Raw genomic sequence first — 144,179 nt, forward strand, 5'->3', positions numbered from 1 at the left:
TGTTGATCCATAGAATATGTGATTGCCTTAGGGAATTAATTTTTTCCCCTAGTGGAGCTAATTTGACCATGCTTCAAAGGTTTTTGCCTTCCTCTGGATCAACTCTGGGAATAGGGCTCTATTTACTGTATGGATGTTTTTAATGTTTTTAGATTTTTTTCTATTGGTTGAACAAGATGGACTTGTCATAAGAGGTTATCCCAAGTCAAGAAGGGAAGAGGGTCATTGGGGCATTACCTAGGAGAGCCAAGTGAAGGCTTCAAACTGTATCCACCATGTATACACACAATCATTGTTTTAGAAACAAACATTTATTACAGGGTTTACCTAAGATTCACACACCATGGATTTTCTAACAGCAAAAAATGATCTGACCAACTGATCCATCCCCCAAGGAGAGTCCACCATTGAATATCTGCCAAGGTTCTGTAATGCCTAATGAAACATGGCCATTTTCTGATTTGACTGTAATCATAATTATTGGATTTATGGATAGATAGGTCTTAAGGCTGCTTTAGTTTTATGTATTACCCTACAAACTAACGTAAGGTACAAACAAGTATAGGGAGCCGGCAACTCAAATCCGCAATAGTCTTTATTTGCTATAGAGTGGTAACAGGTAAAAACAGTTTACAAGTTTCAGCGAGTGGCCTTAGGCTGGTTTCACATGGGCGGTCCAATCACGTGCACCTGATTGGACCAGCCATTGTTCATTATGGAGTGGCGGATCACCCACCGGCATCCAAACCGATCCTGTCCACCAAAAACAGATGGATGGGAGAAAGCGGGAATGTGTCCGTGTCCGCTCTGCATCAGCGGAGAGATCACCTTCTGAGTAGGTGGATGTACATTAGAGTCTGCCTCGTGTGAAAGGGGCCTAAATTATAGCCATGTTAGCACTCTAGTAAATAAAGACTTTTGCGGATGTTTCAAGTTGCCAGCTCCCTATACTCTTGTGTACTGTATGTGAGTGACTAGGAGGACACTTGGAGCATGAGCACCAACATTGCAGACTCTTGATTTGATCCTACTGGAACTTTAATGTGAGCATTGCTTCTTTCTTATACAGTCAGATCCATAAATATTGGGACATCGACACAATTCTAATCTTTTTGGCTCTATACACCACCACAATGGATTTGAAATGAAACAAACAAGATGTGCTTTAACTGCAGACTTTTCGCTTTAATTCAAGGGTATTTACATCCAAATCAGGTGAACGGTGTAGGAATTACAACACTGTGTATGTGTGCCTCCCACATTTTAAGGGACCAAAAGTAATGGGACAGATTAACAATCATCCATCAAACATTCACTTTTTAATACTTGGTTGCAAATCCTTTGCAGTCAATTACAGCCTGAAGTCTGGAACGCATAGACATTACCAGATGCTGGGTTTCAACCCTGGTGATGCTTTGCCAGGCCTCTACTGCAACTGTCTTCAGTTCAGGATTCAGGTCAGGTGATTGACTTGGCCATTGCATAACATTCCACTTCTTTCCCTTAAAAAACTCTTTGGTTGCTTTCACAGTATGCTTCGGGTCATTGTCCATCTGCACTGTGAAGTGCCGTCCAATGAGTTCTGAAGCATTTTGCTGAATATGAACAGATAATATTGGCCAAAACACTTCAGAATTCATCCTGCTGCTTTTGCCAGCAGTCACATCATCAATAAATACAAGAGAACCAGTTCCATTGGCAGCCATACTGGCCCACGTCATGACACTACCACCATCATGCTTCATTGATGAGGTGGTATGCTTTGGATCATGAGCAGTTCCTTTCCTTCTCCATACTCTTCTCTTCCCACTCTGGTACAATTTGATCTTGGTCTCATCTGTCCATAGGATGTTGTTCCAGAACTGTGAAAGCTTTTTTAGATGTTGTTTGGCAAACTCTAATCTGGCCTTCCTGTTTTTGAGGCTCACCAATTGTTTACATCTTGTGGTGAACCCTCTGTATTCACTCTGGTGAAGTCTTCTCTTGATTATTGACTTTGACACACATACACCTACCTCCTGGAGAGTGTTCTTGATCTGGCCAACTGTTGTGAAGGGTGTTTTCTTCACCAGGGAAAGAATTCTTCGGTCATCCACCACAGTTGTTTTCCGTGGTCTTCCGGGTCTTTTGGTGTTGCTGAGCTCACCGGTGCTTTCTTTCTTTTTAGGGATGTTCCAAACAGTTGATTTGGCCACACCTAATGTTTTTTCTATCTCTCTAAAGGGTTTGTTTTGTTTTTTCAGCCTAATGATGGCTTGCTTCACTGATAGTGACAGCTCTTTGGATCAAATATTGAGAGTTGACAGCAACAGATTCCAAATGCAAATAGCACACTTGAAATAAACTCTGGACCTTTTATCTGCTCTTTGTAAATGGGATAATGAGGGAATAACACACACCTGGCCATGGAACAGCTGAGCAGCCAATTGTCTGATTACTTTTGGTCCCTTAAAAAGTGGGAGGCACATATACAAACTGTTGTAATTCCTACATCGTTCTCCTGATTTGGATGTAAATACCCTCAAATTAAAGCTGAAAGTCTGCAGTTAAAGCACATCTTGTTTGTTTCATTTCAAATCCATTGTTGTGGTGTATAGAGCCAAAAAGATTAAAATTGTGTCGATGTCCCAATATTTATGGACCTGACTGTATATGTAAACAAATGTAAGGTCAATCTAAATTCCAAGGAACAAAATAAAATGTAAATTCAAATCAAGTAACCTTTTATTGTAACAATGAACATAGTAAGCATTGAAAAACTGTCAAAATGTTTGGAAATCATGGAGCATTTTAGGAGTTGCTGAAAAGTTACTCCCCGCCGATTTCAAGGGATTTGTGCAAGGTAACTGCAAGAGAAAAAAAAGACATAAACATTAGGGTCACTTTAATAATCATAAAAAACATTTAAAAATTTCTTCCATTTTTTTGTTGGGGGGTAGGGTTCAACCTAACCAACAACAGAACAGCAAGTTTGGACATGGCACCTTGGCTACTCCAAGCCATGCAACATCTACTGCTGAACTACCAGACCCCTTCACTTTGTCTCCAGTAGATGTTGGTCATCGAATTGCAACATAGTCTGTTATCTTCTGCCTTGGCTTCATGACATATTGAACACAACTTAATAGCACTTACTATGGCAGACTGTTTTTAACCACTTAAGGACTGAGCCTCTTTCTGAGATTTGGTGTTTACAAGTTAAAAACATGTTTGTTTTTTTGGTAGAAAATTACTTAGAACCCCCAAACATTATATATATTTTTTTCTAACACCCAAGAGAATAAAATGGCGGTTGTTGCAATACTTTTTGTCACACAGTATTTGCGCAGCAGTAAAGTTAGCCCAATTTTTTTTATATTGTGAAAGATAATGTTACGCCGAGTAAATTGATACCCAACATGTCACGCTTCAAAGTTGTGCCTGCTCGTGGAATGACGACAAACTTTTACCCTTAAAAATCTCCATAGGCGATGTTTAAGAAATTCTACAGGTTACATGTTTTGAGTGACAGAGGAGGTCTGGGGCTAGAATTATTGCTCTCGCTCTAATGATCGCGGCGATACCTCACATCTGTGGTTTGAACACCGTTTTCATATGCGGGCGCTGCTCACGTATGCATTCGCTTCTGCGCGCAAGCTCGTCGGGACGGGGGCTTCAAAAAAATTTTTTTATTATTATTTATTTAACTTTATTTTTTTATTTTGACACTGTTTTTTTAAAAAAAATATTTTGGGTCACTTTTATTCCTATTATAAGGAATGTAAACATCCCTTGTAATAGAAAAAAGCATGACAGGTCCTCTTAAATGTGAGATCTGGGGTCAAAAAGACCTGCTATGATATGGAGATGGGTGGGGGCCATCTTCCCCTCATTCGTCTTCATACCCAGGCAGGGACCACATCGGTTTGAACACCGTTTTCATATGCGGGCGCTGCTCACGTATGCATTCGCTTCTGCGCGCAAGCTCGTCAGGACGGGGGCTTCAAAAAATTTTTTTTATTATTATTTATTTAACTTTATTTTTTTATTTTGACACTGTTTTTTTAAAAAAAATATTTTGGGTCACTTTTATTCCTATTATAAGGAATGTAAACATCCCTTGTAATAGAAAAAAGCATGACAGGTCCTCTTAAATGTGAGATCTGGGGTCAAAAAGACCTGCTATGATATGGAGATGGGTGGGGGCCATCTTCCCCTCATTCGTCTCCATACCCAGGCAGGGACCACATCCGATCGCCTCTGCCACTGCCACTGCCGACGGCTCCGGTAAGCAGCGGAGGGCAATGGAGAGCGGTGGGTGGGGGGGCCCTCTCCCGCCGCCGATAAAAGTGATCTAACGGCGTATCTGCCACAAAGACCACTTTTATCTGAAAGTGGACCGCCGGATCTTGAAGAGGGTACCAGAGTTATGTTAGCCAGCTTCTACCATAACAACGGTACTCCTCTTCAAAGTAGCGATGTATAACGACGGCGGGCGCTCCGTAAGTGGTTAAACAAATCAGGACCTAATGAAATGTGTAAAAGTATGCAATACAGACAGGTATAATTATCTTTTTAAAATACCCAAATATTTTTGCCAATTGCCAATAATTCTGTGGGACAGTCCTGCTATACTATAGACATTGTCTCCAGGGACACTAGACAACTCAGTCTTGTTCCTCCCCTAGTCTGTGGAGTAAAGGAGAAGCAGCACACAGATGAGCACATATATCTGCCACTCTGCTCTCTTCTCCTATCAGTCCATTGTTCGTGTAGCGCACCCCCTAAGGAGCCACAAGTAAACTGGGATCCCCCCACCCTGTACAGCCAGGCACACCGAATCTTCACAGGCACATTTGAGTCAGAGAACAGTTTGTGACTTTGTTTTTTTGTTTTATTGAGAATAATGGGTGGGAGGGATTGGATGCCCATTTGACTTCTTCTCTATAGGCCAGTAGAAGAAGCTGTGAGCTCCGAGCGCGTAGCTTTTCATTCCACAGATACAGTCCTGACCCCTTCCTCCCGCCCCCTGCTAATGACATAATTTCCTCTTCTGGTTCAAGCTGGACAGCATGAAGCTGACTACTTCCTGGTTTTCGTGAATGTACAGCGATTCGGCACATGACACCAGAACCTTTTCCAGCTACCCGGATCGTGCGAGAAGCCTGTGGGACGCAGTAGAACTGCCAGGACTACATACTTATGATGAGAATGACTCCCATTTATATCTTGTAAGTGTCTTTAATCTTGTGCAATAAATGTTACTGTTTTAATACTAGGCTTATGCCATGTACACACGGTCAGATTTTCCGACGGGAAATGTTTGACGGGAGCTTGTTGTCGAAAATTCCGACCGTATATAGGCTCCATCAGACATTTTCCGTCGAAATTTCCGACAAACAAAATTTGAGATCTGGATCTCAAATTTTCCGACAACAAAATCTGTTCTCGTAAATTCCGATCGTGTGTGCACAATTCCGATGCACAAAAGCTCATGCATGCTCGGAATCATTTTTCTCGGCTCGTCGTACGTCTTGTACGTCACCGCGTTCCCACGTTCGTAATTGTTGGCCAACATTTGTGTGACCGTGTGTATGCAAGACAAGTTTGAGCCAACATCCGTCAGAAAAAATCCATGGATTTTGTTGTCGGAATGTGCGATCGTGTGTACGAGGCATTAGAGAGGAGCCCCCCCGCCGTTTCCTTTATATGTTTTGCAGAGTTGCTGGACACACTCTGAGGATGGCTGCCTCTTTTTAAATCCCCCCCTTACCGTGGTTCAACTTTGTTTTTTATCTAAAGACTGACTAATCAAATGTACATTATTACAAAACTAAGGGCATTGCCTCCTGGAGTGCCAGATATCCAATTTACCTTCCATTGACTTGGGTAGAATCAGCCTGTCTATAGATCAGGGGTCTCAAACTGCTGGCCCTCCAGCTTTGTGAAACTACAAGTCCCATGAGGCATGGCAAGGCTGACAGTTACAAGCATGATTCCCACAGGCAGAGGCATGATAGAACTTGTAGTTTTGTAACAGCTGGAGGGCCGCCAGTTTGAGACCCCTGCTATAGATGGTTTGAATCATGGCCAGTCCCTGCTGAACCAGCTAAGATTCGAACCATCTATGGCTGGCTTAAGCTGTGAATTCACACCCACTTTTGGCTACACCTCCAGGGGGTAGCATGCTACATGTGCTTCAAGCTCTTTGAAGTTTCCCTCCTGAATATTTTACAGTTTTGCCAACTATAAAATATACAGCATATCTGATGCAGTATGAAATATACGTTTCTACAACTTTATTTTCTACAAGAACTACTGCTTCTCTATGGCAGAAAGAAGACCAAAGATTACCTCATCAGTCTGCAGAGTCTCAGAGCTTGAGGCATTTGATTCCTTAGATGGAGAATCAATGTCACCACTAGCTTCCTAAAAAAAAAAATAATAATAATAATTGTATTTTTATTGAACTTGAGGTAATTTAAGTTAATATTTTTTTATTTTGGAGCAGGGAAGGATTTTTTGTCATCTGTGTCCCATCGAGGATATTTCTAATCACTTTCTGTCCTATAGACCCAACAGAAAAGTAAGAGGAAATCTCTCCAAAGTAAGTTCTTAGACAGTTGTCACCAGAACAAGTGTCCCCATTGGAAGATTCCCCCCTCTTCCTGTTATAGTGACAGCTCAAGACAATGATCCTGTTGACAAATATAAAGAGAGACAGCAATAAAATACTGACAGAGGTTCTAACACCTCACCATTTTGTCCAAAACTAGATTTCTTTTTTTACTTTAACTTATTTTTACGGGATGGATGTTGGTATGCAAGGTCTTCACACTGTATGGCCCTTGTATGGTCCTAAAAAAACACACACCTCTTTGTGTCTTTTTGTGTGAGAAAGAATTTTATCTGATACATTTTCAAAAATATTCAATAATACACAAACTAAAACAATAAGCATTTTAATACTTTTATTATTTTGTGTTTAAATTTCTTCAGTTGGACAGATTTTTATGTATGTATAAAGGTAAACCAGTTAAATAAAGAGCCAAAAAAACTCATGATTAACACTGCAAAATAGGTTGTGTATGTCTTGGCAAAATAAAACTAAAATCTCTGCTAGCAGTGATTGAACAGGCCCTGGTTCACAAATCATGCTCAAAATTCTGCAAACCCCAACTTTGGGTGTCTTTTCATGTGGCTTTGAGGACAACAATAACATCCACATATACTTTAAAGCGTATAAGCATATAGCCAAAAAAAAAGTCACATTTTGGATAGAGCAGAGAAAGGCTAAAACCCCTTCCAGGTTATGTTTTGCCATCTTTGTATCATTTAGAAATTTCCCTTTACTTCTCATCCCAGAGATGCAGCAGAAATTTGTGTGGAGAATTCCCATCTTGGACAGGTGTCTCCAGGACAATTGTCCCATTAGAAGATTTTCATTTAGTACTTGTTCTAGGAACAACCCTAATGTGGATTTCCCCTCATCTTCTGTTATGGTACCAATGACCCTCAGTGTATAGAGAGGGTAAATCTCCCCAACAGGGACACAAACACCAATAAAAACCACCTTTCCTGACAGACTCCATGGCAGCCTACGTAGGGGGTAATCCCATCCCCTCATACCTCATAGGACCCCTCTCCCAAAAATCTTTGCTCTGGGCCAGAGGCCGTGTTCCTTTTTTGTCCTCCTCCTAAGACCAAGATGAAGTCTTACCTTTTTATGAAGTTTTCTGTAGTCCAGGCCTGGCAGTGTGCATGGTGATACGTTGGTATTTAGCGGTGATCCTCTCTGAAGTCCAGCAATCCTAGCTATTAGCAGGTGGACATGGGCGATATGATGCAATGCCATGATGAGCTTACTAACCTGGCCATTGGCAGGCAAGCGGCAATATGGCCAAAGTCCCAGCAATTAGCAGGAGGCCTTGTAAATGCCCCGGTCGTGCGGTGGGTCTAGCGAACAGCTCTCCAGTCCAGAGTCTGGTCCGGATCGTGGGGTGGTGGTGGTAATGTACAAAGATATTAGTTTTAAATGGCAGCCGTATCTCTGTGTTTTTTGTGTCTCCTTATTTGCTATCAAGCTCCAGTGATTGGCCATGGCAGCTGGAGCGCAGCTGCATTCCAGCTCGCCGTTTCAGGAAATTGCCGGGACCTGTTTGCGCATCTGCAAGCTGTGAACGAAGATTCCGTGCTTGGTTTGCGCAGGCGTGGTTTTGCCAAAATGCGGCGGTTGCGCATGTGCTTGCCCACCACCGGGTCGGGTGACAACGTTTTCCAACGCGGGCGCGCTGGGGGTGGTGACGTCATCAACAGCGGCAGATTTAAATAGCTGTCAAAGCAGCTATTCCTTGGGATGACTTGTGGGCTTATGCGGCAGTTTACCTAGGCACTGGTCTCCAGTTTACAAAGTAAATTGTTTGCTGCAGGCTCCCTGGGTGCTAGCTGCTAGCTATGTTTGTTATGTGTTCTCTCATGCCTGTTGTCACTCCTGTTTCTCATAAAGCTTTAATGGTTAATTTCAGTTTTAAGCTGCCTTGCCATGGATCTGTCACCGCCCCCCTGTGGCCAACCCTTGCGCTGCAGGTAGGATTTAGTTCTTTTCTGCCTGTGATGCTCGGGTTCACTCATTCAGGAGCTCTTAACCCTTTCTTTTTCACTCAGCCCTTCTAGGTCTTAACACCAAAGCATGGCACGCAAAGACAAAGATCGTCCTAGGTCTCACTGTCGTCACTCCTCTTCAAGCTCCAGACGCCATAGATCTCCCTCTAGATCTAGGCACCACAGAGAGGAGTCTAAAACCACCTCTGGAAAAGCCTGCTGGGGATGCTGGGCCCATGTTCCTGAAGGCAAACGGCTCTGCGAGCGATGCTTTTCTAAAGCCGCAAGAGAAAGAGAGGGTGGAGACCAACAAGAGGAAGCACTGATCAGAAAGGTGGTCCATGAGTCCCTGAGTAAAGCGGATTCTGATTGTACCCACAACCCTGCTGCGACTCTATGTCAGTCCCTATTAGGGATGATCTCGAGGCTCCAGGCCCTTCACAGCCGAGCCATTCCTCAATTGAAGCCTCAGACAGTGAGGTGGAGGTAGATGACCCTGGTACAGGTTTTGAATTTGCCCTAGTACCACAGCTGGTCAAAGCTGTCAAAAAAGCTTTGAGATGGGAAGAGCCATTGCAGGCACCCTTCAAACAGAGGAAATATTTTAAACACCTCAAAAAGAACACCCTAATTTCCCCTTTTTGGGTGAACTCGGCGAAATACTTAACGATGAATGGGGTGGTGTTGAAAGGAAGAATTGCCTGTTAACAAAGGTATCAAAGATGTACCCATTTAAATGCGAGGATGTAAAACACCTGGAGTTGGCTCCTCTCATTAACGCAGCCCTAATGAGATTGGTGAGGCACGTCACACTCCCATTGGAGGATACTGTTTCCTTTAGGGATGGCCTGGAGAGGAAAATTGATACCGACCTCAAGCGGATCTACATTACAGCGGGTATGAACTGCAAACCAGCTCTAGCTCTCGCAGCTCTTTCTAAAGCGATGGAAGTCTGGACGGACGACGTAGATGCTTCTCTGAGGAGCATCTTGGAAGAAGTGGCCAGGGGCTCACCTATTCATGAGCTAAGGTTGCCGGCGGCTTTTCTGGGTGAGGCTTCCCTGGACATAATTCGCCTGGTGGCTCAGATCATGCTGTCATCTGTCACGGCTAAGCGTGCCTTGTGGCTGTGCCCGTGGGTAGCTGACCCTGCCTCCAAGCAGGCATGGTGCAGGATTCCCTTTGAGGGTTCATCCCTCTTTAAGAACAAATTGGACAGTGCCATCACCCATGCCACAGGAGGCAAGTCGGGGTTCCTTCCCCAGGATCGCCATCTGCTAAACCAGAAGAGAACAAAGCCCAGGCAAGGTTCAGATAGAGCAAGGGATGCTCACCACTATAGGCCTGGCCATGAGTTCAGGAAGACCTGGAAGAAAAACCAGCCTTCAGGCTAGAAGTTTTTAAAAGGAGCATCTTCTGGTGGATGAGAAGCCCCTAAGTCTTTTTGATGTTGTGTCTGCCCAGACAGAGAATATTAGAGCTCACTTACTTCGCTTTCAACACATCTGGGCAGCCTCAATCAAAGATCATTGGGTTGTCAAAACAGTCTCATCAGGCCATGCCTGGACATTCAGCAACCCACCCATTTTCCTATTCATACCCATATCCTTGCATCTCTCGGAAGAGAAAAAGTAAATTCTCCTGACCTACGCAGTCTCTGGTGACTCAGGGCACTGCAATACCAGTTCCAGCCAACGAGAGGTTTCAATGGGTCTACTCACCCCTCTTCATGGTGTTGAAGAAAAACGGCTCCTGGAGGCCAGTTATAGACCTAACCCACTTGAATTCTTTTATCAAGAAGGAGAAGTTCAAGATGGAGACATTGCTCACGATCCGTCAAGCAATCCAACCAGGCGATTGGCTCGTGTCCATAGACCTGAAGGACGCTTACTTCCATGTCCCGATAACAGAATTCCAGAAATACCTTTGCTTTGCTGTCGATCAAATCCATCTGCCTTTCACCTGTCTCCCCTTCGGGCTTACGACATCGTATCCGTCTGTATCACTATCTAGATGACCTGCTGTTGTTATCTTGGGACAGGGAGCAGTTGCTCATCCACAGATCCCAGGTCATCTCCACTCTACATCTCCAATCTACTCGAGTTTGGTTGGCTTCTGAATCTGGAAAAGAGCCATCTGGATCCTACGTAGTCCCTGGTATTCCTCGGGGCACAATTCCAGAGTATCAAGAGCACCATCTCTTTACCCCTGGAAATAATCCCAGCGATTTGGGACAGAGTTCGGCTTGCAATGTCATCCTCTCATCTCTGAGCCTTTCAATGCCTAAAGATCATCTACACCATGGTGGCAACAACACCCATGGTAAAGTGGGCTCAGTAGAAAATGCGGCCCTTCCAAAAGGGCTTCCTCCAGCAGTGGAACCCAGGGCTTCGGGATCACTCTATCCAAATAACCTTATCCATGCAGGAGAGCCTTCCTTGGTGGTTACAACAGAGGAACCTCCTCAGATGTCACTCCATCGCACCTGTGTCTTGGGTCACCATCACAACAAATGCCAGCTACAGGGGCTGGGACGCTCTCTGCCTGACAGAAGTAGCCCAAGGCATATGGAATTTTCCCTCTCACAGGATAGTCCAGAAATTTCAGGCAGATTTTCTGTCGAGAGTTTCTCTGGACAACAACGAATGGACTCTCCACCACAAAGTCTTCAAGTGGGTCCTGTCCCTGGGAGTCATTCCAGAAGTAGACTTGTTTGCCTCCCCATGCAACTTCAGACTAGAGAGATACTACATGAGGTCTCGGTGTCCCCAGGCTTTTGGGTGAAATGATCTGACAGACCTTTGTCAGTTCCATGGGGCCTATGCCTTTCCCCTGGTTCCTGTCATTTTCTGGTTTCTATTGAAGCTCAGGATGGAAGAAGCAGAGATAGTGGCAATAGTCCCGTACTGGCCAAACAGGCCATGGTTTCCCTTGCTGATGCAACTCAGCTTTCAGGACCCAGTTCCTCTACCCTCCAGGCCAGATCTCCTATCACAAGGGGCAACTCTACATCCATGCCGGCACATCTACATCTGATGGTCTGGTTCCTGAGAGGGGAAGGCTGGAGGTCCTAGGCTGTCCAAGTAGGGCTATCTCCACATTATTGAATGCCAGAAGAGCAGGCACCAACAGGGTCTAGTAGAGAAGGGTATAATACCTGCTTCCACCTCACCACACGCAATGGTTCTCCCATTAACTTATATGCCCTGTAGTAATGTATGAACTGGCGGGAGGAACCATAGACTGTGGCAGGAAGAGCAGGTATTCTATACACCCAGAATGTGGAATACCTAAAGAAGCATTTCAAGACTCGAGTCACTGAAAATAGCCTCTTTTTTAACAGAGCTGGTATTTTCTTATAAGTAACCCTGAGGTCAATTTAATAGAAATATGTAATGAGAAAAACATAGTGAAGGTCCCTTGAGCCCATAGGCTGATGAGGGGATGGCTAAAGCCAGGCATACATGCATCAAATTTCTGTCTATATATGGGCAGGGTGGTTATACCCAAGTCGATCCATTGAGCAAATAGGGTACAACCAGCCTGTTGGATTTTTGGCATGCGTTTATTGACGGCATCTATAGACGCTAGCAGTAATCATTGTGTTCTGTCGACTGAGAAGGCTCCCGACACCTCCAATCCCCCCCCCATGCCGCCAGAACATGAGAGCGCTGCGGGAGGCATTCTCCTATCAACACTTACTGTGTTGGTGGGGTAATTGAGCAATCTTCTTTCCAATCATCTATGGGCTGCCTTAGTTATTAGGCATGGACATATGCAGCAAAGTAGCTCTAAAGTAATGGGCTACCCAAGCACTAGGGGAGGGGGCAGGGCCTGAATTCTATAAAAGTTAAATAAATCATTAGTGACCTGAGGAAATTCAACTTCAAAAGAGTTGCCCACCAACCTGTCCTGTAGGAGGTTTGTAGCGCTGGTAGATTTGCAATCTACCGCAATTTAGTTAAATTTAGTAAATTGTGCATTAGGAAGGTTTAGGCTGGCCATACACTATACAATTTTCTGATTCAATTTCCTTTAGATTTACCTTCAACTATGTAGTGCAAGGGTTTGTCTGATTGCATACAAATTGAAAGGGTTTAGGTTTGACCTCATATTATATGGTTTTGGTAAATCTAAAGGAAAGTTGAACAGGAAAATTGTATAGTGTATGGCCAGCTTAATTTTGCCTCTGTTCCAGCTTGGCTGATGTTGTGTGTGTTTCCGTGCTGACCGGTGGGTGTCGCTGTTACCACTGGTCAGGGTTGGAAAGGCAATGTGTTGAAGCATATGGATGCTCCTCTGTCCCGGAGACAAGCTTGGTGGAGGTGGTCCTCCGAGTTGCATTCTGGGTGAGGGTATTTATGGGACAGACGCCATATTTTGGGGTTTGTTTTACAGCCACCTGCTGGCCCTCCTGGCTGACAGGTATGCGTTAAGGAGCTACCTCGTGGTTCTCCGTTCGGGAGGCTCACGATGCTGCAGCGCAGGGGTGGGTCCAGAGGCTTGTCTGGGGCCTACCACCGCAGCTGAGGAATGGTCCTGAGCTGTCGGTCCTGTGTGACGAAGCTAGACAACCGAGGAGATCCCAGGGGAGGACCCGTCTTGGAGAGATCATGCAGCGTGCTGGTCTTTAGAGGGGCCTGGTGACTCGGTTGGAGGACGTATCCGAAAGTAACTATACAGCATATTGTTGCCGGCTCGGCTTAAAGGTTCAAGCACTGTGACTGACATTTCACTGCAAACAAAATCTATACATCCTGTGGCAGAGGATCGTACGGATTTTATTCCCAAGCAAGTCTGTGGCAGAGACTTTGATTCGTGCTGCGTGCTGGCTGCTAGACCGGTGAGAGAGGCCTATCCAGACGAGCAAGGAGTGTGTCCCACGAGGGGAGCGCATTCCAAATAGTATTTGAATTCTACCAGGACATTTGTCAAGAGAACCCTACCAGAGAATATTTGAGTTTCTTCTGCAAGTCTCCTTTCCGTCTCTTTCCTGCTATTTCCTAAGGCGTTTGTTTAATAAAGCATTGAAAACGTACTCCAGTGTTGGTGCGTGTATCGTCGTTTAGTAAACTCAACGGAACCATAGACCCGGTGCCGGTGAAACAGAGGGAAGCAGAGTGAAGGTAACAGACCCACTTAAACCAGCAGCTCCACCGTGAGTTATTGCTACATGTGGGGGCGTCGTCCGGGATTTGTTGACCGTCAATTCTCGCAACCCAGTGGAATGTTTTACCGGGAGTTTACAGAGAGAGCTGGACTTTGAAAAAAAAAATCTTTTCAGGAAGAGGAAAGGTTTAATTTGCAGGACTTTGGGCACTAGAGAAAGGCCCGGGAGCTACGTGACTGGAAGAACAAGTGGGAGGAGCTACCCTACTTGATACCGCGTGGGACGCGTGTATGTGTTTGGCGCCAGAAGAAAAGAGGAGCCTCGTGATCGTGCTGAGAAGATCAGAGTGTGGCCATGTCTTTTCCGGTGTTGCAATCGGCTGTGGGACCCAGAATGTTCCCTACAAGCACCGTGATGAATACTGTGCAATCTGGAACTCTGATTACGGATACTGGAGTTCGATTGAAGCCGCAGGGGAGGTTTGTCCTATATACCTCAGGAGATATTGAGGGACTGGGCATGATCTGCCATCGATGCAAAGGATTGGCCATGAATCTTCGTCCATTCGCCCGATGTCCACAGTGTGGAGAATACCTGTTTGTGGTGGAGCAAACTACCACGTCGCCCCGTGCTTATCGGATGGATTGGGTGACAGGTATCGCTGCAGTGGAAGCTGCTATCGCTACGGAGAGAGAGCGACAGGCCGCCACTTTGTCTGTTGTTACTGACAACGTTTCAGAATAGGACACTGCTGCTGTCGTCTCATCAAGAGACATTACTTTGGTTTCTGAGTCTACTAGGCCTACCCCAGAGGTTACCTGAACCGGAGCTACCAGAGTCTACATCGGGGACAGGTAAGCCACTGTTGGGGAATGTGTTCGGGACTGTAAATAAGTATTTGCCAGCAGAAGAATTGAGAGATTCGGAAATAGAATCCATGCCAGATCTTTCCGGTGATGATGACTTATTTGAGACTATGTCACAGGAGTTATTATGGTCTCAAGGTGAGGATGTTGCCTCCGCAATAACTTTCCCTGAATGGACAGCTCTGAGTTCTGGGAAGACGTCACCCTGTGTGGAAACACACAATACTGTTGCTGGGACTTTGCCGAAAGCTACTAGTTCACTACAGACACCGGCTGGGTCTATGGTGAGCAAATCACTGAATTCCTGTGTACCGCCTGGTATGGGGAGAGACAGATCTTTGCCAAAGCTTGCTCGTTTGCAAAGGATGTTAAACAAACGAGTGGCCGCAGAGTATGGTCTGGAATTCCCCTATGTGCCCCAGGATATTATACGGGAGATTGAAGCTAATCGGGAACTTTGGTACAGTGAAGCTGTTTGGGACTATTTGTCTGTACCTAAACCCTTTAGAAAGACTGGATGTTCCGTCCCGATGGATGAACGTTTCAACGGATGCTTTGTACATTGGAATTTCGGTCGGCACATCTATGCTGACAAAGTGGTAATCTGCAGACTGGGAAAGGACAATGTTGTATACTTTATTACCACTGTGGATAAAGAGGGAAAATCATTGACTTTGCCAGATCCCCGGTTTTATTGGTAATTATGGACAATAGAACTTTGAAATTACTTAGCTAGACAGTGTCAGGGTAAAGAGATCTGCGTGTTCAAGAGCTATGGATCCTGATCCGTGTTTAAATCCAAGGACTTATTTTTGCTAGCCGGATTTCTTTTATAGGAAAAAGTTCTTATGCAGGGATGGACTCCTGAAGTATATATTTTTTCTAGTATAGATTGTGGGAAGAGAGTTTAATTTTTAATAAGGCTTTGCTCCTACTGTTGTATAGGATATATGTGTGTGTGTTTAACTATGTTTCCTTTTCAGGGATCATCGGATCATATATAGAGCTGGGAGGCTTTTCAGCTAGTTAGATAGTGAGGTTATGTACAATCATATTGTGGTTTTGTTTGCGGCTGTGAACATAATGTTTTATAGATATAAGTCTTGTAATGTCTTTAAACTGTCCTTTCTCTCTCTTTGTCTATCCAAAGTTATAAGAAACTCAAATGCTTACTCTCAGGCTTGAGAGTTACTGTTACTGTTTTTGGACAGACATTGGGGACAATGTCTATTGTAGTGAGGGGAGTATGTAGCGCTGGTAGATTTGCAATCTACCGCATGTTAGGTAAATTTAGTCAATTGTGCGTTAGGAAGGTTAAGTTTGCCTCTGTTTCAGCTTGGCTGACGTTGTGTGTGTTTCCGTGCTGACCGGTGGGTGTCGCTGTTAGCACTGGTCAGGGTTGGAAAGGCAACGTGTTGAAGCGTATGGATGCTCCTCTGTCCCGGAGACAAGCTCGGTGGAGGTGGTCCTCCGAGTTGCATTCTGGGCGAGGGTATTTATGGGACAGACGCCATATTTTGGGGTTCGTTTTACAGCCACCTGCTGGCCCTCCTGGCCGACAGGTATGCGTTAAGGAGTTACCTCGTGGTCCTCCGTTCGGGAAGGCCCACGATGCTACGGCGCAGGGTTGGGTCCAGAGGCTTGTCTGGGGCCTACCACCGCAGCTGAGGAATGGTCCTGAGCTGTCGGTCCTGTGTAATGAAGCTGGACAACCGAGGAGATCCCAGGGGAGGACCCGTCTTGGAGAGATCACGCAACGTGTTGGTCTATAGAGGGGCCTGGTGACTCGGTTGGAGGACTTATCCAAAAGTAACTATACAGCATAGTGTTGCCGGCTCGGCTTAAAGGTTCAAGCACTGTGACTGACATTTCACTGCAAACAAAATCTATACATCCTGTGGCAGAGGATCGTACGGATTTTATTCACAAGCAAGTCTGTGGCAGTGACTTTGATTCGTGCTGCATGCTGGCTGCTAGACCGGTGAGAGAGGCCTATCCAGATGAGCAAGGAGTGTGTCCCACGAGGGGAGCGTATTCCACATAGTATTTGAATTCTACCAGGACATTTGTCAAGAGAACCCTACCAGAGAATATTTGAGTTTCTTCTGCAAGTCTCCTTTCCGTCTCTTTCCTGCTATTTCCCAAGTCGTTTGTTTAATAAAGCATTGAAAACGTACTCCAGTGTTGGTGCGTGTACCGTCCATCAGTAAACTCAACGGAACCCTAGACCCGGTGCCAGTGAAACAGAGGGAAGCAGAGTGAAGGTAACAGACCCGCTTAAACCAGCAGCTCCACCGTGAGTTATTGCTACAGGTTGATTGTCAGAGCTGTATTGGTGGTTTTTGACCTTACCAGCATTAAATGTTGCCTTAATTGGCTATGCCTTTGTGTGGAAGTTGGGTCAGTCTAATGTCTGTCTGGCACTCATGATAAGGATAGACCTTTTAGACAAGGTCAAGCTAATGTTCAAGCTGCTCACACTATAACTGTGATTGGCAATGGTTTGTTTATGTTGGAAACTACTTATATTGGAAATTTCAAAAAAAGCTGTGGCTTAGCCCTTTCCAACTTAATCTGTTTACGTGTCATCTTTGGGTAAGGTTATTGGTAATGTGGTTGTGGATTTAAGCCTATGCTCCTCAGCAGTCAAGGCAGCCAATGATAAACCCTCCCAGCTGCCTGACAGTTATGGCACACATTACATACTTTGAAATTATGGCTAGCATTGTGCTATTGTATTACTTACCTTGGTGTGCACTATGCAAAATAGTATGAGCATAATAATCGATAGACAAAGCATGAAAGCTCCAAGGAGTACAAAGCATTTGATCCAATTTACTAAACTATTCTTCCCAGGATCTGAGAAAAAAAAAACACACTTTAAAAATGTCAGTTGTGGGGGGGAAAAAGGAAAACAGCTAAATACACAGATAAAATACATATAAGGTAGCTGTTTACCTGCAAAGTATTTGTATCTCTAACCATCCTGTTCTGTAATTTACACTTCCCGCCGTCAGAATACACTGATCAACGCTGCCAGCTATAGCCTGCAGTGCTGATCAAGTGACAAAAATCTGACAGGGCAGTTGTACAGAAGTCCATCCATAGATCAAGTTCTGTTCAACCACCATGCCCATACAAAGATCAAAATTTGGCTGGCCCCTGCTGACCCATGCTGTGATTGGACACAGCAAGAGTTTGGTAGCTGATTTCAGTCAATGAGTTTGACTAAAGTCAACTGATCGGCCAATCACATACAGTGTTTACAAACACACAAAACTCTGTGTGCATAAGCACAGTAATCTGAAAAAACAGCCAGATAGTAAAGTAAAAGCAGCACACATTACACATTGTTAGGCAGACAGTTAACCTCTTGATTTCCCCTAGAGGTTAACCTCTTCCCAGACAGTGTCATTAGTACAGTGTTAGTGCACAGTATTATCACTATATAAGTGTCACCAGTGAGGTCAGTGTCAGTTACAGTGCCTTAAAAAAGTATTCATACCTCTTGAAATTTTCACATTTTGTTACAACCAAAAACATATTGTATTTTATTGAGATTTTATGTGATAGAACAACACAAAGTGGCACACAATTGTAAAGTGGAAGGAAAATGATAAATGGTTTTAAATTTTTTTTATGAATAAATATGTGAAAAGTGTGGCGTGCATTTGTATTCAGCTCCCTTTACTCTGATACCCCTAGCTAAAATCAAGTGCAATCAATTGCCTTCAGAAGTTGTCTAATTTGTAAATAGAGTCCACCTGTGTGTGAACCTCTCTGTGAAGCCCTCAAAGGTTTGTTATGCAGCGTACACACGATCGGACTTTCTGGGAAACTAGGTCTGACGGTCTTTCCGACGGACTTCCAGCGGACTTTCTGAACGGACGGACTTGCCTACATATGACCGGACTTTCCAGCAGACTAGGTCCGCCGGTCTTCCCGACGGACTTTCGACGGAGTTACGGCGGACTTTCCAAATGAACAGACTTGCCCACACACGGGGTGACCTCGCCCCCTTATAACGTCACAGTCCCTGGGCATGCTGGGACTGTGACGTTTTAAGGGGGCGTGGTCACCGGGTGATCTTGACCACGCCCCCTTAAAACGTCACAGTCCCAGCATGCCCAGGGACTGTGATGTTATAAGAGGACAGGGTCACCGCTTATAAAAGTCAGTGCGGAGCGCTCAGAGAGCATTACAGCTGGATAGAGCGTTGTGTCAACATCGGAAAAAGAGAAGAGGGAAGAAGGCGATGCAGAAGTCTGGACCACAACTAGCAAAAGAGCGGCAGAAGATAGCGGAGGAGCCGGCAGAAGAACCGGACACCGTGAGAAGAGGTCGAACAGCGGGAGAAGAGGCCGGAGAGAGCGGAGAAGAACCGGACGCTGGGAGAAGAGGCCGGAGTCGGAAGAAGACCCCTGAAGTCAGAAGAAGACCCCCGGAGCTGTCTAATAAATTACTTTAAACAACTGTGTAATGTGTTTTTTTATTGACACTTTTTCCCTAGGTGAATGGGTAGGGGTACCATGTACCCCATACTCACTCACATAGGGTGGGGGCCGGGATCTGGGGGCCCCCTTATTAAAGGGGGCTCCCGCATTCCGATAAGCCCCCCGCCCGCAGACCCCGACAACCAACGGCCAGGGTTGTCGGGAAGAGGCCATTGTCCTCATCAACATGGGGACAAGGTGCTTTGGGGTGGTACCCCAAAGCACCCACCCCCCCATGTTGAGGGCATGCGGCCTGGTACGGTTCAGGAGGGGGGGTGCTCGCTTGTCCCCACCCCCTTTCCTGACCGGCCGGGCTGCATGCTCAGATAGGGGTCTGGTATGGATTTTCGGGGGACCCCACAACGGTTTTTCGGCGTAGGGGGTTCCCCTGAAAATCCATACCAGACCTAAGGGACATCGTCGCCTCGCACTCGCTGCAATAGGAAAATGTGTTTTTCCTATTGCAGCGAGCGCGAGATGTAGTACCCTGCCCCTGCGTCGTATCTGGTCTGTCGGACCAGCAAAGAGACCAGCATAGAGACGAACGGGCTTTCCATCATGAACTGAGTCCGGCGGAGTTCAGACGTAAAGATTTGAAGCAGGATTTGAAACAGTCCGTCGGAAGTCCGATGCAGACCACACACGGTCGGATTGTCCGCCGGATTCGGTCAGTCGGACTAGTCCGGACGGAAAGTCCGCCCGTGTGTACACGGCATTAGAGAACCTTAGTTTAAAGCAGGGTTACGTTATAATAAAATATCCCAAACTTAGAACATCTCACGGAGCACTGTTCAATCCATCATCCAAATATGGAAAGAGTATGACACTGCAAACCTACCAAGACATGGCCAAGACATGGCCATCCACCTAAATCCAGCCATGCCCATGGTAACTCTGCAGGAAGTGCAGAGATCCACAGCTCAGGTGGGAGAATCTATCGGAAGGACAACTATTAGATTAGTCGTGCACTCCACAAATCTGGCCTTTATGGAAGAGTGGCAAGAAGAAAGCCATTGTTGAAAGAAAGCCATAAGAAGTTCCATTTGCATTTTGCGAGAAGCCATGTGGGGGATGCAGCAAACATGTGGAAGAAGGTGCTCTGGTCAGATCATAGCCAAAATTTAACTTTTTGTCCTAAAAGCAAAACGCTATCTGTGGCAGAAAGCTAACACTGCACATCACCCTGAACAAACCTTCCCCACCGTGAAACATGGTGGTGGCAGCATCATGTTGTGGGGATGCTTTTCTTCAGCAGGGACAGGGAAACTGGTTAGAGTTGATGGGAAGATGGATGAAGCCAAATACAGGGAAATCTTAGAAGAAAACCTGTTAGAGTCTGCAAAATACTTCAGACTGGGGCGGAGGTTCACCTTCCAGCAGGATAACAACCCTAAACATACATCCAGAGCTACAATGGAATGGTTTAGATCAAAGCATATTCATGTTTTAGAATGGCCCAGTCAAAGTCCAGACCTAAATCCAAATGACACTCTGTGGCAAGACTTGAAATTTGCTGTTCACAAAACGCCCCCCATCCAATCTGACAGAGCATAAGCTATTTTGCAAAGAAGAAGAATGGGCAAAAATTTCACTCTCTAGATGTGAAAAGCGGGTAGAGATATACCCAAAAAGACTTGCAGCTGTAATTGCAGTGAAAGGTGGTTCTACAAAGTATACTATTACAGTATAGTGTCTATAGCTGCGTAAATCCAGGTATATACACCATAGTTTTAAACGCTATAACTTTTGCACAAGACAATTAATATACATTGTCAGATCCAAGAAATAATTTTTTTCTCTTTGAATTTCAGTGGAAAAATACAAGCCTATTTGATTATTGTTTAGAGTGTCCACAAATTCTCTATACTGCACCTTCAGTCCCTGCTACTCTGATCTTCACTAGCTTTTGGGTCCCTTGCTGAGCATCTGTCCTGCTGTATTCTGAACTCAGGGGGTCAGCCGCTTACCACTGGCCCCATTCAGAGTATGCTTTGAATAAGTGCAAAGCATTCTCTTATGCCACGTACACACGAGCAGACTTTCCGGCAGACTTGGTCTGGCGGACCAGACTTTGTCGGACAATTCGATCGTGTGTGGGCTTCAGCGGACTTTTTTTCCCAAAAGTCGGACCTAGAAATAAAACATGTTTCAAATCTTTCCGACGGACTTGAGTCCAGTCGAAAGATCCGCTCGTCTGTATGCTAGTCCGACGGACTAAAAGCGACGCTAGGGCAGCTATTGGCTACTGGCTATCAACTTCCTTATTTTAGTCCGGTCGTACGTCATCACGTACGAATCCGTCGGACTTTGGTGTGATCGTGTGTGTCCAAGTCCATTCGCTTGAAAGTCCGGCGGACCTATGCTGCAAAGTCCGTCGGAAAGACTGTCGGACCTAGTCGGTTGAAAAGTCAGCTCGTGTGTATGAGGCATAACTGTATGAGGTGAACAGGTGGTTTGGGGACATCACACTGCCCACCACATCCAATCAGAGAACGCTGTGCATTTATTGAGAAAGTGCAAAGTGTTTCATGAATGTCACACGTGCCAAGTGACCGACCTCCTGTGGTCAGAATGCAGCAGGGCAGATGCTCAGCAAGGGACCCAGAAGCTAGTGGAGTAGCGCTGTCTACTACACTGATTTCCAGTTGCTAGAGGGATCCCACAAGTAACTATGTAAAAAAAATGTCATACCTGTAATTCTTCTTTAAAGGATGTAAACAATTTAGTGCGAAAGTCTGGAAGACTTCCACTTTTGATCTGTCAGAAGTTAAGGATAATGATTAATGACAAAATGCTGGCTAGTCTATACAATGAGAGGGCCCTCTTTGAGAAGGTCTGGTCTGTCAATTCCTACATCTTAAATTCTCTCAAGTGCTGCAGGAGAGAGAGTGTTAAGTGGGATTGGGTCTCACTCCAGCTACAGGTTCTGTTTGGCTCTCCCTCGCTTCCTTTCCAATCTTCCCTCTTATCTTTGTCCTTCTCTTTCTCTGATTTCATATTGCAATGACCTACTCCATGATTTAGATGTCATTATTAGGCGACTCCAAGGAATAAAGTGCTATATTTGTATAATGTTTATTCTCGAGTTGAACATTGTATTTGTACTTTGGTACCCCACTGGGATGGGGCATAACCTTTTGCAAGTCCAGTTGTCTACTATTACTAAACCTTCAGTAAAAACTATTGAACAGGAAAGGTAAAAATGAACAAAATTGCCTTTGTTGCAGGTGTATAGCCCATATCAAATTAACATAGGTAGAATTAGACTTTGAAACAACTTATAACATACCCCACAAAGTAGTGATTTCCTCCTTCAGGCTGCTGTGGTCAACATGACAGGAGTAGGTTTCTCCTTCTCTTTTTGGCATTTCCACACTGACTCTGATCTGATAGGTGCCATCAGGATGGGGGAGAATTGCACTCATATCATCTGAAGGAACATCATCCTCCCCATTCCTCACCCACTTCACATCCACAGGTCGGGGGTGAAACCCGTACACCAGGCACTGAAGCCTTATCACCCTGTCTGTTACTTTAAGTGGGACAATCCGCACTTCTGGTGGGACTGAAAAGTAGACAACATGGCAAGTGTGAAATCGGAATTGCTTTGGTACACAGTTTTATAAATTGAACAATCAATTTTAAAAGGTAATAGTGTGAAGCAGAAGCCAAGAAGCCCTTCAGACATATTAAGGTTGATTTACTAAAACTGGAGTGTGCAAAATGTCAATGCTTAATTAAACAAGCTGAAGTTAGAAGCCGATTGGCTACCATGCAGAGCTGCGCCAGATTTTGCACTCTCTAGTTTTAGTAAATCAACCCCAAGGGCCAGTTTACTGACCTTCTGACTTTAGAGGGGGTCGGATTCTGGCCAGTGGAAGAAGAAAATGTCTTGTCTTGGTGTCAGTAAGAATAAACAAGGCTCCATCTTTGGTATTAGGGGGAGGAATAGCGCTACAATGTTGGTGTCAGTGGGAGGAATAGTGCCCCATCATTGGTGTCAATGGGAAGAATAGTGCTCCATTGTTGGCGTCAGAGGGAGGAATAGTGCCCCATCATTGGTATCATTGGGAGGAATATTGCCCCATCGTTGTGTCAGTGGGAGGAACAGTGCCCCATCGTTGGTGTCAGTGGCAGAAATTATGCTTCATTGTTGGTGTTGGGGGGGGAGATAGTTCATTGTTTCGGAGGGAAGAATAGCACCCCAAGGGTTGGATAAAGATAAGCAAAAGGCCACATCTGGCCCCCGGGCCAGAGTTTGGAGACCACAACCGTGGATAATTAAACTCAATAGCAAAAGAATGCTGCCAAACTTAACATGTAGGCATAGCCATTTTTTTTCAATTATGGATGCAGAAGGGATTGGTTAGCATGCTTGCTGTTTTATTTAGTAGTCTGTTTCTGGTACAGAAAGCAATGGGAGATCAAAAGTTTGTTTAGAGTTGTCACCACAAAAAAAGGTAAGGGTAAATTTTCCAAAGGGAGCACCTATTGCAGTGACAACTGTTAAGAGGGGACAGTCCTGTGCACACTTCCTGTGTTATCTCAATAAGTTTAAATTAGCTCTCCTAGTTCTTACCTTGGACTACAGAATAATTAGTGTCTTTTTTGTGAAGAAAGGAGAGTGGGAGGGATTTAGTAGTTTAGCAAAAGCGAACTGGACATGGCTATCGCCATTCTGGCCACAAAATTGCTGGGTGTTGTCAGCCCACAACAGGATTCAGGAGCTGAGTGCATTTCTGGTAGATTAACTGGTATTGTTATGTAAATGAAGGTATTCAAAGGAATAAAAGATGGGAAATGTGAATGCATTGTAGAGATGTACTGGATGTTTTTTTTTTTGACCTGACATACAGTATGCTTTAAGGGAGTCTTACCCTTCCATTCCAACTTGTCTCTGCCATAACCAATATATTTTCTTAGAGCCTCAGGACAAATATCAGCAACATAAGATTTCACCGACTCCATAATGTCCCTTTTTTTGTTCATCATCTCATCTATAATCTGTGCATTCAACATGATTGGGTCCCAAGCCTGCCTGAATGTAGCAAACAATGGATAATCTCTGCCTTCAGAGCCATACTGATAATGTACGTTGATGTAGCCATCGTCCTCTATGTCACAGCCATACCATAGTTGTAGAATAAGTAAACCTGTAGGAAATCATCAAATCAGTTGTATTAATGTATTTGAACTTGACATAACATCAACTTGTTAAAGTCCAACTATGAGTATAGGCAGGAATATAATTTTCAGAGCGTCCTGTTTTACTTTTACTTATTACAACAAACCAATGTACCTACCAAAAAGCTCTTATATCATTCCATAGGAAAAGGATGTCCTGGAACTGGATACTTACTATTGGTATTGTTGTACCAATGTTTCAGAAGGAGTAAGTTCTCATAGAACGCTTTCTGCCAGCCTTTGAATGAACTGTATTCTTCCTCCCAATAAATGCCTTCTTCTTTATCCTTAATCCAGGAGGCTACAGGACGACACATGATTTTCCTATTGTTACATGTCATTATTTGTTGGTCGTCTAGGTATGTCATTGCTTGAAACTCCTTCAGTTCACCCGACTGGGACATTCCTGTATAGTAATACCTCAGACTGTGTGGTTCTAAAAACATAGATATGAACATAATATTGAGAAGGAAATCTACCATGTTAATGTAAAACAGTATGAGAGCACAAGAACTGACACTGTAATGCGTCTAATGGACCCATTTAGGTAGTTGTCCAGATCTATTAATTGGAACCTTTCTAAAGCAATAAATGTCAATCATCAAAACACATTGACTTAAACATTTGGGTGCTATATAAAAGGTTTGTCACACTTGAGGTTAATATTTAACAAGTTCCCAGGTTATAAGTAAAGGCAATGTGTTTTGGGGGGACTGCCTCCCCCTTCTTCAGGGATGTGATGGTGGATGTGCTCAGAACTTGTTTGGGACCTGTAGTCATCTACGGGTATGAGCCTTTAGGTGCTGTTGGGTGGTAGAGTACTGACATGCCGGTACTCTATTATTCGACAGTACCTGAAGGGTCATACATATAGATGGCTACAGGTCCCAAGCAAGTTCTGAGCACATCCACCATCACATCTCTGATGAAGGGAGGAAGCAGTCCCCCCAAAACACATTGCTTTTACTCTCAGGTTCCAGTTTAGGTCCGACCACATTCAGCATCACAGCCCTGATGAATGGGGAGGCATTTCCCCCAAAAAAGCATTTACTTTACTAATCACCTGGGAACTATCAGCTTCAATAAACTTTCTAAATATTAACCTCTGGTGCAGCCATCCATCCGTTATACCCAATGCGCCTCTACATCCATCCAAAGTCCCTAGTCAATAAGAAAAACTAACATAAAGAAGCCATGCTGCATCAAAGACAAAATTAATACCATAAAAGAAATATTTTATGAACAATAAAATGTAAACAGTAAAAAGTAGACAGTTATAACAAATACTTTGTCCCAAGGCAATTTCTTTTACTCTTATATTGAAGGAAGGCATTCTAGTTATTGATTGTCTTTTAAAGCTTTATTGAGGAACTTGGGCAGAAAAATAGGTGAAATGCACAACAGTGGTTCTCTGGCTCACAGCCCCTAGATGGATGTTAAGACGTGTCCATACTGATCCTCTCTCACAACTTCAACGTAGCTAAAGTCGTTTTCAATGAACAGAGAGGTTCCTATGGTTTATCTGTAGAAGTTGTATGGTTCCAGCATTCAGACTAGTGGAAGTTCTGTTGGGGCTCTGTTGTCCCCATCTTTGTTTTCCTTACCAGAAACAGTATGGGTTAGCTCTGTATGAATCAAAGGGTTGAGCCCTAAGGGCCTAGATATCACACCCAGAACCTTTAACTAAGGCCACAGCCTGTAGGCAAAGAATCTTCCATAAACTTGCACTCAATCCCTGGTTTCCAGGGATTTATTGTAGTCACTGACACCAATGCTGAGGGTTATTATTGCAGCCACTGACATGCTGGGAGCTTGTGCATTTTTCTAAATTAATGCAAGCCATTCTCTGATTGGACCAGATGGAGATCGTGACATTATTGCCCCACCTCTCCATCTCAGTACATCTTGCATTCAGTAAATAAATGCAATGCGTTTTGTGAATGTTGCCCGTACTGAGTAAGCAACACCCTATGGTCACAATGCAACAGGGAAGCTGCTAGGCACAGGATCCAGAAGACAGTGGTGACACTCTGTGGAGGCCCCTAGGCAGTTTTAACATTGGGGCCCCCTTGTAGGTTTCTGGAGGTTTCTTGTACACACTCTAGAGGGATAACATTAAACTAAGTAGTGTGCACATCAGCTGCTAGATGAAGATTAGGGTTGAGCTCGATGTTCGCTTCAAACATAAGTTCGACTCGAACATCGGGTGTTCGCCCGTTCGAAAAACAGCGAACATTATGGGGCGTTCATAGGAAATTTGAGCGTCATGGAACGCCCCATAATGCACTGCGAAATTGCAGTGCATTGTAGTATGATAATTGGCCAAAGCATGCACCTGACCTGCATGCTTTGGCCAATCACAGCGCACTCTGCTGAGAGAGCCATAATTGGCCAAAGGCAGGGTGCTTGATTAGATTAAGCAGGCAGGTTATTCAGTTAGTGGCAGTGTATTTGATATTTATATACAGACAGTCTAGTATATATATACACTGAGCAAAATTATAAAACGCAACACTTTTGTGTATGCTCCTATTTATCATGAGCTGAACTCAAAGATCTATGACTTTTTCTATGTAAACAAAAGGCCTATTTCTCTCAAATATTGTTCACAAACCTGTCTAAATCTGTGTTAGTGAGCACTTCTCCTTTGCCGAGATAATTCATCCACCTCACAGATGTGGCATATCAAGATGCTGATTAGACAGCATAATTATTGCACAGGTGTGCCTTAGGCTAGCCACAATAAAAGGCCATTCTAAAATGTGCAGTTTTACTGTATTGGGGGGGGGGGGGATCAGGGGGGTCCGAAAACCAGTCAGTATCTGGTGTGAACACCATTTGCCTCACGCAGTGCAGCACATCTCCTTCACATAGAGTTGATCAGGTAGTTGATTGTGGCCTGTGGAATGTTGATCCATTCCTCTTCAATGGCTGTGCGAAGTTGCTGGATATTGGCAGAAACTGGAACACTCTGTCATGTACGCCGATCCAGAGCATCCCCAACATGCTCAATGGGTGACATGTCTGGTGAGTATGCTGGCCATGCAAGAACTGGGATGTTTTCCTATTGCGGCGAGCGCGGGGCATACCAGGCCCTTAGGTCTGGTATGGATTATAAAGGGAAAACCCTACGCCGAAAGGGTTGACCACGCCCCCTAAAATGTCACAGTCCCAGCATGCCCAGGGACCGTGACATCATAAGGGGGCGGGGTCTCCGCCTATATAAGTCACAACGGAGCCCTCAGGAAGCAGTCCAGCCGGAGAGAGCGTTGTGTCAACATCTGGAGAAGAGAAGAGGGAAGAAGACAAGAAGCCCAGAAGTCCAGACCTCCGCTGGCAAGAGAGTGGCCTGAAGACAACGGAGGAGCCGGACGAAGAACTGGAACACCGGGAGAAGAGGCAAGAGAGAGCGGAGAAGAACCAACCGGACGCCGGGAGAAGAGGAACCGGAGGGACCCCCGAAGCCGGAAGAAGACCCCCCTGGAGCTGTTTAATAAATTATTTTAAAAACCTGTGTTGTGTGTTTTATCTTTGACACTTTTTCCCTAGGTGAATGGGTAGGGGTACCATGTACCCCATACTCATTCACATAGGGTGGGGGCCGGGATCTGGGGGCCCTCCTATTATAGGGGGCTACCGAATTCCGATAAGCCCCCTGCTCGCAGACCCCGACAACCAATGGCCAGGGTTGTCGGGAAGAGGCCCCTCCCCCAAAGCACCCACCCCCCCATGTTGAGGGCATGCGGCCTGGTACGGTTCTGGAGGGGGGGGCGCTCGCTCGTCCCCACCCCCTTTCCTGACCGGCCGGGCTGCGTGCTCAGATCGGGGTCTGGTATGGATTTTAGGGGGGACCCCACACCGTTTTTTCGGCATAGGGGTTTCCCTTTATAATCCATACCAGACCTAAGGGCCTGGTATGCCCCGCGCTCGCCGCAATAGGAAAATTTGTTTTTCCTATTGCAGCGAGCGCGAAATGCAATACCCTGCACTTGCGTCGTATCTGGTCCGTTGGACCAGCATACAGACGAGCGGGCCTTCCGTCGGACCAGCACACAGACGAGCGGACTTTCCACCAGAAACTGAGTCAGACGGAAAGATTTAAAACATGTTTTAAATCTAGGTCCAGTGGGCTTTTGGGAAAAAGTCCGCCAGAAAAGTCCGCCGGAGCCTACACACAGTCGGATTGTTCGGGGGAAAGTCCGACTGTGTGTACGCGGCATAAGGCACACCTGTGCAATAATCATGCTGTCTAATCAGCATCTTGATATGCCACACCTGTGAGGTGGATGTATTATCTTGGCAAAGGAGAAGTGCTCACTAACACAGATTTAGACAGATTTGTGAACAATATTTGAGAGAAATAGGCCTTTTGTACACATAGAAAAAGTTGTAGATCTTTCAGTTCAGCTCATGATAAATAGGGGCAAACAAAAGTGTTGCATTTATAATTTTGCTCAGTGTATATACTCTGCATTTAGCATAGACTATATATTCAGTGTTTACTCTACATTCAGTCAGTGCAGGGAGTGTATTAATATATACATACACAGGGCTTTTTTTCTCAGAAAATAGGTGCAGGAACTCAACCATGACCCCCAAAACCCCCCCTCCCCCACACACCCCCTCCAAACTGCATTAAATAGTGGGTGTGGCCACATTTTACGAAAAACAGTGGAAGGGTCTTAAAGGGGCATTAAATACCAGGGGTGCATTACGTACAGATTGCAGAGTTCAGGGGGAAGTGTTACACACAGAGTTCATACTCTGCATCCAGTGTAGCCAATATATACAGTGCATTCAGTGGTGTACTGTTTCTAATACACTTCAGGCTGTGTATTTATATATATATATATCTTGGTCTCATCAGACCATAGGACATGCTTCCAGTAATCCATGTCCTTAGTCTGCTTGTCTTCAGCAAACTGCAGGCTTTCTTGTGCATCATCTTTAGAAGAGGCTTCCTTCTAGGATGACAGCCATGCAGACCAGTTTGATGCAGTGTGCAGCATACAGTCTGAGCATTGACAGGCTGACCCCCCACGCCTTCAACCTCGGCAGCAATGTTGGCAGCACTCATACATCTATTTCCCAAAGACAACCTCTGGATATGACGCTGAGCACGTGCACTCAACTTCTTTGGTCGACCATGGCGAGGCCTGTTCTGAGTGGAACCTGTCCTGTTAAATCGCTGTATGGTCTTGACCACCATGCTGCAGCTCATTTTCAGGGTCTTGTCAATTTTCTTATAGCCTAGGCCATCTTTATGTAGAACAATAATTCTTTTTTTTCAGTTTCTCAGAGAGTTCTTTGCCATGAGGTGCCATGTTGAACTTCCAGTGACCAGTATGGGAGAGTGAGAGCAATAACACCAAATTTAACACACAATTGCTCCCCATTCACACCTGAGACCTTGTAACACTAACGAGTCACATGACACTGGGGAAGGAAAATGGCTAATTGGGCCCAATTTGGACATTTTCACTTAGGGGTGTACTCACTTTTGTTGCCAGCGGTTTAGACATTAATGGCTGTGTGTTGAGTTATATTGAGGGGACAGCAAATTTATACTGTTATACAAGCTGTACACTCACTACTTTACATTGTAGCAAAGTGTCATTTCTTTAGTGTTGTCACATGAAAAGATATAATAAAATATTTACAAAAATGTGAGGGGTGTACAACGCGTCTGGCTCGGCTGTCGCAGGTAGGGTTTTCGGTTTACATTTCATTTCACGCATCGTTAGATATCTTGTCACTATACCTCGATATCAAACGTACAAATCATTCGTAAAACCCTACACATAGCCGCAATGTCTGTCAATCACTCGCAACGTTATCATACCAAACATTTCTTTAATTTTTACGTACCTCACTCCAACGCAAAAGACACCGCTTCGTTTAGGTGTGTCTCACTGTTTACCACTGTACTATGCTCCACAGACAAAACGATGTCACTCGCAAAATTACTGTACACCGATCGGTGCCATATCAAGGCTAAACCATTTCAAAACATTTGTATGGCAGGGGCAGGGGCCAGCACAGAGGCGGGTGGAGACAAAGAGGTGCAGGCACTAGCAAAGAGTAGATGGGTGACAGTCAGGAGGGGTAGAGGGGGAAGTGCCAGGGAGGCCGATCCAGGACTGGAGCATCCCAATAAGTACGCTCCATTGAGTGACATTGGTGTAACCAGTCAGGGACCAGCACTGCTGGAGATGAGGGACTCTCCTAGCTGCCAGGGGAAGAACTCCTCCAGTGAGAGTGGGGGGGCAGCAAAGGGAAAGGAAAGACAGATTCTGGTGGTAGGGGACTCAATTCTTAGAAGGACAGAGAGGGCAATCTGTAACCAAGACCTGAAGCGCCGAACAGTATGTTGTCTACCGGGTGCTCGGGTTCGGCACATCACGGATCTTGTGGACAGATTACTGGGAGGGGCTGGGGAAGACCCGGCTGTCATGGTGCACGTTGGCACCAATGACAAAGTCAGAGGCAGATGGAGTGTCCTAAAGAACGATTTTAGGGACTTAGGAGCTAAATTGAGGAAAAGGACCTCCAAGCAGGGGCGGACTGACCATTGAGCCACTCGGGCACTGCCCGAGGGCCCTGGGCCACTAGGGGGCCCCATCAGGGTTGCCAGCCTCAGTAAAACCAGGGATAGTATGTATAAATCTGTGTTTTTTTTACATCTGTCTGTTTATACTGTGTGTACATGTATGTGTGTACTGTGTGATTGTATACTGTGCGTGTGTATACTGTGTGGCCCCATAATCTCTGATTGCCTGGGGGCCCCATAATCTCCTATTGCCCGGGGGCCCCATGAGTTATCAGTCCGCCCCTGCCTCCAAGGTAGTGTTCTCAGGAATACTACCGGTACATCGAGCCACACCAGAGAGGCAGAGGGAGATTAGGGAAGTAAACAAGTGGCTGAAGAGCTGGTGTAGTAAGGAGGGGTTTGGGTTCCTGGAGGACTGGGCCGACTTCTCAGTCGGTAACCGGTACTATAGAAGGGACGGACTGCACCTAAATGAGGAGGGTGCAGATCTGCTGGGAAGGAAGATGGCCAAAAAGTTAGAGGGGTTTTTAAACTAGGCGATGGGGGGGAGGGTCCAGAGACAGTGATAGCCAGCGCGGAAGATATTCCAGAGGGTAGTATTGGGGGCATTAGTGGTAGGTTAACCAAAGCACAAAAACACAAGGTGAGTATAGTAGCAAGTCCAAGTTGCAATCTTGAAACACCCAATACGAGGACAATATGCGACCGTTCTAAACTTTGTGGCATGTTCACCAATGCCAGGAGCCTGGCGGACAAGATGGGTGAACTAGAGATACTGTTGTACAAGGAGGATTTGGATTTTGTGGGAATTTCAGAGACCTGGTTCAACAGCTCTCATTATTGGCTGGCAAACATTCAAGGGTATACCCTATACCGCAAGGACAGAGAGGGTAAAAAAGGGGGAGGGGTATGCCTATATATCAAGAATAATGTACAAGTGAATGTGAGAGATGACATCACTGAGGGGGCTAGGGAGGAGGTGGAATCTTTATGGGTAGAGCTCCAAAGGGATGAAGCTAAGGGGAAAATAATACTGGGAGTATGCTATAGGCCCCCTAACCTGAGGGAGGAAGTGGAGACGGATCTGCTATCACAAATTGGATTAGCAGCAAGGATGGGAAGTGTTATCATAATGGGGGATTTTAATTATCCAGACATAGACTGGGCGGAGGGAACCGCGCATTCATTTAAGGCTCGCCAGTTCCTTAATGTCTTGCAGGACAATTTTATGGGTCAGATGGTAGACGCACCAACTAGAAATAAAACATTACTAGATCTACTGATTACCAACAATACAGACCTGATCACAGATGTGGAAATACGGGGCAATTTAGGGAACAGCGATCACAGGTCAATTAGTTTCAGTATAAATCACACAAATAGGAGACATGAAGGGAACACAAAGACACTGAATTTCAAAAGAGCCAACTTCCCTAAACTACAAACCTTGCTAAAAGGCATAAATTGGGATAAAATATTAGGAACAAAGAATACGGAGGAGAGATGGGTTTGCTTTAAGAGCATATTAAATAAGGGCATTAGCCAATGTATCCCATTGGGTAATAAATTTAAAAGAGCGAACAAACATCCTGGATGGCTTAACTCCAATGTAAAAATGCATATAAAAGCAAAGGAGAAGGCCTTCAAAAAATACATGGTTGAGGGATCATCCACAGCATTCAGAATTTATAAAGAATGCAATAAGAAATGTAAGGGTGCAATTAGGATGGCTAAGATAGAACATGAAAGACACATAGTGGAGGAGAGCAAAAAAAATCCCAAGAAATTCTTTAAGTATGTAAACAGTAAAAAAGGGAGGACAGACCATATTGGCCCCATAAAGAATGAGGAAGGACATCTGGTTACAAAGGATGGGGAGATGGCAAAGGTATTGAATTTATTCTTCTCCTCAGTCTTCACGAGTGAATCGGGGGGCTTCAGTAACCAAAACTGCAGTGTTTATCCTCATGACACAACACAGGAAGCACCTACATGGTTAACAGAGGACGGAATTAAAATTAGACTTGAGAAACTTAACATTAATAAATCACCGGGACCAGATGGCTTGCATCCGAGGGTACTTAGGGAACTCAGTCAGGTGATTGCCAGACCGTTGTTCCTAATTTTTACAGTCTATTGACTGGAATGGTACCAGCTGATTGTAGAAAAGCCAATGTAGCACCAATATTTAAAAAGGGCCCAAAAAACATCCCTGGGAATTACAGACCAGTTAGCCTAACATCAATAGTATGTAAACTCTTGGAGGGGATGATAAGGGACTATATACAAGATTTTAGTAATAAGAATGATATCATTAGCAGTAATCAGCATGGGTTCATGAAGAATCGTTCTTGCCAAACCAATCTATTAACCTTCTATGAGGAGGTGAGTTGCCATCTAGATAAAGGAAGGCCCGTAGACGTGGTGTATCTGGATTTTGCAAAAGCATTTGACACAGTTCCCCATAAACGTTTACTGTACAAAATAAGGTGCGTTGGCATGGACCATAGGGTGAGTACATGGATTGAAAACTGGCTACAAGGGCGTGTTCAGAGGGTGGTGATAAATGGGGAGTACTCAGAATGGTCAGGGGTGGGTAGTGGGGTTCCCCAGGGTTCTGTGCTGGGACCAATCCTATTTAATTTGTTCATAAACGACCTGGAGGATGGGATAAACAGTTCAATCTCTGTATTTGCAGACAATACTAAGCTAAGCAGGGCAATAACTTCTCAGCAGGATGTGGAAATCTTGCAAAAAGACCTGAACAAATTAATGGGGTGGGCGACTACATGGCAAATGAGGTTCAATGTAGAAAAATGTAAAATAATGCATTTGGGTGGCAAAAATATGAATGCAATCTATACACTGGGGGGAGAACCTCTGGGGGAATCTAGGATGGAAAAGGACCTGGGGGTCCTAGTGGATGATAGGCTCAGCAATGGCATGCAATGCCAAGCTGCTGCTAATAAAGCAAACAGAATATTGGCATGCATTAAAAGGGGGATCAACTGCAGAGATAAAACGATAATTCTCCCGCTCTACAAGACTCTGGTCCGCCCGCACCTGGAGTATGCTGTCCAGTTCTGGGCACCAGTCCTCAGGAGGGACGTACTGGAAATGGAGCGAGTACAAAGAAGGGCAACAAAGCTAATAAAGGGTCTGGAGGATCTTAGTTATGAGGAAAGGTTGCGAGCACTGAACTTATTCTCTCTGGAGAAGAGACGCTTGAGAGGGGATATGATTTCAATTTACAAATACTGTACTGGTGACCCCACAATAGGGATAAAACTTTTTCGCAGAAGAGAGTTTAATAAACTCGTGGCCACTCATTACAATTAGAAGAAAAGAGGTTTAACCTTAAACTACGTAGAGGGTTCTTTACTGTAAGAGCGGCAAGGATGTGGAATTCCATTCCACAGGCGGTGGTCTCAGCGGGGAGCATTGATAGCTTCAAGAAACTATTAGATAATCACCTGAATGACCGCAATATACAGGGATATGTAATGTAATACTGACACATAATCACACACATAGGTTGGACTTGATGGACTTGTGTCTTTTTTCAACCTCACCTACTATGTAAATACTATGTATAATTTTAATCATTTCAATCATTTCACTCTCACGTACCACACTCCGATTCAAATCCAGTTGCATCCACGATGCACCGATTCGCTCTGGTGTGCCCCAGTTGTTTACGGCCTCATTTCAGTACATGCTCCAGAGTCAGGTTTGTTGCCAGTCGCAGGTTGCGGCTCACCAATTCATGTCTCTGTCATGGCACATCCTTTCACTGTCACATTATCACGTTCCGATACGAATCTGGTCACATCCAAGATGCACCAATTCGTACCGGCGCGCCCCAGGTATGTCAGCCTCATTTCAATACATGCTCCAGAGTTTGGTTAGTTGTCAGTCGCAACAGCGGCACGACCGATTCGTGCCTCTGTCATGGCAATCAATTTTATTTCACTGCCACGTACAGTGCTCCGATTCGAATCCAGTCGTATCCGTGATGCACTAATTCGTTCCGGTGTGCCCCAGTTGTTTTGGCCTCATTGCAATACATGCTCCAGAGTCCAGTCGTTGTCAGTCGCAGTTGCGATGCGACCGATCCGTGCCTCTGTCATGGCAAAAAATAATTTTCATTAATTTCACCCTCACATATCGCGCCCGGTTCAAATCCGGTCGTGTCCGAGATTCACCGATTCGTTCCGGTGTGCCCCAGATGTTTTGGCCTCATCCAGTACCTGCACCAGAGCCCGGTTCGTCGTCAGTCGCAGTTGCAGCACGACCGATTCATGCCTCTGTCAGGGCAAAACATTTCATTCATTTCACTGTTACGTACCACGCTCTGATTCGAATCCAGTCGGATCCGTGATGCACTGATTTGTTCCGGTTCAGTCCAGTTCTCTGTCAGCCGCAGCTGCGGCACGACTGATCCGTCCAAACACAACTTCTTGCAATCGTTGCAAGCACGCATCCAAGCATAACTTCTTGCAATCGTTGCATGCACACATCCAAGCACAAACTTCTTGCAATCGTTGCAAGCAACGCATCCAGGCATAACTTTTTGCAATCGTTGCAAGCACACATCCAGCATAACTTCTTGCAACCTTTGCAAGCATGCATCCAATCACAACTTCTTGCAAACGTTGCAGGCATGCATCCAAGCATAACTTCTTGCAATTGTTGCAGGCACGCATCCAAGCATAACTTCTTGCAATCGTTGCAAGCACGCATCCAAGCATAACTTCTTGCAATCGTTGCAAGCACGCATCCAAGCATAACTCCTTGCAATCATTGCAAACACACATTCAAGCAACTCTTGCAGTCTTCCCAAGCACATGCAGTAATACGAACTTCTCACAGTCACTACAAACACATCTCCAGTGACATAAACGCCCTTGCAATCGTTGCAAGCACACATTTAAACACAACTCTTGCAATTGTTGCAAGGCATGCAACTTAGCATAACTTCTTGCAACCGTTGCAAGCACATTCCCAGTGGCACACAAACAGCCACACATCATTTTCAGTGGCACTTAATTGGCCACTTGTCTCCAGTGGCATGCCTATACGAGCCACTCACCGTTTCCTATCCGTCATTTCTCCCTTAGGACAGTTGAGTTCAGCTTCCGTCCTGCACCAAGTATCGTATTGTCACACGCACCTGGCTTCTTCTCCTAACACTATCAGGTTATATCTAGCCAGCGTCCAGCGTCCAGCGTTTCCTGTCCTTACAGGACCCCGGAGAGCCGTCTGTTTTTATGGCCCATACAGTAAGATCCCTTCTACGTGGCATCCAGAAGCATCAGCCTATAGCCAACGGCAAATGCTTGCCCATCACAACTGCCATCTTTAGGGACATGTCAAAATCCTTGCACGTTCCCCAGTCTAGTCATCCAAGCGGCCATCTACCTGACCCTTTACGGTTTTCTATGGCGTAGCGAATTCATCTTTAGTGGCACTGGCAGCCAGGTACTATATAGACACCACCTGATTCACTTTTAAAACCATTACGTCCTTCAGTTTGCGGTCTCTAAAACTCAACAATCTGGACCCGAGGTCTACATTAACCTCTTTCGAACTAACAAACTTCCCATCCCCTTTTCAGGGCATTTCTCAAATTAATTTCTCTTCACAACATTCATTTCTAACCCTTGGGTATGCCCTCTTATTTTGGCATACTGTCCATCAGACCAGGGCACACTTCAGGTCCATTTCATGTTGTAAGTCTTATGGTAAGTCTATCTTGTTCATATCCGTATCGGCCATAAGGCTCCAACCATAAATATATATATATATATATATTCTACATTCAGTGTAGCATATATATACAGTGCATTCAGCGGTGCACAGTATATACTACACTTCGGGCAGTGTATCAATATATACACCCCTAACATTTTTGTAAATATTTTATTGCCGTATTTATCGGCGTACAACACGCTCCGGCGTATAACACGCACCCTAAGTTAACCGGTTCCCGACCGGCGCACGCCGATGTACGTCGGCAGAATGGCACGGCTGGGCAAATGGGCGTATCTGTACGTCCATTTGAATTCCCCGCCGTGCCATTGCGTGCATGCCGGCCGGGAGCTCCGTGAGTCGGGTCGCGGGTCCCGCGGACTCGATCGCCGCGGGGATACCCGCGATCGCCTCACGGAGCGGATGAACGGGGAGATGCCGTTGTAAACAGCATCTCCCTGTTCTGCCTAGTGACAAGTGTCACTTGAACTCTGCTCCCTGTCATCGGAGCAGAGATCAGTGACGTCACCCACACAGCCCATCCCCCTACAGTTAGTAATCACTCCCTAGGACACACTTAACCCCTCCCCGTCCCTAGTGGTTAACCCCTTCACTGCCAGTGCCATTTACACAGTAATCAGTGCATTTTTAATTGCACTGATCGCTGTATAAATGACAATGGTCCCAAAAATGTGTCAAAAATGTCCGACATGTCCTCCATAACGTCGAAGTCACAATAAAAATTGCTGATCGCCGCCATTACTAGTAAAAAAAAAATTATTAATAAAAATGCCATAAAACTATCCCCTATTTAGTAAACGCTATAACGTTTGCGCAAACCAATTATTAAACGCTTATTGTGATTTTTTTTTACCAAAAATATGTAGAAGAATACATATCGGCCTAAACTGAGGAAAAAAAATGTTTTTTTATATATTTTTGGGGGATATTTATTATAGCAAAATGTAAAAAATAATGCGTTTTTTTCAAAATTGTCGCTCTTATTTTGTTTATAGCGCAAAAAATAAAAATTGCAGAGGTGATCAAATACCACTAAAAGAAAGCTCTATTTGTGGGAAAAAAAGGACGTCAATTTTGTTTGGGAGCCACGTCGCACGACCGCGCAATTGTCAGTTAAAGCGACGCAGTGCCGAATCGCAAAAAGTGCTCTGGTCAGGAAGGGGTTAAATCCTTCCGGGGCTGAAGTGGTTAAGGAGGGAATTTTAAGGAAAAAAACTTTTAGGAGGGAAGTTAAAGGAAAAAACTTACATTTAAATGGCCATCAATGCAGTCTTATCAGTGTCCATCTGCAGCCTTGTCCAGTGTCATTTGCAGCCTTGTCAGTGTAGCCTTGTCATTGCAGCCTTTTCATTGCAGTCTTCCAGTTTGAAAATGGTGCCGCCGAGATACAGAGCCGGATGTCCTGTGTATCTCGGCGGCTCTCGGGTCCTCTCGGCTGTTCTCGGGTCCTCTCGCAGTCCTGAGCGGAGCCGAGAGTAGCCGAGTGTACTCCGCTCACAGTCACGCCCAGTCCCTGTGTTATGTCCATCATAGGGCGGGACTGGGTGTGACTGTGAGCGGAGCGGCGTCCAGCAGGCATGGGCAGGGACATTACCTTTCCTTCACGGCGCACTGGGTAACTCTGCTGGCAGCTGGGAAGGATGCAGGACAGGGTTCAGTGTTGTTGGAGCTTGTTCTGCAGGGGCAGGTTCAGAGGTGGCGCCATGCCATCTTCAGCCAAGAATGGTTGTATGCAACAATGGCAACAACCTTCTCTCTGCCCTCCGACAGGGATACTTGACCCATGTTCCATGTTTGGCACACGTCCTGAATTTGGTGGTGCAGCGGTTCTTGAGCAGATACCCAGGCTTACAGGATCTCCTGAGGCAGGCCAGAAAAGTCAGTGGTCATTTCTGCCGGTCATACAATGCTAGTGTTTGGCTGGCTGACATTCAATGCAACCTGCCCACAAACCGCCTCATTTGTGACATGCCCACCAGGTGGAACTCAACGTTGGCAATGCTGCAGTGGTTGCACACACAACAGAGGGCCATCAATGAGTACCTGTGCGAGTATAGCACCATGACAGGGGAGCTTGGCTTCTTTTCACTACTCCGGTGGCTACTGATCAAAGATGCATGCACTGTCCTGTCACCATTTGAGGAGGCCACAAGAATGTGAGCAGCGACAATGCATGCATCAGTGACACTGTCCCTCTGGTCTTCCTGCTTTGTGGAATCATGGACAGGGCACTTGAAGCAGAACAGCGGGAGGAAGAGGAGGACTTCCTTTCCTCTCAAGGCCACCTTTATCCAGATAGAATTCCTGCAGGCCTGCCAAACACACAGGAAGAAGAGGAGGAGGAGGATTGTGTCAGCATGGATGCAGAGGATAACACTCAGCAGCAGTATTCAAGGGATGGGTTTCAGTCCCCAGAAACCCAAGGAGTTGTACGTGGCTGTAAGGAGGTAGTTACGGATAATGTGATCCTTAGTGACCCAGAGGACTCAAAAATGAATGCCTCTGCAAACTTACGCTGCATGGCCTACCTGATTCTGCAAAGCCTGCAAAAGGACCCTAGGATTTGTGGTATCAAGGAGAGGGATCATCACTGGCTGGCAACCCTTCTTGATCCACGTTACAAGGGTAAAGTTGCAGAACTCATCCTGCCTTCACAGAGGAAGCAGAGGATGAAACATCTTCAGGAGGCATTGAAGAAAGGTTTGTGTAACACATTTCCAGACTCTGGGAGGTTACATTTTCCTGGTGCCGGACAACATGTTACTGAGGCTTCATTCAGTCAGAGGAAGAGCGGTGGAGAAGGTGGCCAGCTGACCGATGGCTTTAAACAATATTTTATTCCTCAGCGCAAAGGTCTGATCGGTTCAAGCAACCATCACCAGCATCTGCATTATATGGTGCAGGAATATCTAGGGGCAAGAGCAGACTTGGAGACCTTTCCAACAGAGCATCCACTGGGTTACTGGGTCTTAAGGATGGTCCACTGGCCAGAACTTGCTCAATATGCAGTCAAGCTACTGGCATGTCTGAACGCACATTCAGTGCTGCTGTAGGGTATGTAACAGATCAAAGAGTGCACCTGTCCACAGACGCCGTTGATAGGCTCACATTCATAAAAATGAATCGGTCTTGGATCAGCAGCTATCAAGCACCTGATGCTGATGTAACTGATTAAATTTGATATGGATCTGGGATCCCTTGAAGACTGCCTATGCTGACTATCCTATTCCTCCTCAATCTTGATGATGCTAGCTTCCAACAATATTTGTGGTTTAGGGCATCATCACCATCACCCAAGGCCCAATTTTTCTGCCCCTGTTTAACAGGGGCATGTAATTACAGTTTTTGATATAATATTTCACAGCAGGGCCCATTCCTGCGCCCAACAAGAGTAACTGTGCTCAGCGTCATTTACAGAGGTTGTCTATTGAAAATAGACGTATGAGTGCTGCAAGCTTTGCTGCAGAGGTTGAAGGGGTGGGGGGTCAGCCTGTCAGTGCTCAGACCATATGTCACACACTGCATCAAATTGGTCTGCATGGCTGTCATCCCAAAAGGTAGCCTCTTTTAAAGATGATGCACAAGAAAGCCCGCAAACAGTTTGCTGAAGACAAGCAAACTAAGGACATGGATTACTGGAACCATTTCCTGTGGTCTGATGAGACCAGGATAAACTTATTTGGTTCAGATGGTGTCAAGTGTGTGTGGAGGCAACCAGGTGAGGAGTACAAAAACAAGTGTATCTTGCCTACAGTCAAGCATGGTGGTGGGAGTATCATGGTCTGGGGCTGCATGAGTGCTGCTGCCACTGGGGAGCTACAGTTCATTGAGGGAACCATGAATGCCAACATGTACTGTGACATAATGAAGCAGAGCATGATCTCCTCCCTTCCGAGACTGGGCTGCAGGGCAATATAGCAACATGATAATGACCCCAAACACACCTCCAAGACAACCACTGCCTTGCTAAAGAAGTTGAGGGTAAAGGTGATGGACTGGCCAAGCATGTCTCCAGCCCTAAACTTTATTGAGCATCTGTGGGGCATCCTCAAATGGAAGGTGGAGGAGTGCAAGGTCTCTAACATCCACCAGCTTTGTGATGTCGTCATGGAGGATTGGAAGAGGACAACCTGTGAAGCTCTGGTGAACTCCATACCCAAGAGGGTTAAAGCAGTGCTGAAAAAACAATGGTGGTCACACAAAATATTAACACTTTTGGCCCAATTTGGACATTTTCACTTAGGGGTGTACTCACTTTTGTTGCCAGTGGTTTAGACATTAATGGCTGTGTGTTGAGTTATTTTGAGGGGACTCACTACTTTATTTTGACTCACTACTTTACATTGTAGCAAAGTGTCATTTGTTCAGTGTTGTCACATGAAAAGATATAATAAAATATTTACAAAAATGTAAGGGGTATACTTACTTTCGTGAGATACTGTAGGTAGCACCAAATTTTTTTTACAAACTGACAGCTGAAAGAAGATAAACTTTTAAGGGACAAACTGTAATGTGAACCTGATGTCTATGGTTTATGTACTTTAAGTTGTTATTGGGTACATTACATTCATACAGTATTGTCTCTATAGAGTCTACAACCACTTAAATACCGGGCACTTCCCCCCTTCCTGCCCAGGACAATTTTCAGCTTTCTGCGCTGTCGCACTTTGAATGACAATTGCGCGGTAATGCAGCACTGTACCCAAACTACATTTTTATCATTTTCTTCCCTCAAATAGAGCTTTCTTTTGGTGGTATTTGATCACCACTGGGGTTTTTATTTTTAGCTAAACAAACTAAAAAAGTCTGACATTTTTGAAAAAAAAAAAAAAGTTTTTCTTTGTTTCTGTTTTTTTTTTTTCTCCTTCACTGATGGGCACTGATGAGGCTGCACTGATGGGCACTGGTGTGCACTGATGAGTTGGCACTGATAAGTCGGGCACTGATATGCAGCACTTATGGGCACCGATAGGTGGCACTGATAGACAGCACTGATGGGCACTGATAGGCGGAACTGATGGGCAATAATAGGCACCCCTGATGGGCACTGACAGGTGGCACTGATGGGCACTGACAGGCGGCACTGATTGGCACTGACAGGCGGCACTGGTGGGCACTAATAGATGGCACTGATGGGCACTAATAGATGGCACTGATTGGCAGCATTGATGATGAGGTACTGATTGGCATCTGACATTGGCACTGACATGCGTTACTGATGGGCACTGACTGGCAGCTGTTGGGCACTGATTTGCAGCTGTGGTGGCACCTCTGATGGGGGCTGCACTGATAATTAATGCACTGATTATCATCTCAGACCACCCCTCTGACAGGAGAGCCGCCGATTGGCTCTCCTTGTCAGCATGAGCCGAGGAAAGCCATTTACTGGCACTTCCTGCTTACTGTGATTAGCTGTGATTAGCTTTGATTGGTCACAGCTGATCATGTAGTAAAGGGCCTATGTCAGAGGCCCTTTACCTAGATCAGAGTTGCAGTGTGTCATACTGACACACCACCGATCACCGTGCTGCGTGCCCCTGCGTGCGCATGATGGCGTCTTATCCAGGATAACTTTACATTAACGACTTCCCACCCTGTCTATAGCAGGATAACGCCTGGGCAGGAAGTGGTTAATGTAAAGTTTTCATTTCTTTGAGTTGATTAATTTTTTCTATGTTTTAAAAAGAATTTTTGAATGCTTCTCTGTAATTATTGTGATCTGTTGTTGCAGGGTCCTTAAACAGCACGGGGCCCATAGGCCACTGCATATGCTGCCTATCTGGTAATCTGGCACAGGTGACTCCTACAGTGATTCACTGGTTCCCCCAGGTATGGAATATATATAATTACATTTGTCCAAGCAGGACCAATGTAACTATGTAATAGAATCCATATAATCTATAGATTCCACACCTGTCTCCTCCCATAAATTCAGGCCACCATGCTGGCCTTCTAACTTATGGTCGTGGCCCTCTGACTGAGACAACATACAGTTAGGTCCATAAATATTGGGACATTGACACAATTCTAATCTTTTTGGCTCTATACACCACCACAATGGATTTGAAATGAAACGAACAAGAGGTGCTTTAACTGCAGACTTTCAGCTTTAATTTCAGGGTACTTACATCCAAATCAGGTGAATGGTGTAGGAATTACAACAGTTTGTACATGTGCCTCCCACTTTTTAAGGGGCCAAAAGTAATGGGACAATTGGCTGCTCAGCAGTTTCATGGCCAGGTGTGTGTTATTCCATCATTATCCCATTTACAAGGAGCAGATAAAAGATCCAGAGTTAATTTCAAGTGTGCTATTTGCATTTGGAATCTGTTGCTGTCAACTTTCAATATAAGATCCAAAGAGCGGTCACTATCAGTGAAGCAAGCCATCATTAGGCTGAAAAAACAAAACAAACCCATCAGAGACATAGCAAAAAACATTAGGTGCGGCCAAATCAACTGTTTGGGACGTCCTTAAAAAGAAAGAACGCACTGGTGCGCTCAGCAACACCAAAAGACCCCGAAGACAACGGAAAACAACTGTGGTGGATGACCGAAGAATTCTTTCCCTGATGAAGAAAACACCCTTCACAACAGTTGGCCAGATCAAGCACACTCTCCAGGAGGTAGGTTTATGTGTGTCAAAGTCAACAATCAAGAGAAGACTTCACCAGAGTGAATACAGAGGGTTCACCACAAGATGTAAACCATTGGTGAGCCTCAAAAACAGGAAGGCCAGATTAGAGTTTGCCAAACAACATCTAAAAAATCCTTCACAATTCTGGAACAACATCCTATGGACAGATGGGACCAAGATCAACTTGTACCAGAGTGATGGGAAGAGAAGAGTATGGAGAAGGAAACAAACTGCTTATGATCCAAAGCATACCACCTCATCAGTGAAGCATGGTGATGGTAGTGTCATGGCGCGGGCATGTATGGCTGCCAATGGAACTGCAAAAGCAGCAGGATGAATTCTGAAGTGTTTCGGGCAATATTATCTGCTCATATTCAGCAAAATGCTTCAGAACTCATTGGACGGCGCTTCACAGTGCAGATGGACAATGACCAGAAGCATACTGCGAATGCAATCAAAGAGTTTTTTAAGGGAAAGAAGTGGAATGTTATGCAATGGCCAAGTCAATCACCTGACCTGAATCCAATTGAGCATGCATTTCACTTGCTGAAGACAAAACTGAAGGGAAAATGCCCCAAGAACAAGCAGGAACTGAAGACAGTTGCAGTAGAGGCCTGGCAGAGCATCACCAGGGATTAGGGATGAGCCGAACACCCCCCTGTTCGGTTCGCACCAGAACATGCGAACAGGAAAAAAGTTCGTTCGAACACGCGAACACCGTTAAAGTCTATGGGACACGAACATGAATAATCAAAAGTGCTAATTTTAAAGGCTCATATGCAAGTTATTGTCATAAAAAGTGTTTGGGGACCTGGGTACTGCCCCAGGGGACATGGATCAATGCAAAAAAAAATTTTAAAAACGGCTGTTTTTTCAGGAGCAGTGATTTTAATAATGCTTAAAGTCAGACAATAAAAGTGTAATATCCCTTTAAATTTCATAGCTGGGGGGTGTCTATAGTATGCCTGTAAAGGGGCGCATGTTTCCCGTGTTTAGAACAGTCTGACAGCAAAATGACATTTCGAAGGAAAAAACACATTTAAAACTACCCGCGGCTATTGCATTGCCAACAATACACATAGAAGTTCATTGATAAAAACGGCATGGGAATTCCCCACAGGGAAACCCCGAACCAAAATTTAAAAAAAAAATGACGTGGGGTTCCCCCTAAATTCCATACCAGACCCTTATCCGAGCACGCAACCTGGCAGGCCGCAGGAAAAGAGGGGGGGATGAGAGTGCGGCCCCCCCTGAACTGTACCAGGCCACATGCCCTCAACAATGGGAGGGTGCTTTGGGGTAGCCCCCCAAAACACCTTGTCCCCATGTTGATGAGGACAAGGACCTCATCCCCACAACACTGACCGGTGGTTGTGGGGGTCTGCGGGCGGGGGGCTTATCGGAATCTGGAAGCCCCCTTTAACAAGGGGACCCCCAGATCCTGGCCCCCCCTGTGTGAAATGGTAAGGGGGTACTTACCCCTACCATTTCACTAAAAAAACTGTCAAAAATGTTAAAAATGACAAGAGACAGTTTTTGACCACTCCTTTATCTTCTGGTTCTTCTGGTTCTTCCTCTGGCGTTCTCGTCCAGCATCTCCTCCGCGGCGTCTTCTATCTTCACTTGAGGATTTGGAATGTAGGTAGTGAAGCAAGCGGAATTCCATCTACCTAATTTCTTGATCACATGGTGCCTATCAGTGCCATCTGTCAGTGCCCATCAGTGCAGACTCCGTGCTGTGACGCAGCTGAGACTGCTCCAATCCGGAAGAAATGTCCGGAGTACTGGCCAATGTCGAGGCCCAGGTTGACTAGTAGAATCCTAACATGCCTGATAAACTGGCTGCCACTCAGGGGGCTGTTTGGAAAAGGCAACAACGGTCTACAGTCTGGCTGGCTGGGAAGGTGCGACAGTAGTCGGTTGAGTACTGCCACTGGTCACCAGGCATTGTTAGTCGGAAAGAGGTCGACGTCAACCCCGGGACCTGTTTGTTGACTTTTGGGCCGTGAATACAGATGACTTTCCGGGGTCCTGTAATGACAAAAAATGCCAGATGCCAGCTAGTTATAGCCTGATAGTATTATGAGAAAGAGCCAGCTGCGTGTGGCAGTACGATATGAAGGCTAGGACCTGCCTAATGTCACCTGTTGTAACTCCGGAGTACGAGGCTAAAAACCTGCCGTAGGTATTCCAAGCAGTGCGATTGGCCTTAAGGAGTGGTTAATGAGCTAGGTTGCGTTGGCAAGGTGTGGTTTCAATCTATCGTTATCAGTGACCAAGGTGGGACAGGAGTAGTCAATGGGTCGGCTCCAGGTTCCTGCTGGAAAAATGAAATGAAATTGAAACGTGACAGCGCATCTGCTGCGACATTGCACTTGCCTGGAACATGCTTGCAGTGAATAAAACTGGTAATGGAGTGACAACTGCACCAGTCTGTGTAGGAAGGACATGACGTGGAATGATTTGGACCTACCCTCATTGATGATGTTGGTCGTGGCCTGATTAGCTGTAGTAAAGAACATCGTTTGACCTGTCCAGTAGTGGCCCCAAACATGGGCAGCTGCCTTGATGGGGTTCAGCTCGAAGAGCGAAGAGGACTGAGTGAAGCCAGGGATTAAAAGGATTTCTGTGGGCCAAGGTTCAGCGAATCAGTGCAGGCAGCAAAATAGCAGCAAAGCCTGTGGAGGCTGTGGCATCCGTGACTACCTGTGGTGACTGAGCTGATGCTGAAGGGATGAACATCGATATGTCGCTCCAGTTTGTGAGGAACTCATCCCACATTGCTAAGTCTGCTATCGCTGCCGGGTCTAGTTTAAGAATTTGATCAGAGTCTTCCGCTTGAGTGCTAAAAACCAAGCGCCGTAAAATAAAAGACTGCCCCTGGGAAATAATCCTCATGGCAGAAATGAGCATCCAGAACAAGGACTACAGCTGCCTCTTAGTACACCCTCGTAACAGCGTAAAGTCAGTTAGTTTGTCATGAGGCAGGCTGGCCTGCATGGCACGTGTGTCCAGAGTGATGCCTAGGATGGTGATAGAGTGTGCCGGGCCCTCCACTTTATGTTCGGCTATGGGCACATTGAGCTTGTTAAACACCACTCTTAACTTGTCTAGGTCTGCCGGGGGTATGCCGGAAACCATTGAGGTAATAGATGACCATCTGACACTGGGCCTGGTGCGATAGGATCTATGTAAGGGACTGGGAGAAAACATGGAACAGCCACGGGCTGCTTTTGGACCCAAAGGTCAACTTGGTGGCGAAGTAATAAGAATCCCTCCACTTAATGCCGCGCCACCGCCAGAAGGATGGCTCGATAGGCAGGAGCTTGAACGCATCTGAAATTGACTGCTTTAGACAGCCAGGAGCCGGTACCTGGACTTATGATGGTGGTAAGGATTTAAGTGCAGCGCTAAGTAACTAGTGATATGTGCAATAATACAAATATATGAGTGACAGCGCACAAACATCCATTAATGGAATTGTAATAAAGAGTGTAGCTGCACTGACCCTAAAGTGAAATATATACCTTACCACGTGAACAATTTTTATCTGTGATTCATGAAAAATTATTAATAAATTCATTAATCAAAACTCAGAATAAGAAAAACTAGAATAAAAGAAATGACTAAAATGAAAAATCATGTGTCAACAATAGTCACAATAATCCTCTTCACAAGCTGCTTATCCGAATCCCACGTGCACAAATTCACATCCGTGATTGGAAAACTTTTCACCAATTCGTGAAGCACCACCACCTAAAATGGACACTCACCAGAAACAGGGAAAAAATGTGCCTAATTTTGGGTTAACCACTTCACTTTTATAGGTATATCTGAAGTTCCCCAAATTGGTTGCCACTGGTTACTCCTTACACCTCCACATTAGTCTCGGTATCTCATAAAACGCAGACATCCATCATTGCGCAACATATTTTAAAATGTATTAAATCAATACAGTAAAAATATAGTATGTACACTCACAAGTCCAGTGCCTTTAGACCGGCACTGAGTCTTTCCAGCAGTGAATTTTTGGCCCTAGCTAGCGCCGTTCCATCTCCCAGGATCGGCGTGCGGTCCAAGCCTCGATCTGGTGCGAGTTGGGGCAGGAAGTGACTTCGGCGTTTACCCAGAACCCTCTGATGACGCATGATTGGATGCGGAACACGTAGAGGAGTCCTTGGGTGGGTCACTTTAAGAAATTCTCCTGCTTTACCTAATATCTGTGCTCCATATGCTTTATCAATCCTGTTGATATTGATAAGTAAAAGACTCTGGGATTTTTCTATATCATTTAGGATTACTAAGCATCCTCATAACCAACGTCTTATATTGTTCATTTGTCATAATTATCACATTGATTTGATCACTATATCCCATATATGTTCTAAATTGGAAACCACTGATTCTCCCTCCTTCAGGATTCTCCTTCCTGATTTGCTGAGACACAGCAGCGGTGTCACTGGTGCCCGCTATTGTCAATCAAAATCAGCTAGCCAATCAGGAGAGAGGAGGCGGGGCCAGCGTGGGGCTTCGTGTCTGAATGGACACAGGAAGCTGTGGCTCCGCTCAGGTGCCCCCATAGCAAGCTGCTTACTGTGGGGACACTGAACTGGAGGGAGTGGCCAGGATCACAGAACAGGGGCCCATGAAGAGGGGGGTCCGGGCTGCTCTGTGCAAAAGCACTGCACAGAGCAGGTAAGTATAACATGTTTGTTATTTTTATAGGAAAAAAACGAGACTTTACAATCACTTTAAGCTGGCCATAGATGGTTCGATTCTCGGCTGGTTCAGCAGGGCCTGGCCAAGATTTGATCCATGTATAGGCAGGCTGACTGTACCCACGTCAATCCACTGATCGACTTGGGTACAACAAGCATGTTGGATTTTTGCACGCGATTATTGCCAGCGGCTATAACTACTAGTAGTAATCACTGTGTTCTCTCCCAACCGAGAGAACACAATAGCTCTGTGGGAGGGATTCCCCCATCAACATTGACTGTGTTGCTGGGTGAATCAAGCATTTTTCTCTTCTTGCAACTTGTGGTTGCAGGGCAGAAAATTGCATCATCTATGGCCTGCCTTAGACTGATAGTTGCTTGTTTCTTCAAATCCTTTTCTTTGTCAACCGCATCCTCCTCTGAGAAATGTACTTGCTTACAAAATACACATTACCCTGTAATCTTAGATAAATAATACCATTTTTTTTTCAATGTGGTTACTTACACTAATGCCGAAGTTGTTATTGAGGTAATTGATACAATTGCTGAGGGTTATTACTGTGGTCACTGACACCAATGCTGTTCTTTTATTGATCCCACTACCAACAATGCTTTTGCTATGGAGTCCACTGACACCAATGTTGGGGGTTATTATTGCATCCACTGACACCAATGCCAGGCGTTACTATTCCTGCCATTGACACCAATGATAGCGCTTATTTTACTCCCACTTGCTTAGGGCTCATCTACACTGGCGGCTGAGGTAGTGAAAACAGGGGGTTGAGCAACCAACCACCTAAACTGTCCAATTGCAGCCTAAGGGTATAGTACATAATGCTGCAGCTGCAATGCTTTCGAGCACAGTAAAAATTATACAGCAAATCACATTTGGCAGGCAGTACTGCCACCCATGGTAACCCATTCAAACTCTTGGCTTGTGATTGTGACCCAGTATTTCAATAGAAAATTTCCCTTAGAGCACTTTTTAACATGGACAGAGCAGGGGCGTTGTAGTTTTAGCGGCGCTTTACCGTCGTTTTAGAGGTGCTTTTCGCCCAATAGCGGGGGCGCTTTTAAACCCCTGCTAGCAGCCAAATAAAGGGTTAAAAGGGCCGCTGCCGAGGCACTTTGCAGGCGCATTGGCAGCGCTCCCCATTGATTTCAATGGGCAGGGGCGCTTTAGGAGCGGTGGATACAACGCTCCTAAAGTGCCCCAAACATGCTGCTTGCAGGACTTCTTTTAACATCCTGCCAGCGCAGCACCCCAGTGTGCAAGCACTCTGGGTTACACAGGTGCTATTTTTAGCGCTAAATCGCCTGAAAAAAGGCCTCCAGTGTGAAAGGGGTCTTTGTCTAAAATAATGGAATTCAGGAGACGGTAGTATCATCTTCTGTATGCCTGGCAGCCATTACAATCTACCCCTTATACTACTATTGTGCGGCCCTCTTAAGGTGTTGGGGTGCAGTTGAGGCCCTCTATAATTTTCAAGCTGACCACCAGTAATTAAGATACTTAAAAGAGAAATCTGACCCTGTCCACGGGGAACAAACTCTAGCTGGTAAATAGGCAGAGTGAGTCCGTGTTACACTCCTAGATCAGTACATGGAATACTTCAACAGCTGGAAAAAAGTATAACAGTGGAAAACTCTTGAACACAACTAAACTGGAAGATCTTGCAAAACAGAAGATTAAACACAGACTAAACAAAGCTTTTAGTGAACACACCCTTATATCAGCCCTTTTACAAAAGATTGCAGTAGAAGCTGATTAAAGTCTATATTTGTTAAAGAGTAAGTAAACCCTGATGGGTTCTACTTCCTCTTTGTTCCCCTGAAAAGTAAAAGCATAATGGGCTAGTATGCATCACATACTAGCCCATTATGTTGCATTTACCTGCAAACGAAGCCTGCAATGTCCCCGATGGTGGCCGCACCCATCTTCGCCCCTCTTCTTTCCGGGGCTGTGGACTCTGGCTCTGTGACTGGCCGGAGTCGCATGCCGTCACTCCTGCACATGCACGCGGGAGCCATCAGTCACAGCACTTACTAGTGAAGAAACGGCATAGAGGGCCATTTCTTCACAGCGCACGCACCGATGATGTCGGTGCAAGCGTATATGGTAAATATCTCTTAAACCGTGTAGGTTTAGGAGATATTTCAAGTACTTACAGGTAAGCCTCATTATAGGCTAAAAGTGGTGTAACTAAGTTTACAATCTCTTTAATTTAATGATATCTTATTTCTGGATTAAGACTGTACTCACCGCATTGTCTGCCAGGAATAATGTAACATAGGAGTATTAGCATCCATGGTTTTCTTACCCAGCTATTTGAAATGAAATTAGATGCTAGAAAGGAGTTGGAGACCTGCAACAAAGCATGACCTTGTTAAACATTTAAAAAAAGGAATATAAATATGCAAAAGAGTCTACCTAATTGGATTGCTGGATGGTATTATCTGAGATACAGGCCTGATTTTTTAATTTCCTCAGTTTTACTATGGGGTTCATTTACTAATACTGGAGAGTGCAAAATCTGGTGCAATTTTGCATAGAAACCAATCAGCTTCCAGGTTTTTTGTCAAAGCTTAATTGAGCAAGCTGAAGTTAGAGACGGATTGGTTACTATGCAGAGCTGCACCAGATTTTGCACTCTTCAGTTTTATTAAATCGACCCCTAAGGCCGACTATACATGGGTCGAATTTTGAAAGAATTTTCTTTAGAAAATCCTATATAAGAATATTGGTTCGAATTTTGCAGCATTAGTGGGCCGCAGTAATGGCCGATTTGTTGGAATTTTTTTTAAAACTGAACAATTTTCTAATCAATGATGGGAGAATCATATAAGAAATGCACATGAGCACAAAGAAAATTCCTGGAAAGAAAAAAAAATTCCTGGCCATGAAGATTCTTTTCTGTAGCAACATGAAGTGAAGTTGAAGGCTTGGTTGGTTAAATTTCAAAATGAATGGTGGCATCATCAGATCACAAAATGCACAACATTTCTGATTTTCAAAAGAAAATTAATTTGGAATTCAACCCATGTATGGCCTGCATAAGTGTACAGTGTATGTCAAAACAGGTTTACTTGAGCTCATTCTCATTTTACACTTTAGTAAATTTGGTACAGGATTAATTCAGGGAACAATTTCCAATAAATTAAACTCACTTACAGAATTAAAACCCCCATTTACTTTTACTGACAAATACAGTGCATCCAGAAAGTATTCACAGCGCTTCACTTTTTCCCCATTTTGTTTTGTTATAACCTTATTCTAAAATGGATTAAATTCATTATTTTCCTCAAAATGCTACAAACAATACCCCATAATGACAATGTAAAAGAAGTTTGTTTTAAATCTTTGCAAATTTATTAAAAATAAAAAACAAAATCCCATGTACCCATGTAATCCCAACTTCACATAATTGTCCTGTAGCCATTCCTTTGTTATCTTGTCTGTGTTCTTAGAGTTATTGTCCTGTTGGAAGATGAACCTTTAACCAGTGTGAGATCCAGAGCAGGTTTTCATCAAGGATGTCTCTGTACATTGCTGCATTCATCTTTCCCTCGATCCTGACTAGTCTCCCAGTTCCTGTTTCTAAAAATTTCCCCACAGCATGATGCTGCCACCACCATGCTTCACTGTAGGGATGGCATTGGCCAGATGATGAGCAGTGCCTGGTTTCCTCCAGACATAACGCTTGCCATTCAGGCCAAAGAGTTCAATGATTGTTTCAGCAGACCAGAGAAGTTTGTTTCTCATGGTCTGAGAGTCACCAGGTGGGCTGTCATGTGCCTTTTTACTGAGGAGTGGCTTCCGTCTGGCCACTCTACCATACAGGCCTGATTGGTGGAGTGCTGCAGGGATGGTTGTTCTTCTGGAAAGTTCTCCTCTCTCCACAGAGAAATGTTGGAGCTCTGTCAGAGTGACCATCGGGTTCTTGGTCACCTCCCTGACTAAGTCCCTTCTCCACTTCTCAGTTTGACCAGGAGGCCCGCTCTAGAAAGAGTCCTGGTGGTTCCAAACTTCTTCCATTCATGGATGATGTAAGCCACTGTGCTCACTGGGACCTTCAATGCTGCAGAAATTTTTCTGTACCCTTCCCCAGATCTGTCCCTCCATATAATCCTGTCTCGGAGGTCTATAGACAATTCCTTGGACTTCATGACTTGGTTTGTGCTCTGACATGCACTGTTAACTGCGAGACCTTATGTGCCTTTCCAAATCATGGTCAATCAACTAAATTTACCACAGGAGGACTCCAATGAAGTTGTAGAAACATGTCAAGGATGCTCAGTGGAAACAGGATATCTGAGCACAGTTTTGAGTGTCACGACAAAGGCTGTGAATACTTGCGTACTGTACATGTGATTTTTTTGTTTTTTATTTTTAACAAATTGGCAAAGTTTTCAAACAAATTTCTTTCACTTTGTCATTATGGGGTATTGTTTGTAGAATTTTGAGGAAAATAATGAATTTAATCCATTTTGGAATAAGGCTGTAACATAACAAAGTGTGGAAAAAGTGAAGTGCTGTGAATACGTTCCAGATGCACTATATATCTATGCATCTCTGGTAGCCTCACATTCCAGTCTTTGGAGATGGTGTTTAGTAAGCAAAAAGAGTTCAGGCATGTATCCCACTTCTGACACTCAATTTATATATCTCCACTAATTCAGGGTACTTTGTCGCAGTAAGTGGGCTTAGCACTATATGACCATATAGTGTGACCAAACCCCCGTATTTTTTGAATATGTTCAAGTGTTTTTAACTAGCCTTGCAGGAAATGTCATTCTTGTATGTGTGCGCTGTAAAATATTTTGTACTGTTTGTAGGTCTTATAGCAGCACCATCTTGAATTTAAACGCATTTTAGGGTGTGCCCCCCAAATATGTTCTTGTATAATGTATCGGGAGGATGGCTGATGACACAGAGATGGTTTTGTTAAAAAATAGTTTCACACTCTTCAGAGTAATTTCTCCTTTCTTAATGTCCTCTTAAAGTGATATTAAAGGCTTACTTTATTTTTATTTTTTTTAAATAACTTACATGTCTTACTCACCTGCTCTGTGCAGTGGTTTTGCACAGAGCAGCCCTGATACTCCTTTTCTCAGGTCTCTCGTCAGTGCTCCTGGCCCCTTCCTCCTGCATAAGGTCCGTGCTTGGTGCTTGGCAGGACCCCATTCTGTTACTAGGAGTGAGGTAACAGAGGTACACTGGACTGGTGAGGTGAAGAAGGCGCAGGCTCAGCATGTCCCTCCTAATGCAACATAAAAGTTACAGTGTGTAGTGGCTTGGGACGAGTCGCTTTTCAGAGGAACTCTGCACTTTATTACTGCACATAGTGAAGGCTAATCTCTAATGCCCTGTACACACGAGCGGACTTTTTGACCGGACTGGTCCGACGGACCGAATCCGTCAGACAATCCGACCGTGTGTGGGCTTTATCGGACTTCCGACAGACCTTTTCAGTCGAAAAACCGACGGACTTTTCAAATCTTCAAATCTTCCCGCCAGAACTCCACCAGACCCAGTCCCTATCGAGAAGCTCGTTCGTCTGTATGCTGGTCCAACGGACCAAATACGACGCAAGGGCAGCTACAGCACCTGCCCGTGAGAATGTTTCCAGCGCGATCCTATCGCACTGGTTCTCGGCGACAGGGTACTATACATTTCGCGCTCGCTGCAATAGGAAAAACATATTTTCCTATTGCAACGAGCGCGAGAAATAGGCGACAATGTCCCTTAGGTCTGGTATGGATTTTAAGGGGAACCCCCTACGCCGAAAAAACGGCGTGGGGGTCCCCCCAAAATCCATACCAGACCCTTATCCGAGCACACAGCCCGGCCGGTCAGGAAAGGGGGTGGGGACGAGAGAGCGCCCCCTCCTCCTGAACCGTACCAGGCCGCATGCCCTCAACATGGGGGGGTGGGTGCTTTGAGGAAGGGGGGCGCCCTGCGGCCCCCCCACTCCAAACCTCTTGTCCCCATGTTGATGAGGCCTTCTCCCGACAACCCTGGCCATTGGTTGTCGGGGTCTGCGGGCGGGGGGCTTATCTGAATCCGGGAGGCCCCTTTAATAAGGGGGCCCCTAGATTCAGGCCCCCCGCTCTATGTGAATGAGTATGGGGTACATCATACCCTTACCCATTCACCTAGGGAAAAAAGTGTCAATAAAAAAAAACACACTAGACAGGTTTTTAAAGTAATTTATCAGGCAGCTCCGGGGGTCTTCTTCCGACTTCGGGGGTCTCTTCCGACTTCTCCGCTCTCTCCGGCCTCTTCTCCCAGTGTCCGGTTCTTCTCCAGCTCTCTGGCCTCTTCTCCGCTCTCCGGTTCTTCTCCCGCTCTCCGGTTCTTCTGCCGGGCTCCTCCGCTATCTTCTGCTCTTTTGCCGCTCTCTTGCTAGCGGGGGCCCGATCTTCTCCATCGTCTTCTTCCCTCTTCTTTTCTTCCGATGCTGACACAACGCTCTCTCCCGCTGTAATTCTGTGTTCACGGTGCGCAATGACTTATATAGGCATGGGGCGTGGTCACCGGGTGATGTCACCCGGTGACCCCACCCCTTATTACGTCACAGTCCCGGGGCATGCTGGGCAGCTTCCTAATAAATTACTTTAAAAACCTGTCTAGTGTGTTTTTTTTATTGACACGTTTTTCCCCAGGTGAATGGGTAGGGGCACGATGTACCTCATACTCATTCACATAGGGCGGGGGGCCGGGATCTGTGGGCCCCCTTATTAAAGGGGGCTCCCGGATTCCGATAAGCTGGAAAGTCCAGTCGTGTGTCCAGGGCATAAGATGGGGAACTGCCTTAATGTTTGATTGTTTGCATGACTGCAGTCCCCACCTGGTCCCAAGCATTAATGAGCGCATTCTGTGTGAATGTCACCCCATGTGCAGGGGCGCAGTAGACCCCACCCACAAGTAACTTACCATTTGGCTTCTGAAGATTTTTAGAAAATCTGCACATAACATTGTCTTTCGTCCATTCTTGCCTTTTGTCTGCCCTCAGCTTCAGTATTCATAAGAATGTCTGATTGTAATGGAAACCTGGAAAAGGAAACAAGGCAGGCCATTACTGTGGATTGAATGTCATTGTTATCTCTGCATATTGGGGAACTATACTGGGGTCCAGCATTCAATCTCTAATAGGGGTTGGTGCATTCTCCTGAGGTTTGTGTAAGTTTTCCTCTCACAGTCTAAGGCTCGGGTTCACATCTACATGCGCTGCTGTAAGAAAACATGCAGGGCTGCCATCCATTCTGAATGGCACCCCCACTCATGATAAAACACAGGGCATTTATGGGTGCAGGTACCGCAGAGAAATCGCATGGTCAAAATGACCATGCGATCTCCCTGTGGGTTACGTGTGTAAAAGGTGTATGCACCTTTTTCTGCGGGAAACGCAGTTACTGCAGCCCATTCAAATGAATCGGCTGCTGTGCCCAAGCAAACGCTGTTGGCACACATACACACATAGATTTGAACCTAGCCTAAATTATGGTAGCTTAAAGTGACTCTGTTAAAATATAATAAATAAAATATTTCTATTTGCACCACTGATCTGTTAACCCTTTTATGGTATATAAAGTGCAAAAACTATAAAATATCAATATAATGTGAAATTAAAATCTTTAAGTAAAGTGCTCACACAGTGCTAGACATAAATGTCAAAGTGTAAAATCAGTAGCTCAAAATTATAGTCCATAAATCATCTTTGAAGTGCTCATAAGGTGCATGCACTCCAAACGTCAGTGACCATTGGCTGCCCATCACATGGTAGTGATTGCAAAGGCTCTTATCAAAAAAATATGACCCCCTTTACTAAAGCAGTCATACAGGTGTTATATCAGATGTATCCATAGAAAAGCATAAGGTACCTCCAGAAAAAACCTCCACCCAACGGGTTGGACTGTGCTGTAAAAACACAATAAGAAAAGGGAAGAGCTCTCAATAGTGTAAAACCTTTAGGTTACTTTAGTAAAAAGCACAGCAGAACACTCACATGAAAATCCAAAAAATAACAGTGTTGTACAGTAGGTATATATTTCAAAATCCACGATGGAGGCTGATCGACAAGGGTGTGTGCGTCCTAGCTCCGCCCTATGTGTGTCATTATAGATGATGTCATCAGGGGCTGATGTTACATTCCTGTCTAGTAGGGACCAATGTGTATCAGTTTATTTTTACAACAGCACAGAATATGAAGGAATTATATAACTATTGAAAAAAATCGGGAGATGCTTGAAATATAAAAAAGTACTGGTTGAAGGCCTTTTCAAACTGGTGGTGTTCAGTAAACAAGTGCGTTATTTGAATGAAAAATTTAATTTTTGGAGATTCGGATGTATCCGAATCTCCGAATGGACACAAAAACAAATGGCAATGAATCAAAGAAAAGTTATTATAAATTTAACAAATGCATTTGTTTCATTCGGATCACATCACATGATGCAATAGTGGTTTGGGTCCATGGGGAAATTAACAGCTTCAGCTCCGGAAGATTTTACCCCCTTCCTGACCAGAGCACTTTTTGCGATTTGGCACTGTGTCGCTCTAACTGACAATTGCGCGATCATGTGACAATGCACCCAAACAAAATTTATGTCCTTTTTTTTCCCACAAATAGAGCTTTCTTTTGGTGGTATTTGATCACCTTTGCAGTTTTTAATTTTTTCGCTATAAACAAAAAAAGAGCAACAATTTTGAAAAAAATGCAATATTTTTTACTTTTTGCTCTAATAAATATCCCCCAAATATATATAAAAAAAAAATTTTTTTTCTCAGTTTAGGCCGATATGTATTCTTCTACATATTTTTGAAAAAAAAAACAAAAACGCAATAAGCGTATATTGATTGGTTTGCGCAAAAGTTAGAGCGTCAACTAAATAGGGGATAGTTTTATGGCATTTTTATTATTATTATTATTTTTTTTTTACTAGTAATGGCGATGATCTGAGATTTGTATCTGGACTGCGACATTATGGCGGACACATCAGACAATTTTGACACATTTTTGGGACCATTGGCATTTTTACAGTGATCAGTGCTATAAAAATGGATTGATTACTGTAAAAATGTCACTGGCAGGCAAGGGGTTAACACTAGGGGGCGATCAAGGGGTTAATTGTGTTCCCTAGTGTGTGTTCTAACTGAAGGGGGGAGGGGACTGTGTAGGGTAGATGACAGATTGCTGTTCATACTCTGTATGAACAGACGATCTGTCTCTTCCCCCCCCTCATAGAACCGGAAACTGTGTGTTTACACACACAGATTCCGGTTCTCTGTGTGTCAGCAGCGATCGCGGGAGCCCAGAGGTGATTGCGCCCGCCAGGCACTCGCATCAGCTCCAGGGGCAAACAGTGGGCGCGCCCCCCCGCCGAAGCGTGCATGCCCCTAGTGGCCACAGGGCGAAGCTACATAACGTTGTTTTGTCCAGCCGTGCCATTCTGCCGCAGTACAACTGCGGTGGCTGGTTGGCAAGTGGTTAATTACTTTTTCAAATTTGTTCGATAATTTGGATTTGGATATTGAAAACTATTACCAAAACTATTATACTACACTAAACCTTTTACCCAATCTCTAAATTATTGTGTTTGCTATTTTGAAAAGCCAGTATAAAGAAAAAAGTAATGGTGACAAAGAGTACTTTTCTGTTTAACCAATTATTCCTGGCATATTAATTCTGCATGGTCCATGTAACTGGCAGGGGCATGTGCATTTCCTACAAACCTTGTGCTGAAATTTGCCCTTCTTTCTTATCTCAGAAAATTGGGAGAATGCTCCTACATATAACTGAATTTAGAGCGTATATCTTAAAGTGGAGTTCCACCCACTTTTACAACTCTTCAGCATCCCTCACTAAACTCTGCGCTGTAAACAAATTGGATATTTTTAAAATTTTTTTCTCAGCACCTACTGTATATCTGCTGTATTCATTTTTCACTTCCTCCCCCCTGGCCGCGGCCCATCGCATCATTTCCTGTTTGCAATGCCTTCTGGGAAAGGGCGGCAACTTCCTCTGACACACGCCGTAGCTATGGAAACCTGACCTGAAACCTATCACACTGCTTGCGCTGCACTGAGCATGTGCGAGATCTGCAAGGATGAGATCCAGGAAGAAATACAAGTCTGGCTTCAGATGCCCACACTTAAGATGGCCACGGCCTGCTGGAAGTTTATAAAATAACAAACTACTGCTATAAACTAACAAAACAGACCTTAGTTTACAGACTAACTTTACTAGAATACATTAAGCTTGTGTATTATAGGGGTATTTTTATTTAAAAAGTATCATTTCGGCCGGAACCCCACTTTAATGTGATGATAGGTCAGGATTATATAAAAAATTTATTTTTTTGGAGGAATGCTATTTCTGAAACACAGAAGAACATGTACAAAAAAAGTCTTATAAAAAATATTTCTGCTGCAATACCTACTGACCTACTAAAGTACCAAAGTGGAGTAGAGGACGCTAACTTTAAAAATACATTTACACTTTACAAAGAAACATTTCCAATTGATTGGATAACAGGTCAGCTCAACTTCACTGCATTCACTAAGCAAAATTCATTTTCTCTTTTCAGAGTGAATTTTCATCCAGCTTAGTGAACAGGGTCATTTTGTGCTGAATTCAGTAATCCAATAATGTGCAAGCAAAAATCAATTTATTTTTATTTTTTTTTTGCACGACTGGGAATTTTTCGCGACGTGCACTTTGTTTCACCAGGTATATAAAGATAAGTGAACATTCGCTTTGCAAATTGAAAATTCTTTGTAAAGTGAACATGATCTACTTTAGTAAATCAGGGTTACTATTCCTACTTATTAACACTTGTATTTAAAACCTTCAGCACTGTTTCTAATATCCGCAAACGTACTTGTTGTAGAACAAGCACACTTTGGTTAGTGTTAATAAACCTCCCTGCACGGTTCTATTTTTTTTTCCTTTCCGTAAAACTTTAGTACAGAATCTCATGGAGTACGTTCTCATGCCCTGTACACACAATCGGAAATTCTGCCAGCAAAAGTCCGATGGGAGCTTTTGGTCGGAATTTCCGACCGTGTATATGCTCCATCGGACTTTTTGAGATTGAGAGTATGTTCTCTAATTTTCAGACGGAAAAAGTTCCTATCGGAAATTCTGATCGTCTGTAGCAATTCCGACGCGCAAAATTCCTACGCATGCTCGGAAACAATTCGACGCATGCTCAGAAGCATTGAACTTCATTTTCTCGGCTTGTCGTAGTGTTGTAGGTCACCGCGTTCTTGACGGTTGAAAGTTCAGAGAACTTTTGTGTGACTGTGTGTATGCAAGGCAAGCTTGAGCGGAATTCCGTCGGAAAAACCATCCAAGATTTTTCAGACGGAAATTCCAATCGTGTGTACGGAGCATAAGATATAGCAAAATAAACATAATAATAAAATAAGTCAAATCAGAGGGATAATGGGCTAGAAATGTGGTAAGAAATTCGGTTTAGGCGGGCAGCTTACCTCGATTTTGTATTGACTTGTCTCCAAACCTACATGGAAAACAAGACAAAGTCACAAAGTGAAACCGAAAGTAATTTTCGAGCATTTCCGGAGAAACTTTAACCTCTTAATGGCTTAACATGCTATGTAAGAAAAGTGATACATTTACAAATCCACTGTCTTTTTAACAGCCATGTTACTTTATTAGGATTAAACGTATAGAAAAACAATAACGCATTGAAATGATTAATGAAATCTTCAACAACAAATACACAATTATTATTCTAGTCAGGAAAAGGGGTTTGTGGGACTTTATATGAGATGATGACGTAGTCATCAATCTCCATCCCTGTCAATATATAGGAGTATAGAGGCGGGACTTTAAATGAAGTATGCGATGGGTCAAAAAATGTTGTTTGGTAAATGTAATTATATCTGAAATATATACTGGTAATTCATAATACACTATAACATAAATATCTCATATTCAATAAATTTCATATATATATATATATATATATATATATATATATATATATATATATATATATATATACATAATTTAATACCTGCATGATCTAAAAAAATCCTCTAATCCCTTACATTAAAGCGGAGTTCCACCCAAAAGTGGAACTTCCACTCATCTGATTCCTCTCCCCCTCCAGTGCCACAATTGGCACCTTTCAGGGGGGAGGGGGGACAGGATACCTGTCTTTGACAGGTATCCTTTCCCTCTTCCGAGAGCCTCAGCCGCGGCTATTGACGTCATGGCTGGGGCTCCCTCCTCCTTCCCTTGTCACCGGGCCAGTAGGAGAGAGGAGCGGGCCTCGCGCATGCAAAGTAGGGTTCCCACAGTGAAGCCGAAAGGCTACACTGCCAGGTACCCTTACCTACAATGGTGGCGGCAGCACCCAACAGCTGATGGAAACATCAGCTGCGGTGCCAAAATTGCTGGACACCAGGACAAGTAAGTGTCCTATTATTAAAAGCCAGTAGCTGCAGTATGTGTAGCTGCTGGTTTTTAATTTTTTTTTTTTTTTTTGGGCGGACCTCCGCTTTAAAGAAGGAAAATATGTACTAGATAAAAACTTTAACTGGCCCTAAAATACACAGTTCATAATAACATTTGACAAAGGTAACACATGATAAATATCGGGACCCAACATATATAAATTCATATTGAAATATAATGTATTAAAAATGCATAGGAAAAACCCACAGTAGATAGATGAGGTATAGATAGGCATGGTTAAAACACGACATCTGTTGACTCAACGCCTTTCATGACTTTATGTTTCTCATCAGGAGAAAGCGTGTCAGTCTATCTCTGCAATGACATGTTGAAAATTACTAATTAGACTAATATAGTCATGAATGTTGAAAGTGCCAAAAGGGGTATAGTACCCCATATGATACTCACAGGGCATCCAGTCCACATGCTGATAATATGGTATTACGGGCCATGAGTATCCCCAAACGGGGAACATCTTTTTGGGAGCTGAGATGGTGTCTTCTGCAAACAGACAAACTCAAAGGTTAAGAGACGGGCGCAGCATCCAGCTGTAATAAATGAGTGGGCATGTGATGCCAGGAAACCAAATTGTGACTGTGGAAAAGGAGTGGTATGTGTTAAACCAAGGTGCATGAGATCCCTTTGTAAGAATAGGGAAACCAGTGCCTGAAAAATGAAAATATTATCATAAACCCCCACTAAGCCATTCCCCAAGAGCATTAAAAACTTAAAGAGGAGGTCCAGCCCCCCCACTAAAAATGTAAAGTCAGCAGCTACAAATACTGCAGCTGCTGACTTTCAATATATGGACACTTACCTGTCCAGGGAGCCCGCAATGTCGTCACCCCAGTCGATCTTCAGATCAGCTGTCGGATGCAGCCATTGCCATTCCTGTTGAGCGAACCCGACAGTGAAACCTTTCAGCTTCACAGCCGGTTCCCTACTGCGCATGTGCAAAGCGCGCTGTGCTTTCTAATTGGTCTGGCGACGGAGGAAGGAGTAGGGGGCTGAACTTCTGAGAGACGGCGCTGCGGCCCCGTCTCCCGGAAGTGGGAAACAGTACCTGTCAAAAACAGGTACCCACTCCCCACTCCCCTGAAAGGTGCCAAATGTGGCAATGAAGGGGGGGATGGAGACGGATAAGCAGAAGTTCCACTTTTAAGTGGAACTCCACTTTAACCAGGATACAGCTAAGCTTGAATCCAAAGCTAAAAAATATTGACTATTAACCACCCTGGCGGTATGATTATGTCAGATTTTTGTGCGTCTCAAAGCAGTACAATTGTTTTGTATAGAAATTTGTCATTTTATATTGTAGGCCTGTAATTCTTAGTAATAACACACTTAACCTCCCTGACGGGATTCCCGAGTGTGGCTCGGGGTGGATTTACAGTACCAAAAGCGGTAACCCCAAGCCACACTCGGGATCACATCGCAGGATCCAGGAAGAGGTTACTTACCTTGTCCCCAGGATCCTGCGATGTCCTCCCCGCTCTGTGTGCGAGCCGTGTCCTCCGCCGGATCTATTACACTCCAAAGACATGCTAGTAGGTTCATTGGATCCTGTCTAAATTGTCTCTAGTATGTATGAATGTGAGTTAGGGACCTTAGATTGTAAGTTCCTTGAGGGTAGGGACTGATGTGAATGTACAATGTATATGTAATGCGCTGCGTAAATTGAAGGCGCTATATAAGTACCTAAAATAAATAAATAAATAAAATTACAGTGCGAAGCTCCGTTCCCTGCGAGTGTTGCGATGCACGGGGACGGAGAACGGCGCCAAATTCAAAAAGTAAAAAACACAATACATATACAGTACACTGTAATCTTACAGATTACATTACTGTATCAATTTATTTCACCTCCCTTTTGTCCCTAGTGGTTTGTCCAGTGCCCTGCATGCAGTTTTATATTATAAATACTGTGTTCTTTCTGCCTGGAAACTGGAGATTGTCCATAGCAACCAAAACCGTCCCTTTACATCAAAAGTGGTTTTAGACCAGCTAGAAAACAGCGATAATAAATTAGAATCACTTGTAGAATTGAGCGATAGTGATTTGTGGGGAAATCCGTCATCAAACTCTGAAAGTGAAGACATCGACAATTCTGCAACTGAGCAAATTTCAGTGTTTTTGATTTGATTACATTATTGAATAATTTTTATTATTATTATATTATTATTTGTTATAATTATTTATAGTTATTTATTATATTATAATTATAATATATTATAATTTATGATTTTGTGTTTCAAACTTTATCATACCCGGGATGTCTACTAGACTCTTGTTTGGACAGATTTAAGTGAGTTATTCCTAAGAATTACAGGCCTACAATATAAAACGCCAAATTTCCATGCAAAATAATTGTACCGCTTTCAGCATTAAAAATCTGACCCAATCATACCACCAGGGAGGTTAAATCTGTCCAAACCAGAGTCTAGTAGACATCCCGGGTATGATAACGTTTGAAACACGAAATCATAAATTATAATATAATAAATAACTCTAAATAATTATAAAAAAGTAATAATATAATAATAATAAAATGAATTTCCTCACGACTATCGCTCAATTCTGCAAGTGTTCTAATTTACTATTGTTGTTTTCTAGCTGGTCTAAAACCACTTTTAATGTAAAGGGACACTTTTTGGTTGCCATGAAAATTCTCAAGTTTCCAGGCAGAAGGAACAGTATATATAATATAAAAGTGCAGGCAGGGCACTGGACAAAGCACTAGGGACAAAAGGGAGGTGAAATGATTTCATACAGTAATGTAATCTGTAAGATTACAGTGCACTGTATTGTAGTGATTTAGTATATAATTAATATTATATTGGGTTATTATAGATGATTAATAAGTAAGTATTATTATAATGATGATGATGTAAGTACTCTTCCGCAGCAACCCAATTCTTCCAGAGAGATGCACTTTATTGACTTCCAACACAGAACAAAGTCCAAAGTCCACAGATGACAAAGAAATCCGACAGAGGAAATATAATTCAGAGACCCATATTATTCAGTCTTCCCAGCCATGCACAGACAAGCCTCCCCTACACATACAAGCCTCACTTACTCATACACAGATGAGCCTTACTCCCACACTAAATGCCAGCTTGAATGTTCTCTATGAAATACTAGTCCACTAGGAGGGAGTTTCTGCTAGGTCAACCCAAAATACTCTTTGATCTTATTGTTACCCCGTCAAGTCTAATTACCATCAATAAATACTTCTACTATGGTCCTTTAAACAATGTACCCTTTGAGATGTTCAATTAGGTTTCCAGACCATACCTCACCTCACACACCTAGGTAGACTTGCATATGATTAACACATCAAAGAGTCTTCAGCTGTTCCCTTGCTATGTTAAAATTCAGTTGGACAATGCAACTGAATTTCTGGTCAGCATGGTACTCCAATACAATATTATACATAAATTGGCCAACATATTACAACATGTATGTGTTATGAACTTTGTACTTTTTGAATTTGCCGCCGGGCTCCGCCCCGTGCGTTGCGACACTTGCAGGGAACGGAGCCCGGGACACAGAGAGATTGGGCGGAGGGCCGGTGTTCCGTCAGAATCGGTGACCCATCAGATTAGGTAACGAAAGTGATGTTCTGTCACCTGCGCATGCGTCCACCGCTACCAGGTTTGCTCATGTGACAGAACACCTGCAGTCAGAAGAAGCGTCAGCAGACATCTTACTACACCCAGCTACGTCTTGAATTGCAGAGTAATATTAGCAATGTGAGTGTATATATATACAAAATAAATATAGTATATTGGCATCTGTGATGCTGTTTGGATGTTACAGTTTGAAATAAGCTGGACACCAGCAGTAGGAAGGTGGTTGAGGCCATGTTGGTACACCACGCATTACTCTCACTAAACCTTAAGTCTTTCAAAATTAAACATCCAAACAGCATCACAGATGTCAATATACTATATTTATTCATATACACTCACTTTATTGCTAAAATTACTGTCAAATTCAAGATGTAGCTGGGTGTACCAAGATGTCTGTTGCCTTCTTCTGACTGTAGCGGTAGCGGTAGGACGCATGTGCAGCTGATGGAACGTCACTTCCATTAGCTACTCCAACGGATCGCTGATTCTGCAGGAACACCAGCAAAAGGGTCCTCATTCTCAAGCTAGCATCTAGCAGCAGCAACAGGAAGTCCTTTACTTCAAGGTTAGGAAGCAATAGCCACCTCCCAAGGAACCAGGATTTCCACCGTGATCTCATACCAGGACTGGATACGGGAAATCTGGAATAACCTTGAACAACTGAACCTGCAGAAAACTGAAAAAATTGAAATACAACCTGAAATCTCTGGAGCCATCACGAGTCACGACTCAGCATGTGGTTCTCAGTAAAAAAGTTGCTCAGATACGTTTCCTCTGCATTTCTCTCCTGTCGGGCAGCACAGTAGTTCTTCATCCCTTGTAGCTTTCTTTCTCCATCAGCAGAATAGCATGTGGCCTTGGGCACACATTGCACTTCAGCAGCCCTCCTGTAGTAATCTCACATCACTAGCAGTTCCTTCTACAGCAGTCATGTGTCTCACAGCCCTTGCACACAGGCTCTGGACAAACGGGAGGCTGGGTTCACTCCCCCTGCACACAGCAGTCTCCCTCAGCACGCTTACAGCCTTTGCTCCTAATGATGGTTTATGGATGAAAAAATAAAGAAATGAATTCAATTATGGCATAAGTACAACATTTTTCTTGGAACTGGAAGACAGTCCATGCCACCAAAACAAGTTCATGCAATTAACAGGTCACTTTCTGTCAACCCTCTCTTACTTCTGACTATAAGTTCCCAAATCTATCCTCAGACTAACTAGATAAAGCTGAATAATGTAGTTAATATAAATCTTTCATGGGAAAGCCCACACAAATATATATTTTGGAACAAATTGTTCAAATTCTGGCATTAGTGTTGTTATGACCTGTGCAGTCACAGGTTGTGTAGCAGGTTTTATCATGACGCATTCTCTCTTCTTTAACGATTTATTTGTTATGTGTATTGGAAGACATCCAGAAAAATAACTGTCTCTGTAACAGAATTTAAAGTAATTCTAAAGTCTAATGCCCCGTACACACGGTCGGACATTGATCGGACATTCCGACAACAAAATCCTAGGATTTTTTCCGACGGATGTTGGCTCAAACTTGTCTTACACACACACGGTCACACAAAGTTGTTGGAAAATTCGATCATTCTAAACGCGGTGACGTAAAACACGTACATCGGGACTATAAACGGGGCAGTAGCCAATAGCTTTCATCTCTTTATTTATTCTGAGCATGCATGGCACTTTGTGCGTCGGATTTGTGTACACACGATCGGAATTTCCGACAACGGATTTTGTTGTCGGAAAATTTTATAGCCTGCTCTCAAACTTTGTGTGTCGGAAAATCTGATGGAAAATGTGTGATGGAGCCCACACACGGTCGGAATTTCCGAAACAAGGTCCTATCACACATTTTCCGTCGGAAAATCTGACCGCGTGTACAGGGCATAATTTTTTTAGGAAAAAAATATCATCAATGTCATACTTACCTGCTCTGTGCAGTTGTTTTTCATCCCAGATCCTCTTCTTCTCAGGTCCCTTGCCGGCGCTCCTGGCTCCTCCCTCCTGCCCCCACAGCAAACAGCTTGCTATAGGGGCACCCCCTCCTCACTCTCTCCATATTTGCTCACTGACTTTGATTGACAGCAGCGGGAGCCAATGGTGCCCCGCTGCTGTCTCTGCCAATGAGAAGGGGAGTCCCAGACAGCCGAGATTCTTGTACAACATCGCTGGATCGAGATGGGCTCAGTTAAGTATTAGGGGGGCTGCTGTACACAGAAGGATTTTTATCCTAATGCATAGAATGCAAAAGACCTTCTGACTTTAGAACCACTTTAATAAAGTTAGTAAATAGGATCTAAACAAAAAAAAAACAGGTTATAAAAGACAACCATCCACCTATTTGTGAACAAATGTGCTTCTGATTTACTAAAGGTGAAGAACTGTGTCTTGGGCAGGGGTGCATTGTGGGCGCATGGGCGTCGCCTCCCCTATCCCTGCCACCTCCACCCCCTATTCAAGCACCCGGCCCCTTTCAGGATGCCGACTGCATGAATTACAATTGCAGGGGGTGGGCGGGGATGTTTTTTTTAGAAGCACCGATTAGAGCCAGGGGCTCTAATAGGCATAAAAATAGGGTGGGCTCAGGGAGCAGAGCATTGCATCCATAGCCCACCCAGGTGTGTTGCAACAGCGAATGAATATTCGCTGTTGCAACACTGATCCTCCTCCCGGCCAATTGGGAAGCGGGTCTGATATCCGTCACTCGATTGGCTGAAAGGACCGGCGATCCTAATGGATGCCTAGGAGGAGGAGGGGAGGAGCTGGAAGTCGCCATGGAGGAGAGGACTTGGACCCCAGAAGTGCCGGACCGACCACAAACAGCGCAGGGGGGGTCATCAGCCTGTGTGGTGTGCAGTGTCCCTGTGCTGGTGTCATAGATCAGCTGGACTTGTCTCCCTCATTCCTCTGGCAGCAGTTTCCGATGTCTGGCTGTCAGTCCGGGTGTGTAGATGGGAGGGGATTGGAGCACACACAGCCCGTTAGTACCGGGAGCCCCAAACCGACTGGTAAACAGCACGCTGGGGGGGGGCTTTGGGTGGTTGTTTGCTGCCCCCCCAAAAAAAAATCCACCAGCCACCACTGGTCTTGAGGTTGCAGTATCCCACAGCCACCAGTTAATCTCTCACTTAGGTTAATGTATCAATGTTCCAGTTTTTCCAAGCTAGATGTTCACTACACAAAGCTACTACTACACACACAGAAGCATGAAGACACTTCATGGTACTTCCAGTTATGGTGAAACATCTGACAACCTACAGTACATTTATAGTGGCATAATGGCCAATCACATGGCTCAAAAGCTGTCACATGAGGGTGGGTGCGCACAACTGTAAGGAGATTTTTAAAAAAAAAAAAACTAATTTTGTGGGGTGCAGAGATCAATAGATTAGCACATCAAAATGAAGAACAAGTGAACAAGTTCCTCATTATGTGTGCGATCAACACTGTTACTTTGCCTGGTTCAGGTTCAAATAGACTGCAAAGACTCAAAAACTCCAACTCCTATGTGTGCTCCTTACTGTTAGAGGTATAGGGGTATGCAAAACATTCTGCCCACTCTGTGCTGCTTTATAGCACTGATACAGCCAAGAACATGGAATGATTCCTCCAGTTATATAGCTGTTTGTTACTGGAGCTTCCAATAACATCATTGAGATCAATAGCACAATTATTGGTCCCTCCACACATGCCAGGGTGACAGCTGCACCTCCCTTCTCATTGGTTACCTTTACACAGGCTATCCTCTCTTTCAGTCTACCATGATTGCTGCTGCCAGACTCATTCATCTTACTAAACAATCCACAGCTGATGCCTCTCTCTGTCAATCTCATCACTGGCTTCCACTAGCCCCACTTATAGAATTTAAAATACTAACCACAACATACAAAGCCATCCACAACACTGCCCCCAGCTACATCACCAATCTCATTTTGAGATATTGACCAAATCGTCCTCTCTGAACCTCCCAAGACCTCTTGCTCTAGATCCCTTCTTACCTCCTTCTAAAATTACCTTCAGGACTTCTTCAGAACCTTTGTTATCCCTTGGAACGCCCTACCCCAGTATGTCCAGTTAGCTCCTACCCCCTTGTCAGCATTTAGGCAATCTTGGAAAACTCATTTATTTAGGGAAGCCTACATCACCTCCGCCTAAAAACTATATTTCAGCCACCTCCATCAGATCATCCTCACAGCTATTACTTTATGTACCATCTCCCCCTCCTTTTAGATTGCAAGCACCTATTGTTTTGGTATTGAACTGTATTGTATTTGTACTGTCTCTTTTTATATTGTAAAGCGCAAACTGGTGACACAGCTTCCAATAACGTCCAACGACATCAGTGTTAAATATCAAATCATGGCTTCTACCAATAAAGGACTTAAAGTTAGTCCACTCAAACTGATTGTTCTTGGTAGATGCTGGAAAGAAACCATCTGACACTTTCTCTTATGTAAAAAGAAAAAGGAAGACCACTGAGTAATATAAATAAGTATATGGAAAAGACTATTGTCTTCAAAATGTGTGGTACAAGAAAAAGACATTCAAAAGGCTTAAGCTGGCCATACACCTATAGATTATTTGCAGATTTTCTATGGTTAGATGGAAAAGTGTAACAGATTTCTCCATGTTCGCTAAACTGTGTGGATGGAGGAAACTCCCACTTTTTCCATCTAACCATAGAAAATCTGCAGATAATCTATAGGTGTATGGCCAGCTTTAGAGAGTCATCCACTAATACTCCTATAATTAACCACTTCCTGCCCACAGGATATCATGACGTCCTGGGCTGTCAGTGATTATACCAGGATGATGCCTGCAGCTACAGGAATCACCCCAGTATCTTTTTTTTCTGCCTGTGATGCTCTTTAACCACTTCAGCTCTGGAAGGTTATACCCCCTTCCTGACCAGGCCATTTTTTGCAATACAGCACTGACAATTGTGTGGTTAAGCGACACTGTACCCAAACAAATTCGATGTCCTTCCTTTCCACAATTAGAACTTTCTTTTGGTGGTATTTGATCACCTCTGCGGTTTTAATTTCTTGTGCTATAAACAAAAAAAGAGCGACAATTTTGAAAATAATACATTTGTTTTTACTTTCTGCTATAAAACACATCCAATATATTTTTGCTGTATATTTTTGGTAAAAAAAAGCTCCAATAAGCGTATATTAAATGTTTTGCATTAAAGTTATAGCATCTACAAACTGTGGAATATTTTTATAGACTTCTTTTTTTTTTTATTATTTCTATTAGTAGTGGCAGCAATCAGCGTTTTTTTAGCGGGATTGCAACAAATCTGACACTAAGTGACACTTTTTTGGGGACACGTGACACCAATACAGGGATCAGTGGTTAAAAAAAATGCACTGTCACTGTATAAATGACACTGGCAGGAGACGGGTTAACATCAGGGGCAATCAAAGTGTTAAATGTCCATATAGGGAGTGCTTTATTACTGTGGGGGGGAGGCTGAGACTGGACAAGGATCTGTGTTTCTGCAAATCAAAGTAATTTTCTAGCAAAAAAAATATGATTTTTACATTTAGGAGAGAAGTGTCAGAATTGGCCCGGTAGGAAAGTAGTTGAAAATTATACACTTTATTAGTACAAAATTACTGCTCAAAATTCTTATTAGATATAATAATTATATATTTAATGAAAATAATAAAAAACACTCTAAACAACCATCTTCACTCCTTGCTTGTTTAGAGTGTTTTTAAATGTGTATATGAATTCTGAGTTGCATTAATCTGTTTATACTAATGAAGTATATCATTTTTTAATAATGGCTTCACGCGGGTTCCCCTGCGTCTCCTCCTCCTCAGCGGTCAATAGGATTGCTTCTCCTCTCGGCCACTCGGGTCCCAGGAACCGCTTCTGATTGGCTGGGAGGAGAACCAGGAAGACAATAGCGAGCCCACCTTTTTTTGAAGCCAATTAGAGCCTCAGGCTCTTATCATGTGCTTCTGAAAAAAAACCCCATTAGAATCCATGCATCTGGCACCCTGCATGTAGATTAGGGGCCGGGCACTTGGATTAGGTGGTCCCCCCGTATAACGGGCCTTTTGAGTTCCTTTGGTGTTGGTGCACACTTCCTGTGCTATCTGAAGGAGTCTTAATGGCCCTCCTATATTTTAGCTTGGACTACAGAATATATGCCCCGTACACACGGTCGGACATTGATCGGACATTCCGACAACAAAATCCATGGATTTTTTCCGATGATGGTTGGAAAATCCAATCGTTCTGAATGCGGTGACGTAAAACACGTATGTCGGGACTATAAACGGGGCAATAGCCAATACCTTTTGTCTCTTAATTTATTCTGAGCATGCGTGGCACTTCATCCGTCGGATTTGTCTACACACAATCAGAATTTAAAGGATTGGATTTTGTTGTCGGAAAATTTTATAGCATGCTCTCAAACTTTGTGTGTCGGAAATTCCGATGGAAAAAGTCAGATGGAGCCCACACACGGTCGGAATTTCCGACAACAAGCTCTGATCGCACCTATTCCGTCGGAAAGTCCGACCGTGTGTACAGGGCATTAGAGTTAATGGAAATGAGAGAGTGGGAGGGATTGGGGTTGATTTACTAAAACTGGAGAGTGCAAAATCTGATGAAACCAAACAGCTTCCAGTTTTAAGCCAAAGCTTAAAGTGTTGCTGTGACAGACCTAGCCGGGACAGAGGCTTTTGGAGGCTTTTGGAGGGGACTGAATGCCAGCCTCTTGCCGACCGATTATGGCATTTGGGGGAACGGTGCTTGTTGTGAGCTGTATGCCTGGGGACCCTGGAAGTTATGTTACTTTGGATTCAAGTCCATGTCCCCCCAAAACACAAAACTCTGTGAACCCCGTATGTGCCATATTATAAATAGTGACTGCTTCACAATGTTGTGTGTATATATTGTGTGTTGTCTCATGATGTTGTGTACTATTTGCTGTGCTAGTTTGGGGTGGGGCTGTATTCCAATGTTCTATTGTGTCTGTCTGCCTTGGATCACAGGATGTGTATTTCTATGGAGGGAGGGGGGATTTCTCCAACAGCTCTCCCTGCTGATAAGACTGTTTACTGATGAGAAGTTATACACACCTGACCTGTGTGTCCATTGTCATTGGACAGTTTAACCTGCCCTCTTTTCCAAGGGTGGGGGGGGAAGTGTTTTGAAGTGGGATCTGTATAACGTGTTTGAATAAAGTTATTAATTCCTGTTTGAACCTCAAGACAGAGCATCTTGTCTCGTATTTGGGGGAGAATTATTTGTATGGGTTCCTGGTTCGGCTGATGGAAGTGTTCGGTAGCTGACTGTGTTTGGGTATGGAATGTCCTAAACGACTTTACCCCTTTCATACTCAGGGTGTCGTTACAGTTGCTAAACCCAGTAATATGAAAATAGTTCATCCCCCCAGTACCCACAGCTTATAAATCTTTTTACATTAAAACACTGCCACTATATACCTTTTTGACTGATCTTTATACCATGGTCACATGATAAACTGCAGGGTCTGCCTGAGTGCTGAGTGTTCAGGTAGGAGGAGATTTCCACTACAGCCTGTGTCCACATGCTGTTATGGGAGGCGGATCATCCATTGTGACACTCCACCCACTGTGTTCTTTTTTAGTTACTGGGCATGGAGGAGGAGGGAGGAACTGGGGTGTCATTTAGGATCTGTATACACGCCCACCTGTGTGATGTCAATATCATGTGACCTGAAAAGCTCAGTTCAAACAGGAAATGTTCTCTCCAGCAATGGAGACCAAACTGAGCATGTGCAGCTTTACTACTCTGACTGTGTCTAATCTGGCCTTGCCAAGAGAGACTCTGCAGGTGGGGGAGGATCTGTCCATACAGGATCAAACAGCCTTTTTACACAATACAGAGGATAAACCCCTTAAGTTCCACAGTGAGTATAACAAACATGCTATTCTGCATATACAGACAGATTTTACTGTTGTGGGTTTAGTAACACTTTAATTGATCATGCTGGAGTTAGTAGCTGATTGCTAAATCTGGTGTAGCTATGCATGCTAGCCAATCTCCAGTTTTAGTAAACCAACCCCTTTGAGTGGTTTAGCAAAATGCAACTGACAAGGTTGACACCTCTCAGTCCAAACAAATGCTGAGTGTTTTCAGCCCACAAAAAAAAACGTAGGGGCCAAGTGTATTTCTGGCGGATCAACAGTTATTTTTCTCTACTTGCAGGGTCTTTAAAGTAAAACATGGGGGGATGTGCCACACTATGGTATTAACCATGGCTTGTTACCTGCTATGCCAATGACCCACCCCCCTTTACCTCTAATGACCACGCCACACATAACTGGGTTATCCACCTCAATACAAGGCACTTTCACCCCCTTCCTGCCCAGGCCATTTTTTTGGTATTTGATCACCTCTGCGTTTTTTATTTCTTGCGCTATAAACAAAAGAAGAGTGACAAGTTTGAAAAAAAACACAATAATTTTTACTTTTTGCTATAATAAATATCCAATTTTTTTTAAAAAACACATTTTTTCCTCAGTTTAGGCCGATATGTATTCTTCTACATATTTTTGGTGGAAAAAAAAAATCGCAATAAACGTATATTGATTTGTTTGAGCAAAAGTTATAGCGTCTACAAAATAGGGAATAGATTTATAGCATTTTTACTATTATTTCTTTTTTACTAGAAATGGCGGCAATCTGCGATTTTTATCGTGACAGCGACATTATGGCGGACACTTTTTTTTTTTTTCAAATAACTTTTTATTATAATATTTTGCGGTACAGAGGTACAGAACATAATAGAGGTAATAGGCGACATTGGCGGACACTTTTGACACTATTTTGGAACCATTCACATTATTACAGCGATCCGTGCTATAAAAACGCACTGATTACTGTATAAATGTGACTGGCAGGGAAGGAGTTAACACTAGGTGATCAAGGGGTTAATTATGTTTCCTAGGGTGTGATTCTAACTGTAGGGGGAGGGGACTCACAAGGGGAGGAGACCGATCGGTGTTCCTCTGTACTGAGAGCACACCATCGGTCTCCTCTCCCCTAACAGGATGTGGATCTGCGTGTTTACGGGCAATCGCAGGTGCCCAGCGGACATTGCGGCTGCCGGGCACGCGCATCGGGTCCCCAGTGACATGGCAGGCACGCTCGACAGCTGCCGGCGGCGCGCGTGTGCCCCCTGGTGGGCCGGGAAGGTGAGGGTGTCCGATGATGCCCTCCCAGAATGAGAGTCGCGCCACCTGGCCGTCATATGACAGCCAGCGGGCGGCAAGCGGGTAAATTGGCTGTAGCAGCCGTTTTATTAACCAAATATATAAATATCCAATAATTAACATATCAATAACCTTTTTTAAACATAACATCAGCTTTATTGACAATAATGGAGCCCAAGGTCCCAATGGCATAAGCCATAGCCATACCTGCTAGTCCCTTCTAAGGCCTTCAGACACGAACCACCGACTCAGAGACAACTAGCAGGTACCCATACCAACTGGAAGCCGTACAGGAAAATTTACCACAACATGTAGGGTGGGAGGGTGGGAAGCTGCTCCGCTCTCTCCGTTCAACTGAGGCCGCCTCCCTCCTCATGCCGCGTCACTTCCCCTTCCAAGGCTCCACCACATCTCTGTTCCCCCACAACACGCTCCTCCTTCTCCTCCTCGGTTCCTACGCCCGTTAACCCCTGTCATGCCTGGCCCTCCGCTATGTCTTTGGGGCTGATTCCAAGCCTCTCTGGAATTGCAAAAGGTGCACTACATATATTTATGTTTATGTTACCCTGACATACACCTAAACTTTTCATACAACTTCAACTACTTTGGATGTATTATTGTTTTGCCACTGGGGACAACCTCTTCCTAGGCATTTTTTCTTTATATGTTTAGTTTGAATTACCCAGCACAGGTTTAGTATAAGGAATCTGTTACATGGTTACTTTAAGAAATCTGTATCAAACGGAAATGTTACCGTCAGGGACAAATATTGTGTTGTTTTATTAACAGAAGTAGGAGGCTCTGTTTGTTTTATTAACAGAAGTAGAAGGCTCTGTTCTCTCTTTATGCTCACCTGAACGTCCCAACTTGGTTTTCTTATTCAGCATATCAGGAATAAGTGAAACATCCGTGCATATTCCGCCTGATGACACGTAGGACCTGTGTCGAAGACGCGTAGGGGAGGGGCCAGGACGGAGTGTTAGGCAGCAGCAGCTGTCTGTGCTGGGACGGTCTCCATAACCTCACTGCTACATCCATTACCTGTTGTTTTATTCAGGTTATATGCCTCTTCTGAGTGGTGCACTGACGCACCCTCAAAATGTGAGTACCCCCTTCTGGGGGAGAGTTTTTTATCTGACCTTGTTAATAAACACTTTTTAAACGTTATCACACCATATGGTTCCTTTCTCTTTTTGCCTATGATTTGAGCCTATGCTAGAGCCTGTTTTCCTGTGATCCATACTGAGCCCTGGGTGGCTCATAAGCGTTTCCTGACTCTGTCTAGCGACTTAGTCACATTCCCTAAGGTGAGCGCTTTACCTTGGGGGGGGTCACCTTTTGTTTCACCATCGCATGATATGTGGCACATGGAATCGCAGCATGTTTGAAAACATCATCACTGAAGCACAGTTGTCATCACTTTCATTAAGGACTTTTGTGTTTAATATATGTCTATTTTATGATGAACGATTAAGTATATGTATTGTGTGACACTCTGCACATTTTGGCTGGCACATGTCATTTTTCAGCTTTTGTTTGCATATACTCTCTTATTTTCAGGGAAACAGGGTATGAATCATTTATGCATTAACATTATTTTATTATTTATTTGTTTATTGCACTTTTAGCACCTAGTTTGCACTGATTCATTTTGGAGCATTTTTGTTGATATTACCATTTCACATGCTCACTGCACTATTTATTTGTGCACATTAAGTTTGTTTATCTTGGGGGATATAGCGCATATTGGGGTTAAATTATTTTTATATTCTGTTGTATATGCACTTTATCTCTGTGTGCCAAGATTAGGGCACATTTAGCACACTCTAGCACATATTTATTTATTTAATATTTCACACGCATTACAAGGCGTGATTCATGTATGCGGCTGTGTAGTGCTTACTTTTAGCACTAGGTTCATTTTGGCTCGTAGGAATTTTTCTTTGTTCATTAGGGACAAATATTGTGTTGTTTTATTAACAGAAGTAGGAGGCTCTGTTTGTTTTATTAACAGAAGTAGGAGGCTCTGTTCTCTCTTTATGCTCACCTGAACGTCCCAACTTGGTTTTCTTATTCAGCAGATCAGGAATAAATGAAACATCCGTACACTACGAAGTAAGAAAGATGGGGGTAATTTTCATCAGTTTTCTTCTTTTGATTTCCTCTCTCTGGATAACAGCTGTTAAAGGTAAGACCTCTCTGCTGGAAGATCGCCTTTTGCATTGTGCATTTGTGTAAAAAATAGCAAAAAATTGTGAAAGTGATGTCATTTAAATGTGTTGGGGAAATTAATACAGGTTGCCACACAGAGATGAGCTGTGACAGGGCAACTCATAGCATTAATAGGGGGTGAATGTTAATTGCCAAGTAGAGGTGATCTGTGTTTTTTAAGGGAGAGGTCTGCAGTTGGGGGGGGGGATTATAATTTTCTTTACTGTAGATTGGCAACTGTGGAATGGAGATGACAGCGGGGACTGTGTAGTGGTGGTGATGGTGGGGATTGAAGAGCAGCAATGGCAGTGGGGATGTGAAGCAGTGGTACTAGCAATGGTGGTTGCTTCATAAGGGGTGGAGGGGCACCACCCCCTCATCCATGCGTCCCCCCCAATCTACATGCAGGGTGCTGGATGCTTGGATTCCAATGAGGGGGGTGGTGTTTTTTTTAAGCACCTGATTAGAGCCAGAGACTCTAATAGGCTTCAAAAAAGGGTGGGCTCAGGGCACTGAATGAATATTCTCTATTGACACACTGATCCTCCTCCCGGCCAATCAGGAAGCCCCTATTGGCCAGGGAGTCTTAGGACTACCTGGCCAATCATGTCTCAGAACACACTTCTTGTTCCTGTGCGGCCGAGAGGAGGATGTCCCACTGTGTGTTTGCCGGAGTGGCCCCGGCTCTCCTTTCCCCCTACTGCTATGGTAAGGCACATTCACAGTATCTAGTGTCTCCCCCCCGCGGGTGATTGCCGCCATTCTTTTCGCGTCTCATAGGTATAGTGCATTATGTGGGACTAATGGCAGAGCTGTAGATCACTACTAAAAAATACCATTTGTAAGGACATATGTATCAATTATGTAATAACATTTAATCGTGTAATAAACAATTTTGATCATTATATTTTCAATACTATATACTGTATTTCTGCTGCAAGGCAAATACGCGTTTCATTTACATTAGTTGGTAAAATAGATATTTGACTCATGTGACCCTACATTTTCCCCACAACAGGTAAATAATCGTAATATGGCAAATGCAATGTGTAAAAGATTGTATGTGAACTATCCAAGGAGATGAAATTTTAACACAATTGATCTGTCTGGTGATGTCAGTCTGTTGCTCCGATTGTTTGGCTAAAATTCTTGTAAATTCTCTTAGATGGACAAATTTTTATCTTAAAATTGTTTTCTGGATACAACCATCTATGTCTGCTTTGCAAAGAAAAATAATTGTTTAACCCCTTCACAACATGGTAACACATATATGCGGTGTCCAGGAGGTGGGGTTTGACCACTTTAAAGCGGGGTTCCACCCAAATTTTGAACAATATCTGTATGTATTCTCTTCCTTGCCTAGATGCTGACATGCCCTTTAAAAAAATTTAAATAGTCGTAATTACCTTTTATTTTTCTATTCTTCTTTGCACTTCCTGGTTCTCCTCCCGTGGGAGTAGGCGTGTTTCTAGCCTCTCCCAGACTCCTGGGAGCTAGTCTCAGGCTTCCCAGGATGCCACTGAGCATGTGCAGGAAGGAGCGGTGAATACTGGGAGCACAGCATTCACCGCATCCAGGAAATAAATGCTTGTGGGCTTCAAATGCCCACAATGAAGATGGAAACCGCCTGCAGTGAATAATATAAGTTATTCTTTCCGATGAAATCTGACACAGGCGGACATATTACACACAATATGTGAGTATGTAATGCTGAGAAGAAAAGTTTGTGAATGAACTAAAAAAAAAAAAATGATAGATAGGTGGACCCCCGCTTTAAGACCAGGCCTATTTCTGACACTTGTTGTTTACAAGTTAAAATCAGTAATGTTTGCTAGAACATTACTTGGAACCCTAAACATTATATATCTTTTTTTTAGCAAAGACCCTAGAGAATAAAATGGCGGCTGTTGCAATATTTTATGTCACACGGTATTTGTGCAGCAGTCTTTTAAACGCAATTTTTTGGGAAAAAATACACTTCACTGAATTGAAAAAAAAAACAAAAGAGTAAAGTTAGCCCAATTTTTTTGTATAGTATGAAAGATGTTATGCCGAGTAAAGAGATACCAAACATGTTACGCTTTAAAATTGCACGCACTCGCGGAATGGCGACAAACTACGGTACTTAAAAATCTCCACAGGCGATGCTTTAAAAAATTTGAACGGTTACCAGTTTAAAGTTACAGAGGAGGTCTTTTGCTCAAATTATTGCTCTTATGATCGCAGCAATACCTCACATGTGTGATTTGAACACTGTTTACATTTGCGGGCGTGACTTATGTATGTGTTTTCTATGGTGCGCAAGCACGCGGGTGGGGGGGAGGGGGGTTGCGCTTTAAAAAAAAAAAAAAAAATTATATATATATATATATATATATATATATTTATTTATTTTTTTAATTCTTATTTTTACACTGTTCCTTTAAGAAAAAAAAATCTGTTCACTTTTATTGCTGTCATGTAAACATCCCTTGTGACAGTAATAGGCGGTGACAGGTACTCTTTATTGAGGGATCTGAAATCGAAAAGACCCCAAACCCCTCCTCTGCACTTCAAAGTATTCAAAACGGCAAAATCTGCATTTTTGAATACCTTGGATTTTTTAAAATGTGACGTCGCTTCCGGGTTACTACATCGGAGACCTGATCAAAGCCAATTTTGGCTTTGTTCGGGACTCCGGCCAGCCGGTGGTCGTGCCGGCTAGTTGCTCGGGTCTCCTGGTGGGACGGGAGATCGGGGCAGAAAAGCGTCGGGAGGGGGGAACTGCTGCTTGTAATAACGGCCGAGCGGCTGCTTAGCCACATTGGTTGTTATCACATGAAAGTCGACCGTCTGCTCTAAAAAAACAGTACCGGGGTGATGCTTCTGGCTGCAGGCATCACCCCAGTATAACCACTTCATCAAAATGACGTACAGGCACGTGATTTTGCACGTGATTTTGCGCAAAGTGGTTAAACACAGGCACAGCATATATGTATTCCTATGTTTGTGCTGGGAGCACCCAATCAAGCAAGAGCCCCAGGTCTCCTACTAATGATCGGGAATCCCGGTTCCCGATTACCCGCTTGCTGTGATAGCCTCTGATTGGATATTATAGTGATAAGTCACTGTGCAGCCCTCCCCTGGTTTATTTATCTTCTAAATGGAGATGAAGATACATTGTATGTTTCTCTCCCTGTTAGGAAAGAAAGATGTAAACAAACAAAACTGTGTATAAAAATATAATAATACTTTAACCACTTGCCGGCCAGCCGCCATCATTATACTGCGGCAGGTCGGCGCAATCCCGCTAACCCTCATAGCTATACCTCGGTCCCTTTAAGCGGGATAGCAGCAGGCAGCGGGCGTGCCGATGCTCGTGGCCGGCGGTCGCGATGACGGCCGACCACAAGCGATCGCGGGCATGAGAGGCAGAACAGGGACGTGTGTGTGCAAACACACATCCTAGTTCTGTGAGGAGAGGAGAGAGAGATCATGAGTTCCTACAAGCTGGGAACCATGATCTCTCATCTCCTACAGTCAGTCCCATCCCCCACAGTCAGAGCACACACTAGGGAACACAGTTAACCCTTTGATCGCCCCCTAGTGTTAACCCCTTCCCTGCTAGTGACATTTATACAGTAATCAATGCATTTTTATAGCACTGATCGCTGTATGATTGTCAATCGACCCAAAAATGTGTCCGCCATAATGTCGCAGTCTTGATAAAAATCGTAGATCACCGCCATTACTAGTAAAAAAATAATAATAAAAATGTCATAAATCTATCCCCTATTTTGTAGACGCTATAACTTTTGCGCAAACCAATCAATAATTTTTGTACCAAATTTTTTTTACCAAATTTTACGCAATTGTCAGTTAAGGCAACGCAGTGCTGTATCTCAAAAAATGGCCTGGTTATTGAGCAGCCAAATCTTCCATGGCTGAAGTGGTTAAATGTAAAAGATAAAGAAAAAATAGCGAGAGCAAGATTTGATATAGGTCTGTGTCAGGGTTAATATTAAGCTTAAGGTTAGAGTCAAATGTCAAGGTCAAAGGTTGAGATCACAGGTCAGGGTCAGTATATTTTAAGGAGGATTTTTTAAAAAAGGGCATTTTTAAAATTAGTATCAGTGTGTTTTAGGTAAAGTTAAAAAAGCAAAATGATAATTATTGTTTCTGAGCCCTACCATGGGTACATACAATAAATAACATACACATATGTGGTATCACTTTATTTTCAGGAGCAGGAGAATTTATTTTGTGTTGTTCTTTGGTGGTAAGTTATGATAATAGCAAGAAATATACAACTAAATAAAAAATGATATCTTTTTTTACTATATTAGAACAGTTTTCCTTTCATAATAAAAAAATACAGGAGATGACCATATTTCCATTTACCACCAAATGAAAGTCAAATTTGCTGAAAAAAAAGAGGTATAATCCACCTGGTTACACCAAGTAGTTTTGATGATATTTACACTTTTACAAACACATGTCAAAGTTGCAAAATTGGATCTGGGCGTTAAGATTTGTTTTATGCTACATCATGAAGGGGAAAATAACAATAAAAGCACATACTGAATGCCAAAAGAGGGAACATGTTAAAAGCTTGTACTGAAAGGTTATTATTTTTCTGATTTATACATGACAATCCTTGTTGTTACTCTGTTCCCACAGAAGATGAAGGGGACTCTTTTGTATATAGCAAACTGAATATTGGAAGGCAGGAGGGAACTTATACCTGCATGGTGTTCAGAAAAGGACCTCATCAAAAATTAAGTAAGTAATTCTAAGATTACATAATGTTTGCAATGTACTAAACCTCATTTCACAGGTTTTCATAACATAAAATGTCATCAATTAACCCCCACTGCAGAAAATCCCATCCCGCAGGTACATAATAATGCAACGTTTTAACTGCAGTAGAGAAAAGTAGAGGTGCAATTTATGTTGTGTACACACGGGCGGACTCTCCGGTAACAAAGGTCCGACGGTCTTTCCGACAGAGTTACGACGGACTTTCGACTGACTTTCTAACTAATGGACTTGCCTACACACGATCACACCAAAGTCCGACGGATTCGTACGTGATGACGTACACCGGACTAAAATAAGGAAGTTGATAGCCAGTAGCCAATAGCTGCCCTAGCATCGGTTTTTGTCCGTCGGACTAGCATACAGACGAGCGGATTTTTCGACCGGAGTCAAGTCCGTCGGAAAGATTTAAAGCATGTTCCAAATCTAAAGTCCATCAGATTTTCGACAGAAAAAGTCAGCTGTAGGTCCGATGGAGCCCACACACGGTCGAATTGTCCGACGGATTCGTTCCGTCGGACCAGTCCGGTTGAAAAGTCTGCCCGTGTGTTCACGGCATTAGGCTTACAGTTACCATGAGCTTTGAAGCCTGTGGAATCAAGATTTGCAGTCCCGTCAAGTTTATGTGGTGATTATTTTTTAAAACTGCTTCTAGTCCTCTCTTACATGTAATAATTAGGTTTTTTTTTGCTAGAAAACTACCTAGAACTCCCAAACATTATATATTTTTTAAGCAGAGACTCTAGAAAATAAAATGGTATGTGTTGCATATTTTTATATCACACAATATTTGCGCAGTGGTTTTTTAAACACAATTTTTCAAAAATAACACTTTAATTACTCTTAACGCACAAAAACAACATATTACCCAATTGTTTGGTAAAATATAAAAGATGATGTTATGCCGAGTTATGCCATGATCCTGGTATCATTTTTCACAGCTGGTGATGCCCTACACAGTAAAAGTGGTCTGAGTGGCTGGATCACTTTTACTGGCAGGGCAAGGGTTCCTCCTGCTGCTTTTATGAGGCTCTCCCATCTGTTTGGTGAGCCTGGTAAGGATGCGACTGGTGGCATCCACTTCCGGGCACACAGTGAGAGGAACTGATGTTGTTCCTCCCACTGTGTGACATCAGAAACCGTAAGCAAAAAGGATTTTGTCAATTCTGGTTCCAGTCTCATGTAAACAAGCCATTACTGGCTTGTGAAAGTATCCAATCAAACTGATCTCAGTTTGACCAGATGCTTTGAGGCTAGAGTACAGATATGGAGTACAGATACCTAACATGTTGCTCTTTAAAATTGCATAAGTCAGTGGAACGACGGCAAATTATGGTACCTAAAAATCTCCATAGGTGATGCTTTAAAAGCCTTTATGGGTTACCAGTTTGGGATTACACAGGGGGTCTGGCTCCATAATTATTGCTCTCACTCTGACGTCGTGGTGATACCTCACATGTGTGGTGCAGGACCTACATACGAGTGAGCACAGGGGGATGGGGCGCTCTATTTATTTATTTATTTATTTATTTTACTTTTTTTTTTTTTTTTTATTGTACCATTTTTTAATTAATGTTATTGCTATCACAAAAATGAACAACATCACTTGTAATAGCATGGGCCGTGACATGTCCTGTTTATGTAGAGATCTAGGATCTAGTAGACTCCATATCTGTACTCTAGCCTCAAAGCATCTGGTCAAACTGAGATCCATTTGATTGGATGCTTTCACAAGCCAGTAATAGCTTGTTTACATGAGACTGGAACCAGAATTGACAAAATCCTCATTGCTTACGGTTTCTGATGTCACACAGTGGGAGGAACAACATCAGTTCCTCTCACTGTGTGCCCAGAAGTGGATGCCACCAGTCGCATCCTTACCAGGCTCCCCAAACAGATGGGAGAGCCTCATAAAGGCAGCAGGAGGAACACTTGCCCTGCATGTAAACGTGATCCAGCCACTCAGACCACTTTTACCATGTAGGGCATCACCAGCTGTGAAAAACGATACCAGGATCATAGTTGTAGCCTCAACCATGATCCTAGTATAACCACTTCAACCTTAGGCCATTTATAAATGGCCTAAGGAATGGAAAACGGTTATATTAAAACAACAAAGGAAGTCCACACTGATCAAGTCTAAGGCCCCTTTCACACATGCGGATGGGCGCTCCATGAAGTTCTATAGAGCGACGGATCTCAGCGGTGACATGCCTGCTGACATCCAATCCGCTTCGATCCGCTAAATCCAGACGAATGGAAACACTATTTTCCATCCATCTGGCGGATCGGATTGGATGAAAATGGACAGGCGGATCCCTTTTCATTCGATTCCCCATAAAGGAGAGACAAAAGTGTCCTTCGCGCTCGTTGGATGATAAAATAGAAATAATGATAATAACTAGGCTATTTCAAAGTGAAGTTAAAAAATCACATAGCAAATTGATAGCAATATTGCAGCAAAATGAGGGTGTTCACACCAACACTTAGTACAGTAAATGATCAAATAAATTTTGCGCAATATTATTGAAATATATGTCCACGTGTATAAAATCAGTGAAAAAAAACAAACAAAATAGTGACAATTAGGATAGTGGTCAATAAGGCTACTGCTGCAAGGATCAAATGTCTCTGTATTGCAGTATATAGCTGTGGCTACTATCTTCTAATAATGGTGATAAATATTTATATCCAAAATTACCGTGAATAAAAAACATTATTTCCTGCAGCCATTGAAAATAAGTGATTGGTGATATGTGCAAATAATGCAATAAATATTACCATAAAACATCAAACATACTAACAAAAGAAATAGTGCAAGAAAGTCCTCTTCAGTGCTCAATTATAATGCAAATACAAAGAATGAAAGTTCTTAGAGGAGATAGATGGGTAGCAACATAAAAAAGTCTGTAAACATAAATGAAATCCTTCTATTCAATTCTGGCACATAGAGTGTAGATGTAAAAATTTATTAAAAGTCACTTGTAATTCCACAGCAATTGCACACAGCACTAAAATCACAGCATTTCGGAAACTGCAAGCATTTGAGATCCTACAGATTCGATCGGAGATATATAGAAAGAACGATGGAGGATTAATAGTAAAGAAAGCAAGGATTCCAGTGACAGCTTCTACACCAGAAATCCATAACCACTGAATGCCTCTTTACTACAATTTGAAGGTGAGGGTCCTGTGAGACCATTTATAGGAGACACCACCAGCAGGGTCACATATCCATCACACTCTATGTGCCAGAATTGAATAGAAGGATTTCATTTATGTTTACAGACTTTTTTATGTCGCTACCCATCTATCTCCTCTAAGAACTTTCATTCTTTGTATTTGCATTATAATTGAGCACTGAAGAGGACTTTCTTGCACTATTTCTTTTGTTATTATGTTTGATGCTTTATGGTAATATTTATTGCATTATTTGCACATATCACCAATCACTTATTATCAATGGCTGCAGGAAATAATGTTTTTTATTCACGGTAATTTTGGATATAAATATTTATCACCATTATTAGAAGATAGTGGTCACAGCTATATACTGCAATACAGAGACATTTGATCCTTGCAGCAGTAGCCCTATTGACCACTATCCTAATTGTCACTATTTTGTTTGTTTTTTTTTTTACTGATTTTATACACGTGGACATATATTTCAATAATATTGCGTGAAATTTATTTGATCATTTAATGAGCAGAGACGGACTTGTCATCCGGCGGCTCAGCGGGGATCAACGGATGGATCCCTGCTGAGCAAGCGGAGTCTGTCAAAACGGATATTAATGTGTGAAAGGGGCCTTAACAAACTAGATTTCAGCACCTGGCATTCAGGATTGATTCACTGTATAAATCCACAAAGCATCAGTAGAAATATAATGCACTGCTTCTACAATATGAACATAAACAATATTAGGATAAAACAACATAAAAGCAAATTGTGCTATTGTAATTGTAACTAGTAAAGGTTTAAGCTACTTTTCTAGTAAAGTCCAAGTATAATATGTATTAGCTTATGGCCACATCAAGGTACTGCCCTCCCTTTACCAGTCAGGGCACAGATGAAAGAATAGCATCTAACAAGCAGATCTCACAAGCACCAGGCTGCGATTTCAGTGTGCACAACAGACTCCACCCAACATGTTTCCTCCAAAAGGACATCTTCAGGGGTTGGGCACACTGATTGAAAACCAATAATGAGATACAGTATGCCAGTATACACTCCTTCTCCTCCAAACACCCCTATACTGATCAGCAATGAAATAAGTGCATATAATATCATATGGACACAGAAAAAGACAGGTTTATGAGGTACTGATAAGTCCATAAACCTGTCTGTCTCTGTGTCCAAATCTGTGCAGATAGGATGTGGTGTGTGTGGTGTGTGTCACAGGATACCGTATCCCGTGACCACGTCCGCTAGTGACGAAACAACGTAGGGAGGAGGAGCCTCGTCCTGACGTCACCGCTGCATGTTCATTCCCGGAAGAGACGGGCTGATTTGAAGCCGGCCGGCTTTCCAATACTGTTTTTGCCTATACATTTTCGCCGATCTTTAAGTGTCCATTTGTCTTTTATTTATTTTATTAAACGTTAAAGGATTTACGCTATGTGGAGCACTTTGTGTTTTTTTTCTGGTGATTACATTGCTTTGCTGGGATTTATGGTGACGATCCCCACTGACGCTGTGGTATCCAGTGCCTGCCTGTGAGATCCCGGGCTGGGGTTATAGCCATCTGCTCAGCGTGGTCCCCTGTAATAAGGGACCATCGCTTTCCGGTAAGCGGCAGTGTTTTCCTGTGGTGGAGGTTTCATCTTTGCACTTGTCACTACAGTGTGGAATTTTTACTACCTATCACCTTGGGATTTGCTTTGTACACCATGGACTTTGTTTTATTCATCAACTAATATTTATTACTTATACAAATTCCCATTTTTTGCATTCAATATATGGACATTTTATAGAACTTTCCTTACACTTGCACATTTGTTTGATTACAATTGCTTTGAATATTTTTAGTTTTGTATTCTGCATTTCAACACTTTATTCAATATATAATATTATCATTATGATTTGTGGCACCTAACACTTTGAGTTTTACCACTTTTTTATTAGCGCGACTTTTGTTTTCTAAATTCTGATTGGTGTCGTATAACACTCTATAGTTGCAGCTCCACCCATCTACCTTAACCTTTAGCGTAGTATCATTTTTTATATAAATACCGTTTTATTGGTTAACATCAGAAGTAGAAAATGTTACAGTCACAAACGTGAAGAAGATTCTCGCGTATAAATAAACAAGTTAGCCTCCTTTCCCGGCCTATGTGGCTGGATTGGCTCCAGAACCCAATGGGCGATGAAGGATTTTACTCCAGGCCTAACTACAGCGTCCTGCCAAGCGGTGCAAGGAGCTGCGCATGCGCCCGGACCTGCTTGATGTCACTCGCGGCCGAGAAGGGTAATGATGTGAGTGAATCACTCACACACGATTCACTCACATCATTCCCCTTCTCATAAATGACAAAGAAATTGGGGAAATTGGCGCTGCCCTGTTTAAATGATGTTTATTGGATAAGCAAAGTCTACCACATCCGCAAGATTAGTTAATTAACAAAAATTATAAATTATACAATAATTAGATTGAAAATGCAAATCCTCTGTAGTGTATAAAGGTAAGTCCCGTGTGGACAACACGTGAATTATTAGGTGAACATTTACCTACATGCATAAAGAATTGGGTGACAGTATAATGCCCCGTACACACGGTCGGACTTTGTTCGGACATTCCGACAACAAAATCCTAGGATTTTTTCCGACGGATGTTGGCTCAAACTTGTCTTGTATACACACGGTCACACAAAGTTGTCGGAAAATCCGATCGTTCTAAACGCGGTGATGTAAAACATGTACGTCGGGACTATAAACGGGGCAGTGGCCAATAGCTTTCATCTCTTTATTTATTCTGAGCATGCGTGGCACTTTGTCCGTCGAATTTGTGTACACACGATCGGAATTTCCGACAACGGATTTTGTTGTCGGAAAATTTTATATCCTGCTCTCAAACTTTGTGTGTCGGAAAATCAGATGAAAAATGTGTGATGGAGCCTACACACGGTCGGAATTTCCGACAACAAGGTCCTATCACACATTTTCCGTCGGAAAATCCGACTGTGTGTACGGGGCATTACACCCCCTAAGTGGGGCTAATATCAACAATAGTGAAAAATAATGAAAAATAAATAAATAAATGAATTGAATTACAATTAAATGAAAAATATAAATCCTCTGTGATGTATAAAGGGTAGGTCCCGTGTGGACGACACGTGAGATTTTAGGTGATCAATTACCCGAATACCAAAAAATACTAAAGTAAAAAAATTTTTTGGGTGACAGTGTAACACCCCCTAAGTGGGGCTAATGGCATCAGTAGTGAAAAATAAATGAAGACGTAATAAACCTTGCCAGCAAGTAAAGTGTTAACATGCACAAATTCTAATAAAGTGATCCAGAAATTCCTGGGGCCCTATATTTATCATGTATCAGACCCCAATGTGATACAGATGATAAACAGATTTCAAACTAGCAGATACATGTATGGTTCATATGATAAGCAAAAATTTACAAGCAGATGTATATATGGTTTAGATGGTAGCTAAAAAAGCTCTTTATGGCTGCATAGCATAATGTATATAGTCTCTGTGAGGAAACAGGCAGTTTCAATATTTCAATGGAAAAAAACAGTTCTATAGGAGCCACATCTATATGTGATTATAGATGTTATAAGATAACAGATGATGACTTTCGTGCTCATTCACTCTGGTGACTCCAGGTGCTCCCCCCCATGCTCCCCCACTCACCAGACTCAGTCACCCCTACAGGGGTACTAGGCAAAGGAGTGGGTATCTTGGGATGGCTGTTACTGTAGTTTTGCTTCGTTCCTCCGTGGGATACATCCAGTGATCCAACTCAGGGTTTCACCTGGTGCTCCAGGGCTGGGCTCCTCCACAACTCTCCACCTCCGGTCTGCGGCGCTGTGTAGAGCTGTGGTGTCGGTGTGTTCCCCGGGGCCGGTGCCAGTGTCCGCCGGGCCCTCCGATGCTCTCCGCTTCCTTCCCTGCTAACCCTTCTCTGCCCACTGGAAGTGACGAGCGGTCATGAGGCAGCCGACTCCCTTCTCGGCCGCGAGTGACGTCACACGGCACCAGCTGGTTCAGGTGCATGCGCAGCTCCTTGTACCGCTTGGCTGGACGCTGTAGTTAGGCCTGGAGTAGCATCCTTTATTGCCCAGTGGGTTCTGGAGCCAATCCAGCCACACAGGCCAGGAGAGGAGGCTAACTTGTTGATGTATATGCGAGAATCTTCTCCACGTTTGTGATTGCAACATTTTCTACTTATGATTTTAACCAATAAAACGGTATTACACTAGGGTAGCTGTGCGCTCTCATTTTCTTCATATGTTTCACATGTCAGTCCACCACCCATTTGATTTTTGAGAGAGCTGCAACACCTAGATCAAGAGAACTTTCACACAGACTGTCATTTATCCAGGAGGTGTTTGTAGTGGCTGCACTGATTGGTTTTGTATGTTTTGTACGAGGAAGTAAGCTGCTATCTAGACAGGGGAAGGCCCGTGGATCTTGTGTACCTAGATTTTGCAAAGGCATTCAATACAGCCCCCCATAAGCGCTTAAGCTACAAGCTGAGGTCTGCAGGCGTGGACCATACCGTTTGTACTTGGGTCAAAAACTGGTTACAGGGGCCTGTCCAAAGGGTAGTGATAAATGACATGTACTCAGACTGGTCTGAGTGGTAGGCGAGGTACCCCATGGTTCTGTCTTGGGACCAATTCTATTCAATTTATTCATAAATGATATAGGGAATGGGATAAATAGCTCAATCTCAGTTTTTGCGGATGACACAAAATTAAGCAGGGTACTAACTTCACATCAGGATATAGAACATTTACAGAAAGACCTGAACAAAATAATGGAGTGGGCAAATACATGGCAAATGAGGTTTAATGTGGAAAAAAGTAAAGTAATGCACTTGGGGGCAAAAAACATAAAGGCAAACTACTCACTAGGGGGAGAACCGCTGGGGAAATCAAGGATGGAGAAAGATCTGGGGGTCCTAGTAGATGACAGATTGAGCAATAGCATGCAATGTCAAGCTGCAGCTACTAAAGCTGGCAGAATATTAGCATGCATAAAAAAGGGCATATACTCCAGGGATAAAACTATAATCCTGACACTTTAAAAAAATATGGTTAGGCCACATCTGGAGTATTCTGTCCAGTTCTGGTCACCAATCCTCAGAAGGGATGCGCTGGAACTGAAGAGAGTCCAAAGAAGGGCAAAAAAATTAATGAGGGGATTGGAAGACCTAACACCAAATCTATTCTCGCTGGAGGAACTATGATTTAGAGGAGATATGATAGCAATTTACAAATACCTCAACGGCGATCCCAGCAGAGGAAAAAAATGATTCAGTCTCAAGGAGTGTAATGCCCCGTACACACGGTCGGACATTGATCGGACATTCCGACAACAAAATCCTAGGATTTTTTCCGACGGATGTTGGCTCAAACTTGTCTTGCATACACACGGTCACACAAAGTTGTCGGAAAATCCGATCGTTTTAAACGCGGTGACGTAAAACATGTACGTCGGGACTATAAACGGGGCAGTGGCCAATAGCTTTCATCTCTTTATTTATTCTGAGCATGCGTGGCACTTTGTCCGTCGGATTTGTGTACACACGATCGGAATTTCCGACAACGGATTTTGTTGTCGGAAAATTTTATCTCCTGCTCTCCAACTTTTTGTGTTGGAAAATCCGATGGAAAATGTCCGATGGAGCCCACACATGGTCGGAATTTCCGACAACACGCTCCGATCGGACATTTTCCATCGGAAAATCCGACCGTGTGTACGGGGCATTAGAGGACATGAGGTCACACAATGAGATTGGAAGAGAAGCGGTTTAAGCTTAAACTGTGCAGGGGGTATTTCACTGTCAGGGCAGTGAGGACGTGGTGGTGGCTGCGGGGAGTATGGATATTTTCAAGAGACTCTTGCATGTGCATCTTAAAGAACACAACATACAGGGATATGGGAAATAATTTTAGATACTGTCACGTGCACCTACACAGGTTGAACTGGATTGACTATTGTCTTTATTCAGCCTTACCTACTACGTAGCTATGTAACTATATGTATATGTTCTGAGACCTTGTATAAAAGAATAAACAGATTTGATGAACATAATCACAGTCAGAAATAATCAACATGACTGTTATTTTTCTCAGGCATTATGTTAAAATGGTATTGCTTTGCTGTACAGAATCTCATTATTTTTATCGCACATTAATTCATTTATTGCAAACAAAGAGCAGCTTTCATCATGCTGCTGCTGACCTGGTAAAAATATATATATATATGTATAAATGTAGCGATACCACCATAAGGGTTGCTGGATTTTTTGGCTCTTCCTTCATGCACACAGTCAGGCAACAAGGATTTTTCAGCACTCGCACAAACTTCAAGAATCAGTCCAGGGTGTTTTGTTTTTAGTTTATTAGGGGATGACTTGTATAGGTAAGGGAATGCATAGGATGCTTAGAACTGTAACTTGAATGCAAACCGAGGACTTGATACTGGCTGCTAAAAGTCACTATGCTGTTCTCCCATAGGATTTAAAGATCAGCTCACCAGGTAGAAAAAGGTTTCAAACACTGGATGCAGATGCTACTTCCATGGAAAAGGCTAATGCACCTGTCTGTTTCTTAAATCACCACGCAAGAGGTATTGGGTGGCTTTACAGGCTTTAATTGGCACTAAGCTGTCCCTTTGTAGTGAGCAAGCAGGTATTGCATATTGCTGCTCCTCCTCTATCATGCTATGGGGTGTAATGGTTGAAGTTACTCACTCAGTCCCTTTGGTGAATCCTGAAGCTCATTTCACTGCTGCACAGAGCTCCTGCTGAACAGGTCCCGATCTTGGCTTCCAGGATGGCTTCAGCTACACCTAGTGGAGGCTGAAATGGTGTGAGGCTTTAGCTGCTTCTTGTTGCTCTCCATCAGGAACCATAAACCAATGGAGACAGAAAGTAGTAGTAGTAGTTAAAATCACACCTTTAACGAAATGGCAAAAAAATCACAATTCAGGAATTTAATTGAAAACAGAAGCAAGAGTTTGGATGCCAGAGCAGGTAATCGGACAAAAGGGTCAGGAAGCCAGAAGTCAGCATAGTGAGGAGCAAAAATCATAAACAGGATTTAAAGGGAAGTCAGCCAGGCCAAGTCATTCACAGGAAGGAACCCATTTGGAAATTATAGACCAAGCAAGGGCAAGGAGGAAATGAGCTAAGCTGTTTAAGTAGCAAAAAGGGTCTGGCTGTAGGCTGGACAAATGACTGAGGTTTATGGTAACCAGGTGAGTCACTGTGGTAACAATGAGTGGCTGGTAATTAACTAACAGCTGAGCAGATTCTGGGCACTGAAAGAAAAGAGCTACTCATTAGACTTGTGCACAATGGAAAATTTTGTTTAGTTTTGGTTCGTTGTCATTCGTAAAATACATAATTTCATTCTGTTATATTGGTTATGTTATGTTAATACATTTTTGGATAATTCATTATTTCTGTAGAGTGTAGATATTCGTTATACTGAATTTCGAATCATGTCGAATTCATTTGTTATATGTGCTATAATTTCATTGGTATTCGTTGAAATTCAATATTTATGTATGTGTATATATATTCGTGATAATGATTTGTAGTTTGGAAAGTCGTTTGTTTATTGAATCTTTTAACACACAATGACAATATCTCTTCTCCTCTGCTCAAATACAGTACAACACCCTTCTCACTCAGTTCTCAGGAATGCATTTTACTAATAATCCAACCTCCAGCACAAAATTAATCAGCTGATTGGACTGTAAGATTTACTTTGAGTTGAACTTTTGTTTCATTAGATCTTTAACGAATTACTGAATCATGTCGAATTCATTTGTATCTGCTATAATTTCTTTTGTATTCGTTGAAATTCGATATTTATGTATGTATATTGATTCGTGATAAAGATTCATAGTTTGGAAAGTTGTTTGTTTATTGAATCTAATAACACACACAATGACAATATCTCTTCTCCTCTCCTCAAATACAATACAACACTTCTCACTCAGTTCTCAGGAATGCACTTTGCCAGTAATCCAACCTCCAGCACAAAATTAATCAGCTGATTGGACTTTAAGGTTTACTTTGAGTTGACATTTTGTTTCATTAGATCTTTAACAAATTACAAAATCATGTCAAATTCATTCGTTATATCCGCTATAATTTCCTTCGTATTAGTTGAAATTCATTATTTTTTTATTCAAACATTCGGATGCATCCGAATGTCCGAAAGATGCAAAATTCGGCCGAATTTCAATTAGTTACTAAACACATTGCACAAGCCTACTACTCATTAAGTAGCAGGAGCCAGCCCTGACAGTCTCTATCTGGTTCTCCTGCTCTGTCTTCCACCCAGGGGCAGAGCTCCCTAGCACAGGGGGTCCCCTCCAGGCATCGTGACCCTGGGCTCTGCTCCACACTCTGCTGCCAGGCTCTGGAATATTTAGGGCCTATCTCCCCACCTTCTGGGCCTTATCCACCCTGGGATTGGAGGAGATTCTATAAATTATCAGGCTTATTCTCTGTTCCACCACCCTCTAAGTTCTAGAACCATCTAGCGAGTTTCAGAAGCCAGGGGGAGGTAACAGAGGCTTAACCCTTGAATCTCTGAACAGTAACAACATTTAACCCTAGATCCTCTACCCATAGAGGAGCTAAAACAAATTTTTCCTACACTGTAAACTTGAGGGTGCTTACACTGAAAAAATTAAAAGACTACCAAAATTAAACATAAATAAAAGAGCTCTAGAAGCAAAAATATATATATATATATATATAATAATAATAATAATAAAATTAAATAATTTAAATAAACAACAAAATGCCAATACTAAACATTAAAAGCAAAATAATCCACCCTTCTTTTTTTAAAGTTAAAAAAGGGGAACACTAGCAACACAGCAATAGAAGTTGTTGATGACATACCTAAAAAAAAGAAAAAAAAACTGTTGTGTCTTATAAAAGTAGTGAGCGCAGTCAGGCTTATATTCCACTCTACCTAGCCTCAGAAATGACAATTAACTGTAATGTATCAGTTGCAATTAGGGATGGGCCGAACACCCCCCCGGTTCAGTTCACACCAGAACATGCGAACAGGCAAAAAATTTGTGCAAACATGCAAACCCTATTAAAGTCTATGGGACACGAACATGAAAAATCAAAAGTGCTAATTTTAAAGGCTTATATGCAAGTTATTGCCCTAAAAAGTATATGGGGACATGTATCAATGCAAAAAAAATGTTTTTTTTTCAGGAGCAGTGATTTTAAGAATGCTTAAAGTGAAACAATGAAAATGAAATATTCCCTTAAATATCATGCCTTGGGGGTCTCCTTAGTCTGCCTGTAAAGTGGCGCATCTGTCTGATGTGTTTTACAGTCCTGCAGCAAAATTACATTTCTAAAGAAAAAAATGTCATTTAAAATTGCTTGCGGCTGTAATGTATTGCCGGATCCTGGCAATATAGATAAAAATCAGCGTGGGTTCCCCAACCCCAGTCCATACCAGGCCCTTTGGGTCTGGTATAGATATTGAGGGGAACTCCACGCCAATTAAAAAAAAAAAAAAAAAAACAGCTTGGGGTCCCCCCAAAATCCATACCAGGTCCTTATTTGAGCATGCAGCCTGGAGGACAGGATAGGGGGGGTGAGCAAGCGCCCCCCCTGAACCATACTATGCCACATGCCCTCAACATGGGGAGGGTGCTTTGGGGTCCTCCCAAAGCACCTTGTCCCCATGTTGATGGGGACAAGGGCCTCATCCCCACAATCCTTGCCCAGTGGTTGTGGGGGTCTGCAGGCGGGGGACTTATCAGAATCTAGAAGCCCCCTTGGGCCCTCAGATCCTGCTCCCCCCTATGTGAATGGGTTAGGGGTACATTGTACCCCTACCTATTCACCAAAAAAAAGTGTCAAAACTGTAAAAAACCATAAGACAGTTTTTGACAATTCCTTTAGTAGCCTCCCTGGCGATATGATTATGTCAGATCTTTGCGTCTCAAATCGGTACAATTGTTTGCATAGAAATTTGGCGTTTTATATTGTAGGTCAGTAATTCTTAGCAATAACGCACTTAAATCTGTCCAAACAAGAGTCTAGTAGATATCCCGGGTATGGTAAAGTTTGAAACACGAAATCATAAATTATAATATAATAAATAACTATAAATAATTATAAAAAATAATAATATAATAATAATAAAATGAATTTCCCCACGATTCACTATCACTCAATTCTGCAAGTGTTCTAATTTACTATCGCTGTTTTATAGCTGGTCTAAAACCACTTTTGACGTAAAGGGACACTATAGACAATCTCAGGTTTCCAGGCAGAAAGAACAGCATATATAATATAAAACCGCATGCAGGGCATTGGACAAAGCACTAGGGACAAAAGGGTTGTGAAATAATTTCATACAGTAATGTAATTTGTAAGATTACAGTGTACTGTATGTTATATGAATTTTCAATCTTTTGAATTTGCCGCCGGGCTCCGCCCCCATGCGTTGTGATGCTTGCAGGGAATGGAGTCTGCACACAGAGGCATCGGTGCCGAGGACAGAAAAGAAAAAAAGTGTCCCGTGATGTACGACATGCATCCGACTTCAATGAACAGGGATCCGACTTTGATCCCCAACAATACCAGGCACTGTGTGTGGTATGAATCTTTAGGGGGAACTCCACGCAAAATGTTAAAAAAACTTGACATGGGTTCCCCCTCCAAGAACATACCAAGCCCTTCGGTCTGGTATGAGTTTTAAGATGAACCCCCACGCCGAAAAATGGTGTTGGGGTCCCCCTGAGATCCATACCAGACCCTTATCCAAGCACACAGCCCGGCAGGTCAGGAAAGGGGGTGGGAGCGAGCGAACGCCCCCCTCCTGAACTGTACCAGGCCGCATGTCCTCAACATGGGGGGTGGGTGCTTTGGGGCAGGGGGGCCCTGCGTCCTCCCACCCCAAAACACCTTGTCCCCATGTTGATGAGGACAAGGGCCTCTTCCCGACAACCCTGGCTGTTGGTTGTCGGGGTCTGCGGACGGGGAGCTTATCGGAATCTGGTAGCCCCCTTTAATAAGGGGGCCCCGAGATCCCGGCCCCCACCCTATGTGAATTAGTATGAAAAAGAGGGGGGAAGGTTGGGACTTTGAATGAGGTGCGCATGATGCAGCCCAATCACACTCACAGAGGTGCAAACATATGTATGTTTATTAAGGACCAATGATCAACATGGCATAAAAACGCATTGCATACATTAAACATGAAATCGCATATAGAGAATAAATCTATGTATATACAATCATCGGACATGGGTAGGTACAATTATGCATCTTAATCCCCCAAGCAAGATAAAAGTCATGTGAAGAAAAAAACATCTGAAAATTGGTCAATGTGTGTTTGATGCATCAAAGGTAGGCCCGACGCTGCGTTTCATGGACTTCAATCCACTCTTCAGGAGCCAGATGCATCTAAATTCTATAAAAAATGTATGAAAAGCAATATAGTTTCAGGGTCTAACAAGATCAGCAGAAAAGGGGGAAATTTGGGCATAATGGGCCATGCCAAAAAGGTTACTCACATGATAGCCAAAACTGGGACCCAGCGATGCATGCGGACACCAGCATGCATCGCAGCTCCCGGGAGACAGGACATCTGCCCACCCACCGACAATGAGTCACACAGACCCAGTCGGGCCACGGAGTAAAAACGTTCTTTGCATTGACAGTTTACATTTTGATTTTTTACTACTTTATATATTTTTTACTCCGTGGCCAGACTGGGTCTGTGTGACTCATTGTCGGTGGGTGGGCAGATGTCCTGTCTCCCGGGAGATGCGATGCATGCTGGTGTCCGCCCTCCTATCTCCCCTCCACAGGGTTGGGGGTGAGTGGCTGGGCGGATCTTTTCACCTTGCATCGGCGCCACGCCTCCTTGGTTGGGCGTCGCACACATAGACTTCCGGTATATCAGCTGGGCTGACATGTGGTGAGCTTCTCTGCCATTCGCCGAGGTTTTGCTCCACTGTGTTGTGCCTGCGTGACGCTGAGGGGGAGCTGACGTTCAATGCTGGGGCTGCATCTCACTCCCTGCTTCATGGTATTCAGAGATGGTACTGATACAACCTATGCAACTCTGATCCTCTCCCATGTATGTGGCTTCAAACACCACATGTATCTTTCAAGGTAATCTTCCAGGTGCGTTTTTCAATCACCTTGGTGATATCTGCAGCTTATATCATCTTGTTTTTTGTTACTTGTATCATCATAGATACATTTTATATATTTCCTACATTATAGAAGTCCCCTCCATTGCGGGGTGTTGGTGTGTGCGGTTCGGTGTTCCTCGTTGAGGTCCCACTCTCAGCTCCCGGGCCAGGCTCCATGGCTCACCCCTGGCTTTGTTTTGTCGCACGGTCCCAGTTTTGGCTATCATGTGAGTAATCTTTTTGGCATGGCCCATTATGTCCAAATTTCCCCCTTTTCTGCTGATCTTGTTAGACCCTGAAACTATATTGCTTTTCATACATTTTTTATAGAATTTAGATGCATCTGACTCCTGAAGAGTGGATTGAAGTCCATGAAACGCAGCGTCGGGCCTACCTTTGATGCATCAAACACACATTGACCAATTTTCAGATGTTTTTTCCTTCACATGACTTTTATCTTGCTTGGGGGATTAAGATGCATAATTGTACCTACCCATGTCCGATGATTGCATATACATAGATTTATTCTCTATATGCGATTTTATGTTTAATGTATGCAATGCGTTTTTATGCCATGTTGATCATTGGTCCTTAATAAACGTACATATGTTTGCACCTCTGTGAGTGCGATTGGGCTGCATCATGCACACCTCATTCAAAGTCCCAACCTTCCCCGCTCTTTTTCATGTTATTAAGGATGGGGGCGCAAACTTTCCCTTGCGTCCCATTTAAAGTCCTACGTTTGCTTTCCCCCCCATTGCTTATGTGAATTAGTATGGGATACATTGTACCCCTACCAATTCACCTAAAAAAAGTGTCAAAAAATAAAATGCAGTACACAGGTTTTTAAAGTAATTTTTCTTAATCGTACATCAAGGGACACTGAGCCATAGTAGTTACTATGTGGGTTATATAGGCCACCTTTAGGTAATGGACACTTTCACACCATAAACAGGAAGTTCAACTCCCTATATAACCCCTACCCCTACAGGGAGTACCTCAGTTTTTTTCGCCAGTGTCTTAGGTGTTGGTCACAAGCTGCCAGAGGCTTGGTATTTTGCAATTGACGCAATCAGAGATTCTATTCTGCAAACCTCTCGCTGTACGCTTGGGTTGGGGCATATCCATAGAATCTTATGGTTGAAAAGTGGCCAGCCGAAGCGCCATGCAAAGCCCCTGGCTGTTTTTTCCTTTCCTGCGGTGAAAGGCTGTTGAGGATGGGAAAAGGCCCCTTTTTGCCAGTTAAGAAAAGGAGTAAAACGTCCCTCATTTAAACGGGCTCTTTTCTCCAGTGCCGGGGGCGTCTGCCTTCAGGTTCAAGAGGACCTCAAGTCTCAAGGGACTGGCAGGAGGAGTTTCGAGACAGATGGATGGTCTCCATAATAGCTCTAGGCTACAAACTAGAGTTCAGAGATTTCCCGTCTCCTCGTTTTCCTCAGGCCAAAGGTCCATAGAGCCAGAGAAAAAAAGTTTTTTTTCAAACACAATGCACCGTACACACGGTCGGACATTGATCGGACATTCCGACAACAAAATCCATGGATTTTTTCCGACGGATGTTGGCTCAAACTTGTCTTGCATACACACGGTCACACAAAGTTGTCGGAAAATCCGATCGTTCTGAACGCGGTGACGTAAAACACGTACGTCGGGACTATAAACGGGGCAGTAGCCAATAGCTTTCATCTCTTTATTTATTCTGAGCATGCGTGGCACTTTGTGCATCGGATTTGTGTACATACGATCGGAAATTCCGACAACGGATTTTGTTGTCGGAAAATTTTATAGCCTGTCTCAAACTTTGTGTGTCGGAAAATCCGATGGAAAATGTGTGATGGAGCCTACACACGGTCGGAATTTCCGACAACAAGGTCCTATCACACATTTTCCGTCAGAAAATCCAACCGTGTGTACGGGGCATTAGTCCGACTTTTGTCTCAAAAAGGGTCATGGCGGGCCCCGCAATGGAGCAGGGGTTTGGGTTTTTTTCAAACCTTTTCACGGTGCCAAAGACCAAATGGGGATGTCAGACCCATGCTAGATCTCAAGGATCTAAACTGGTTCCTAAAAAATATCCACTTTTTCCATGTGGAATCAATCTAATCTGTTGTCTCCATCCTATAAGGAGGAGAACTTCTGGCATCAGTCGACATCAGGGATGCATACCTGCATGTGCCTATTTTTCCCCGCTCATCAAAATGATCTGCGTTTTGAAGTAGAAAAACTTCACTTTCAGTTGTAGCATTGCCTTTTTTGGTCTAGCTACGGCACCTCGGGTGTTTACAAAATTTCTGACCCTTGCGTTGGCCAGATTAAGAACTCAAGGTATAACAATTGTAGCATACCTAGATGACCTGCTCTGAATAGACAGGATGGTAGCCCGCTTAGACCAAAGCATGGTCTCCACAATCAGCTACCTGGAATACCTAGGTCCTCAACCTAGAGAGATTGTCTTTAAAACCATTAAGAAGACTAAGAATACTTGGGTCTGGTTATAGATACAGCCCAGAAGAGCTTGGTTTTTACCCCGGGAAAAGATCATATGGAACAGGTGCGTCAGTGACCCAGTGGGATCAGTTCTAATTGATTTATGCATTCCCTCCTATTCTGCTGCTACCACGACTTCTTTGCAGGATCAAGCAGGAAAAGAAGTTGGTGTTTCTTGTGGAAGTTGGTGGTTCTTGTGGCCGCAGTGGGTCCCAGAAGATCTTGGTAAGCAGAGATCGTAAGGATGGCGTTAGGGGACCCTTGGACCCTACCACCATGTCCAGACCTGCTCTCGCAGGGACCAGTATTCCATCTTATCTTCCAAACACAATATTTAACGGTTTGGGTATTGAAACCCACAATTTGAAGAATCGTGGGCTTTCAGGCTCAGTGATATCTACCTTGATTAATACAAGGAAGCCAGCTTCCAGAGTCATTTATTATAGAGTCTGGAAGGCATATGTCCTGGTGTGAGTCCAAGGGTTGGCATCCGAGAAGGTATATTCCTTGCCTTTCTGTAAATAGGATTAGAAATGAAGCTGGCATCAAGGGCCAGGTCTCGGCCTTATCAGTATTATTCCAACCACCACTTGCTTCACATTCCCTGGTCCGGTGACTCAGCTTAATCTGCCGGTTAGGTCACCCTTAAAACCTTGGGACTTGAATTTGGTTTTGTCGGGTTTACAAAGACAGTCTTTTGGGCCGATACGACATACTCCCTTGAAACTTTTGACAAGGAAGTTGGTTTTTCTGGTTGCCATATCTTCTGCAAGAAGGGTATCATAATTGGCTGCTCTTTCTTGTAAAGAGCCATATTTAATTATTCACAAGGATAAGGTTGTATTGTGTCCTTATCCTAGCTTTCTGCCGAAGGTGGTTTCAGGTTTTCATCTAAACCCGAATATTGTTCTACCTTTATTTTTTTCCAGAACCCTGTTCTAACGGAAGAAAGGTCGCTACAATCTCTTGATGTAGTGAGAGCAGTCAAAGTCTTTTTGAAGACGAGTACTCAGATTCAAAAAAAAAAAAAAAAAAAATCGGATGTTTTTTGTTTGTGTTGCCTGAAGGTCTTAGAAAAGGACAGGCAGAGTCGAAATCTGCTATTTCTAAGTGGATCCGGCAAGTGATTATTAAAGCTTATGGTTTGAAGAGAAGGTTCCACCTTTTCAAATCAAAGCGCACTCCACCAGGGCAGATAGTGCTTCATGTACAGTGCATCATGGCTCAAATATGCAAGGCCGCAACTTGGTCTTCAGTCCATACATTCACCAGATTCTATCAGGTGGATGTAAGAAGGCATGAGGCTATCGCCTTTGGGCGCAGTGTACTGCAGGCAGCAGTATAGGTCCTCAGGCCTGATGGCACCCTACTTTTGTTTGTGTCTCCCTCCCCTCAGTTGGCATTGCTCTGGGACATCCCACATAGTAACTACTATGGCTCTGTGTCCCGTGATTTACAATTAAGAAAATATGATTTTTATAACAGCTTACCTGTAAAATCCTTTTCTTTGAAGTACATCATGGGACACAGAGGTCCCTCCCCTCTTTTTGGGTATACACGTGTTTTGCTTTGCGACAAAACTCAGGTACTCCCTGTAGGGGGAGGGGTTATATAGGGAGTTAAACTTCCTGTTTAGGGTGTGCCAGTGTCCATCACCTAAAGGTGGCCTATATAACCCTCATAGTAACTACTATGGCTCTGTGTCCCGTGATGTACTTCAAAGAAAAGGATTTTACAGGTAATTCTATTATTAAGGCAGCTCTGGTGTCACTTCTGACTTCTTCTCCTCTCTCCGGATCTTCTGCCTCCTCCGCTGATGTCTTCTGCCTCTGCCGGGTCTTCTCCCCTCTCCGGGTCTTCTCCGCTCTCTTTCCGGTTCTTCTCCCTCTGTCCGCTGTCTGCCGGGTCTTCTCCGATGTCTTCCCGCTCTTTTGTTTGCTCTACTCCTCTGTCTTCTACCTTGGTTCTTCTTCCGACGTTGACTCTCTCCCGCTCTAATGCCGGGTGCGCGGTGTGCCACTACTTATATTGGCATGGGATAAATCCAAGCACTTGTGGATTCAATTAACCTTATTTTGTTGGTTAATTCTCTTTTAAGGGGGTGTGGTAGAGGGCGTGTCCTATGCCTACATACATTTGCTAGTAGGTGTCCCTCATTCCCATCTCAAAATGTTGGGAGATATGAATACTGTGCATCCTATCACACGACATTCACATTGCAATGTATCATGGAAAGGGATCAATGGTCCCCTTATTCCAGGAAGGATCTGGTATTTTCCAGTGACTACTAGCAGAGCAATAGAACTGTGGAAGAGCATGGTGAATGTGAGGTTAGGGTTTAAAGAGACTCTGTCACTTTTCCCAAGCAAAGGTAAGTTACCATGTCTCTTAAAGTGCACTAAGCCATGTCAGTCCATCGGTTTTCATCTTGTAGAATTCTGACAGTAGCCAGCGGCCTGGAAACATATTGGCTGCACTTATGAAACAGGAGTTTCTGGTTGCAGTGTTTATAGTGGGATTTGGTTTTGGTTTTGTATTAACTGGCCAGGTGGTGGCCATTAAAGCAGACAATCAGACCTATCTGTGTCTGATAGGCTGCTTTGAAGGCCAGAGGAGAGATCTGGGGTCTAATAGACTGCAGATCTCTCCATAAAGAAGACCTGTCACTGTCCATGCTCTCATGTTGTTCATCCCTTGTGATAGCAATAATGTTGATTAAAAAAAAAAAGGAAACCGTGTAAAAAATACATTTACAATAAAATAACTAATAAAATATATATTTTTTTAAAGCACCCACCCCCATGATCGCACGCAAAGGCGAACACATACGTAGGTTGCGCATGCATATGTTAACGTGTGAAATATCGCCGCAAACATTATAGAGCAAAATTCTAGCACAAGACCTCATCTGTAATTCCCCAAACTGGTAACCTGTAAAGTCTTTTAAAGCGTTGAGTATGGAGATTTTTAGGTATTGTAGTTTGGCACTGTTCCATGGGCATATACACAATTTTAAAGCATGTCATGTTTGATATCTATTTTCAGTACTAGCATAACATCATATTTTATGCTTTACCAAACAATTGGGTATTATAACGTGCACATTAAAACTCATTAGGTTGTATTTTTATCAAAAAATTGTGTTTGTAAACCACTGCACAATTATTATGTGCCATAAAACTTTGCAGCATTTACCATTTTATTTTTTAGGGCCTCTGCTTAAAAAAAGGTTTGGGAGGCAAGTGGTTAATTGGCCTTTTCAGTGTTTGTGCATTAGGTAGATACGTTGCGCATTACACAATGCTTGGAGTTGACCTCAAAGTTTATAATTTTTTTTTACAGATGGACCTTTGATGATAATCATGAACATGAATTTCACAGACGATCAGGTGTTTTTAGAATGCATGGTTAAAGGGTTTGCTCCTGAAGATAATAATATATTGACCTGGATGAAGAATGGCAAGACCATACCTGAGGAGTACAATGGCACAACTCCCTAACTAGACCTATATGACGTGACGAGAAAAATGAGGGGAATAACTGCGCTACAGTGAAATACATAAACAATAACAATTATAGCCGCGATTCATCTATGTAACACAAACAGTGAAATTAAATAAGAAAAAAAGGGGGGTTGAATCGCGCTAAAACAGATTGGTGATCATACACCTCATCACCAAACCAAATATTTAGAACTAAGTGAAGAGTTCCCTTTAGTGTATACATAATATACAAAACACATGTCAAATGAATAATCAATCCAAAAATAAAATGTTCAAAGTGATAATAAAAAGTCCATGTATAAAAAATAAATCACCCAAGTGATATGAAAGCATCTTAAAAAAGTTCCAAAAAACATAAATTCTTGCTGTGAGAAGAAAAAAGGTTGCTTGCTCCACCACCGTGAAATCAGACTGGCCGCTTACCAGAAACTCATGATCCCCCATTACAGAGGATCAGAGAAAGCTGTTTGTTAATACTGCTTCGAACCACGACCAATGGATCAGAGACCTTATACCGAGATGGGACATCAAAGACTGCAGGGTCAGGCTTTAGCAGTACAAGGTCTCTGATCCATTGGTCGTTGTTCAAAGCAGTATTAACAAACAGCTTTCTCTGATCCTCTGTAATGGGGGATCATGAGTTTCTCGTAAGCGGCCAGTCTGATTTCACGGTGGTAGAGCAAGCACGCTTTTTTCTTCTCACAGCAAGAATTTATGTTTTTTGGAACTTTTTATAAGATACTTTCATATCACTTGGGTGATTTATTTTTTATACATCACTTTGAACATTTTATTTTTGGATTGATTATTCATTTGACATGTGTTTTGTATATTATGTATACACTAAAGGGGAACTCTTCACTTAGTTCTAAATATTTGGTTTGGTGATGATGTGTATGATCACCAATCTGTTTTAGAGCGATTCAACCCCCCTTTTTTTCCTATATGACGTGACGGCACATCAGTGCCACTTCCTGAAGACATAAGGAATGTTCATTGCCACAAATATTCAGGTTTTTTTTTCACTGAACACATGTAGCAGAATACATCTTGGCCTAAATTTATGAAGAAATTCGATTTTTTACTGGATATGCTTTATATCAGAAAGTAAAAAAATATTGTTTTTTTTTCTAAATGTTCTGTCTTTTTTCATTTATTTAATAAAAATAAAATCAGATACCACCAAAAGAAAGATCTGTTTGTGGGGAAAAAAAATGATATACATTTTGCTGGGTACAGCATTGTGGGACCGCACAATTGGCAGTTTAAGTAGCACAGTGCTGAATAGCAAAAAAAGGCCCCACCCTGCTATACACGTACTGCAGGAGACTAATATCAGGTCAAATGTAGGTACTTGCACTCCTTTCATTTAAAAAAAATACAGTTAATAAAAGTTGGAAACAGGTGGACTTATCCTTTTAAATAGTATGAATCAAAAATCAATTATCAAACCCATATACAACATAAATAAAAAAGTCATAGATAATATCTCAAAAATGTACTACAATTAAAAGTGTAAATGTATGTAACTCAGTCCATGTGCGAAAAACACCAAAAATATATATATAAAACATGCATTAAAGTATTACTAAACCCAGAACCCTGCATTCACTGTATCTGGTCTTCCACAGTACACAGAACATGCATGTGCAATTATTTTAGTAATAAACAACTGCTAAATACCTTTTATCATCAGCGGTATATAGCAGTCTTATGACTTCTATCAGTGTCTGGTTAAAGCTTGTAGGAGGAGTTTTCATTCTCCCTTGACTGTCCTATGAGGCTCCAGAACAAAAGATTACAGCGTAAAACATTTGCACAGTACTGTACATATACAGTATATCTCACATAACACACTCAGACAAAAGTTTATATCTTCATGCCAATAGCACAAGCCATCTCCAGAGTGTGCATAACAGTATCACATATTTGACATACATAATAAATAAGAAAAAATGCAGACAGCAGCGTTCCCCCACATTCGATAATTTGGTTATTACTTTGGAACTGGAAGACAGTGCATGCTACCAACATAAGTTCAAGGAAATACAGGCTGCTCCAAAAGCTAACCTTGGACTAACTAGGTAAAGCTGAATATTTGAGTCAATATAAATCGTCCAGGGGTAAGCCCACACATTTATATTGTATAAGACTGAAATTTCAATTTCAAGCTTAAATGTAATTGTGACCTGTGCAGTCACAGATTGTGCAGCAGGTATTCCAAGGATACATTCTTTCCTTTTATTAGATCATTTGTTATGTGCAGAGCTTTTTTTTCTCAGAGAATAGGTTCAGGAACTCCCCTTTTCAAGTCAGACCTTGTCTTCGCCCCCTATCCCCCTCTGAGCACCGTCCCTTGGTTCCATCCACTACCCACCTTCCTGTATGGCCCTTTTTAGAGAATACAGAGCCAAGTATAATTTTGTGGTGCTAAGTGATTTGTATAGATTTTATTAATAAGCATTAAGATATACAGCCTTCTTTCAACAATAGATCCTCCCTTTCAACAATAGACCCCCGCAACAAAATGACCCTCCAGTAACAAAAGATCCACCCTAGTAACAACAGATCCACACCAGCAACAATAGACCCCTGTCAGCAACAACAGATCTCCCAGCAGCCAACATCAATAGACCCTCCAGCAGCCAGCAACAATAAACCCCTCTCTCATCAGTAGATCCCTCCCAGCAACAATTGGCACCCAGCAACGATAGACCCCCCAGCAGCCAGCATCAATAGACCCTCCAGCAGCCAGCAACAATAGACCCTTCCCATCAACAATAGATCTCCCAGCCTCCAGCACACCCCAGCACCCTTTGCCATTACATACATTTAGTGCAGGAGGTGCCGAAACTGCGTTCCCCCACGTTCCCACTGAAAAAAAGCCCTGGTTATGTGTATTGGAAGACATCCAGTAAAAATAAACGTGCAACAGAATATTATTAAAGCGGAGTTCCACCCACATCTTTGTTTTTTGCTTTTTTAAATAAGTAGTACGCTTGCATAATGCATATTGATCAAATATAATTCATGTCATTGGTGCTGCATTTAGGAGATAATTATCGTAAAAAAATATCTTTGATTTTCTATTCTTGTGGATTCCCATCTTACAGGAGAAGCCCACAAGCAGATTCTTCCGGGATATGGCGCTGCTGTATTCCCAGCATGCATTCCCGTTCTCGCGCATGCGCAGTAATAGCGCGGAAACTATACAGGTTGCCATCACGACGGGTGTCGTCGTCGGAAGTGCCCACCCTGTTGTTATGGCAACCTTGCCCTCGGCGCTGACCACTGACTCCTGGGAAATGATGACACACATCTTCCAGGAGCAGTAGCGAGCAGGGGAGCTGAGGGAAGTGACGTCAGGGGCCGCGGCGAGGAAGGGGAAGATTAGAAGGGACCACATAGCAACAGGGATTAGAAGGTAAGTAAAAAATAATAATTTTCTCCATATGTCATTTGTTATGTTATTTGCTGCACATTTATGTAAAATTATTATTTTGTGGGGAACTCCGCTTTAAGTTAGTAAACGGAATCTAAACAAATAATACCAGGTTAGCCAAGACAATCATCCACCATATAGTGGACAAATATCAATGTGATTTACTAAAGAAAAGAGCGGTGAGTGCGGATTGCACTAACCCATAGCAACCAGGTGATCTTTCACTGAATGTACCAACACAAACCAGCGCTTAAAGTTTATAAAATGTCACAACATTTGCTAAAATTCTCACAATCCTTAGGATTCTCACCAGATGTATTGACCCTTCACATGTATGGGTTGAAATAAAGCTTCTTTAAAAAAACTATTGAAGCGTGTATTCTCTTTATTTCCTCACCTTGCATTCTCCCTCCCAAATGTTATTTAAACGTCAAAAATAAAATACAGTGTAGTATGATCTTGTATGATTTATAACAAACCAAAATTAGCGTGCTTACATTTTATCAATGAGTGAGTGCCAAATAACACCCATTGCTCACTATGGGGTTGATTTACTAAAGGCAAATAGACTTTGTACTTTGCAAAGGCAGTTGCTCCAGAGCTTAGTAAATGGGGTAAAGCTTCACTATACAAAGAATACTTTATCACATGCAAGGAAAATAAAATTAAAAAAACAGCATTTTTTTCTTGCACATTATTGGATGGTGGGTGGAAGTCAGCAGAGCTTCCCTTCATTTACTAAGCTCTAGAGCAGGGATATGCAATTAGCGGACCTCCAGCTGTTGCAGAACTACAAGTCCCATGAGGCATAGCAAGACTCTGACAACCACAAGCATGACACCTAGAGGCAGAGGCATGATGGGACTTGTAGTTTTGCAACAGCTGGAGGTCCACTAATTGCATATCCCTGCTCTAGAGCATCTGCACTTACAGAGTGAAATGTCTGTTTGCCTTTAGTAAATCAGCCCCAGTGCTACCAATCCCCCTTGTCTCAAATACTCTTACCAAACACAATAATTCAGCTGTCTCATAGCATATATTCCCATTAACTGCTTTTCACCAGTATCTTCAACATTGGAATCCTCAGTGTTAAAATACCCAATAAACACAATTCTATAATAGTGTAAAACCATTATTTGTAAACATATAATAATAATATGCTTTAGTGCAAAAAACATAAAAATCCCACATCAGTAAAATTCACTTTCATGTGCCAATGTACCTTACCAAATGAAATGCCCGCTGTTATAATGGCTAAAAATGCACATCTAGTTGACAAACTCTACCATGCACAATCCACAATAGATATGTTCAGTAATACTATGTAAAAGAAGGACCACAGTACAGTTCCTGGCCCACCTCATGTCAGCACATAACGGGTTAACACCTCCTATGGAGCCCCACATGACCACATGTTCCAAGCTGAAAAAAGACAGCCTCTCCCCCAACTAAGATGTTCTTTTTTTCTGCTCCAGCCACATGTTGATTGCAGCTGGTAAAGTAATTTGTTTGCTGCATCCCCCCCTGCCGAACCTACCCCTCCGTGTTCAGCCTCGCATGGAGTTGGAAGACCCTGGAGGTAAATCCTTCTAAAAACTGGGTGCCTTTTTGTGCCAAGGCCGAGGGGAAAATGATGCTTAAACAGCACTGATATCGTACAAGTGTGGTATTATAAGAGCTCTGCAATGTCATCATTGCCTCTCCCTTTGGGTTTTTTTCCTATGTTTTTATATGCAGCACACCACTCTGCTCTCCTGGCTTTATTGTCAGTCTGAAAGTGGCTGTTAATGATGTCACAGGGGGCGGGGAGATGGGCAGCACAGGATCGGAACCGCCAGACGCCATGCAATGGTGTATATGGTCTTGGAAGTCTGCAGTTGGGAGGGCTTCTCTCCCTCTCTCTCTGCAGTCCTGCCAGGTAAAGACTTACCTCAGATTCTGACTGTGTCTCCTGTCTGTCTCTGGATGTGCTGTCCTGGCTCCCCTGCTATGCTGTGTACTTCTGTGGGTTTGACAGCCTGACTGGTTTTTGTCTCAGACTCTGACTATGTCTGCTGTCTGCCTTTGGAATTGCTTCCTGAGCTCACCTGCTGCTGCTTCTGAAGTGAGTGGATGAAGGCAGATGGCTCTTAAAGACACAGTGTACCTGTGTTTGGTGAGAGGTAATATGATTTTCTCCATATATTTTGTGCAAATATGAGCTTGCCACACCTGGTAATAGCACAGAAGATTAGCAAAGGTAGGAGGGGGGCAACAAGGGACATGGTTTTTAAAAGAGTGCTCAAGGAAATTATGCAAATTAAGGTGTTTTTGCATTATTTTAGGAGCAGAAACCCTGAAAGTAAATGCTCAAAAAAACATAAGACCCGCCATCGATAGGTGTCATCGCCCTGGTCAGGATAAAACGAACAGATTATCACATTCATTAAGCATGTGGTCAATACACTCTAAAGGAGTAATTTCCACATACCCTGTGAAGGGACAGGATCCAAGAAATTGGCACATGCGTTTATGCCAGCATGATAGAAAAGGCCCCGCCAAACTCAGGGTGCATTTTGGGTCTGCATGCAGTCTGCAGTGGCAGAGAAATTAAATTGCACAGGTTGCCTCACAAGGATGGGGTTTGTGCAAAATTCTAAGCCCTATTAAGGCAGCTATTGCAAATATCTATGCCACAAGCAACACAAATTATGATAGAGCGTAAAGCGCTTGTTGCAGAAGGATGGTGTTTTCCCATAATGATAGAGCGTAAAACACTCATTAATGAAGGATGCTCTTTTCCCACAGTGATAGAGCATAAAGAGCTCATTGATGAAGGATGGTCTTTTCCCATAGTGATAGAGCGTAAAGTGCTTGTTGATGAAGTATGGTCTTTTCCCACATTGATAGAGTATAAAGCACTCATTGATGGAAGATGGTCTTTTCCCACAACGATAGAGCGTAATTGTTTGTTGATGAAGGATGATCTTTTCCCAAAAGTATAGAGCATGAATTGCTCATTGATGAAGGACGACAGAGACCTTGTCAGAAGACCAATTTACAGTAACAGGTTCTCTAAGCTTTATCCATATAAGATGGCTGATGTATGTGTATGCACTGCACTTCCAGAGTTGGATGCTGCCTTCTAGTGTCTGGCGCATCAAGTGTCTTTGCCTTTTATTAACTCAGTTGCCTTCAGAGATCCTATGGATGAGAAAGTGGACTTGTTCACACCTGATGCAGTCCAGTGCGTTTTTATTCTGCATCAAGAACGCATGGACAGTGTTTAAATTTGATTCTAATTACTTAGTTCACACCAGTACAGCGCATTCTAGTGCAGTCAACAAAAGTAGAATGCTGCATTGTTTCTGTATGGAACACATCTGGAAATCGGCAAAACACATTGCGAATGCATCAAAAACACTCATGCAGAAACACATTTGTAACACAGAAATTGTGGTGATCTGGCCATCAGGCTTGCACAGAATCTATACAGTGACAGATTTTGCCTGCCAACCAGCAATAGAGTTAACTTCGATATTGTATATAAACGTTAAAAATGGCATTACATTTAATACTGGAAACTGCAAGATTTGGCACAGTTTCTAGAAAGAGTGGAACCTGGCAACTAACATTTGGTTGATGCTTTTGATAGACCTAGTACAAGCACTGGCGCACTCAGTCACTGCCATGAGAGTATTGTGGTTACACCACTGGAGAGCAGGTGGAACCTCTACACAAGCCTTCAACATTTCCTATAATGGGAGGTTATTGTTTGGCCAAATGCTCAACAATGCATTTAAGTGAATGATAGGAGGAAAAGTCCTTTCTGTGGCGCCAGACTAGTAAGAGGAAGCTGCCATCCTTCACTCAAGCCTATTGAACTTCAAAGGGTGCAGGAAGCCAAATCTTATAGGACAGGCTGCAGATTTAATAGATCACAGTGGAAGAGTCTCAAAGTTACTTTTGACATGAAATCAAGTCCAGAGCAAGCTGCTAAGATGGCTTGAAAGTCTTTTTTGAAGGTGCATCCAACCAGTCTCTTCCAGTTGGGGCAAGGGGGCTAGAGTGAAGTTGGGGATTGTAGCCTCCTTCTGGAGGGTTTGGACGACAATCATCAAAGACCAGTGGGTCCAGAAGACAGGTGGGAGTACAATAGAGAATTCCAAAGCTGACCACTGAATCCATTTAATTTTTGTCCAATAGATCTCAGAAGAGAAAATGCTTGCAAGATTTTGTATACTGCTACAAGGCCATCATGCCAGTGATGCTGAAAACATAGACTCATCTGGGGGCGTTTCTCCCCAGGTTTTCTAGTACCTAAGGCAGGAGCCTTCTGGCCTGTTTAAGTTTGAAGGATTCAAATGTGTTCGTACACATCAAGAGATTCAAGATGGAGTCCATGCAGACAGTCACAGGGACAGTTCAGCAGGAGGACCAGTTAGTATCAATTGACCGGCTGACTCATACTTCCATGTACCGATCAATGCCGAGCACCAGAGGTGTGTGAGATTTGCGGTGGCCAGATGTCACTTCCAGTTCAGGTGTCTGCCTTTTACAGAATTGGCACAGCCCCAGGAATCTTTTTGAAGATCTTGTTGGCGGTGGTGGTACCTTGGGCCAGGTGGCACATGAGGGCGTTTCAATTTGCCTTCTTTAGCCTATGAGCTGGGCTGTCTATGGATCAGAAAATCTTTGTGCCTATACAAATTCAACAAGAATTTCAACTGGAATTCTGGATGTCGTCACTGTGCTTCTTTCGGAAGCATGCCTCTCAGCCCAGGAGATAGGATGTTTCTGAAGTCAGATGCCAGTCTCTCAGGCTGGGGAATCCACAATCTGAAGAAACAAATGTAAGGCCATTGGAGCGCGGTGAAGCACAGACTCCCCAAGTATCTTGAATGGAAGGAAGCCTTTTCTAGCATTGCAAGCCTTTCAGGATCTTCAAGGGGGCCTGAGTAAGGATGACAACAAGACAGTAGTAGCCTACATTGCCTGACAAGGGGACACCAAGTCTTTTCTTGTTACGTCTTGCAAAGAAACTTTTCATGGGGCAGAAAACCACTTACAGTCAAGGTTGGTCTTCTTGCCAGGGAAGCAAAATCAATTATTGGTTTAGTTAGGCAGAATATTTTTTCAACAAGTGCCTCATACCGAAAGAGAAAGGGGGAGACTAAACATAGGTCATAAAGTGCAGAGGGGGTAATAAAGCAAAACTGGTCGAGCTAAATCACGTGGTTCTGCAGGCATTACCCTTTGAATTTTTGTTTTATGTTAATTCTTCTTGAGGTGAATGAGGGAATTACAGTGTTTTACTATAAGTGAATACCTTCAATTGCATTGTTATTACCTTGTGTATTGCATACCATTGATATCATCACATGTTCTATGGACTGTGTTTATGGTCTAAATATTATATGTACGTTACCTTATACCAGTGTTATTGACCATTGTATGTCTACAAACCTATTTTTCTAATAAATTCCTCTACATTCATCCAATTACTTCCTTGCTGTCATGTGCTTCCTACAAAGTCCCACCTTCCCTGTTAATAAACCCCCTTTCTCCTTCAATGTAAATGGGATGGATATCCACGACCTTACCAGGTCTTGATATCATACAAAGTCCTTAGGGATGGAAATACATGACCTTACCAGGCCATGGCTTCCTGAAAGTCCATATTTCTTCCTCCCAACTTCCTCCAAATCTATTGAAGTGCCTCATACCAATATTGGCCCTATGGGGCATTCCAGCAGTAGTTCTCAGGGAGACTTCACTAAATATGCAGCTTCTGATATTTGCAACAGGATACCAATGCAAAGACTCCATCATACAAGATAGGTTCACAGTGCCATGGAATTTTCTGTTTGATCTTTGTCTCTGGTTAAGTGAAATCTTTTATGGCAAGGTCAGTAACAGCACCCCTATCCAATGCGACTACTTTTAATAGCCTGGCTATGAAATAGTCTACACTAGTGGTGCAGGGATTCTCATCTGAGTTTTCAGACCTTGGTGACCAGAAGATCATCCATGAACACTACATATGAGAGGATATGAAAGAAGTTTGTTTTGTTTGCTCAGCAAAAGCTTTCTCTCCTGTGTTCCCTGCTCTAGCCAATATCCTTGACATTTTACAGTCAGCGCTAAAGGTTGGTCTGGCATACAACTCCATTTAGGGTACAGATCTCTACTTTATATTTTCACAGGCTGCAGATGGGTGCAAAAGCTAGTGACCAGATGCTTCTTTCAGATGACAATCTATATATATGACCTTGAGGGAAATCCTTGTTCCCTCTGTGAGACTTTGGCTTGGATCTGAGAGCACCCTTTGCTCCAATAGGTTTAATTTCCATTGAAGTACCTCATGGTAAAACTAGTTCTCCTGACAGCAACTACTTCAGACAGAAGGATGTTGAAGATTGCCACTCTTTCCTGCAAGGGCCATTTGGTGTCTAGGGATACCATGTCTATCTCCAAAGTTCAATTTTAAAGTGGTATCCAGTTTCCAGAAAAACTGGGAAGTAGTCCCTCTGGGTTATCACACAAGAGGCACTGAGTGCACAGCAGGAAGACTTTAGTTTTCTTACACATGGTCAAGTTACTAACAGTGTACAATCTTTTCATTTAGCCATCAGGCACTCAAGAGTCATCCACTCTTGGGTTACCAGGGTGATTAGATTGACATGAAGGAAGTAGGCCTTTTTGTTCTGAAACTATTGCAAGCCTATTTGACTAGAGGGGTGGCAGCCTTTGGGGCAATTATGCCAGGATTGCTTGGAAGATATAGGTAAGGGCTAGCTTGAAGGTCTAGTGCGGCCTTCATTAGGGATGGGCCGAACACCCCCCACATTCGGTTCGCACCAGAGCATGCGAACAGGCAAAAAATTTGTTCTAACACGCAAACACCGTTAAGGTCTATGGGACACGAACATGAAAAATCAAAAGTGCTAATTTTAAAGGCTTATATGCACGGTATTGTCTTAAAAAGTCTTTGGGGACCTGGGTCCTGCCCCAGGGGACATGTATCAATGCAAAAAAAAGTTTTAAAAACGTCAGTTTTTTCGGGAGCAGTGACTTTGTTTTTATTGAAACAATAAAAGTGTAATATTCCTTTAAATTTTGTACCTGGGAGTTGTTTATAGTATGCCTGTAAAGTGGCACATGTTTCCCGTGTTTAGAACAGTCTAACAGCAAAATGACATTTCTAAAAAAGTAATTTAAAACTACTCGCGGCTATAATGAATTGTTGGTCCCGGAAATACACGTAAAAGTTAATTGATAAAAAGGGCATGGGATTCCCCCACCGGGGAATCCCGAACCAAAATTAAGGAAAAAAAATGTGTGGGGGGGTCCCCCCAATTCCCTTCAGGACTGGTATGGATTTTAAGGGGAATCCCGTGCCAAAATTTTAAAAAAAATGGCGTGGGGTCCCCCAAAAATCCTTACCAGACCCTTAACCGAGCACGCAACCTCGCAGGCCGCAGGAAAAGAACCGTACCAGACCACATGCCCTCAACATTGGGAGGGTGCTTTGGGGTAGCCCCCCAAAGCACCTTGTCCCCATGTTGATGGGGAGAAGGACCTCATCCCCACAATCCTTGCCCGGTGGTTGTGAGGGTCTGCGGATGGGGGGCTTGTCGGAATCTGGAAGCCCCCTTTAACAAGTAAAAACGTAACAAATGTAAAAAATTTAAATCAAAAAATTTTGAATTTGCCGCAAACACCCCAAATTGTTCGGTATTCGGAGAACAGGCAAACAGCCAATGTTTGAGTCAAACTCATGTTCGACCCGAACATAAAGCCCATCCCTAGCCTTCATTCAACCTTACAAATTAAATAGTCGGTCAGAAAGTTTGGGAAAAGAGAGATCAATTCTTTCTGGCTTTAGCAGCTTTTCTTTGATTGTCAATGTCTCTTTTAATTTGTTCTTTCCTGACCTATATTAGCTTTGGTGAATTCCGTTATGTGCTGACGAGAGGTGGGCCAGGAAAACGGAAAATTATTATCAAATACTTACCGTAATTTTCCTTTTCTGGCTCATCCTCACGTCAGCACAGGACTTCCTCCATAGTGGCCTGTCGCAGGATAGGTTATCGAACATTTTAGTTAGGGGAGGGGCTGTCTTTTATTCAGCTTGGAACATGTGCTCATGTGGGGCTCCAAAGGAGTTGTTAACCCGTTATGTGCTGACGTGAGAATGGGCCAGGAAAGGAGAATTACGGTAAGTATTTGATAACAATTTTCCGTTATTCCCCATCCATATGCTTACATCCTTTGAGAAAGTCTATTGAAAAAACACATCAGAAAGTGACATCGTACTGGAACTGAAAGTGATGTTAGCTTGCAACCGGAAATTATGGTCGGCCAACTTGGAATTGGCCATTTTTCAGTTTACCTGTGTATATATAAGCATATAGATGGGGAATTATTTGGTATTGCTGAACCCGCAGTGCCTTGAAAAAGTATTCATACCCCTTGACATTTTCCACATTTTGTCATGTTACAACCAAAAACGTAAATGTATTTTATTGGGATTTTATGTGATAGACCAACACAAAGTGGCACATAATTGTGAAGTGGAAGGAAAATGATAAATGGTTTTCAAAATGTTTTACAAATAAATATCTGAAAAGTGTGGCATGCATTTATATTCAGCCCCCCTGAGTCAATACTTTGTAGAATCACCTTTCGCTGCAATTACAGCTGCAAGTCTTTTTGGGGATGTCTCTACCAGCTTTGCACATCTAGAGAGTGACATTTCTGCCCATTCTTCTGTGCAAAATAGCTCAAGCTCTGTGAGATTGGATTGAGAGCATCTGTGAACAGCAATTTTCGAGTCTTGCCACAGATTCTCAATTGGATTTAGGTCTGAACTTTGACTGGGCCATTCTAACACATGAATATGCTTTGATCGAAACCATTCCATCGTAGCTCTGGCTGTATGTTTAGGGTCGTTGTCCTGCTGGAAGGGGAACCTCCACCCCAGTCTAAAGTCTTTTGCAGATTCTAACAGGCTTTCTTCTAAGATTTCCCTGTATTTGGCTCCATTCATCTTCCCATCAACTCTGACCAGCTTCCCTGTCTCTGCTGAAGAAAAGCATCCCCACAACATGATGCATGTTTCACGGTGGGGATGGTGTGTTCAGGGTGATGTGCAGTGTTAGATTTCCGCCACACATAGTGCTTTGCTTTTAGGCCAAAAAGTTCAATTTTGGTCTCATATGACCAGAGCACCTTCTTCCGCATGTTTGCTGTGTCCCCCACATGGCTTCTCGCAAACTGCAAATGGAACTTCTTATGGCTTACTTTCAACAATGGTTTTCTTCTTGCCACTCTTCCATAAAGGCCAGATTTGTGGAGTGCACGACTAATAGTTGTCCTGTGGACAGATTCTCCCACCTGAGCTCTGGATCTCTGCAGCTCCTCCAGAGTTACCATGGGCCTCTTGGCTGCTTCTCTGATTAATGTTCTCCTTGCCCGGCCTGTCAGTTTAGGTGGATGGTCATGTCTTGGTAGGTTTGCAGTTGTGCCATACTCTTTTTCTATTTTTGGATGAAGGATTGAACAGTGCTCTGTGAGATGTTCAAAGTTTGGGATATTTTTTTATAACCTAACCCTGCTTTAAACTTCTTCACAACTTTATCCCTGACCTGTCTGGTGTGTTCCTTGTCCTTCATGATGCTTTTTGTTCACTAAGGTTCTCTAACAAACCCCTGAGGGCTTCACAGAACAGCTGTATTTATACTTAAATTACACACAGGTGGTCTCTATTTACTAATTAGGTGACTTCTGAAGGAAATTGGTTCCACTAGATTTTAGTTAGGGGTATCAGAGTAAAGGTGGCTGAATACAAATGCACGTCACACTTTTCAGAAATGTATTTGTAAAAAATTTGGAAAACCATTTATCATTTTCCTTCCCCTTCACAATTATGTGCCAGTTTGTGCTGGTCTATCACATAAAATCCCAATAAACTACATTTATGTTTTTGGTTGTAACATGACAAAATGTTGAACATTTCAAGGGATATGCATACTTTTTCAAGGCACTGTACCTATTGTGAATTCCGGAGGGGAAGAGACAGGGGAGATTGTCATGTTACATAGATGTGCATTTTTAGCCATTATAACAGTGGGCATTTAGTTTGGTAAGGCACATTCGCTCATGGGAGTAGATGCATGGATTTTATTCACATGGGAATTTGATGGGGTTTTTTTTGCGCTAATGAATTGCACTGAAATGTGAGCACAACTATTGCCAATAGTATATATTTATAATTAGCAGTGTTACACTATTATAAAACTTTGTTCTTTTGGGTATTTTAACACCGAGGATTCAAATGTTGAAGATCCTGGTGAAAAGCAGTGAATGGAAATATATAATTTAAAACAGCTGAATTATGGTGTTTGGTAAGAGTATTTGAGACAAGGGGGGGTTGGTAGCACCATGAGAACTGGGTTTTATTTGGCACTCACACTAATTTTGGTTTGTGATATTGGCATACTATGGGGTTTATTTACTATAGCACCTAGTTGGCAAATTGGAGAACAAATAGTCACAAGTAGGGATGAGCTTCGTGTTTGAGTCGAACCCATGTTCGACTCGAACATCGGCTGTTCGTCCGTTCACCGAATTGCGAACGATATGGGCCGTTCGCACCAAATTCGTGTGGCGCGTCACGGCCCATAATTCACTGCGGCATGGCAATGCATTGCTTGCTGATGATTGGCCAAGCATGCACTATGACCCGCATGCTTGGCCAATCACAGCGCCGCCTGAACAGAGAGCCATAATTGGCCAAAGCCAAGGAGGCTTTGGCCAATTATGGCTCAGGGGATTTAGTACACGCCCCACACTATATAAGGCCGCCTGCACGGCGGCCCTGTGTAGTGTGTGTTCCGGCGTTCATTGAGAGAGAGTGAGAGAGACAGACAGTGTCATTTGATTTGAGTTAGATAGATTAGGCAGAACAGTCAGTCAGTTAGCTGCACTTACAGTGTATTGTGTATATATATGCATCCCAGGTGTTGCATATATATATATACACTGTATTCAGTTTAGCTAGATCCGTTCCTGTTATCTTCTAGACTATTTACATTTAGTGCAGTGCGTCCTGCTCACAGTGTTCAGCTAGATCCGTTCCTGTTATCTTCCTACTGACAGGCAGGCTTGTCTGGTTACAGTATATAAAGCTACCTGAAGAAAATTACTGGGGTTCTATTTGATCCTATTAGTACCACGGTCAGGCAGCTAGACTATTTACATTTAGTACAGTGCGTCCTGCTCACAGTGTTCAGCTAGATCCGTTCCTGTTATCTTCCTACTGACAGGCAGGCTTGTCTGGTTACAGTATATAAAGCTACCTGAAGAAAATTACTGGGGTTCTATTTGATCCTATTAGTACCACGGTCAGGCAGCTAGACTATTTACATTTAGTACAGTGCGTCCTGCTCACAGTGTTCAGCTAGATCCGTTCCTGTTATCTTCCTACTGACAGGCAGGCTTGTCTGGTTACAGTATATAAAGCTACCTGAAGAAAATTACTGGGGTTCTATTTGATCCTATTAGTACCACGGTCAGGCAGCTAGACTATTTACATTTAGTACAGTGCGTCCTGCTCACAGTGTTCAGCTAGATCCGTTCCTGTTATCTTCCTACTGACAGGCAGGCTTGTCTGGTTACAGTATATAAAGCTACCTGAAGAAAATTACTGGGGTTCTATTTGATCCTATTAGTACCACGGTCAGGCAGCTAGACTATTTACATTTAGTACAGTGCGTCCTGCTCACAGTGTTCAGCTAGATCCGTTCCTGTTATCTTCCTACTGACAGGCAGGCTTGTCTGGTTACAGTATATAAAGCTACCTGAAGAAAATTACTGGGGTTCTATTTGATCCTATTAGTACCACGGTCAGGCAGCTAGACTATTTACATTTAGTACAGTGCGTCCTGCTCACAGTGTTCAGCTAGATCCGTTCCTGTTATCTTCCTACTGACAGGCAGGCTTGTCTGGTTACAGTATATAAAGCTACCTGAAGAAAATTACTGGGGTTCTATCCCAGCTTAGTGCAGCTACAGGCCATTAGTATGTCTGGAAGGCCAAGAAGGAGAGGCAGACAGTCACAAGCCAATAAGAGAGGGCAAGCAGGCTCTGTGTCTAGTGCTGGTCGTGGAGACGGTGCATCCTCATCAGCACGTGGCCATGGGACACGCTGGGCCTTTTTTTCGGCAGCTGGCCGTGTTGAGCCGCAACATGCGGAAGACTTGGTCGAGTGGATGACCAAGCCGTCCTCATCCTCCTCATCCTCTCTCACCCATGCCCAGGGTGCTTTGTCTGGCAAAGCAGCGGCCTCTTCCCTCAGCTCAATGTCATCAGTGACTCCTTCCCTAGCTCCACCATGTCCTCATGAGGATTCCCTCGAACTGTTTGACCACAGTGTTGGGTACATGCTCCAGGAGGATGCCCAGCGTTTGGAAGGCTCTGATGATGATACTGAGCTCGATGAAGGCAGTAACATGAGCACGGACAGAGGGGGTGCCCAAGAAGGACAGCAATCTGGCAGTCATGCTCCCCCTGCTGCAGCATACTGCCAGGTTTGCTCCAGTGATGAGGAGGGAGGGGATGATGAGGTCACTGACTCAACGTGGGTGCCTGATAGGAGGGAGGAGGAGGAGGAGGAGGAGGAGGAGGCGGCACATCACCAACGAGGCAGGATGCCCTCCAGGGGCCAGCCTAAGGGCAGCACATTGACTGCATCACACCCCAAAGCTCCACATGTGCAGGGCGCTGCAGTCTCTGCGCGTTATTCAAAAAGTTCTTTGGTGTGGGCCTTTTTTGAGACGAGTGCATCAGATCGCACCGCTGCTATTTGCAACATATGTCTCAAGCGTATCTCACGTGGCCAAAACATCTCCCGCTTGGGTACCACATGCTTGACCAGACATATGTTGACCTGCCATGCAGTTCGTTGGCAAGCGTATCTAAAAGACCCACACCAAAGAACAAAGAGGATCTCTCCTTACTCCTCATCAGCTGAGATTTCCAACCCCACTAGACCTCCAGTCCTCTCTGAGACCTGCAGTGAGAGGAATGAAGGTGTAGAATTAGGTGTGTCACAGCCAAGTACTTGTGGGCAATCTGCTTTTGGTACACCGACGTCAGATTGTACCAGGCAAATTTCCCTGCCCCAGCTGCTGCACCGCCGAAAGAAGTTTGCTCCCAGCCATCCACATGCCCAGCGGTTGAACGCTAGCTTGGCAAAATTGCTAGCACTTCAACTGCTGCCTTTTCAGTTGGTAGACTCTGCCCCTTCCGTGAGTTTGTGGAATGTGCGGTTCCTCAGTGGCAGGTACCCAAACGCCACTTTTTCTCACGGAAGGCGATTCCGGCTCTCTACCGGCATGTGGAAGGCAATGTCCATGCCTCGCTGGACAGGGCGGTCAGGGTAAGGTGCATATTACCGCTGACTCATGGTCCAGCAGGCATGGACAGGGACGTTACCTAAGTTTCACGGCACATTGGGTGACTCTGCTGGCAGCTGGGAAGGATGCAGGACAAGGTGCAGTAGTGTTGGAGGTTGTTCCGCCACCACGCCTCCAAAATGCTAATGATTGTGACACACCTCTCTCCTCCACCCCCTCCTCTTCTTCTTCCTCCATGGCCTCTTCCTCGGAACCAGCGGTGCTCCGTAGTCGTTCAAGGGGCTATGCAAGTACGCAGGCCAAAAGATGCCATGCGGTGCTTGAGCTGGTGTGCTTGGGGGACAGGAGCCACACTGGGGCAGAGGTTCTGTCAGCTCTGCAGGGGCAGGTTCAGAGGTGGTTGACGCCACGCCAACTTAAGGCAGGAATGGTGGTTTGCGACAATGGCACCAACCTCCTCTCTGCCCTCCGACAGGGACAAATGACCCATGTGCCCTGTTTGGCTCACGTCCTTAACTTGGTGGTGCAGCGGTTCTTGGGCAGGTACCCGGGCTTACAGGATGTCCTGAGGCAGGCCAGGAAAGTCTGTGTGCATTTCCGCCGGTCATATAATGCCAGTGCTCGGCTGACGGACCTCCAAAAGGAGTTTAACCTGCCCAAGAACCGCCTAATCTGTGACATGCCCACCAGGTGGAACTCAACGTTGGCCATGCTGCAGCGGCTGCACACGCAGCAGAGGGCCATCAATGAGTACCTGTGCGACTATGGCACCAGGACAGGGTCAGGGGAGCTTGGTTTTTTTTCCCCACGCCAGTGGGCCATGATCAGGGATGCATGCACTGTCCTGTCACCATTCGAGGAGGCCACGAGGATGGTGAGCAGTGACAGTGCATGCATCAGTGACACTGTCCCCCTTGTCCACCTGTTGGAGCACACGCTGCGTGGAATAATGGACAGGGCACTTGAGGCAGAACAGAGGCAGGAAGAGGAGGACTTCCTTAGCTCTCAAGGCCCCCTTTATCCAGACAGTGTTCCTGCGTGCCCGCCGATCACACAGGAAGAGGACGAGGAGGAGGAGGAGGAAGATTGTGTCAGTATGGAGGTGGAGCCTGGCACTCAGCATCAGCAGCAGTCTTTAAGGGATCAGTCCCAAGAAACACATGGACTTGTACGTGGCTGGGAGGAGGTGGCTGCGGACGTTGTCGTCCTTAGTGACCCAGAGGACTCTGGACCGAATGCCTCAGCAAACCTACGCTGCATGGCCTCCCTGATCCTGCAAAGCCTGCGTAAGGATCCTCGTATTCGTGGTATCAAGGAGAAGGACCAATACTGGCTGGCAACCCTCCTTGATCCACGTTACAAGGGTAAGGTTGCGGACCTTATCTTGCCATCGCAGAGGGAGCAGAGGATGAAACATCTTCGGGAGGCCTTGCAGAAAGGTCTGTGCAATGCGTTCCCAGAGACTGGGAGGTTACAAACTCCTGTTTCTGGACAACGTGTTGCTGAGCCTTCGGTCAGTCAAAGAAGGAGCGGTGGAGAAGGTGGCTGTCTGACCGATGCGTTCAGACAATTTTTTGGTCCGCAGCCCCAAGGTATGATCGGTTCCAGCAACCATCGCCAGCGTCTGTTTTACATGGTGCAGGAATACCTAGGGGCAAGATCAGACTTGGACACCTTTCCCACCGAAAATCCTCTGGGTTACTGGGTCTTGAGGATGGATCACTGGCCAGAGCTTGCACAGTATGCAATTGAGCTACTGGCCTGTCCTGCATCCAGCGTTCTTTCGGAATGCACATTCAGTGCTGCTGGAGGCGTGGTAACCGATCACAGGGTGTGTCTGTCCACCGACTCGGTCGATCGGCTGACCTTCATAAAAATGAATGAGTCTTGGATCACCACCAGCTACCAAGCACCTGATGCTGATGTAACCGAATAATTTTTTTTGAAATCTCAGATCCCTTCAAAGACTGCCTATGCTGATGCTGAGTGACTATCCCTGAGTAATTATCCTCTTCCTCCTCAATCATCACGCTTACAAGCATCAAGCTTGTAAGAACATTTTTGGTTCTGGGCGCCACCACCAGTGCCTAAGGCACAATTTTTCAGCCCCTGTTTAACAGGGGCGTGTTAATTACAATTTTTGATGTAATACTTTGCAGCAGGGCTCGTTCCTGCATTCCAACTAGAGTGTCTGTGAGGGGTTGCAGTGTTGTGGCACCAGCACCAGTGCCTAAGGCCCAATTTTTCTGCCCCTGTCTAACAGGGGCGTGTAATTACAATTTTTGATGCAATACTTTGCAGCAGGGCTCGTTCCTGTGTTCCAACTAGAGTGTCTGTGAGGGGTTGCAGTGTTGTGGCACCAGCACCAGTGCCTAAGGCCCAATTTTTTTGCCCCTGTCTAACAGGGGCGTGTAATTACAATTTTTGATGCAATACTTTGCAGCAGGGCTCGTTCCTGCGTTCCAACTAGAGTGTCTGTAAGGGGTTGCAGTGTTGTGGCACCAGCACCAGTGCCTAAGGCCTAATTTTTCAGCTCCTGTTCAACAGGGGCATGTAATTACAATTCTTGATCTAATATTTCACAGCAGGGCCCTGTGAGGGCTTACAGTGTTGTGGCCACAGCAACACCTAAGGCCCAAATTTCTGCTGAGTATATAGGGCAGGACCCTACTTTCAAACATCTAACTTACAAACGACTCCTACTTGCAAACAGAAGGAGACAACAGGAAGTGAGATGAAATCTACCCCTAGGAAGGGAAATTCCCATCCTGTAAGAGTTAATATGGGAAAACAATTTCTCCTTTCCACTGATGCTTTCCAATCCTTGTTCCACAAAAAAACCCAAATTTTCAAAAAACATTTTTCATTGGGACAAAAAGTGAGGTGAAATCTTCTGAAGAGGAGGAAAGACAGCAAAACAAATGTCACAGGGGTGATAACCCTTCCCTATGTTTTCCAAAAAGCTTAAAAAAGATTTTTTGGCTGGAGCTAAACGCTTTAAAAATTTACCCGTTCAAAATTACAAAGAGATTCTACTTAACAACAAACCTACAGTCCCTGTCTTGTTTGCACCGCCTGTATACTGCTGTTCAGAGTATATAGGGCCTTTCCTTATTTTAATTTGGGTGCGGGGTTCCCCTTAATATCCATACAAGACCCAAAGGGCCTGGTAATGGACTGGGGGGTACCCATGCCGTTTGTCTCACTGATTTTCATCCATATTGCCATGACCCGACATGACATTAAACCCGCAAGCATTTTTAAATGAGATTTTTTCCTTTAAAAATGACATTTGGTGCAGGGACTGTTCTAAACACGGAAAACACGAGCCACTTTACAGGCCTACTATAGACACACCCCAGGTACGATATTTAAAGGAATATTTCACTTTTTTTTTTTTTTACTTTAAGCATCATTAAAATCACTGCTCCCGAAAAAACGGCCGTTTTTAAAAGTTTTTTTTGCATTGATACATGTCCCCTGGGGTAGGACCCGGGTCCCCAAACCCTTTTTAGGACAATACCATGCAAATTTGCCTTTAAAATGAGCACTTTTGATTTCGAACGTTCGAGTCCCATAGACGTCAATGGGGTTCTAACGTTCGTGCGAACTTTCGGTCCGTTCGCAGGTTCTGGTGTGAACCGAACCGGGGAGTGTTCGGCTCATCCCTAGTCACAAGCGACTGAAATCCATAGAAAATGACTAAATCTAGTAAGAAAAGGTATTCACTATAGTATGCAGGGAATAGTCACAAAATCAAATTCACTATAGGTCACATAAATCAGTGACCATCTAAATCAGTAGTCATGGTAGAAGCAAGGGAAATAATGTTTAGAGCTTAATCTCATAGATAAAATGGTTCCTAAACATGTGCTGTATTGTTTGCTTTTCAGTTTCTTGAAATATTGTTTTGAAAGCAGAAATATGCTTGAAAGTCTGAAAAGAGATACATTCCTCCTGTATTTAGAACTCTGCACTAATACAACTGAGCATGCCCAGACTGAAAAATAGTCACAATCCTACTCTCATTTCATTTTAGCCCGTGCTATAGTAAATTCCAAAATGTGGGAATGGGGAAAATGTGGGAATTCCCGTTCCCGACCGGGAATTTGTGAGAGCTAGCAAACATGGAACTATTTTATATACAAATTCAAGTGTCAACCATTGATTCTCATTGTATAACTGTTATTTCCACAAAAACATACATTTTAACCACTTGAGCCCCGGACCATTATGCTGCCTAAGGACCAGAGGTATTTTTCCAATTTGGCATGCGTCGCTTTAACTGCTAATTGCGCGGTCATGCAATGCTGTACCCAAACGAAATTTGCGTCCTTTTCTTTCCACAAATAGAGCTTTCTTTTGATGGTATTTGATCACCTCTGCGGTTTTTATTTTTTGCGCTATAAACGGAAAAAGACCGAAAATTTTGAAAAAAATATGATATTTTCTACTTTTTGTTATTAAAAAAATCCAATAAACTCAATTTTAGTCATACATTTAGGCCAAAATGTATTCGGCCACATGTCTTTGGTAAAAAAAATGTCAATAAGCGTATATTTATTGGTTTGCGCAAAAGTTATAGCGTCTACAAACTAGGGTACATTTTCTGGAATTTACACAGCTTTTAGTTTATGACTGCCTATGTCATTTCCTGAGGTGCTAAAATGGCAGGGCAGTACAAAACCCCCACAAATTACCCCATTTTGGAAAGTAGACACCCCAAGGACATTGCTGAGAGGCATGTTGAACCCATTGAATATTTATTTTTTTTGTCCCAAGTGATTGAATAATGACAAAAAAAAATAAAAATTTACAAAAAGTTGTCACTAAATGATATATTGCTCACACAGGCCATGGGCCTATGCGGAATTGCACCCCAAAATACATTCAGCTGCTTCTCCTGAGTATGGGGATACCACATGTGTGGGACTTTTTGGGAGCCTAGCCGCGTACGGGGCCCCGAAAACCAATCACCGCCTTCAGGATTTCAAAAGGGCGTAAAGTTGTGATTTCACTCCTCACTACCTATCACAGTTTTGAAGGCCATAAAAAGCCCAGATGGCACAAAACCCCCCCAAGTGACCACATTTTGGAAAGTAGACACCCCAAGCTATTTGCTGAGAGGCATGTTGAGTCCATGGAATGTTATATTTTTTGACACAAGTTGCGGGAAAGTGACAATTTTTTTTTTTTTTTTTTGCACAAAGTTGTCACTAAATGATATATTGCTCACACAGGCCATGGGCATATGTGGAATGACACCCCAAAATATATTCTGCTTCTTCTCCTGAGTACAGGGATACCACATGTGTAGGACTTTTTGGGAGCCTAGCTTCATACGAGGCCCCGAAATCCAATCACCGCCTTCGGGATTTCTAAGGGCGTAAATTTTTGATTTCACTCCTCACTACCTATCACAGTTTCGAAGGCCATAAAATGCCAAGACAGCACAAAACCCTCCAAAATGACCCCATTTTGGAAAGTAGACACCCCAAGCTATTTGCTGAGAGGCATGGTGAGTATTTTGCAGCTCTCATTTGTTTTTGAAAATGAAGAAAGACAAGAAAAATGTATTTTTTTTTTCTTTTTTCAATTTTCAAAAGTTTGTGACAAAAAGTGAGGTCTGCAAAATACTCACTATACCTCTCAGCAAATAGCTTGGGGTGTCTATTTTCCAAAATGGGGTCATTTGGGCAGGGTTGTGCCATCTGGGCATTCCATGGCCTCCGAAACTGTGATAGGCAGTGAAGAGTGAAATCAAAAATTTACGCCCTTAGAAAGCCTGAAGGCGGTGCTTGGTTTTCGGGGTCCCGTGCGCGGCTAGACTCCCAAAAAGTCCCACACATGTGGTATCCCCATACTCAGGAGAAGCAACAGAATGTATTTTGGGGTGTAATTTCACATATTCCCATGGCATGTTTGAGCAATATATCATTTAGTGACAACTTTGTGCAAAAAAAAAAAAAAAATTGTCTCTTTCCCGCAACTTGTGTCACAATATAAAATATTCCATGGACTCGACATGACTCTCAGCAAATAGCTTGGGGTGTCTACTTTCCAAAATAGGGTCATTTGGGGGGGTTTTGAACTGTCCTGGCATTTTATGCACAACATTTAGAAGCTTATGTCACACATCACCCACTCTTCTAACCACTTGAAGACAAAGCCCTTTCTGACACTTTTTGATTACATGAAAAAATTATTTTTTTTTGCAAGAAAATTACTTTAAACCCCCAAACATTATATATTTTTTTAAAGCAAATGCCCTATAGATTAATATGGTGGGTGTTTCATTTTTTTTTTTCACACAGTATTTGCGCGGCGATTTTTCAAACGCATTTTTTAGGGAAAAAACACACTTTTTTAAATTTTAATGCACTAAAACACACTATATTGCCCAAATGTTTGATGAAATAAAAAAGATGATCTTAGGCTGAGTACATGGATACCAAACATGACATGCTTTAAAATTGCGCACAAACGTGCAGTGGCGACAAAATAAATACATTTTTAAAAGCCTTTAAAAGCCTTTACAGGTTACCACTTTAGATTTACAGAGGAGGTCTACTGCTAAAATTACTGCCCTCGATCTGACCTTCGCGGTGATACCTCACATGCATGGTGCAATTGCTGTTTACATTTGACGCCAGACCGACGCTTGCGTTCGCCTTTGCGCAAGAGCAGGGGGGGACAGGGGTGCTTTTTTTTTTTTTTCTTTATTTTTTTGCTTTTTTATCTTATTTTTAAACTGTTCCTTTTAAAATTGGGGTCTATTAGACCCTAGATCTCTCCTCTGCCCTCAAAGCATCTGACCACACCAAGATCGGTGTGATAAAATGCTTTCCCAATTTCCCAATGGCGCTGTTTACATCCGGCGAAATCTAAGTCATGAAATGCTCGTAGCTTCCGGTTTCTTAGGCCATAGAGATGTTTGGAGCCATTCTAGTCTCTGATCAGCTCTATGGTCAGCTGGCTGAATCACCGGCTGCATTTTCAGGTTCCCTGTTGGGACAGAAGAGCCAGAGAAAAACATGGAAGACAGTGGGGGGGGCATTCCCTCCCACTGCTTGCAAAAGCAGTCTAGAGGCTAATTAGCCGCTAAGATTGCTTTTACATGAAAGCCGACCGCTGGCTGAAAAGAATGATACCAAGATGATACCTAAACCTGCAGGCATCATTCTGGTATAACCACTCAAAGTCCAGCAACATACTAGTATGTTGCTGGTCCTTGTTGAGCATATATTGTAAACTTTTTTTTCATGCAGCCTGTGGGCTGAACGAAAAAAAGATATTGATCGGTGGGTATGCCCACCATTAGAATACCTCCCTTCATCCACCCACTTCTAATGATGGGCATACATGCACCATTTATATATGCCGAAGCATGGGGGCATCCTCCCGCAAAAGGCAGGAGCAAATCGCTCCTCCACCCACTGCTGCCCCCACGCTTCGGCATATATGCTGAAGTATGTAACTGTGGTGGTGAAATCACCTCCGACAGCGCTGGAGTCACGGCTTTATATATCGTGGGAGCAAACGCTGTTGCTGTCAAGATAAATAAATCCGCGCTGCAACTGAATGGCGTACCTGAAAACAATAAAATGGTTACCAACAAAACACAGTAAACAGTAAAGTATAAAAAAATTGCATATTTGAAAGAACAATAGAGAGAGAATAGAGAGAGAGAGAGAGAGAGAGAGAGAGAACAATAAAACAACTATTTTTGGTTTTTTTATTTTATATTTTTTTTGTGTTTTTTTGTGTTTTTTTTTTTTTACACTTTTTTTAGTAACTTTTAACTTTTGTAACTGGTTCCAGGTTTGAGTCTCTCAAAATGCAATGGCATCTTGGGAGACCCTGTGAAAGTGTGTCCTAGTCTGTGAAGTGCTGAACCCTACGCTAATACTCAACTAGTGTATGGTAGCATTCAAAACATTCACCCATGCAAAGACCAGGATTGCCAGGACAGGAGGGACAATAACACCGGGTGTCACGCCTAAATCCGCGCTTGCTACAGACACAACATTTTTTTTGGGGGGCTCGTTGGGTAGGGGTACTCGGGATGGCATAAGGAAAATGCCTCTCATGCAGCCGGCCTACTGCATTTGGTTGGGGAAGGTGAGGTAGAGCACCGTCTGGAAACAGAAGGGCTCTGACGATCTCTTCCTGGAATTTAAGGAAGGATCCAGTCCGTCCTGAAGCTCTGTATAGCACATGAGCGTTCAGCAAAGCCAATTGAAATAAATAAACAAACACTTTTTTGTACCAGCGTCTGGCCTTACGGGCAACTAGGTACGGCGCCAACAACTGGTCGTTGAGGTCCACCCCTCCCATATTAAGGTTATATTCGTGGACACAGAGGGGTTTCTCCACAACACCAGTCGCCGTAGTAATTTGGGTCGTCGTGTCTGCATGAAGGAAGGTGAGAACGAAAACATTCTTCTTATCCCTCCACTTCATAGCGAGCAAATTATTATACTTCAAGCAGGCTCTCTCCCCCAGCCTAAGACGGGAATCTACAAGCCTCTGGGGAAAGCCCCGGCGATTAGGTCGCACGGTGCCACATGCTCCAATTTGATGATCAAACAAGTGACTAAAAAGTGGCACGCTCGTATAATAATTGTCCACGTACAAGTGGTACCCCTTTCCGAATAAGGGTGACACCAAGTCCCACACTATCTTGCCAGCGCTTCCTATGTAGTCAGGGCAGTTTGTCGGCTCTACGTGACTATCTTTGCCCTCTTAAACCATAAAACTACATTTATAGCCTGTGGCCCTGTCACAGAGCTTATACATCTTGACCCCGTATCTGGCACACTTGCTGGGAAGGTACTGTTTGAATGACAAGCGGCCAGAAAATTTAACCAGGGACTCATCAATGCAGACAACTTGATGGGGGGTAAACAAGTCTGCAAAACGTTGGTTGAAGTGGTTTATGAGGGGCCGAATTTTGTAGAGCCGATCATATGCAGGGTCTCCACGAGGACGACAGAGTTCATTGTCGTTGAAGTGCATGAACCGCAAAATCTGCTCGTATCGTGCCCTGGCCATGGAAGCAGAGAACAAGGGCGAATGGTAAATTGGGTCAGTGGACCAATATGACCGCAACTTACTCTTTTTATTCAAGCCCATGAGGAGGGAAAGGCCCAGAAAGGTCTTAAATTCGGAGACTGTAATTGGTCTCCAATCTCTGGCAAGGGAGGACTGGGGATTAGCGGCGATGTGTTGACCAGCGTATAAATTGCTTTGGTCCACAATAGATCTATAGAGATCTTCGGTGAAAAACAGTGAATAAAAATCCAGTGGCGTAAAGTCAACTGTTTCCACCTGAATTCCGGGTTGGCCAGTGAAAGGGGGAAGTACGGGTGCTGCAGAAGTGGTGGGTTCCCAATTCGGATTGGCGAATGCAGCAGGAAGGGCACTATGGGCACGACGGGCCTGTCTTTGTCTTCTTGGTGGCAGCGGGACACTACTAGTGCTTGCCACCTCTCCAGCTTGAACTGCACTTATGGGACTCGCCACGTCACCAAGTGTTACTGCAGTGCTGGATGTACGACCAGGGTGTACTAGGCCGCTGGTGCTTGCCAGTTCACCAGAAGGAATAGTGGCGCTAGTACTTCTCTGCTCCATACGAGAGCCCTGTGGTTCTTGCACTTCAAGGACAGAATAAGTTTGGGGTCTGGTACGCCTGACCCTAGCAGGGACCACAACTCCGTCGTCAGAGCTATCTGTCATGGAGCCGCTGTCCTCTACAGGATCGTATTCTGAGCCTGAACTTGACAGATGAGTGACTTCCTCTTCACTATCTGTCATGCTCAGAAACGTGTAGGCCTCTTCACTAGTGTACCTTCGATTTGCCATTTTGGGCTCTAAATTTAGGGGTACACTAGTGAGACTCACAGGTAAAAAAGCTCCTGACTGTCAGCGACTGTATCAAAACGCTACCAAAAAACTGTTAGCGATCACAGGGATCAGGCCTGACTCTGCGAACGCTGCAGTTATGTGTGCTTAGTGTTTTGTAAGTGTCAGTTATCGATCGATACTGTACTTGGGTGGGCTGGGCTGGGCTGGGCCGAGGAGCAAAACGCAGGTGCTAGCAGGTATCTGGGCTGATCCCGCTAACACTGCATTTCAGGGAACCCTAAACTGCTGGGAAGTATAGATCTGATCGGATCAGATATCGATCCGCTCAGATACTATAGCACTAAGGGAGGTGTATGCTGCGTGCGTGGGTTTTAGCGGTACTGGCGCTAACCTGACACTGCCTGGGGCGACGCAGACCTTATCTGACACTAAAAACGTAATTTATATCACCGCCGGGCAATTAGGGGGTTAAACCTTTATAAGGTAATAAACGGCGGGTGCCCTAAAACTATAATAAACTGTAATAAACTATAATAAACTACAAAAAACAAACTAGCTAACCAGCGTCACCCGTAACACTTATACGGTGATCGCTGGTGAAAGGGTTAACTAGGGGGCAATCAGGGGGTTAAAACCTTTAGCAGGTAGTATATGGGGGTCCCTGTCGCTATAAAACACTGACAGCGAACCTATATACTTACCTCCCTAACTAGCGTCACCTGTGTCACTAATACAGCGATCAGAAAAACGATCGCATAGCGACACTGGTGACGGGGGGTGATCACGGGGTTAACCTTTATTAGTGGGGGGTTAGGGGGGTACCCTGGACCTAAGGGGGGTACCCTAGACCTAAAGGGGGCTAACCTAACTGCCCTAACACTTATAACTGTCACAAACTGACACCAATGCAAAAAAAAAAAAAACTGCTATTGGTGTCAGTGTGACAGAGGGTACAGGGGGGTGATCGGGGGGTGAAGGGGGGTGACAAGTGTGCCTGGCGTGTTCTACTGTTAGTGTAGTGTTGTGCAGACTTACTTGATGTCTTCTCTCCTCGGCGCCGGATCAAAAAGACCGGCTCGAGGAGGGATGACATCACTTCCTTTCCCTCTGTTTACATTACAGAGGGAAAGGAAGCGTTTTCATTCGCCGGGAGCGATCGGGAGGGGGTGGCCAACAATGGATGGCCTCCCCCTGACCTCTCATCGCCCGGGAAGAAATGGCGACCATCTCGGGCACCGGGGGGGGGTCCGATCGGACCCCCCACCCGCGGAAGGCAAATCACGTATATGTACGTGATTTTGCCTGTCCGTGCCACCTTGCCGACGTACATCGGCGTGAGGCGGTCGTCACGTGGTTAATTTTGAGATGAACTCTTTGATTCCCAAAATAAATTGTCCTTTGCTGGGTTTTTATGTTGCTTCTTATCCATTTTTTTAACCGCTTCAGATCCGGACCATTGCCAAATGACGGCAACAGCGCGGATCTACATTGCCGGGACTACGTCTATTGATGTCGTCCCGTGCACGAGCGGCCTGCACGCCCCCTGCAGGGCGCGCGTGGCACGCTCGGTGATCAGCGAGTCTATGAGACTCGCCTGATCACAGATCAGAGTAAGGGGTCGGTCCCAACCCCTTACCACATGATCAGCTGTTAGCCAATGACAGCTGATCATGTGATGTAAACAGAGCCGGTAATCAGCTATTTTTCCTCCTCGCACTGATAGCGTGAGGAGGAAAAAAAAACCCGATCACCGGTGGCCGTGAGAGGGACATTAGTCCCTCTCACGGCGATCATCTGCCACCTGCCAGTGACACAGCAATAGGCAGCAGTGCCGCCTACCAATGCCCACCAGCCTCACCCATCAGTGCCCACAGTGCCATCAATCAGTGCCACCCATCAGTGCCCGCAGTGCCACCCATCAGTGCCCACAGTGCCACCAATCAGTGCCACCCATCAGCGCAACAACAGTGCTGCACATCAGTGTCACCTACCAGTGCCCATAAGTGCCCATCAGTGCCACCCATCACTGCCCATCAGTGTCCCCCATTAGTGGTACCTATCATTGCCCATCAGTGCCACCTATCCGTGCCACCCATCAGCACCCATCAGTGGCCATCAGTGCCGCCTTAGCTGTGCCCATCAGTACCACCTTATCTGTCCCCATCAGTGCCACCTTAACTGTGCCTATCAGTGCCGCCTTAACTGTGCCTATCAGTGCCGCCTTAACTGTGCCTATCAGTGCCGCCTTATCTGTGCCTATCCATGCCCATCAGTGCAGCCTATCAGTGCCCACCAGTGCCGCCTCATCAGCGCATATCAATGAAGGAGAAAAATTACCTGTTTGCAAAATTTTATAACAAACTATTAAACATGATTTTTTTTTTTTTAATTTCCATCTTTTTTTGTTTGTTTAGCAAAAAATAAAAACCCCAGCTGTGATTTAATACCTCCAAAAGAAAGCTCTATTTGTGGGAAAAAAATTATAAAAATTTCATTTGGGTACAGTGTTGCATGACCACGCAATTGTCATTCAAAGTGCGTCAGCGCTGAAAGCTGAAAATTGGTCTGGGCAGGAGGGGGGTTTAAGTGCCCAGTAAGCAAGTGGTTAAACAATGCTAGTAATGTGTAATGTTTTCCTGTTTTTGGAACAGATATTATTCTCTCTCTCTCTGCATATATATATATATATATATATATATATATATATATATATATATATATACACACACACACACACACACACACACACACACACACACACACATATACACAGTTGTGCTCATACATTTATATGGCAGAATTTATGATTTCTTGGCCATTTTTCAGAGAATATAAATGATAACACAAAAACTTTTCTTTCACTCATGGTTAGTGTTTGGCTAAAGAAATTTATTATCAATCAACTGTGTTTACATAATCACAACAGAAACTACCCAAATGACCCTGATCAAAAGTTTACATACCCTGGTGATTTTGGCCTGATAACATGCACACAAGTTGACACAAAGTGGTTTGAATGGCTATTAAAGGCATCCATCCTCACCTGTGATCTGTTTGCTTGTAATTAGTGTGTGTGTATAAAAGGTCAATGAGTTTCTGGACTCCTGACAGACCCTTGCATCTGTCACCCAGTGCTGCACTGACGTTTCTGGATTCGGAGTCATAGGGAAAGCAAAAAAATAAAAATAAAAAGAAGCAACAGGAAAATGATATAAAAAAATATCCAAGGAATTGAAAATGCCAATCAGCAGTGTTCAAACTCTAATCAAGAAGTGGAAAACGAGGGGTTCCATTGAAACCAAACCACGGTCAGGTAGACCAACTAAAATTTCAGCCACGGGGCGTGTCCAAGATGGCCACCGGAGCAGATGTGCCTTAGGAGAGCTCCGAGACCTGGCTGATCTACCATCCGTTTCCCTGCAGATACGCTGGCCCAAACCGAGCCCGAACGGTGTCGGAACCCCTCCCAGCGGGAAAAACACTCGTACCACCCGTAATACAGCAAAAACTCCATCTTCTGTACAGCGGCCCTCTCCCGCCACAGCTATTAACATGGCGTCTCAGATGGAGGGAGATGATACAGGGCTGAAGGAGCAGGACAACTTTACTGCACTTATGCAAGCTATAACCACCTGCCAGTCCACCCTGACAGGGAAAATTGAAAGTGTGCAGCTTGATATCAGCCTGATCCGCAGGGATATGGACAGCTTTCGCTCCAGACTATCTGAATCTGAGAGGAGAGTGGGAGAAGCAGAAGACATGCTGCAATCACATGAAGTCTCACTCCGCACGCTGCAGACCAAGATGAAAACTCTGGAGGCGCGTGCGGAGGACGCTGAAAACAGAAATCGCAGGAACAACCTTAGGATGGTGAGGCTGCCTGAAGGAGCAGAGGGTAAGGACCCCACTACTTTTACCGAACAGTTCCTGCGCACCCTCCTGCCCAATGCCCGCTTCTCGGATTTCTTTGTAGTGGAGAGGGCACATAGAATGCCTGCTACCCGGGGGCCCCCAGGAGCTCCTCCACGCACTTTTATATTAAAGCTCCTGAACTTTAGGGACCGTGATCTAGTCCTGCGGGAAGCACATCAGATTGAAACGCTCCGCCATGAGGGAGCGAAGATCATGATATTTCCGGATTATTCAATCGACACGCAGAAAATGAGAAGATCCTTTGACCAAATTAAATTGGACTTACGCAATCGCAAGATTAAGTACAGTATGCTATTCCCCGCCCGATTGAGAGTCCAAGATGGAGAAGCAGTACGGTTCTTTACCTCTCCCGAAGATGCGTCCAGATGGTTGGAAACACTACCAAGAGGCTGACTCCTTGTTACTAGGATCTCCCGTCTTGCTTTGCCTTCATTTTGATATTTATACAAGCCTTTTCTCTGTTGCTGGACCTCAGTTCTCCGTTCTGCGTCCCTGGGCCTTTTGTCAACTACTCCATCTACCTGTGACTACACTGCCCAGGATTCTTGACAAGAGGACGGGCTGTGAGTATACACAGTAATAACCTAGGAACTATATGTTGGATGTGATGGACCATACATTTGAAACCTGTCGCCATTTTTTGACGAGGCCACCGGAAGGTCTTTTTTTAGGCCTTAAGTTTTTTTTTTTTTAGTTAAAAAAAGTTTTAAGTTTAAGAAATATGCCCCCGGAATACTCTGGGTGAACGATTGATCTGCAGGGACTGTCTATCCTGAGTATTGGTCTCCTTATCCAGACTCTCTGAGCACAGACTGTGTCGCTCTTGTACTCCACTGTTCACGTGCCCCATGGGCAGTTGTCATGTTTTGTTGTGGGGATCAGGCACCCCATAGTTTGGGTGGTGGTGCGGGGTGGGGGGGGAGTTTTGGAGCGACTGGTTTTGCTCTATGCTTTGGTTTGGGTTTGCTTTTTGTTTTTTTTCTTTTCTAAATTCTGCTGCTGCTTTGAATGATATCTGTAAGACATATATGACTGCTCTCTTGCCACTAGAGGGAGTAGTCTATTCAATATCTAATACACAATCGTTTACACTATTTCTTATAGGGCGTACACACGGTCTGACTTTGTTCGGACATTCCGACAACAAAATCCTAGGATTTTTTCCGACGGATGTTGGCTCAAACTTGTCTTGCATACACACGGTCACACAAAGTTGTCGGAAAATCCGATCGTTCTAAACGCGGTGACGTAAAACATGTACGTCGGGACTATAAACGGGGCAGTGGCCAATAGCTTTCATCTCTTTATTTATTCTGAGCATGCGTGGCACTTTGTCCGTCGGATTTGTGTACACACGATCGGAATTTCCGACAACGGATTTTGTTGTCGGAAAATTTTATCTCCTGCTCTCCAACTTTGTGTGTCGGAAAATCCGATGGAAAATGTCCGATAGAGCCCACACAAGGTCGGAATTTCCGACAACACGCTCCGATCGGACATTTTCCATCGGAAAATCCAACCGGGTGTACGGGGCATTAGACATATTACTGTCCTATGTAAGCTTCATATGGCAAGAGGGCCATTTCAATCCTGTCAGACACTCATATGCGGTCTAAATGACTCCACTTAATATCTTGTCCTGGAATGTACAGGGCCTCAACTCTAAAATAAAATGCTCCTTAGTGTTTAACTATATTAAAAAATACCACCCACATATTTGCATTCTGCAGGAGACGCATTTAGTTGGGAGCAGGACGCTGGCTCTTAAAAAGCCCTGGGTAGGATCCTACTATCACTCCACATACTCCACTTACTCCAGGGGAGTCAGCGTCCTGATCCACAAATCACTACCATTTACTCTCCTAGATCTCCATTTGGATGCTGAGGGGAAATACGTGGTTCTGCATGCTATGTGTGACAGGATGGAATTGGTCTTGGTGGGACTCTATAATCCGCCCCCAGCCTCCTTGGCAGTCCTTCATAAATTGACCCCTATATTGGCCCAATATCCTACTGCGGCAGTGTTGATGGCAGGTGATTTTAACTTAACTCCCAACCCCAGTATGGATAAACTTGGCAATGATGTGGCCACTGATTCTCAGCTATCCCGATGGGCAGATGAATATGGTTTCAGTGATGTATGGAGGTGGCGATATCCCAGAGATAGGAAATACACCTGCCACTCGTCTACCTATGCTTCCTTTTCTAGAATAGACTTATTTTATGCTATTGGCTCCTTACTCCCACATATCCAAGGGGTTGAAATTCTCCCGCGTGGTATCTCTGATCACGCTCCGCTCCTAATGCGGCTCAATACAGATTCGCCGGTCGGTAATAGCCTCTGGAGGCTCTCAGGTTTTTGGGTCACTGATGAGCAGGTGGCTCCTGAGGCTGCGGGGGAGATGGATGCCTACTGGGTGGTAAACAGAGGAACGGCCCCCTCCTCCAATGCTCTGGGATGCCTTCAAGGCATATACCCGTGGACAGTACTCTACAATAATTAATAAGGTCAGGAAAGACAACAAACTTGCTCTAGAGGAGGCGGAGAGTCGAGCTCAGAGTTTGGAGTCCAGCTATGTGGCTAACAGAGATGCCGTGACATACGCTGCACTTCAGACACTACACCGTGAGATTTCGGTGATAAGGGCTACTGCGACTAAGAAAATTCTGCTATCACAGTCACAGGGGATATTTGAGCAGGGAGAGCGATCTGGTAGATTGTTGGCATGGTTGGCTAAGGAGCGCTCCACTGTGGCACATATTGCGAACATCAGGGATGACCAGGGACAAATACAGACAGATCCTATCCAGATAAATGCTAGATTTGCGCAATATTATTTAGACTTGTACACATCTAGGGCGGGCTATACATCAGACTCGCTGCAGGACTTCTTGGCTCAGGTGGAGTTTCCTACTCTATCGGAGGCTAGCAGTGCTAAATTAGATGCACCAATAACCCTTAAAGAAGTGCAACAGGCGATTTCATCGCTCCAACCTGCAAAGACCCCGGGTCCAGATGGACTACCAGCCGAATTCTATAAGACTAATAGTGAGGCCCTGGTCCCGCAGTTTCATGAGCTTCTCTTGTCCATGTTAGAGGCTCAGAGTCTTCCCCCATCTATGTCAGAAGCTGTGATTGTGGTGATTCCTAAACCACGTAAAGACCCGGAGTTATGTGAGTCGTACCGACCCATCTCGCTCCTTAACGTAGATGCAAAAATAGTCACAAAAATTTTAGCTAACCGCCTTAACTCGGTCATCCTCTCCCTGGTCCATGGAGATCAGACGGGCTTCATGCCAGGGAAAGGTACAGACATTAATCTACGTCGGTTATACACGAATATATCTCGAGCGGCGATCACAGAGTCCCCTGGGGTGGTAGCCTCCCTCGACGCCAAGAAGGCTTTCGACTCAGTCGAATGGGAATTCCTCTGGCAGGTATTAGAAAAGTTTAATTTTGGACCCAAATTCATCTCATGGGTGAAATTGATGCATGCCAATCCCACGGCTAGAGTAAGAACCAATAATATACTCTCATCCCCCTTTAACCTCCGCAGAGGAACCAGGCAGGGTTGCCCACTGTCTCCGGGACTGTTTGCCCTAGCAATTGAACCCCTGGCCATTCTCATTAGGTCAGCTACGTCTGCAGGGGGAATGGAGGTGGGCCCGCTGAGGGAACAGATCTCCCTCTACGCGGATGATACCCTTCTTTATCTCCCTGATGCCTCGGATTCCTTGGAGGAGGCCCTGCGAATTATTGATCAGTTCGGGTCCTTCTCCGGAATACGTATCAATTGGAATAAATCCATACTATTCTCACTAACCCCGACACCCCCCGTCCCTCCCTCCCATATACAATTACAACCAGTCACTAAATTCAGATATTTGGGTATTGAAGTACAAAAGGAACCTTCCTGCTACCTAACGGATAATGTCTATCCTATCCTACAGGAACTCATACGGCGCTTCCTTTGACTCCAGTGGGTAGGATCAACCTTCTTAAAATGACGTTCCTTCCCAAATTTCTCTATGTCTTCAGAAATACCCCAGTCCCCTTACCTAACTCTATTTTTCAGAAACTAGACAAGGTGATTAATTTGTTTATTTGGGCCGGACTGACCCCTAGGGTGGCTAAAACGGTTTTACAGCTTCCCCTCTCTGCAGGTGGACTAGCGCTCCCGTGTTTTAGGCAATACTACTGGGCGGCGGTACTGGTTACAGTATGCTGGTGGTTCACACAATCACGAAGTATCCCATCGGTTAACTTAGAGGCAGCCATCCTGGGGTCATACTCGGCACTAAGTAACCTGGTGTTTAGGGGCCAGAGGGCACAGGCTGGGCTGACAATTCCTATGCGCACCACGATTAAAGTTTGGGACCAAATGACAGCTAAATTTAATCCGCCTGGGGTTATTTCCCCTTATACGCCATTGTGGGGTAACCCTAGACTGCCCCACCTATTGTCTATCCCTGACCCGGCTATCTGGGCAAGATACGAAATTAAAATTGTGCAGCATATTATGCCAGCGGGTAGGTTATTATCCTATGATGAGCTTAAAGACACCTTCCAACTCCCAGCGAAGATGTTTTTCCGCTATCTACAACTAAGATGTGCCATACAGGCCCAATTTCCCGATGGTGTTCGCTTGGAGTCACACATGGTGGAGCGCTTCCTTATTTCGGCCAATGCAGACCGCATCCTATCCTCCCTATACCTCCGGATGCCATGTGGGACTGACGGTCAAGGAACTCAGCTCTTTAACAAATGGAAGGTGGATGTGCCCTCCCTGACGGATGATGATTGGGAAGAAGGAATTCAACAATACATACCTTTACTGATATCCGCCAGGGACAGATACATCCAGCTGAAATTCCTCCACAGGGCCTACTATACCCCCCAGAGGCTTGCCAGAATCTACCCTACTCAGTCTGACAAATGCCCCAAATGTAATAATGTAGTGGGAACGTTCTTTCATGTAGTGTGCTCTTGTCCCCTCATCCAACAATATTGGCGGGAGGTGGTCCAGTATATAAACTCGATTGGGAATTTAACTATAGGCCTTGACACGCGTGTCCTCTTGTTAGGAATATGTGACGCCATTACTACAAGTACTCACAAACAGCTGCTGATTTTCTATGCCTCCTATTATGCCAGAAAGGCCATTCTAATTAAATGGAAACAGTCGGAACCCCCGACGGTTGGGCAGTGGAAGACACTTATTGACAACACTCTACCATTGTATAAACTTACATACATGAGTCGTAAATGCCCCCAAAAGTTTGAAAAAATTTGGGGTCCCTGGGCTAACAGTTAAAACCCTATTAGGAATGTGAGAAATCCCCCCTGCTATCAGTGTCTTCCCCTTCTCCTCCCACCCCCCTAGAGGGTGCCCCCCTTTAGAAATACTACGATTGTTTTATATGGCAAATAAAGGTTAGGTAAGCGGATGCCTATGCTAAATAAATCTTCCAGGAATAACGAATGAAGCAGAGTTGCTCTGACGCTTCTTGTATTAGGAAGTAGGTTAGAAATGTTTTTCTTTTTTTTTTTGCATAAAGAAATTTGTGTAAACAATGTGGTGAATAATATGTCTTATACAGTATTATAACGTGTTTTATTACAATATCTATTAGATTTTGTCATTCAAATATTCAATGTTTGGATTGTGTAATATAAGTTATTTTTACTAATGATACATAAAAACTTTTCTGTTAAAAAAAAAAAAAATTTCAGCCACAACTGCCAGGAAAATTGTTTGGGATGCAAAGAAAAACCCACAAATAACTTCAGGTGAAATACAGGACTCTCTGAAAACATGTGGTGTGGCCATTTCAAGATGCACAATAAGGAGGCACTTGAAGAAAGATTGGCTGCATGGTCGAGTCGCCAGAAGAAAGCCATTACTACACAAATGCCACAAAGTATCCCGCTTACAATACGCCAAACAGCACAGAGATAAACCTCAAACCTTCTGGCACAAAGTAATTTTTAGTGATGAGACCAAAATTGAGCTTTTTGGCCACAGCCATAAACACTACATTTGGAGTGGAGTCAACAAGGCCTATGATGAAAGGTACATCATTCCTACTGTGAAACATGGAGGTGGATCGCTGATGTTTTGGGGATGTGTGAGCTACAAAGGCACAGGAAATTTGGTCAAAATGTATTTGCATTAGTTCTTAAAACACATCTTTTACATTTATAAAAATAATGTATAATATTGAGTAATCTAGACAAAACTTTTGAGGTATGTGTGTTTCCATATTCTAATTGAGTTACATTTACTTAAAAAAATTATCTTTTCATTTGACTGAAATTGCGGGATGCATATGTTTGCCAAACGGGCAACCGCACAAGTTTTGATGCTGTAATTTTAAAGATGTTTATTTCTTTTTGCACAAGGCAGTTCCCATAAGTTTGAGGAGCATCAGAACAAAAGAGCACCACCAGTGACAAGATTTTTCCAAGTCACTACAAAGCCATGCAATGCCATTGAAAGGTAAGAGTGAACATTGAACAAATTATCATTCACATGGTTTAACCACTTCAATACCACGGACGTCATATGACGTCCTGGGCTTTGAGCAGGTATATCTGAATGATGCCTGTAGTTACAGACATCATTCAGATATTGCCGGTTTCAGCCGGCGAATGTCTACACCATAGGAACGATCATAGCGGCCGTTCCGCCGCTTGATCGTTCCTATGGGAGGCGAGAGGGGACGTTCCCCCCCCCTCCCGCCGCCCTCCGGTGCTTGCTCCGACTCACCGTTACGATCGGTGAGGCGGAGAGTGGATCCGCCGGCGCCGGATGTAGATCATAGAGATTTCCAGCGGACCAGATGGTCCCCGGAGTCTCTATGATCGTCGGAGGCCGGGCGTGATGTTATGACGTCATGCCCGGCCTCTCCATTCAAAAAAAGGCGCCGCTTCGGCTGGGAAGCGGCGATCGTTTTATTTTTTTTTTATTTCAGGCTTCCCAGCCTAGTGGTGAGATATGGGGTCTTATTGACCCCATATCTCACTATTAAGAGCACCTGACATGTCATATTGCTATTACAAGGGATGTTTACATTCCTTGTAATAGGAATAAAAGTGATCAATTTTTTTTTTCAAAAAAGTGTCAAAATAAAAAAAATAAAATATAATTAACAATAAAAAAAAAAAAAATTTTTTAAAGCACCGCTGTCCCTGTGTGCTCGCACGCAGAAGCGAACGCATACGTAAGTCCCGCCCACATATGAAAACGGTGTTCAAACCATACATGTGAGGTATCGCCGCGAACGTTGGAGCGAGAGCAATAATTTTGGCCCTAGACCTCCTCTGTAACTCAAAACATGTAACCAGTAAAAAAATTTCAAGCGTCGCCTATGGGGATTTTTAAGTACCGAACATTGGCGCCATTCCACGAGCGTGTGCAATTTTGAAGCGTGACATGTTAGGTATTTATTTACTCGGCGTAACTTCATCTTTCACAAAATGCAAAAACATTGGGCTAACTTTACTGTTTTGTTTTTTTTTAAACACAAAACAGTTTTTTTCCCCCAAAAAAGTGTTCGAAAAATTCCTGCGCAAATACTGTGCTGCAAAAATGAACGTATGTGCTGGTTTGGTTTCAGAGATATTGCGCATTATAGTTGATAAAACCTCTCCCACTTTGCATCACATGTTATTAGATTTTAAAAACAATTATACAATTTGTTTGTGCTGCGTTTGTGCTGATTTGTATCACAAAAACAAGCTTTCTGTTTGTTCAGTTTTTGAGATATTAGACATTCAACGTTAGATTATGTAAGCTAAAGGCCCGCCCACTTTGCACTATGTTATTACATTTCCAAAACAATACCGTATATACTTGAGTATAGGCCGACCCGAATATAAGCTGAGGCACCTAATTTTACCACAAAAAAACTGGGAAAACTTATTGACTCGAGTATAAGCCTAAAGTGGAAAATGCAGCAGCTACCGGTAAATTTCAAAAATAAAAATAGATACCAATAATGTTTTTGAATATTTATTTCAAAGAAAAACAGTAAACTAGCTCTGTAAGTGGAAAAGAGGGTCAATAAAAACTATATGGTATCAACAATAACTTTAAAAGTACAAAAACCTTAGCTCAAGCAGCAACCAAGCTAAAACACAAGAGTTAAAATCCTTCAAAACTGGATTCCTCCTCATCATCTGTATGTCGAAACTTCAGCATTAGCTGGTGTGAGGTTATCAGCATAGACATTGTCATCATTACTGAGTTTTCAGTCATCACCATTACTGCTGTCATTCTCATACAAAGCGTTGTCTTCACTGTCATCCATAGCATTACTAATGCCACATTTCTTGAAGATGTGTTGCACCATGTCGTCTGTAATCTCTTTCCATGCATCACAAACCCTGTTTGCTATCAATTCTATGTCGGGCTTCACCACAGGGCCGGTCGTAGATGGGGTGCACGGGGTGCAGTGCACCCAGGCGCCAGAGAGGTGGGGGCGCTGAAGCGCCGGAGTGCTCCCTTCCCTCCTCCTCCTCCTCTTGATTGCGTCCGGCGGCGGCACTCTCCGCCGGTGTTAAAAGAAGAAAGGCGCCGCCGCCGTTGTGTGTGCTGCTCAAGCCCCTCCCTCCTGAGCGGCTGGTCTCTGCGTGGAGAGAGACCAGCCGTACAGTGATGTCGCGCGGGGGGGGGGGAGTGGAGGAGCGGTATGTGCCTGACACATTCTGCTCTGTGTCTCCCACTCCTGCCTACTTTAAACTCCTCTGCTCTTCACCCGGATGGCGCGGCTGGCTGCACACTGTTCTCTCCTCTTCAGCTGCCGCCCGGGTGTATATATGTACCCTAATGGAGGGGGGGGCTGTACTAATGGAGGGGGGGGGCTGTACTAATGGAGGGGGGCTGTACTAATGGAGGAGACGCTGTACTAATGGAGGGGACGCTGTACTAATGGAGGGGGGCTGTACTGATGGAGGGGGGCTGTACTGATGGAGGGGGGGCTATACTAATGGAGGGGATGCTGTACTAATGGAGGGGACGCTGTACTAATGGAGGGGGGGCTGTACTAATGGAGGGGGGCTGTACTAATGGAGGGGGGCTGTACTAATGGAGGGGGTGCTGTACTAATGGAGGGGGGGGCTGTACTAATGGAGGGGGGCTGTACTAATGGGGGGGCTGTACTAATGGAGGGGGGCTGTACTAATGGAGGGGGCTGTACTAATAATGGGGGGGTCTGTACTAATGGGGTCTGTACTAATGGAGAGGGGGTCTGTACTAATGGGGTCTGTACTAATGGAGAGGGGGTCTGTACTAATGGGGTCTGTACTAATGGAGGGGGGGTCTGTACTAATGGAGAGGGGGTCTGTCCTGGTGGGTCTGTACTAATGGAGGGGGGTCTGTCCTGGGGGGTCTGTACTAATGGAGGGGGGTCTGTCCTGGGGGGTCTGTACTAATGGAGGGGGGGTCTGTACTAATGGAGAGGGGGTCTGTACTAATGGAGAGGGGGTCTGTACTAATGGAGAGGGGGTCTGTACTAATGGGGTCTGTACTAATGGGGGGGGTCTGTACTAATGGAGGGGGGGTCTGTACTAATGGAGGGGGGGTCTGTACTAATGGGGTCTGTACTAATGGAGGGGGGTCTTTACTAATATGGGGGTCTCTACTAATGGAGGGGGGTCTGTCCTGGGGGGTCTGTACTAATGGAGGGGTCTGTACTAATGAGGGGGTCTGTACTAATGGAGGTGGGGTCTGTACTAATGGAGGGGGGGTCTGTACTAATGGTGGGGTCTGTACTAATATGGGGGTCTCTACTAATGGAGGGGGCTCTGTACTAATGGGGGGGTCTGTACTAATGGAGGGGGGTCTGTACTAATGGAGGGGGGTCTGTCCTGGGGGGTCTGTACTAATGGGGTCTGTACTAATGGAGGGGGGTCTGTACTAATTGAGGGGGGGTAGGTACTAATGGGGTCTGTACTAATGGAGGGGGGTCTGTACTAATGGGGTCTGTACTAATGGAGGGGGGGTCTTTACTAATATGGGGGTCTCTACTAATGGAGGCGGGTCTGTCCTGGGGGGTCTGTACTAATGAGGGGGTCTGTACTAATGGAGGTGGGGTCTGTACTAATGGAGGGGGGGTCTGTACTAATGGGGTCTGTACTAATGGAGGGGGGATCTGTACTAATGGTGGGGTCTGTACTAATATGGGGGTCTCTACTAATGGAGGGGGGTCTGTACTAATGGGGGGTCGGTACTAATGGAGGGGGGGTCTGTCCTGGGGGTCTGTACTAATGGAGGGGGGTCTGTCCTGGGGGGTCTGCAGTCTCTGATCATCTCCTGTACTATGTCTGCAGTCTCTGATCATCTCCTGTACTATGTCTGCAGTCTCTGATCATCTCCTGTACTATGTCTGCAATCTCTGATCATCTCCTGTATTATAAAAAATAAGTAAAGTGCGCTAATTATATGAAAATACACACATAGATGTGAATACATGTGGGTAGTAGTAAAAACCACAATCTACTGGGAGGAAGTAAATGACTCCATGAGTGGTAGAAATATATAAGTGCAAAACATAAAAACTCGAATAAAAAGAAGAAACAAAAAATGTGTACATGTGAAATACAATGATATTAATAGCGTGAAAATCTGAAAATCAAACAAACTCAGTCCATGGGTTCAAACATAAAAAGTTCATCAGTGAAAAAAAGCTTCCATCCACTATACAGCTCAGCAGCAACTAATCCCCCTATGAGTGGATTGACAAAGGAGAGAGATGTGCAGGATGGTGCAAATTCACTGGCGGTGACTCCAAAGGTGGACTCTTACCCTCCGTGTTGGACCCCCTTCTTGGCAGGGTCTATCAGGCATGCAGATTTTTGCCCTCTGCAGGGACCGTGTAATGAGAAGATCTCCCCAGCAGCTGTCAGGAATGTTGTCTCCGATCCGGGCTGGTCCAAGTGAAACGCCTGGAGAGGGGGGAAGGAAAGCTCTCTTGCTCCCAGTGTGACAAAGGAAAAAGCAAAAGAGCGGAGCTCCAATAGTGTAAAAAGTTTCGGAATTTATTGAATAAAAGTACAGACCGCAACGGAGAGTGCACGCTCCGTGAGGTAAAAATACAATTAAAAACAAGCCGGCATATAAAAATCGTAATAACCCGTGCATAACATGGGGCAATCGTGACGGCTTAAAACGTAGCCACGCCCTACATGTTTCGTCATTAGTAGACATCTTCAAAGGGGCACGGGCTACGTGTTAAGCCATCCCCTATATAGTATAACAGTGCACACCAAGCCTCGTTTTCACCTCCGCTCTCAGGGAAGGGAAAACCCAAGCCTCTACCTGGTGCTCCTCAGTGAATGGATGTTGCCAAGGTGACACATAGGACTGAAACTAAACAAAACTTCAGCCACTCCCAGCAGAGCCAATCTCTCGCGCCATCTGGAGGAAGAAGCCCAGTATTACTAGACAATTAATATGTCTAACAGATGCTAATTTGGAACGTAAAACTGACAGAGCAGAAAGGAGAAAATCACTGAATCTCACCAAGAGGCACGATGTGATTGTTAATAATAATAAAAGTGTAGAAAAAAATTGTAAGTATATATGGAAATGTACGGAAAAGAAACAACGTTCATCTTCGTAAATAAAACCACATTCAAAAAACACATGTATGAAAAAAAAATATATATGTATTAGAGTCACACCGTAATAAATGGAGGCCCATCCATGAACGTGAAGAGCACTCGGTATCACAATGATGCGACTAAATCATTATAATGTATAATATCTAAACATATCACTATGCTCCCATCCTCTCAAAATTCCTGGAAGCCCTAATCGCTAGATCCTCCCAATGTCCCGGAGAGTCAACCAACCAGCAGCATGTGAGGAAGGAATAGATAATACACCTTT

General features: G+C 43.8%; 1 protein-coding gene and 1 long non-coding RNA gene across 6 annotated transcripts; one reads left to right on the plus strand and one right to left on the minus strand.

The window, feature by feature from the left end:
• Positions 1 to 2,706: 2,706 nt before the first annotated feature.
• LOC141107533 (zinc-alpha-2-glycoprotein-like) lies at positions 2,707 to 74,192 on the minus strand. Of its 4 annotated transcripts, none has more exons than XM_073598333.1 (11): positions 74,115 to 74,192; positions 59,407 to 59,435; positions 55,794 to 55,830; positions 54,847 to 54,963; positions 50,173 to 50,275; positions 24,409 to 24,669; positions 23,927 to 24,202; positions 22,339 to 22,614; positions 17,303 to 17,415; positions 6,334 to 6,408; positions 2,707 to 2,846 (listed from the first exon to the last, which is right to left on the minus strand). In XM_073598333.1, the coding sequence occupies exons 4-11, from the start codon at positions 54,886 to 54,888 to the stop codon at positions 2,763 to 2,765; spliced, it is 1,230 nt and encodes a 409-aa protein (XP_073454434.1). In that variant the 5' UTR covers positions 54,889 to 54,963; positions 55,794 to 55,830; positions 59,407 to 59,435; positions 74,115 to 74,192; the 3' UTR covers positions 2,707 to 2,762. The 4 variants fall into 4 exon arrangements, with proteins under 4 accessions (XP_073454434.1, XP_073454435.1, XP_073454433.1 ...); XM_073598334.1 differs by lacking the exon at positions 74,115 to 74,192 and adding an exon at positions 64,730 to 64,746; XM_073598332.1 differs by lacking the exon at positions 74,115 to 74,192 and having other exon boundaries at positions 59,407 to 59,495.
• Positions 74,102 to 101,516, plus strand: LOC141107534 (uncharacterized). 2 transcript variants are annotated; one of them, XR_012235924.1, is made up of 4 exons: positions 74,102 to 74,362; positions 75,340 to 75,449; positions 80,132 to 80,233; positions 101,483 to 101,516. It is a non-coding gene; the product is annotated as an uncharacterized lncRNA (long non-coding RNA). The 2 variants fall into 2 exon arrangements; XR_012235925.1 differs by having other exon boundaries at positions 74,104 to 74,362; positions 75,343 to 75,449.
• The last annotated feature ends 42,663 nt before the right edge of the window (positions 101,517 to 144,179 follow it).

The sequence above is a fragment of the Aquarana catesbeiana genome, linkage group LG09 (genome assembly GCF_042186555.1).
Source record: "Aquarana catesbeiana isolate 2022-GZ linkage group LG09, ASM4218655v1, whole genome shotgun sequence".
NCBI classification, from domain to species: Eukaryota; Metazoa; Chordata; class Amphibia; order Anura; family Ranidae; genus Aquarana; species Aquarana catesbeiana.

Coding starts and splice junctions, on each gene's coding strand:
- LOC141107533 (XM_073598333.1), bottom strand. CDS start 54,888: ATGTTATGTGCAGATTTTCTAAAAATCTTCAGAAGCCAAATG. Junction 50,276..54,846: donor AAATCTTCAGAAGCCAAATG/GTAAGTTACTTG, acceptor GCTTTGTTGCAG/GTCTCCAACTCCTTTCTAGC. Junction 24,670..50,172: donor TATTCCTGGCAGACAATGCG/GTGAGTACAGTC, acceptor CTATGTTTTTAG/AACCACACAGTCTGAGGTAT.